At 44.7% G+C, this 144179-nt stretch overlaps 2 protein-coding genes and 1 pseudogene across 5 annotated transcripts; 2 read left to right on the top strand and 1 right to left on the bottom strand.

Moving 5' to 3' along the window:
* Positions 1–41447: 41447 nt before the first annotated feature.
* Positions 41448–54958, top strand: SLC66A3 (solute carrier family 66 member 3). Of its 4 annotated transcripts, none has more exons than XM_059660528.1 (7): positions 41448–41721; positions 43600–43682; positions 43805–43874; positions 46052–46109; positions 47441–47561; positions 47991–48032; positions 53996–54958. In XM_059660528.1, the coding sequence occupies exons 1-7, from the start codon at positions 41579–41581 to the stop codon at positions 54286–54288; spliced, it is 810 nt and encodes a 269-aa protein (XP_059516511.1). In that variant the 5' UTR covers positions 41448–41578; the 3' UTR covers positions 54289–54958. The 4 variants fall into 4 exon arrangements, with proteins under 4 accessions (XP_059516511.1, XP_059516512.1, XP_059516514.1 ...); XM_059660530.1 differs by lacking the exon at positions 53996–54958 and adding an exon at positions 49579–51039 and having other exon boundaries at positions 41455–41721; XM_059660529.1 differs by lacking the exon at positions 47991–48032.
* ROCK2 (Rho associated coiled-coil containing protein kinase 2) lies at positions 53299–143430 on the bottom strand. Its single transcript, XM_059660532.1, has 34 exons — positions 142790–143430; positions 114191–114272; positions 112877–112977; positions 100926–101063; positions 95146–95406; positions 94717–94861; positions 92038–92176; positions 89956–90047; positions 89109–89268; positions 87298–87358; positions 86720–86731; positions 85298–85377; positions 85094–85142; positions 84383–84518; positions 84193–84284; positions 83710–83956; positions 81430–81536; positions 78185–78344; positions 75380–75540; positions 74833–75017; positions 73307–73376; positions 72611–72714; positions 72272–72458; positions 70466–70559; positions 70278–70372; positions 69309–69488; positions 68962–69130; positions 66532–66602; positions 65521–65609; positions 65000–65078; positions 63150–63411; positions 62851–63064; positions 56969–57069; positions 53299–55702 (listed from the first exon to the last, which is right to left on the bottom strand). Exons 1-33 carry the CDS (start codon positions 142928–142930, stop codon positions 56982–56984), a joined length of 4251 nt encoding a protein of 1416 aa, XP_059516515.1. The 5' UTR covers positions 142931–143430; the 3' UTR covers positions 53299–55702; positions 56969–56981.
* Positions 105810–105954, top strand: LOC132214112 (small nucleolar RNA SNORA48; annotated as a pseudogene).
* Positions 143431–144179: the final 749 nt, after the last annotated feature.

The raw sequence follows: 144179 nt of genomic DNA, 5'->3' as shown, positions 1-144179 counted from the left end.
CGTTCCTCATCCACACGCAGAGGCTCCAGCTGATTCACTGGCGTCTCCCCGATCCCACGTTCCAATCAGCGCCTTCTGCAGACGGGAGGGGCAGCAGCGACTGCCCGCTGTGCTCCGTGCTGGGCTGGGCCGGAGGGAGGACCGCAGGCCCTTCATCGAGGAGAAACACACGCACGAGGGGCCCAGGACACCCAGGCAATGAACCACACAGGCCCTCAGGGCTGGGGACGCTGGGGGAGAGGGGAGGCGTTGCCCTGGCTCCCCCTCACCTCCAGGGGAAGCCCCCAGGCTCCCGGACACTGGTCACCCTGATTGTGAACTGGCTCTGAGCCCCCGGGTGCATGATGGGAAGGGCTCCCCAGAAATCAGCAGGAGCTTCGCCGGCTCTCCGCTCAGCTCAGCCATCAGGAGGGGCTGAGGCACAGGACGTGGGGTTCATGGCTCGGAATTCAGACGAAGCCCCTTTCTACCACAGCAGGGCCGCGTGGCTCCGTGTGCACCCAGGTCAGGGCCGCGTGGCTCCGTGTGCACCCAGGTCAGGGCCGCGTGGCTCCGTGTGCACCCAGGTCAGGGCCGCGTGGCTCCGTGTGCACCCAGGTCAGGGCCGCGTGGCTCCGTGTGCACCCAGGTCTAGCCTGTGTCCATTGTTTCGCAATGTCCTGTTAAGCCAGATCGTGCACTCTCAGACTCTAAGAATTGGAGCATCAATGGCACCACAAGAGCTCTCAGAGCTACAGGCTGGGGTGTGGGTGCTGTGAGCGATTGTGATTCACACGGTGGGGGGTGGAGGGACGTCCTGTAATTGATGGATCAATGACTAAAGGTTTACGCCCAGTATTTAAACACATGTGGGTAGCCATCGGGTTCTTAGGCAACCACAGAAGAACCAGACTTTTTAAAAAACTCCCAGGAGAAGCCGGAGAAAGAGGAGGAGGGTAGGGAAGTCATCTAAAGTGGATGGGCGTCAGTGTAAATTGTTTCAAATGAATAAAACAAAGGAGAGGCCTGAACATGTTATTAAGATAGAACAAAAGCAGACATTTTTTAAACCCTTGCAAAGTTACGATTATGCACTGCTTGACATTGTATTTCCATATACATTTTTTGCTTTTTAACATAATAGGTATTTTATCATCTATCTCTGGCTATAGACCCAGAGAGAGCCCTGGCAAGTTTGGCTCAGTGGATAGAGCATCGGCCGGTGGACTGAAGGGTCCCAGGTTCGATTCCAGTCTGGGGCACATGCCTGGGTCGCAGGCTCGGCCCCAATGGGGGGACGTGCAAGAGGCAGCTGATCAATGATTCTCTCTCATCATTGATGTTTCTATCTCTCCCTTTCCCTTCCTCTCTTTTATATACACTAGAGGCCCGATGCACGAAATCCATGCACGAGTAGGCCTTCCTTCCCCCGGCTGCCGGCACCGGCTTCCCTCTGGCCCGGGCTTCCCTCACAGCCGGATAGCTTCGCCCAAAAGGTCATTCGGCTATCCGGTCTAATTAGCATATCACGCTTTTATTATTATAGATAAAAGACATAGAAGAGAAAAAGTCCAGATTTCCCAGAGCAGAGAGGAACCAAGCCTTTAGAGCAGTGGCTCTCAACCTTCCTAATGCCGCGACCCTTTAATACAGTTCCTCATGTTGTGGTGACCCCCAACCATAAAATTATTTCTGTTGCTACTTCATAACTATAATTTTGCTACTGTTATGAATCGTAATGTAAATATCTGATATGCAGGATGTATTTCCATTGTTCGCGACCCACAGGTTGAGAACTGCTGCTTTAGAGGATGAGAGATGCTATTAACTGCTGGTTAACATTAATAATAGTACATACCTCCTAAAATTGTGGGAATTAAAGATCTCACGGAGAGCACAGAGCACAGATCTGACAGAGCAAGTGCCAAATAAATGTGCATTGTTGACTCTATTGTTATAATTGTACTGTGAATACAAACAATATATCGGTTAGAGTGGAAAGGGGCCTTCAGCTGTGAAGTCATATTGAAGTAATAAATTCATATATATTTATGTATTAGCTCCAGAAACAAGCCGGTCCAACCCCAGGAGGGAGCCCACACCAATGGAAGCTGTGAGGCCATTACAATTATTTTGGGAGAGGCTGCCTCGCTGCGATGGAAGGGCATTAAATGAAAGCACTGTTTCAACATGGGATCTCCATATGACGCCAGCTTTGTTACTGGCTGCGCATATAGTGACTGAGTGCTAATAGTTATTGAGAGAATGGATGGCCTAATGGCTATGCCTATGTACACATACCCCCCCCCCCCAATATTAATACTGTTTATCACCAGGTAGAGGGATTGAAGCAGTTTCTATCTTCTGCCTTTTTTATTTACATTTTCTAGGTAATCCACAATTTTTATTACCTTTGTAGTACAAAGCAAACAAACTAGAGAAGGGAACAATAGGAAGCTATTTAAAGCTGGTGTGGCTCAGTGGTTGAGCATCAATCTATGAACTAGGAGGTCAAACAGTTCAATTCCCAGTCAGGGCACATGTCCAGGTTGCGGGCTCTATCCCTAGTGATTTTATCCTATCTAATAAAAGAGAAACATGGTAATTAGCATACGACCGCTACCCTTCCCATTAGCTAATCAGGGAGATATGCAAATTAAATGCCAGCCAAGATGGCGGCCGGCAGCCAGGCAGCTTGAAACTAACATGAGGCTTGCTTGCTTCAGTGATGGAGGAAACCAACGTTCCCCACCTGCCTTGCCGGCCTCTGAGCTTGCAGTTTGAAACATTGTAACAAATATAGAAGCTAAACAAAACCCCAGAAACCTGCTTTCAGCTAGCCGGGATCTCAGAGCTGGAGTTATACATTGTTTCGATTATAGAACCGAAACAAACCAGATACCTGCTTTCAGCAGCCGAGACCTCAGAGCTGGAGCCAGAGCTAAAGCTGGCCCAGAATAAAAAGAAAAAAAGGAGCAGTTGGGAGCTTCAGTCACCCGCCAGCCTGAAAACAGCCCTCAGCCCCTCACCCAGACTGGCCAGGCACCCCAGTGGGGACCCCCACCCTGATCCAGGACACCCTTCAGGGCAAACCAGCCAGCCCCACCCATGCACCAGGCCTCTATCCTATATAGTAAAAGGGTAATATGCCTCCCAGCACCGGGATCAGCGGAGCCTCGAGGCCTCCCGGCACTGGGATCAGCATGACAGGGAGCAGCGCCCAAACCCCCTGATCGCCCTGCGGCTCTGTGTGTGACAGGGTGCGGTGCCCCAACCCCCTGATCGCCCTGCGGCTCTGTGTGTGACAGGGTGCGGTGCCCCAACCCCCTGATCGGCCCTGCTGTGTGTGTGACAGGGTAGAGCCATAACCTCCCCATCGGCCCTGCCCTGAGTGTGACAGTGGCGGCGCCCCAACCTCCTGATCAGCCCTGCTCTGTGGGTGATAGAGGGCAGCGCCCCAACCCCGCCCCCCATGGGCCCTGCTCTGTGTGTGATGGGGTAGAGCCATAACTTCCCCATCCGGCCCTGCCCTGAGTGTGACAGTGGCGGTGCCCCAACCCCCTGATCTGCCCTGCTCTGTGTGTGACAGGGGGTGGTGCCCCAACTCCCCTATTGGCCCTACTCTGTGAGTGACAGGGGGGAGCTCCCCAACCCCCTGATGGGCCCTGCTCTGTGAGTGACAGGGGGGAGCTCCCCAACCCCCTGATTGGTCCTGCTCTGTGCATGACAGGGGGTGGTGCCGCAACCTCCCCATCGACCCTGCCTTGAGTGTGACAGGGGGCGGTGCCCCAACCCCCCAATCGGCCCTACCCTGAGCGTGACTGAGGGTGGCATGGCAACCTCCCAATCCGCCCTGCTCTGTGCATGACAGGGCGGCGCCCCAACTCCCCAATCGGCCCTGCTCTGAGCCCGACCAGGGGCTGCACCTAGGGAATGGGCCTGCCCTCTGCCACCGGGGAGCAGGCCTAAGCCAGCAGGTCGTTATCTCCTGAGGGGTCCCAGACTGCGAGAGGGCACAGGCCGGGCTGAGGGACCTCCTCTCCCCGCCAAGTGCACAAATTTTTGTGCACTGGGCCTCTAGTCTATATATATAAAAGCCAAGTGACTAGAACGCCAGAACAAGCACTGCGGCCCCAATCGCTCGCCCCTCCCCCGATTGGTGGTGGGGCTGGCCGGCCAACCTCCCATGTCCCCTCCCCCAGCAGGGTTGGGGCAGGCTGGCTGGACCTCGCCTGCACATGAATTCGTGCACTGGGCCTCTAGTAAATCCGTAAAAATATATGTATTTTTAAAAGCTGTCAGACACTCTAAAAAATTGCTCATGTTATGACTCCATTTGAAGGCCGAGAATATTTGGGCAGAAAGTGTGGGATTCTCAGAGGAAGGTGGCTCCGGGCGAAGTGGCCTCTAGGACAGTGGTTTGGGGCCAGAGCCCCCTTGTCTCTCCATTGTTCCCAGTGACACGTCCAGGGATGGATTGGTGCCTGGGAGGAGCTAACCAAGCTCCAGAGGGTTGGCTCCAAACCTAAAACTGATGGTGAAGCCACAGGCCCTGGCGGGAGAGGCCCCCGGGGTGGCCCTTCCCTCCACCTGGGGGCCCGGCAGCCGGGCAGCCTACGTTGGGGCCTAATTAGCCACGTGGGCAAAGCTGATCCTCACCCAAGGGAGAGGGAAACGCTTTTAAATATTCGATGTTGTCTAAAGACTCCCTCCCACGATTCTCCAAGAAACTTCAAGTTATTCCATGATTTTTTAAAGATATATCTGTATCGGTTTCAGAGAGGAGACGAGAGGGAGAGAGAGAGAGAATCATCAATGATGAGAATCGTTGATCAGTTGCCTCCTGCACGCCCCACACTGGGGATCAAGCCCACAACCCGGGCCTGTGCCCTGACCGGGAATCGAACTGCGACCTCCGGGTTCACAGGTCGACGACCAACCACGGAGCCCCGCCGGCCGGGCAGCTCCTCCGTGATTGTGTTCACAAATGACAGCTATTGCCAAGCGGGTTGCTTGTTTGCCAAAAACAGTCGACGTTTCTGTCATGAGCTATTAACCTTTATCTTTTGAAAAGATGGGGTTTCAATTTTTGTTCTTTTCGTCGTATTAACGTGCAGGTCATGTCAAAACAGAATCTGCTCTTGCAATGGCTTCAGAACTTTCCTGAAAAGGAACCGCACTATTTAAAAATTATTATTTTTTCCCTAAAAAATAAGAGGGTTGTGTCTCCATGGGTCGATGAGACGGGAAAACCAGACACACTTCTAGGCGCTTCTCTGCCTTTCAAGCCCCCCTCCCTCGCGCCCCGCGTAGCCAGGAGAGGTACCCTGAATGCGAATCAGAGCTGAGCCCCCCACTGACCAACTTTCCATAATTTTCCGATCACATTTTTTCTTTTTAATTCTCTTGAAATATAATACAGTTGCTAAGGCCGCATGGAGGGCGTGAAATCCTTTCAAAGGAGGAGATACAGGAGCAAGAACAGGATGTAAGTGATTTTCACTTAAATGGAATTGAAAGCAAAAATAATGGCAGTGGCGTTGCCAGGAGAGAGGCTGGGAACTTAGGAGAGGGAGCGCTAACCGGCAGGAAGGATGATGAAAGAATAATACCGTCTCCACGGTTCGCTCACTGGCCGCCGGCAGGTCCCCAACGCATTCCCTGCGTCCCTCACTCAGCCCTGCAGCGGCTGTGTGACATGTCGCTGCTGTTGTGGGGCCCTTTTATCGACGAGGGGTGGAGAGAACACCTGTTCTTTCCAGAGAGAAAATCCCAAATAGGAAAGGAAGGTCCAGCTTGCTGTGCTCAGCTCACCAGGCCTCCTGCGGCCTGGCCCAGGCGGGGCTGGCGTGGGGCTCCTGCTGAAGTTCATGGGAACGCCCCTTCATCCCTCCCCCCAGACTCTGGAACGTTCCCTCTGGGGGTGGGGGAAGGCCAGGGGGAGCCGTGCTCCAGGCACACGCAGACTCCCGGGAGCAGTGCCGACTACAGCTCGTCTGAGAAGACCTGGGTCACGGCGTGCAGGAGCCACAAGGCTGCACCAGGACCCCGGGTGGCCCTGTCTTTTCGGGGAAACCAGATGTCCCGGGGAAAGCGGCGTGCGGGGCTCACCTGGAGAGCAGTTGGTGGAGGACCGAGGTGGGAGCCCAGGTCCCCCCTTCCCGCGTGGGGTTCCCACAGAGCGAGCTGTCCATCCCCTGGGGTGCAGCTGTCTGTCTGTCTCGTCCCTCCCTCCCTCTCCCTCCAGTCCCACATGAGCCCCGGAGACAGGCGGCTTGGGCTGCACCCTCTTCAGAACCCAGGAGAGCAATGAACTCAAGCGAACGGCAGAGCAGACAGACCGGAGGACGACCTCACACCCCGCAGCCGACGCTGGCGGAGACCAGGAACGGCTCCGCTCTGCCCTGATGTCGGAAAGGCCAGGGCTCCCCACCCAGGCGCCCGAGCACCTGCCTGAGAGAAGGCCATGACCAGACGCCTGCTCACCCGTCATCCTTCCGCTGGGAGGAAAGACCAGAGCCAGACAGAGCTGTGCCGGGACGCCCACCGGCAGGAGGGGGCTTGCCAGGACAAGGACGATGGCTGGGGTGACTGAAAGGACGGGGAGTTGAGAGTCTCGGCAAGAATTTAGTTCATCGGGCCCTAGCCGGTTGGGCTCAGCGGATAGAGCGTCAGCCTGCGGACTCAAGGGTCCCGGGTTCGATTCCGGTCAGGTGGCACATGCCCAGGTTGCAGGCTCCATCCCCAGTGGGGGGCGTGTGGGAGGCGGCCGATAGCGATTCTCTCTCGTCATTGATGTTTCTCTCTCTCTCCCCGTCTCCCTTCCTCTCTAAAGTCAATAAAAATACATTTTTTAAAAAAAGAATTTAGCTAATTGGCCCAGCTGGCGTGGCTCAGTGTCGATCTTTGAACCAGGAGGTCATGGTTCGATCCCTGGTCAGGGGATGGAGCCCACAACCCGGGCCTGCGCCCTGACTGGGAATGGAACTGTGACCTCCTGGTTCCTAGATCAGCGCTCAACCCCTGAGCCAGGCCGGCCGGGCAGGGCTGATTCACTTAAAGGGCCCTCTCCTCTCAGTAACCTGTTCTGATTCTCCCTTCACTCAGCCTTTGGAATACCTTAAGGAGGTTCATTCCTTTTTTGGGCAAAACCATTACTGTGCACACAGGCTCCTTTTCTCTTGCCAGTCACCTCAAAGTTCTCACTTGCACTCAAATAGAATCGGCACTAAAAATAGGCGTGCCAAGTGGGTGCCACCTGCGCCATCCTGCTTCCTGGCACCTGCGTCCTCTCCCTTTCAGAGCGAAATGGCACACAGACGCCCTCCCGCCCGCAAAGGCGCGCGTGCCGGAGCGATGGAGAGCAGTGCTTTCATCCTCCACCTGCTGGCCGCCCTCCCCGCTCAGGATGCAGGGAGCAGGAGCAGCAGCGATGCGGCTACCCTCTTCCTGCAGCCCCGGGCAGGAGGGTCGGAAAGGCGGTGGCGTGAGCCGGAGACGTGGGCGGGCGCTGCCTTGCGCGATGCCAGGGCCTGTGTTGCATAAGCGCCGCGTTGGGAAGGAAAGGTCAGCGCTGACAGACGACTCGGAAAAGCAGCCCGTGCTTTCTTCCCCCACCCCCGCCCTCCCGCACCAGAGGCTGCTGGGCCAGCCCGGCTCTCGCACAGGGCGACGATGGCGCGTGAGCACCAGCCCCAAATAAACAATAAGCCAGACGAAGGAGCTGCTTAGTGAGATGGAATCGCTGCTTCGTGTCTCCCTTAAACAGAAAACGGTTTGCGGCAACGAGAATCCTGCTTCTTATGAAAGAAAGTCTTCATCGGAAAAGAGCCAGAGAGGGTATCGGGTCCCACCAGGCCCCAGGCTCCTCCTCTTCCCCTCACAGTGAAATCACTCGATTTCTGTTTTTTTTTTGTTTGTTGTTAATCCTCCCCCGAGGATATTTTCCCATTGATTTTTAGAGCAAGTGGGAGAGAGAGGGAACGACAGACAGAAACATGGATGTGAGAGGAACACATCGATTGGTTGCCTCCTGCCTGAGCCTGACCAGGGCCCGGGCCAGGGGAGAGCTTGCAACTGAGGCATATGCCCTTGACCGGAATCGAACCCGGGACCCTTCGGTCCACAGGCTGACGCTCTATCCACTGAGCCAAACTGGCCGGGCTCACTCGATTTCGGATACAGGCCGTTTCAGCCCCGGCACGGGCCAGCCCAGCCTCAGGGGATCTGGAGGCATCAGATCAGCACCAAACAGGTCACCGTGACGGTGTCTGCTACATCCACCACCCGCCAGGGGCCAGGCACGTGGTAGGCGCGGTGCTGGTTACTGGGGTGCCGAGGCCGAAAGAGCAGAGCCCCTCCCTTCCTGGGCTCCCTGAAGCCGGGAGGGACGGCTAGTCAGACCCCTCCAGTACAAGGAGGTGGGGCTCTGCCGGCTGTGGGGGCGGCACAGGAACACCCAGAGGACGGGACGAGGCCTCCTGACCTGGGACCAGACCCCCGGAGCCGGCCCTGCCAGTCTTCCAGGCCAGGCTTGGGGTTCCAGCCGGAGGCGGGTCTCACTCTGCCCTCGGCATGTCGGGGAGCTCTCGCACCGGGTGCCGGACAGATGCGCCAGCCTCCCCTCCAACACCATGGCAGGGGCCTGCTCTCTGCATCCATCTTGTTTCTCACTGGGATGATGTGCGGTTTTTTTTTTAAACCAGGACCCACGTACGGATAAAAGCACATGAAAAAGCAAATTTAGAATCTTATTTTCATTTCCCGGCAGACACTGGGCGAGCGGACAGCTCGGCGGTGAAATGTCCATGGTAACTTCACAGTTATTATTGGCCTCATGAGATTTTTTTAGCCAGATAGTCATTTCACCAGTAAACGATCGAATTCCAGAATATCGCTCTTATCTTTGCGGAACAATGCCTTCTGGCCAAGACCCCAACCCCAAGCAACACGGGGTTCTCGGCCAGGCCCACTTAAGGAGCCAGTGCTTAGGGTGCAAACACCCCGGGGCTCCATCCCAATGCCACCTCCCACGGTCCGTCTACAGTCTGGGCTCCGGCGCCGGCCCCTGCACGGCCAGCTGCCCGCGCTTCCTGCCCAGCCCTGTTCTCACCCGGCTCCTCCGTCCGTCTGCCCGGCCTCCCACTTAGCAGACGTTCAACACCAGCTGGTGGCTTGGGCATTTTCTCCTCCCAGACAAGGAGCCAGACTGAGGCTCTCGGACCCTTCCGGCCGGGAGTCCAGGACCAGGATGGCGAGAGGGGCTGCCCTCGACCCCCCTCCCGCCCCCCACCAATGCTCAGGCGGGGACACCTCGCCCACCCGCCGCCTTCAGGGTGTGCCTGTAGCCCCTGAAACAGACATGCACCGTTGCAGACAGAGTCCCCGGTGCAGGCGTCTGCCTGGCTGGTAGCATGACCCGCTCCTCCGAGGTCACCCTGTTTGAGGGCGGGCAGGAGACTGGAACAGCCGTCACACGGTCACCAAGACTGGACAGGCCACCAGGAGCCGGGGCCTGTTCCCGCAGCAGGTCCATGTGTCAGGGAGGAGCTCTGGGAGGTCCTGCTCACCTTAGCTCCGCCGGGAGAGCAGGCCACCGACCAGGGAGGGGGGGCCTGGAAACTCCTTGGTCCACTGAGGCAGGTGTGGCAGGGCCCAGGGCCCAGGGCCCACTGCATGGAGGGTTTCCCCTCGTCTGGCCTTGGGACAGTGACTTGCCGCCCGGATGCATTTGCTCAGAGACTCCCGACCCTTGTCAGGGGCCCCAAACCCGCCATGGCTCCTTTGGCCCAGAGGCATAAAGGGGAAGCCGTGAGGGCCTGCGTCCGGCCCGTCTGCGTTTCATTCTTTTCTCTTCCCACTCCGCGTGGCAGCATTCACCCAACAGGTCATTCTGAGAGCCGGAGAGGGGACGATGACCCGGGCACTGCCCCTGCATGTGCTCAGGGTCTCCCTCCTCCCAGCTCCCCTCCCAGTGCCCCTCCTGCCTGTCACCCCACTGCCCCTCCTGCCCTCCTGCCTGTCACCCAGGCCCTCTGCAGGTGGATCTCACATGGCCTTCAAGGCCTCACTCAGAAGTCGCCTCTAGGTCAGGGGGGTCCCTCTCGGTGCCGAGCCTGTGACCATGACCTCCCCTCCCTCTCCTTGGAGACGGGCCTCCGTGACTGACGGGCGTCATAGCCCTGATGTCCTGCTCCCCCAAGGGCACTGCAGGCGGGAGCGGAGGGAGGGCGGAGCGATGGCTGGTTACCCTGGGTGTTCACAGAGGCAGGCACAGGACAACCCTTCGTGGGGTGGGTGGGACGGAGCCACACCAAGTTATCGGCCGCCTCCTTTCAAGACTCAAGTTCAAGCTTCTTTCAGATCTTCAGCGCCACGGGGTTTCATCACGCATTTCCCAAGGCATTTGCCAGAGAACCCTCCGTCTAGGCTTTTAGGGTGTCCAGACGCCCCACAGACAGGCAATCCACTCCTTTTCCACCCAGAGCTGTTCACACTTGCTAGGGGACAAGGCTTCCTTCCAGGAATAACCACGAATATACAAAGTAAAGTGACGGGTGCCAGGCAAGACCGTGCTCATGGAGGAGGCTGGCGAAAACCATTCCTGACCAGGAAGTTCACGTCTTTTTAAAACAAGAATTTTAACTCACTGCAGCACAATGAACTCCCCTCCCCCGCCCCCCAGGATTCTGGAAAACTCCTAAGTGTATCTGCAAAGACCCTACTTCCTTTCTTTTTTTTCTTTTTTTTTTTTTAATATATTTTATTGATTTTTTACAGAGAGGAAGGGAGAGAGATAGAGAGTTAGAAACATCGATGGGAGAGAAACATCGATCAGCCGCCTCCTGCACATCTCCTACTGGGGATGTGCCCGCAACCCAGGTACATGCCCTTGACCGGAATCGAACCTGGGACCTTTCAGTCCGCAGGCCGACGCTCTATCCACTGAGCCAAACCGATTCTGGCCCTACTTCCTTTCTTTTTGTTCATCTTCCCCCGAGGATATTTCCCCCCATTGCTTTTCAGAGAGAGTGGAAGGGAGGGAGCGAGGGAGGGAGGGAGGGAGAGGGGGAGAAAGAGAAACAGTGATGTGAGAGCGGTCCATCGACTGGCTGCCTCCCGCACACACCCGACCTGGCAGGGTGCGAACCACAACCCAGGTATGTGCCCTTGACAGGGAATCGAACCTGAGACCCTTCGGTGCACAGGCCGATGCTCTAACCACTGAGCAACCCTGCCAGGGCGCAAAGACCCTGTTGCCAAGTAAGACCACATTCTGAGGACATGAGTTTGGGGGGATATTACCCAACCCAGGGCATGTGTACTTTGTTTTTGTCTTATTCCTTCTTAATTTCTATTTTGTGCATAAAGCAGCCCTGGAATACACGCTTGAGTACCTAACTATACCTATGTTGGCGGAGCAAACGCAAAAGTTTTTCACTGATGTCAGGAACCATGTGCCCCTGTCGCGATTGTCCGCGTGAGGAAATGAGGGAGGCTCTCGGATGAGACCAGGGTGGTTTGGGGGGGGGGGGCGGCGTTCGGAGCAGGGGGTGACCGGATGCCCCCCAGGTGGAGACATACAGCTCCGATCCCCCCGTGGTTCAGGGCAGGTCCCTGCAGACGGCCTGCGGAGCGGGGACGCTGCTGGGCCTGCAGCCGCTGCCTGGCATTTTGCAAAGTGCCAGGGAGCCATCATCTGCCCCGAGCATCTGTTGATGTGCTCTGTTATTTGAAAGCAAACAAGAAAAATACAACAAAACCCAGCAAGCCTCCTCATGATGGAGAGGCAGCCGCAGAATCGTCCTCCGCCCACAGGGGGCCCGCCCGCGTGGCCCGTTCCCCGCTGCCGTGTTCGAGGCGGCTGCGCCACGCAAAGGCTGCTTACCACACAACGGGGCCTCCCCCCGGGAGACGGGGCCCCTGGGCACAGCGGGCCTGTGGGCCGGGTGGACGTGGGTCAGAGCACAGGAAGGCGCTGGGCCGCAGTGGGCGGGACAGCGGCGCGGGAGGCAGGCCTGGCCCACGCGAAGCCTTCGGTCTTGGGGATGTGGTTTCCAGAACATCTTGCCCAGAGGCCACGCGGGCTTTCCCGGCCCCGGCCCCGGCCCCGGCCCCTCTCCCTCAAGAAGGCCGCCTTCCTCTGACTTCGCAGGCTCTCCGCGGGAGGTCCAGCCCGGTGCTGCTGCCCCACCCCGCCCCGGAGAGCAGCGGCCCGTCCTCCCGTCCCACCCTCTTGCTCCGTCTCTCTCCACGCTCCAGGCCTGGCTCCTTCCCTCTCCTCTGGTCTCTGATCCCCAGGAGGCAGTTCTTCCTCGAAAGTTCTGGGGGCTTTTCTCGCTGTCCTTTACCAGTCAACTTGGCAGCCGCTCTAATGAACATAAGAGGAAAGGAAAGCGCTAATAACAATAAAAAGAAAGTGGTGACAGCCACACTCCATGTTCCCGAAGGACCTGGCCCCTCTCCCAGGCGGCCGTCCTCTGTGGGGGACATTCGGGGTGTGAGAGGCGGGGCCCAGCCCAGCCCAGGGTGAGGAGCGTGGTAGAGGGGGGAGCCCTCTGCACCGAACCCCGCGAGGTCTCACGCCACATCCAAGTGAGCCCGCCCCCAGGAACCCACACGGGCCACTCAGTCCAGAGCAGGGGTCCTGCCTGGGGTGAAGCTCAAGTCGTCTGTGAGCCAAAAGCCAGCACAGGTGCGACTGCTCTTGGGCGGGATTTCACGCTTGTTTTCTTTCCTTTTAAAGAAATATATTTTTATTGATGTCAGAGAGGAAGGGAGAGAGAGAAACATCAATGATGAGAGAATCATGGATCGGCTGCCTCCTGCATGCCCCCTACTGGCGATCGAGCCCACACCTGGGCCTGTGCCCTGACTGGGAATCTAACCGCGACCTCCTGGTTCCTAGGTTGATGCTCAACCCCTGAGCCACGCCGGCCGAGCAGCTTGTTTTCTTTCTTATACTCTGATGTGTTTGAACGTGCTACCCGGTCCCATCCTGTCCTATGCTGTCGTATCCTACAAGTGGCCGTGTTCTCTACCCCGTCTCCATCCCCGATGGGTGGGCCCCACCCCCTGGGAGCTGGGCCATCTCAGCAGCTGCATTCCCTCGGCCCATGTGGGGCACCCCCGCCCTTAGGAGTAAAACAGTTTTCAGCAAACCCCTGTTGAAAGGCCAACTGGGGCGAATTAAAAGTTAAAGGGTTTCTTTGAATAAAAACTGATTCGGAAGTGGCCAGGCAAGACACTTAGAGAGAAGCAGCAAAGCCAGGCCAGGAAGTGATCCGATGGGCTGTGGCTTAGGCGATGCCTGAGGTGGGAGGCCTGGTGCTGTGTGACTGGCTGTCCTGAAGTCCCTGTTTCTCAGCCTGAGGCAATCCAGGTCGCTTCCTGGGCTCCGAGGCAGGAGGGCTGGCCCTGCGGGTGTGAATCCAACAAGGACTCGCTGAGAGGAGGACCCAGGTGCTGCCCACCCCACCCCCACAGTATCCTCCACATCAAGTCAGAGCCGTCCCGTCCTGGGCAGCATCCCTCCCCGCCCTCTCGCATGGCCCCTGCGTGAATCACACACCACGGTCTCCCCGTCACAGGAGTCCGCGTCAGCCACTAGCCCAGGAGCCTGTTCCTGCCTAATTCCATGCCCTCCTCTCTACTGAAGCCCTCGAAGAAGTCTCACTGGTCTCAGAATCAGTCAGAGCCATGCTTTTCCTCGGCAACAGGTTTATTTTTACCTACAGACACTGAGAGTGGAGGCAACAATCACGTTACCACGTCCCCCATTCCCACTGGCGGCGAGAAAGCCGGGCCAGGATGTGGCTGACTCCCAGCGGGCGCTTAGGGCTGGGAGGCACGTATTTTGGGTGACAGTCGCATCCTGGCTTCAGCTTACCTGCCTACACTTGTTTATATTGTCTGTATCTTCTTATTATTAAGTTTACATGTCTATCTTGCAGCGATGTTTGTGTATTTGCAAGATTTCTCCTCTTTTCTGGAAGGTGGAGAGAATGGATGGATGGATGGATGGATGGATGGATGGATGGACGGATGGACAGATGGACAGATGAATGAATGGATAGATGTATGGGTGGATGGTTTGACAGATGATTGGGTGGCTGGCTGGCTGGCTAGCTGGATGGAGGGATGAATGAATGGACAGATGAATGAATGGATAAATAGATGGATGGGTAGATGGATTGACGGATGGGTGGCTAGCTGGCTGGCTGGATGGATAAATGGATGGACAAATAGATGGACGAATGAACGAATGGACAGATGGATGAATGGATGGATGGTGGACAGATGGATGAGTGGATGAGTAGAGGGAGAGGGGGAGAGTCCTCTGCCCTGCTGGGTCTCCATCTACCGTTATTTCCGGCTTTGTCCTACAGGACCCAACGTGCAGTCCCAGAAGATGCAGAGGCCCCACCCTCCCAAGAGGCCACTGCCCTGAGGCTGTGTGTGTGACATGAAACTTAGAGACGTCCTCCGAGAGAGCCTCCAAGCCCAGCGGTCCCGTGTCCACAAGGACCTCTCTTCTCATGGTGCCTTCTGCCCACTGCATGAACCTAGTGAGGGGGGTCCCTTCCTCCCCCACGTAGGAAGGAAGAGGAAACAGACCTGAGAGCCAAGTGCATCTGAGAAAGGTCAGGTAGAAAGCCGCGCCAAAACCCTGGCGTTCTGGGAACCTGGGCGAGAGCCCAGCCACCTCAGTCCCTCGGAAAATTCACAAAACCAAACGTAAGGCAGGAGGACTCTGGGCAACTGTCCCGGAGCCATAAACTTCACCCTGAGGAGAGACCCTCCGTGTGAACTCACTCCCACAGCTCTCTGACCGGCTTGGTCTCCTGGGTTCCTAGTTGCCGGCAGATGAGCCGTTTCCGGAACTTTCTCCCTGGCACTGTGAGCCCCCTTCCCTCTGGACCCCCTGCCCACGCAGAGTCCGCACTCACAACGATTAAGCACCACTGTCTTCTGAACTGGCGAGGGGGGTTCTTCTGTGTTACTCGTGCCTTTCCGAACCGTCTACACAAAACGGCGAAACAGCACCGGTCCCCCCCAGCACGGCTCCCACCTCCTTGGGTCTTGTTGATGTTTCTTGTTCTTTTGTGGTTTTACATAAAAGCGATAATGTTAAAATTAACATCGCAAATGTCTCTCTTCATTTCATTCTCACCAAGAAACGTCGTGGGGCTGCAAAGGCTTCCAGCCAGAAGAAAGGCGCGGAGCCTAGAATGTATTCTTGGACTCACCAGCTCCCGGCACCTGCTCCTTCTTCTTCGCTGCGTGACTGACTGTGAGCCCGGAGCCCCAGAACCTGCCCCGGGGAGCTCACCTGGGGGCGCGCGGCCCTGCGCACCTGGGAGTGAACTGGCCCTTGGGGAGCAGGGGGAGCGCAGAGCGGGCAGCGTCAGGGCGGGCGGAGGGGAGAGCCAGGCTGAGAGGCAGGAAGGGGCCAGGGGCGCAGGATGGACAAGGGGAGGCGTGGTCCCGGGACTTGGAAAGTCCCTTCCCCAGCGCGTGCGAACCGACGGGGAGGCCAGTGAGGAGGGCCTGGCAGTGAGGAGAGGCGAAGGCACTTCTTAATTAACCACCTGTTCCAAGGGCCCAGAATTAGTCAAGGGTACGCTCCTGAGACTAGCGATGGGGAAAGTCACCTTTTCTTCATTTTATTTTTTAAAAATATATTTGTATTGATTTCAGAGAGGAAGGGAGAGGGAGAGAGAGAGAGAAACATCAATGATGAGAGAGGATCGTTGATCGGCTGCCTCCTGCACACCCCACACTGGGGATTGAGCCCGCAACCCGGGCATGTGCCCTTGACCGGAATCGAACCCGGGACCCTTGAGTCTGCAGGCCAACAGTCTATCCACTGAGCCAAACCAGCCAGGGTGGAAAAGTCACCGTTTAGAGGTAGAACAGCTCTGACAGGGTGTGCTGACGGGTTGGGTAGGTGAGGAGAGGGAATGAGAGAAATGAGGAGTGAGGCGTAGACTTGGCCTTGTGCGCGGGGTGGACGCTGCTGTCACACGTGGGCGTGCGGAGAGGCCGGCGGGTGTGGGGGACACAGTGCCTGCAGCCTCCAGGAGAGGCGGCGCGCCTCCATCCCACAGGGCAGGGGGGGGCGGCTGGCAGAGGGTTGAGGCTAGTGACCTGCTGCTCCCCTCAGATACAGTGTGTTTGCACCTGGCTCTGCCTCTGAGCCACTTAGAGAGAGAGTACTTGACACACATGCGCACACACGTGTGCACATACGCGCACACATGTGCGCGCGCACACGCATGCACAAACACATGTGTGTGCACACATGTGTGCACGCACACATACGCACATGCACAAACACATGCGCGTGCACGCATACACACACAAACACATGCGCACACACGTACACACACACAAACACATGCGCGCACACACGCACAGGAAGAACATCACCTGAGGACGAGGCAGCGAGTGGGTGACACATCTACAAGCCAAGGCCTGGCACGACGGCGGCCACACGGGAGCCGGCGGGGCAGGAAGGTCCTCCCTGAGAGCCTCAGGAGCAGCCCTGCCCACCCCAGTCTCAGATGTCCGGCCTCCAGCGCTGGGGGTCAGTGCGTGTCGCTGCAGCCCCCCAGACTGTGGGGGTCCGCTCTGCGGCCCCAGGAAGCTGGCCGGTACTGAGCGACGAGAGGCAGATGTGAGCAAAAGTCCCCGACGGCGCCCTGGGCCTGTGCAAAGAGAACGCTCCTGGCTCCTCCCCTGCCTGGTGGGCACCTGGGGCCGAGGTGCAAGCAGGAGTGAGGCCCACGAGCTCTGAGCTCCGAGCAGCAGGCAGAGAGACACCCGCCGAGGGCTCACCAGCGAGACCCCGGAGTCCCACACGCCTGGCTCTCCCGGCGGACACCCCGGTTGAGGAGTCTCTACTCACAGACATGACACAGGACGTGGCGGCAAGTGAATGGGAATGCACCAGCCATTGTTATCAGACAGCAGAGCAGTAAACATCACAACAGGACAACCGCAGCCGCGATTAGAAGACATGAAAATAACCAACAATAAAGAATGAAACCTGCCCCCCGACGGGCTCCGTGGCTGAGCATCGGCCCACAACCCGGGAGGTCACGGTTTGATTCCCAGTCAGGCACATGCCCGGATTGTGAGCGTGACCCCAGTGGGGGGCATACAGGAAGCAGCCGATCGATGTTTCTCTCTCATGCATGTTTCTATCTCTCTGTCCCTCTCCCTTCCTCTCTCTAAAAATCAATAAAAATGTATTTTTAAAAATAAAAAGAATAAAATCAAGATTCCGGTTGGGGGTGGGGGTGGAGGGAGACACTGGCAAAACAAGCGCTGAGCTGGGGACAGGGAAGGCTGGCAGAGCCCCAGGCGAAATCGACCATCAGAGGCAGCCACCCACAGGGTGTCTCATCGAACTCTTAACTCACAGGGAAACGACAGAACCCCGCCATCGCCCGCAGGAAGGCCGGTCGCAAGGAAAGGGTATGAGTCACCGCATTTGATGTCTCCGATCATCCACGTCCCAAGACAAAAGAAAGGAGTCTGCAGGCCCCGGCTCGGCAGAAAACGGTGCCCGTGGGGGAGGATTCGTCACCCAAACACGCGTCATGCGCGCCGGAGGCGGCAGAGCGACGCCCGCGGCCTGCAGGAGTCCTTATACTGCGGGGGAGACGCGAACGCACTAAGATCAGCAGCACCGAATAGAAGGCCGTGCGTGACGCGGAGTCAGGCTAATGGCACAGGGACCTGGAAATCCACTCCGACCCACACGCCTGCTGCCAAAATAGACTCCAGATGCTCCGAGGAGGTAAATGAATTTAAATATGCGACATGAGAGGGAAGCGTGCTAAAAATAGACCTGAATATTTATTTCGACTTCAGAGAGCGGCTAGCTTCTTGGAAATGGAATCAATAGAAGACAGTTCACTGAGAAGAGATTGGCCTCGTTTGTTGAAAAATCATTTTATTTCTTTCTTTCTATTTAGTTAGTTAGTTAGTTAGTTAGTTAGTTAGTTAATCCTTACCCGAGGATATTTTTCCATTGATTTTTAGAGAGAGTGGAAGGGAGAGGGAGAGACAGAGAGAAACATCAACATGAGAGATACACAGCAGTTGGTTGCGCCCTGCACGCATCCCGACCAGGGCCAGGGAACCTGCAACCAAGGTCCGCGCCCTTGACCAGAATTGAACCCGGACCCTTCAGTCCATGGGCAGATGCTCCGTTCACTGAGCCAAACCGGCCAGGGCTAGTTTGTTGAAAATTTAAATCCCGAGTGCGGCGGCCTGAGCTGAGGTCATATGTCATGACAGCCACAGAAACACACACACTGTCCCCCCTCAGAGGAACTTTCGGAGCCACCAAAGGGGTTACTGTGTGACGTGGGGAAGCAATGGACCCCGGGGTCTGAGTGAGCAGCGCCAGGCCTCCCTGTTCTAGGGACCCCCGAGCCTGCAAGGAAGATGCTGTTAGTATCTCGACTGTATAAATGTGAGGCACAGAGAGGTTAAGACACCTACCTAAAGTCACACAGCTATTGTGTCGCGGTTCCAGGCCTCCGGCCCAGGCAGTCTGGCTGCAGGGCTCTGTTCTCACCCCCTACCTCGGTGTGATAAGCTGGTGCCTCATCATTTACAGCAGCAAAACACTGCACACAATCCCGCTGTCTCACAATAGGATTTAGTAAATTGTGCTGCACCGACTCGACGGGATGTACAGAAGACATAACAACAGGACTGATCTCACATTGGGAAGAATTAACGAAATAATGAATGGGAAAGTACTGAGGGAACCACGGTGAGAGGCCCAGGTCATCAGCTGCTCCTGCTCGTGCAGGTCACTACCCCGGGGCTTCCTGGGGGCAGAAACCGTATGATCGCTCCGGGCCTGGCGGGAGCCTTCTGAGCGGCTGCAGTGGGGGAGGGACTGGAACAGACAACAACTCTGAAATCTGGGACGTCAGCTCTATAATTGTGCCTAAAAGTACAAGGCCTGGCACTACCTTAAAACCATTGTAGGAAATGCCGGGCACAGCGAGGGGCACTGGCCTTGGCCTGGCTAACCCTCCTGATAGGTTACAGAGAGATCGGGTGTGCTGTGGGCACTTGGGACTGGAACCAAGTAGAATCTGAGCCGACAGCCATTGACCAAGAACGTGCTGTGGGCAGAGAGCCCACGGCCTGAAGGGAGGGGCCGGGTTCCCGTCCCATGACGTGTGGATCGCGTTGACGGGGAAAATGACAGAAACTCTCTCCGCCTGTGGGCTCACAGGGCGCCCAGCGACCGTGGGTCCCAGCATCACATTAAAGAGTTAAGTGAAGCGTCTCATTATGGAGGAGCAAGCCCGGTGCTCGGTCAGCGCCCTCCCCTCCCTAAATAGCCCCAAAAACTCCATTTAGGCTTCACAATGGAGACTTTAAAAAAATTTATGAAATTCCTTTTTTTGAAAGTACAGAAAAATGTTAAACCGCCAGGGGAGAGGTAGAACGCAGCAATCACCCCGCAGAGAGCAGGTGAGGAAGAGAGGGGTGAGTCACCGCCGCCTTTGATGCCTCCAGTAACCGGACTCCAGAAAAATCACAGACATCGGAGAAAGGTGCCATGCGGGCAGGTGACAGCTGATGGCCCGTGACCGACCCACTCACGACCCCAGGGAAGTCGCCACAACTTGACTTTGACCGTGGCTGGAGCGATAGTTACATCTGGAGGGAGGCGTCCAGGCGGGGAATGGAGCACAGCCGGCCGCCTTGAACTCAGTGCAGCGCACACGGCTGTACACGAGCTGCTGGCCAGGCCAGGACCGACAGGCGAGAGAACATTCGCCCCAGTTCCGTTTGCCGTCCCAGATCTGGAAACCAGCTGGTCTCCGAGGAGGGGCACCTCATACGTGCGTGTTTGCAATCTGCTTCTCTTCAGTTCAAAGATTGAGTGACCATCTCCTGAAGTAGCGCGCTCACGGTAACTTCTAAAATCATCAGATAGAAGCTAAGGGATTGTTCTGCACTATTTTTACCAGTGTCGGGGAGTACCAGATGGCATGTAGGAACAGCGGAGTCCGCAACTACCCTCTTATTCTCGTAAAACATTGACTTACGAGTATCCATGGATATTCTGGCGCAGGAGCCTAGGCTGTCCGACCACAATGAAAACCTGTACTGGCCCAGGGTTAGAAAAGCCCGTGGACAGAATAGCGGACCCAGAAACAGACCTAGAAATCATCCATGTAGCCCATGAGAGAGGTGTTCCCAATCAGTAGGGCAAAACAGACAAATCCACAAGTGGTATTGTTACCAGGGGTTCTCCGTGTAGGAGAAAGGAAGGTGGCGCTGGCCTCCCGTCCCACACACGAATTCTGGGTGCATTGAAGGTCTAAACGTCTTTAAATCCGGAAGGAAATTTAATGATCTTTAAAAAAGAAAAAAAGCCCGACCAGCATGGCTCAGTGGTGGAGTGTTGACCTATGAACCAGGAGGTCACGGCTCGATTCCCGATCAGGGCACAGGCCCAGATTTCGGGCTCCATCCCCAGTGTGGGGCGTGCAGGAGGCAGCCGATCCATGACTCTCTCTCATCATTGATGCTTCTATCTCTCTCTCCCTCTCCCTCTCTGAGATCAATAATAAAAATTTTAAAAAGAAGTAAATAAAGAAAAAAAGCCAAGGTGCCCAGTAGGGGTCCACATGAGTCTGATTGTGAAGCCTGTATCTCCCCTATTCCCCGCCCCCCACCTCCACACTTCACAGCGACAAGTTAAATCATTTCAGTTCTTACACCCCTGCCCCTCCTCACCCCACCACCCCGCCCCCCACGCCAAATACTGAGCAGGAAGAGAGCAAGTGGCCACTACTAAGACCTTCCGCAAGAAAGCCGCCTCCAGCCCGCCTTCCCCAAGGCACCAGCTTCAGGCTCTCCTCTGCAGCATCTCAGCGTTTCTGGATGAAAGGAACTAGGAGGAAAGACGTGCTTGTTTGTACGGAAATGGAAGACACCTCCATGCGCCTGTGAGATGGAGGCTTAGGGTGGATGCAGAGAAATGACGGGAACCGGGCGAGCCCGGGGCTCGGGGAGCAGCGACCACTGTCAGGACGCAGGCTGGGCCCGGGGGCAGCAGACGGAGGGAGCCGAGCCGGAGACACAGGGTGAGGGGGGAGGATGAGAGAGAGAGAGAACAGTCGTCACCCAAAACCATGCCCCACAGGACACAGGCACAGAACAGAACGAGGAGGATGAGCTTCGACAGAAAAGTCCAAGACCCATCAGCTGGTTGGACGAGCGGCCTGCAGTGGGCTCCCAGCCTGCAGAGGTGCTGCCTGAGTCTCGTGCTGGCACAGCTCTGAGGCCTCCTTAGTCTTTTCTGTTCTTGCCAATCCCCACCGAGGACATTTTTTCCACTGATTTTTAGAGAGAGTGGAAGGGGGTGGGAGAGAAGGTGACGGGGAGAGGGAGAGAGAGAGAGAGAAGGAGAGAGGTAGAGAGGGAGAGAGGGAGAGAGGGAGGGGGGGGGGGAGAGAGAGAGAGAGAGAGAGAGAAACATTGATGAGAGAGACACATGTCAACTGGTTGCCTCCTGCACGCACACGTGCCCCCACTGGACTGGGCATCGAACCTGCAACCCACGTACATGCCTTTGACCAGGAATCAAGCCTGCGACCCTTTGGTAGGTGGGCAGACACTCTAACCACGGAGCCACCGAGGGAGAGCACAGCAGCCTTGCCCGAGGTCACACAGTGAGTGACGGAGCTGGGACAGGGCCCAGCCTAATTTCACACAGGATTCGGGGGGGGGGGGGGTTTCCGTGGTTTCACAGACATTTTGTTCAAAACTAAAAGCAGGGAAAAGCCAAGTCCGGAATGGAAGGGGCCCTCAGAGGTCCCGGAAGGACTCCGGGACCCTCAGGCCTCCCCCGAGGTGCAGCCGAAGACGGGCTCCGGGCGTCCAGCACTTTGAAACAAACATTATGTAGCTGCTGCCATCCTTCCTACTTTTAAAAGCAGCGTTTTACGCGGAAGACTCGCCATTAACGCACGTTCAGCAGCGTCCATGATGGCTCTCGCTCCGCCGGGAACACAGCCTCCTTGCCGGGACCAGGCAGGCCTCCGGGCACCGCGCCAGAGCCACAGAGCCGGACCTCCAAGAGGCGCCTACAGAGCAGAGGGCCTCGCGTTTATTTTTAACAGACGTTCAAACGGCGTTCTCGGGACTGAGCGACTCCTTTCACAGCCGCTGCCCCAGGCCTGCAAGGCGGGCAGGCCCTGCAGGAAAGCGCGCCCCAGGGGGGTCACCGATTGGGCCGGCTCTGGGCCCACACGCAAGGCGCCCGGGGCTTTCAGACCCAACAGCCAGGGCGGGAGTTGAGAGCAATTTCCAAAATCAGAGGAAAGCCCCACCAGTGGCCTGCATGTCAGCCGAGCCCCAAGGTCAAAGCCATCGCGCTCTGTTGAGATGCGACCGAGACTGGCCAGCCGGGCCCTGCTGAGGTTCCTGCAGGGACCTGGGTGGGCAGCTGGGGACACGGGGCGAGGACTGGGTTTGAGGTCAGATGGAGGGCGTGAACTCGGCCTCCTTGCCAGTGCCGCTCTGGGGGGATTACCTGCCGGGCTGAGATGCGTCTTTCCTGGCGAAACAGCGCAGGCCGGCCCTCCGGGCGGGAGAGAGGGAGGCCCAGGAGCTCGCAGCCTGGAGCAGAGCAGCTGGTCAGGGTTCTCCAGGTGCCGGGGAGGGTGGCGGAGGCTGCTCCCCGTGCACAGGAGTCCAGGGATGCCACACCGCCGCCTGCCTGGAGGAGGCATCACCCCGAGGGGTGAGCAGCAGCTGGCAGCCAGGCCGGAAGAACAGAGCAAGGAAAGCCTCGAATGCCACGGGCAGAGTTCCTGGCTTGCCCTGGGGGTGTCTGTTCCCAGCACGGGGGTCACTGCTCTCGCTTGCCCGCTGGAGAGCTCTCTCTGGCTTTGCCAGGAAGGTGGGCCACAGAGAAACAAACGAGTTAAGGGGCTGCTAGGACAGGCGGTGGTGGCCTGGGGTTCTGCCCAGGGAGCCCCCAGGAAATTCGGGGTGCTGCAGACACAGGAGCAGCAGGTTCCAAACTCCTCGAGGGGAGGACGTGATAACCGAGGACAGCCACTGAGCGTGCAGTTTGTCATCCTGTAGCCCATCCAGGCCGCAGGGTGACGGGGCAGGCGGACACGCAGGCGTGAATGTGCCCCGGACAGGGGCCTGGACAGGGGCCAAGAGAGAAGCGACTCACACAGCTCATCGACAGCAGAGCTGGCTCACCGCACCTGCCCCCCCCCCCTGCATCCAGGGCTCTCCCCACGGCCCCTCCCCTGCCCCGGGCCACCCCCTGCTGGAAAGTGCTAGAAGGTGGAATTGGAAGCTGCATAATCCGTTGAAGGGCTTTTTATTGTAACAGCAGCTGAGAGGCGAACCAGGCCCCCCTCGAAGCGCCTGAAATCTGCTGTGGGGGCGGCCCCTTCACAGCCGCCCGCGCGCGCAGCCTGCTTTCCATCAGCGTCGCTCTTGAAAAAAGCGGGGGAGGTGACTCAAAACCTCCAGCAACTCGGAGGCTGATGGGAAAACCTCCAGTGATGGAGCGGGGCCACCCAGGAGTGGGAGTGAAGACCAGGCCCCGGCCCCAAGGCTGCCTCCGGCCTCAGGCCCGGTCACGGCCTCGCACCCGGCGCTCCTGCCGCCCACGCTACACGGCGGTCACCATTGCCCGGACGATGGGTGCACGGGCGGGCTGGGCCCACGTTTGCACCTGACCCTGGACCTGCAGCTGTCAACTCATCGGTCACAGGCAGCCGCGAGGGTCCTGGAGAGGCCATGCCGGCTCTCCCCGATCCCGGGGCCCTTGATTCTTTCTGGGCCGCGTGCAGTCCTTCCTCTGCGGCCTCGCCGCCTCCGTGTCGCCGCCAGGGCATCGCTGGTGGGACGGCTGTGGGCTCTGCCCGGTAGGACTCGGGCCTCGTCTGTCCCCACGCCCAGCATCAGGTCCGGGTGAAGATGCCAGGCCCTCCTCCCTCCCCGGCCTCCCCCAGCGCCTCTGCCTCGCACGCGGCCTCCCAGGGCCACAGGCCTAGGAGCTGGGCCTGCTTGTGAGGCCCACAGGCTGTGCCCAGGGGACCCGCTGCCGCCCAAGGGAGAGAAGCAGACCCCCCGCATGGACCAGAGCGAACCTACCCCGACCTGCTCTGGCCGGGGAGCTGGCTCGGGGGAGAAGGTCCCAGGCAGACCACGAGGAGGGACAAAGCACGCTCCGCGCCAGCAGGCGTGACCCCGGGCCCGAGGGTGCTCGGGCGGGTGAGGCAGGCACACAGGGCCCGCCATGCTGTCCCCCGGGTGCGCCGTGTTCTCCGCCCTCCACTCACCCCTCCCACATTCCAAAGGCCACGTGCTGAAGGAGAACAGCTGCTTTTCGTTTTTCAAACATTCAGAGTGTTTGGATATGTCCGAGAGAGAACGAGAAATACAGTCACACATGGTTAAGGAAATGAATCAATCAAGAACAATGTTTTAAACCCCAGCTGGTTTGGCTCAGTGGATAGAGCGTCTGCCTGCAGACTGAAGGGTCCCCATCAGACCTGCCAGTCCCTGTTTGGGAAAAACAGTGTCCTGATTGCTCAAAGGGAGGGAGAGAGAGGAGCGAAGCCAGTGTCTCTAAGCCACGTGCCCGGGTTACACGGCCACAGGCGCTTAAATGCATTCATTTTTTAAAAACACGCAGCACCTAAAGTAGACACGTGATCTGCATCTTGCAGATGAGGAAACACCCAGGGAGCTTAAGTAATTTCCCCAAAGTCACTCGGCCGGGAAATGGCAGAGAAATGCTGTGAGCCGGCTCTGCTTCCTCCGAAACGTCCTCTCCTTCCCCACGGGGCTGCCTGGGGCTGCAAAGGGACGCCCGCGGGCTCAGGGCACAGCTGCCCGTGGAGAGGCCCACTTGCGGGCTCCCCTGCGAGGCGGGCAGGTGCTGTGGGCGATGCCCGGGGAGGCCCGGCCGCCCTCGGCTGCGGCCCCTCTCAATCCACTGGTCTTAGAGTTTCCCCGAAACCCTCAGGTGGATGCAGCTACATCAGCATAAAGGCAATTACCAAGCTGTCCCGTCCCAGCAGAGGCCCCGGCAGTCCGCAACTACCGAGGCATCTTTTAAAGATCGAACCCCACGTCTACCTCTCCAGCTGGGTGTGACGCGTCCGCCCGGGAGATGTTCTCTGGGGAGAGCACGGAAGGCGCCAAAGGTGGTTCCCACGTCCTGACGAACAGCGAGCGCGGAGGACGTCCTGGGTGCGGGGATTTGTAGTCTCCGCTCGCCAAGGATTCCCATTGAGCTGGTGAGCCCGGGCTTGACAGTGCGCGGGAGAGCTTCTGCTGGAATAACCGTTACCTCAGGAAGTCTGAGGTCAAAGCCCATCGCGCGGGCACATCTCGGGTCGCTGACAGCATTTGCTGGCTGTAGGTTTAATGCCGGGCATCTCAGGGTCTTCCCTTTGACACTGAAGCGTCTGAAGGAGGGCTCCACGGGCAGGCAGCCACAGCCCGGTGCTCGGGGAGTGGCAGCTCTCGGAGGATTTCTCAGCATCCCTCTCTCTGAGGGCGTTCCCAGCATCTTTCTCTCTGGCAGTATTCCCATGATCCCTCTCTCTGACGTGTTCCCAGCATCCCTTTAAGTCCATTCCTGTTTTTTTTTGCAAATGGCAAGATGTCATCCCTTTTTGTTGCTGAATAATATTCCACTGTATATATGTGCCCTTCTCTATCCGCTCACCTGTGGATGGACGGCTAGGCTGCCTCCATATCTTGGCTGTTACTAGTGATGCTGCCATGACCACAGGGGAGCAAATATCTGTTCCAGTTACTATTTTTGTTTCCTTTGGATAAATACCCAGAAGTGGAACTGCTGGGTCCCATCACAGTTCTATTTGTAATTTTTTGAGGAATCTCCCTACTGTTTTCCACCGTGGCTGCACCAAGTTACAATCCCATCAACAGGGCACGAGGGTCCCCCTTTCGCCACCCCCGCACCAGCACTTGCTGTTTGTTGAGTTGCTGATGGTAGCGCTCTGACAGGTGTGAGGGGTTTTAGGTTGCATTTCCCTGGTGATTAGTGATGTTGAGCACCTTTTCAGATGTCTGCTGGCAGCTGTGTGTCCTCGGCTCCTCTGCCGTCTCTGACTGGATGGTTTGGTGTGTTTATTTGGTGTCCAGGCTCCCACTAGGGTTCCCAGGTCCCTAGCACGGCCCAGCCAGCCTCATAAGGCACCGTCTTCTCCTAGTGCCTCCTTCGAAGAGGCAATCCATTTCTCAGTCCAGAGTCTTTTCCCGCCCAGCCCAGCCTCAATTGATGGTATTCGAAAGTGGGGCCTTTGGGGGGGAGGGGGCTCCACCCTCACGAATGGGGCTTTTAAGGGGACCCCAGAGAGCTCTGTGGCCCTCTTTTCCCATCATGTGAGGACACAGGAAGAAGACCAGCATCTATGAACCAGGACATCTTGCCTCATCCCCAGAACCGAGAGCTGGTCGGGAGCCTGTGGGTTCACCTCGGCCCCACCTGTAGCTCGTCAGGGGCCGGCGCAGAAGCCAACAGGTCAATGAGCCTCGCTGTTCCCGCAGGCTCGCCGCCTGTGAGCACAGCCGTCCTCCACGGGCAGCACGTGGGAAATCCCTGTGCGGGGGCGGGGAGAAGGCCCACAGCGGAGCCTCCTTCTCCAGCAATTCCCTCCTCAACCTGACGACCCTTGACCCTTCCGTCGAGCACCTGCAGGGCCAGTCGCGTCTCTGGTGGCAGACACAGGAGAGGATGCACGAATATGAGTGCGTTTCCCACTGTGAAAGCCTCAGATACTATGCTGTGAATATTCTCATGGCTTTCTGCTGCTTATAATTATTGTTAAATTTTCATTTTTTACTGTACATTTCCTTCCTTTTTGTTAAATTTTCGTTTACGTTGCATGTCCCTTTTGTTTTTAACGTGCTTATTTATAGATTAAACAGTACGAGAGCCATGTCCTGTGTATAAGAAAGGTTTTCTAAGGGGGCAAAAATGATTCGGTTTTCGAACAGCCTTCCAGAATGAATTAAGTTCGAGAAACAAGGTTGATCCTGGCTTGATCCCCAGGAGGGGGCGTGCAGGAGGGAGCCGATCAGGGATCCTCTCTCATCATGGATATTTCTCTCTCTCTCGCTCCCTCTCCCCTCCTCTCTGAAATCAATAAAAATATATTTAAAAAAGAAACAAGGTTCCACTTATCGGCATGAACAACCCCGTAGGAATAAGATGTGATCGCTGGGCACCACTCTGTGCCTGCCCCCCGTCATTCACGCGGGGGCATCCTGGACAAATGACACGGCCCACATCCCTTCTCAGGGGCCTGAGTTTCCCGGGGAGCGTTGCCCCAAACCCCCAGACAGGCAGACCCGCGTCCCAGGGAGGACGCTCATGAGGGCGCCATCCAGGGCCAGGTGTCCTGGGCCCCGACCGCCAGTCGCAGAGAAACACACCAGCAGAGATCTCCCCCCGGGAGGGGCGCGGGCGATGCTGCTGCACCCCCGACAGCACGGTCGGGCAAAGGGGTCCAGCGTCACTGAGTGTGAGGGCCGGGGGACCCCAAAAAGGGTCGGTCCACCCTCCCTTCCTCAGATGAAAAGACCGAGACCCGTAAGAAGACGCCCGCAGGAGCTCACCCAGGACGTCATGGGAAGAGGAACTAGCATTGGCCCAGGGCGCCCTCCACATCGCCCACTGGCTCCTGCACAGTGTTCGCGGGAATATAGACACCGCGTCGGGTTGGAGAAGGAGGTGTCGGAGCTGGTCCCTGGCCTTTCCGTGTCGTCACTAATTACAGGTTCCCCTTCATCCTCTGTAAGTCAGCGGCCTCCACCTGACCTCCAAGCCCCCTGAGGACATCACTGCCTGCACAAGGACCCAGGGAGAGAGAGCTGTGGAGCCCGTTCTTTAAAGCCGTTTCCTTCTCTGTGGTGAGAATGGTGTCGGAAGCAGAAAGAAAAAACAAGAAAGCTCTTACCTAATAAAACGTTCCGAGGAGAGATGGGTCCAGAATTGGCTAGCTCAGTGACTCCGTACCCTCCAAACACCCGTCTTTCCACGTCCCCTGTTCCGCAGGCGGACCTGCCCCCACGCCACCGGCTCTACTCCTGGTTGCAGGAGGGCTGCAGCCGTCCAGGCATCTCATCCGAACCAGCCAGGCTCTCATTGGCCAGCCTTGTTCCTCAGGCCTGGCGCCTACACCAATCACGAACAAGGGGAATGAGACCCCAGTGACTGGCCTCGGCCTCCCCTGAATCCTGTGGGCAACGGACATTTATTTTATTTTTATTTTTTAAATATATTTTTATTGATTTCAGAGAGGAGGGGAGAGGGAGCGAGAGAGAGAGAAACATCCATGATTAGAGAGGATCCCTGATCGGCTGCCTCCTGCACGCCCCCTCCTGGGGATCAAGCCAACAACACGAGCATGTGCCCTTGACTGGAATCGAACCCGGGACCCTTCAGTCGGCAGGCCAACGCTCTATCCACTGAGCACCACCACCCAGGGCCAGAGTGGACATTTAGACACAATCAGCCGAGGAAGGAGAAATGAATTTGAAATGCGGAGCCAGCTGCCCGCTGGGGTTCCCCCTGTTCCATTTCCTTCTTGGTCACTAGGAGTGAGCGAGGGGGGGGGGAGGGGTTTGAACCCCACAGCACAGTCCTCACAAAGGAATTCAGCTACACCGAGACAGGCACGCCCTGCGGGGCTTATGATAATGGGCTCAAATTCCACTTCAATTTGTTGAAAAGTCACATTCAATCTCATATTTCTCTCCCCACCTCCAGGGGCCTCCACTGTTCAGGGTCCCCCACTGACAGCCTGTCCATCACGCCGATGGAAATGGGAACAGGGCCGCGTTCTGTGCCGTTTTCCTGATCACCCCCCGGGGCAGGGCTTGGTTTATTTGTTGGAAACAATATTGTGGCTTGCGAAGCAGCGAAAGCTCCCTGCGCTCTAAAAGCACCCAATAAAGGCAGCTCTTAAAAGCAAAACTCTTGCAGGAAGTGTTTCTCTATTACTCTGTAGCTTTAAAAAACGAATACAAAGAATGTGATGCCTCTGGCTGCAGCCCCAGGACAGGGGCCGTAGTTTAAGATGCTGTTTCACAAAACTCGCAAAAAACTGCGACAACGGCCCCCGCCCCCCCGCCCCCCGCCCCCCCCCCCTTTATAAGGGCACTGTGTGTGTGTGTGTGTGTGTGTGTGTGTGTGTGAGAGAGAGAGAGAGAGAGAGAGAGGGAGAATGCACATTATCTGTCAGGTGGGTCAGTGGTTGGAGCATCATCCGTGCACCAAAGGTTTAGGGTTCAACTCCAGATCAGGAACCATACCCAGGCTGTGAGTTCAGTCCCCGGTCATGATGCCTTAGGGAGGCAACTGGTCGATGTTTCTCACTCTCGCCCTCCTCTCTCTCTCTCAAACCAATAAAGAGCCCTAGCTGGCGTGGCTCAGTGGCTAGAGCGTCGGCCTGCAGACTGAAGGGTCCCGGGTTCAATTAAGATCAAGGGCACATGCCCTAACCGGCCTGGCTCAGTGGATAGAGCGTCAGCCTGCAGACTAAGGGTCCCGGGTTCGATTCTGGTCAAGGGCATGTACCTTGGTTGCGGGGACATCCCCAGTGGGGGGTGTGCAGGAGGCAGCTGATTGATGTTTCTCTCTCATCGATGTTTCTAACTCTCCCTCTCCCTTCCTCTCTGTAAAAAATCAGTAAAATATTTTAAAAAATAAGAAGAAGTGCCTTCCTTTTAAAAAAGAGAAAAGATCACGGGCACATGCCGGGGTTGCGGGCTCGGTCCCCAGTAGGGGGCGCGCAGGAGGCAGCCGAGCCATGATTCTCTCTCATCGTAGATGTTTCTATCTCCTTCTCCCTTCCTCTCTGAAATCAATAAAAACATAGTTAAACAAATAAAAAGAAACCAGTTTAAAATCAATAAAGACATGTTCTCAGGTGAGAAAAAAACACACACAACATACTGTCCAAGGACGCGCTGGCCTCTCCTGCTTACAGTGTTGGCTTAAATTTCCTGATAAACACCCTTCCCTGAGTCGCCTCCCGATGGGGGGGGGGGGATGTCCTCCAGGGCCCATCGCTCCCCGTCCCCTGCGCCCCATCCCACCCTCACACCAGAGGCGGGTGCGGTTTCTCTGTATTTCCTCTCCCCCCGCTCCTTTGTGTGGATTTCTCCTGGGTCTAGAATACACCCCCCCACACACACACACACACACTCCCTCCTCTGCCTGGAGCCCGCGCCGGCAGGTTTGAGGAATGGCTTCGGCCGACAGCCCAGCAAGAAGCCCCCGGGCCCCGCGTCCTCAAAGGCGCCCGTTGTCAGGGTCATTCCGAGCGGCCGCCATTGTCCACTTTTAGGAAGAGCCTGGCGGCAGCACTTAGCACCGGCGTCAGTGCCGGGCTGGCCGAGGAGGCCGGTGTCGCGCCCGCTGCGGCTCTGAAGCAATAACAGGGCCATGACCCGCGGAGAGAGCCGCTCCTTCCACTAGGGCGCTGTTCACGGGGAGCATGAAAAGCGTTCAAAGCTTCGAGAGCGAACACGTGAGTTTTCCCTCTTAAAGCACGTCCCCAAATGAATGCCCCGCTCTTCGAATAGTCCCCAGACGAGGGTTTCCTGCCATTAATTCCACAGCCACCGCGCATCCTCCTGGCCCCCACGGCTCCCTCGGGAGAGCAGAGCCGGCGTGTGGTCAGGGAGGACTCGGGAGATGAGGCCTGCTTTTATTCATTCATTTATTTATTTTCAAATGTATTTTTATTGGTTTCAGAGAGGAAGGGAGATGGAGAGGGAGAGGGAGAGGGAGAGGGAGAGGGAGAGGGAGAGGGAGAGAGAGAGATATCAATGATGAGAGAGAATCATGGATCAGCTGCCTCCTGCACGCCCCACACTGGGGATCAAACCCACAACCCGGACCTGGGCCCTGACCAGACTCGAACCGTGACCTCCTGGTTCCTAGGTCAACGCTCAACCCCTGAGCCAGGTGGCGGGCTGTGCTTTGTCTCCTTTAAAAGCAATAAAGCGTGAGTGACCCTTTGAGACCATCGTGCCCATCCCCTTCTCCAGAAAGCTGAGTCCGGCAGGATGAGGAGGCCCTTTCCGACGCAAGCACTGGTGATGCTAAGGGTCGAGGGGAACGAGCAGTCTGGTTGCACGTCTGGGACCGCCCGCGTCCCTGACCGCAGGCCCCAGACCTCCTGGTCAGCGGGGACAACAGCGGAGTCGGGAGCACTGGGCTGGCAGAGCGACAGGACTCTCGCTGACTCGCCTGGGAGGTGGGCAGTCCTCGGGGCTGCAGGGACGTGGGCCAGCCCTCGAGATGATCTGCGCAGCCCCCTTCCACTGTCCCCATGGCAACGCGCACAGGCCTGCTCTCTGGGACTGGTTGTCTATGACCAAATGGATTTTCTACTCCGTGGGCGTTAGCATCGCATCAGCGCTCCGCAGACCCCAGGACAGAACCCGCTCTTGGCCTCTCCCATCGCGTCCCCCAGGTTCCCTCGTGGACAAGGTCAAAGGGGTGGCAGTAACCATCCGCTGTCCTCGGGGCTAACACAGCAGCGAGCCCGGGCCTTGAGGCCAAGGAGATGGCGACACCCAGGCCTGAGCAGGGACCAGGCCTGAGCAGCGACCGGTGCAGTGAGCGCGGCTGCCTGGCCCTTTCCAAATGCAGCCTCGTGTGGCTACAGAACGTGGTGGAAGCGTATACAGCTGTAAGAAGGAACGGGATTTTCCGACATGGGCCTGGAAAACGTGGTGAGCCAAGTAAGCCAGACACAAACACTGCAGCTCCCACTTCTGTGGGTACTTGGCGTGGCCACGGTACAGGGACAGAAAGCAGACCAGAGGGGGAGGGTTAGGGCCCAGGAGGCAGGGGGAGGGTTAGGGCCTGGGAGGCAGGGGGAGGGGTTAGGGTCTGGGAGGCAGGGGGAGGGTTAGGGCCTGTGTTCAATGGGTACGGATGATAAATGTCTCAGGGACGATCGTGGTGAAGCCTGCACAACACTTAGTGCCAGTGACTTGTACACTGACAATGAGATTCATAAATACCATGTTATGTATATTTTACAATGATTTGTAAAAAACCTATTGGGCCGAGAATGGGCGCTCAGTCCTGGCATCAGAAATGAGGAGAGAAGTGGGGAGGGGAGCAGTCTGCTGGGAGTGGGGAGGTCAGGCCTTTGCACAGGCACCTGGCCTGTGGCGGGCAGAGGCCGAAGAGGCAGTGCCCCGGGCGCCGCTGTGGACCGGACGTGGCCTCCAGGTGCCCGGCCCACGGGGCTTACAGCTCACCTGCCAGTCACCTTCACCCTCAGCAGATCAGGCAAACGAGCAGCCGGCCTGCTCCGCCGCCGCCGGCGGGTGACAAATGCTCGCGATCAAGGACGAAAGCCCGGCCCATTTGTCATGTTGACATTACGAGTCCAGCAGGTCTTGTTGAGCGCGGGGCTCCCGTCCCCCCGGATGTGACAGGCCATTTACCAGCCGGCACCGAGGTCTTTCACAGTCACTCAATTTACTCGAAGCGAGCACTGCTTGGGGGATTGAAGCAATAGAATTTTAACACTTAATTACTTTGCTTCCTCATTGACAAGACAGCTACATGCGATGCGATTTGTCATGTCATTAGGCGATAAATATTGAAAACGGCAAACAGACCGATGTGAGCCAGCAGAGCTCGGCCCAGCAGCAGGGGCCTGAGCTGATGCAGCAGGGCCCCCGTGACCTCTCCCTCGGAACAAGGTGAAACCATGGGTTCAGCTGCATCAGGCTCTTGTAATCAGCAGGTGTCTACAATCTGAAAACCCGGTCAGTTAAATTCTGCTCTGCTCCCAGACACTGACCCTCGGACCCTCCCGGCCAACTCCTGCCCCAGGGCCTTTGCACTGGCTGTTCCCACTCTTAACTGCCCTTTCCCTCCACAGCACATGGCTCCCTCATGTCATCCAGGTCTGTCCTGAAATGTCACTTCGTCAGACTCCTCCCAGTTACCTGACCTAAGACGGCGCCCTCCATCGCTCTCCATCCCTTTGCCCTGCACACTCCTTGGCACGTTTCTCACCACCGGGCATTTTGTGGGTGTTATGTCCTTGGGTCGATGCCTGTGTGTTGTCTTACTTGCCTGCACCCACTCCACGTGAGCTCCGTGAAAGCAAGTCCCTTGGCATTCACTGCCTAGCACGGTGCCTGGCGTGGAGACGGTACTTGAGAGAAAGTGTTGAATGACTAGCTCGCGTCCTTCCTGTCGTCACCCCGTATTGCCAGCGAACGATGCCAACCTGCCGTACGAATACAGTCAGAAATGTTGGGCGACATCACCCGAGTACCTGTCAAACGCCTGAAGGATACCAATCACCAGGTTAGCGTGGCTCTGGGAGGTATACACGGGACGGAAATGTGGGGAGTGCATGCCAGCCCCGCTCACAAGATCCCATCTCCGTGCTACGCCGCCTCCCGCCTCGCAGCTCCCAGCGTGTTCCCACACGGGCTGGGCTGTTCCCTAGCAGCAGCTCACCCCGGGCAGAGCCTGGAATGAAACGTCTTACTTTCCTGTAGCCGAATGGCGGTGCTAATTACAGCGCGCGGCCGGCCGGCCCGCTGTTTATTTACTCCTCCGCGGCCGGGCCTGCTGATTGAGGGTTCGGGCGTCTACCTGGGAAGTGGTGACAAACGATGGCCGTGGCTCGGCCCGTACGATTAGAGCAGGGGGTTAGGGGCCCGGGGTGCCACCCGCTCCCGCAATGATGCCACTGTGTTGCTTCTAAGCTGCACGCCCGGGCGCCGCCACGATCAGGGACTGGGCCTGCCAGTAGGTTCCTGGGAGGGCCTGAGCGTGGCCTGGCACGTGGCTCCTGGGAGGACACTCAGATGCCAGCCCCCCGCGGGCAGCTTTCCCGGCCGCGGTTGGGGGGCTGAGCGCCTCTGTCCAGATGGGGCGGGGGGGAGGAAGACCCCTCAGTGAGGGGCCGGCGAGTCCTGCAGGGTGGCTGGGGCTGGGAAGAGAGACCAGGCACTCGGGCACACCTTGGACATGACAAGCGGCTCCGTGTGGCTCCGCAAAGGGAGGTCCAGGGAGACGCAGGAAGGAGGCGAAAGTGTACCAGGTTAGGGGTGGGCAGCCCTGGGGGCTGGGCGGAGGGGCCCCCTGCTCGTGCCACAAGCTCTCTGGGTGCTGGGCAGTGGTGGTGCTGAGTGAATGGAGGGTAATGGAGAGATGGCCACGGAGGAAGAAGCTGCGCCCCCAAACCTGGCGCAGACTCTTCAGAGCCCTTTGGCCGCTCGCAGGGAAGGCGCCGTGGGAACCAGCTCTGGAGGAGGCGGTCTCTCGGGGACCCGGATGCACCTCAGTGCCTCACAGCCCCTGTGCTGAGCCTGGGGGAGGGGGGTCCCCCCGCTGTGAGCAGCAGGGGAGTCCAGCCAGCAGGTGCGCAGACGCCGGTCCCCGGCCGGGCCTGCCCTCAGAGGCGCAGTGAGCTCACCCCTGTCTGCAGGGGTGAGCTTGTAAGGAAACATTTGTGTTGTGCAGGGCCAGTCTCCGCTTTGCCAGAATCTTGCTGTAATTGCAGCAAATGCCTGGTGCCTCGGAAGGCTAAGGAGTCAGCCCAGAAGGGAGCCTGGGGCAGGGCCAGGTGGTACCAACTCACACCAGCAGCCAGGCCCCAGCGTGGCTCTGCGGCTGCCTCCTGTCCTCACTTTGCCATCGAAATTCTCCTTCCCAGTTTAGCCTGGCCAGTGTGGTTCAGTGGTTGAGCATCAACCTATGAACCAGGAGGTTAGGGTTCAATTCCCCGTCAGGGCACATGCCCCGGTTGCGGGCTCGAACCCCAGTAGGGGGCGTGCAGGAGGCAGCCGGTCCATGATTCTCTCTCATTGATGTTTCTATCTTTCTCTCCCTCTCTGAAATCAATAAAAATATTTTTTTTAAAAATAAATAAATTCTCCTTCCCAGCTTAAAGGTAGACATGGAAGTGAGCCCAACACTGAGCTATCGGGGAAATCAGCCCCCACGCCAGCCCCACCCCCAAATGGAGGCCCATGAGGCCTGGTCCCTCCTCATCGCTGCAGCCACAGTTATGACTCTGGGTTGCAAGGTCCTTGAGATACCGTTTAGCACAGTGGTTCTCCACCTTGGCTGCACGTTAGAATCCCCTGGGAATCTTTTTAAAATCCTGATTTCTGGGCCTCATCCTCCGGAAATTCTGTTTCTTTGTGATGGGGTGGGGCCACAACATTAGTAACAAAGAAACAGAATTTCCGGAGGATGAGGCCCAGAAATCAGGATTTTAAAAAGATTCCCAGGGGATTCTAATGTGCAGCCAAGGTTGAGAACCACTGGTTTAGTCTAAGCCTTCACACGTTACAGGTGCAGGAGCTAAACCAGAAGGGGCAGGCGCTTTGCACAGAGCAAGCAATAAAAATAAACTCTGTGAAAGGCTGAGGAGGGCACAGCTGAGGGTAAAGGAGTAAGTAATTAAGTCCCACAGGTGACAGAACTGGCTGGAGGCAGCTGCCCCTTCCCCGCCCAGGCTCTACCATGTCGGTGCTGCTGGTGGATGTGGGTCTGTGGACGGTCTGGCCCGTGGGCTGGGAAAGGAAGGAGCTGAGTAGCTTGCAGACCCTCCCCGCTCCGGACCTCCCTGCTCCTGGCCTGGAGATGCCACCTGAATCCTATTTATTTGGGGTGGGGCTCATCTTCCCCTGAGCTCCGTCCTCCCTCCCCTGGGTGACCTGGGCCACCCACAGATGGAAGCTCCGCTCCGATCCTCCATCCTGTTGTTACCAGACTTCCCGTGAGAGTCCGCCTGGGAGGACACAGACCACGGCCATGGCCACCGCCAGCTGGGCCAGCTCATGGCAGGGCTCAGCCCCCCCCCCCTCCCCCAGCCATTCCTGAACACGGAAAGTAGCCCTTCCTAGACCACTGGGGCTGGAGGGCTCCGTGCCGCACCTCTCCCAGGCCCTGCTGGCCTCCCTCGGGGCACCTGCCATGCCGCTCACTTTCTGTCTCAGATCCGATATGGTCTTCGGGAAGGAAAGGGCTCACATCTCCCGGGCGCCTGGCGCCTGGCTCCTGGCGGCGCCCTGGGGTGGAGAGGCAGCCCGGATGGACATGCGAAGCTACAGGCTGCCCCCTGCTGGCCCGCACGTGTGCTGCGATCACTCCCAATTCAACTCCTGTCTTACACGCGCCCAGCGGCAGAGTGGAGGTCCTCAGCTGAGGCCCCGCCGCGCTGTCCAGCGCCCCGCCCCAGGGACCCAGAGTCCTCAGAACATAAACCGCTGGGCGCATGTGTTCGGTGGCCGAAGTCAAACCCAGGAGCCTCCTGGGTGACTTCCAGCTGTCAGATCCCACGTTTTCAACACCAACTCGGCCTCCGCGGCACGTTTATGTGGGGTGCTTTTCCTCGGCAAGTAACAGCTTAAGAAGAGACGGGGAACGGCGGGGGTCTGGTACTGGCACCGCATTTCCTGCCCGTGTGGCGAGTGAGGGTGTTGGCTCCCTGAGCCCCCAGGTTCTGCACCCAAACCCCGATATGATCCCCGCCCCCCAGGCTGAGCACACCGCGCAGGCGGGCTCGCTCTCAAACCTCAGGTGCAGAGCGACTTCTGCTTGCAGCGTGGAGTCTCTAGGGAGGTTTACGTGATGGGCTGCACGGCCCTTCACTCGCTGCCTCTGTCCTGGCTTTAGTTTTCTCCTCCATAAAATGGAACTGACACTGTTCACCTGATGAGACGGGGTGACAGCGAGTTGGGTGAAACCCTTTGTAAACGAGTTCCAGCCTCAGAGAGCGCCGCTTCCGCTGTATCCCAGGTGAGTAATTTTCCTAAACTGCAAACCTGACCGTCGCTCTCCCCGGCTTACAGTCCTTCGATAAGTCTGCTTTTTTTTTTTTTAGACTTATAGCAGGATTTTGATCCTGCCTCCCTGCATTGCCCCACACTGTACACCCCGCACTCTCTTATCCACGCCTTTGTGCATGCTGTTCCCTGCCTGAAATGCCCTTCCCACCTTGTCACCCTGATGGACTCCTACTCATCCTTCAGGACCGCACTCCTGCCCTGATCGGTTTGGCTCAGTGGATAGAGCGTCGGCCTGTGGACCTAATGGTCCCGGGTTCAATTCCAGTCAAGGGCATGTACCTTGGTTGCAGGCATATCCCTAGTGGGGAGGGGGGGGGAGGGAGTGTGCAGGAGGCAGCTGATCGATGTTCCTCTCTCATCAATGTTTTTAACTCTCTATCCCTCTCCCTTCCTCACTGTAAAAAATCAATAAAATATATTTTTTTAAAAAGACCCCACTCCAGGGACCTCCTCACCTGGGGAGTCTCCCCTTCCTCATGGGCTTGACCAGACCACGCAGTTCCTTACTCTCCAGCGTATCTAACCCGTTCCTGGGTGAAGCATGCCCTGCTGCAGAGATCGGTCTCACCAGGCTGTGGGCTCCCTCAGAGAAAGGACAAAGATGACGTCATTCCGGCCCCCCATCCCCAGCACCCAGGGAAATGACATTCAGCCGTGCTGGATGGATGAGGACGGGAGAAGGAGTCTGGCCATAGGAAGAGTGGTCAGAGGACCGCCTGGAAGATGAGCAGGCAGTGAGCTGACCAAGGCGGTGGCCACACTGACGGGGACCTTGCGAGGGTTAGGGAAGGTTTCGCGTCGGCGCTGCTGGCCTTGATGGGCTCCGGTCTATTCCGGGAGAGAACATTCCGTGCCTGGGACCTGAAATCTACACCGCGCTCCTGGCCCGGGCTTCCAGCCCACGGGGTCTCTCTGTGCTGCGGCCTCCATAGCAACCTGACCACGGACACCCACATGGCCCAGCAGCGTGGCCACCTGGGCCGGACTCTCCCAGGTGGGAGCCAGGGTCTCATTACATAACTGGCCCTGTCACTTCTCGACACAACGAAGCAGAGAGTTATCTGCATGTATCTTTGCTTTCTTTTTTCTAAGCTCTAAGGTTCCCAGGAGACTTGCAACCAGGGGACCAGCAGGCAGCGGCACCTCGTCCCAGGCTAATCCCCTGAACCCGTCTCTAACCTGTAACTGTTTCCCCGAGTCCACGCGGCCCAGCTGGCTCACTTCTGCCTGTGGCTTTCTTTCTAAGAGGCCGAGGCAGCACTCTGAGCAGCCCGATCGAATCCTCTCGTCCCGTGTACTTTCACTTTGCGTGTTAAATTCACTTCCTCTTGTGCTAGCGTTTTTGGCTCTGAATTCTCTCTTTGCTGAACTCAAGAACCAAAGCCGGCATTGCCAGTAACGCTGGTAGGTGATGCAGCATACTGCCTAATGTTCCTGGTGGTAATTAATACACTCACTGAAGAGGAAGGCTGTATGGTCTGTAATCGAATTCTCATCCATGCCATCTCCTTGACAGAGATCTTTCTGACCCCTCGTCCTTCCAGAACATCCCATCGTCTCCTAGGGCCCTGTCCGAGTGGCTCATCTAGGACCCATTTTGAATTTACCATGGCGATCGAGTTCTCAAGCATGCACTTCTGTGACCCAAAGAAGAGTGGTGTCGCCTGGCCAGCGTAGATCAGTGGTTGAATGTCAACCTATGAACCTGGAGGTCACGGTTCAATTCCTGGTCAGGGCACATTTTAAAAAAAATGAAGAGTGGTGTTGACTCTTACCTTCCCAAGGGCTGTGGTGAAAGCGGGCAGCCTTTGCCAATTAGGGGCATTTTATTTTATTTATTATTTTTTTAAAATATATTTTCATTGATTTCAGAGAGGAAGGGAGAGAGAAACATCAGTGATGAGAGAGAATCATTGATCGGCTGCCTCCTACACACCCCCAACTGGGGATCGAGCCTGCAACCCGGGCACGTGCCCTTGACTGGAACCGAACCTGGGCTGACACTCTGTCCACGGAGCCAAACCAGTGAGGACAATTAGGTGCATTTTAAACCCATGTCAGGGAGTGGCATTTCAAACTCACTGCTATCCTTGGCAAAGCCTGGCCAAGAGAACCCGTCTTGATGAAAGGGACCTGTAGGGGGCGCAGTCACACTCCCTAATTGGTGTGTGTGCAATGCGGGAGTTTTGTTAAAAGGAAGATTCTGGGTCAGTGTGTGTGTGTGTGTGTGTGTGTGTGTGTGTGTGTGTGTGTGTTATACATTATATACATGAGGCATGTGAATATATACAGAAAATGTGTATATATATATGGCTGAATTATGTGCCCTATTATTACCATAACTGACCTCAAAAATGTTCACTTCACACTAATCTTACTTTACATCTCCACCCTCTCACCCAAACCCTCAGCATTTTAAGGGAAATTCCAGACACCGTAATATTTAAGCTGTAAATATTTCAGGATGGATGCCTAAAAGATAAGGACTAAACACATACACACAAGCATAATCTTTGTTTTCCTCTTAAAAGTTTCCTGCTAAACATCCTATTCTCCTTTAGCTTTGGAAGGAGGACTCGAAACCAGCTCTCTTTTTTCCAGAGGGAGAGGACGATGGCCAGGGGAGGCCAGGGGAGGCCCGGGGGAGGAGGGAGGAGGGAGGAGGGAGGCTGGGGCACAGAGAGGCTGAGGTTAGGAGCACAAAGCCAGCCATCCTGCTGGCATTGCATTGTGTGCTTTTTTCTGCTTCATAACCTGGATCCATACCCATGCAATTTTGAGTTTGAAAAATGCCCATCCCTCCTTTTGTGCCATCTAAGTTGCCTTCCTTTATCAACAGAAGTCTCCTTTGCCGCCTTCAGAAAAATGTCCACTGTGGAGTGCCGCAGTGCAAGGCGTGGGCGGGGGCGGGTTCCGGGGGAAGGCCCTAGCCCCGGGGAGGAGGTTTCGGGGCAGGGCGCTCCCATTCTCAGCCGGGCAGTCTCTGTTCCCCCCGGACTGTGAGTCCTCCAGCTTCCCCAGGACCGTTTCCGTCTGTAAAGGGAGGAGGATGCTCATCTACAAAGGCCGGTAGTAAAGGTCGTTACACGCTTTAATCTCTGCAATAAGTAGTCAGCAAACCAAAGAAAAACACTTTTAGGAAGTGAAAAATCCCAACAAGACGGTCCATCTGCTGTAGGCAGTTAGACGGGTGTGAGCAGAGCAAGGACGATGGGCCTGGTAGGAAGGGCGCCGGGCGGGAGGCCCCAGGTGCCTGGCAAGGGACAGTCAGCGGTAGGGTGGGCCTCGCCCCCAGGGTGACCTTTCCTTCCCTAGCTATCCTGGCCACTGGGTTTAGACCCCCTGACCTTTCCTCCGGGAGATAACATCCAGGCCTCAGTTGTATTGCAGCTCTGGGCCAGATAAGCAACCAAACCAGCCACGCTGATCTCAGGACCAGCTGCATGGAATAGTGACCCCCTGCCCAGGTGCCGGCCAATCAGTGGGGACCACAGCCCTGCAAGGACCCACCTGGAAAACCGCAGGAAATTCTATAGATCTTCCCTGGGAGCTGCCTACAATCTCCGCCCTTAAAGCCAGTAGGAGGGAGGACCCAGTGTGCTCTCCCTCCCGGGAGCGGACCCATACCTTTCCTCTCCCTTCCTCTCCCTTCCTCTCCCTTCCCTTCCCTTCCCTTCCCTTCCCTTCCCTTCCCTTCCCTTCCCTTCCCTTCCCTTCCCTTCCCTCCCCTCCCCTCCCCTCCCCTCCCCTCCCCTCCCCTCCCCTCCCCTCCCCTCCCCTCCCCTCCCCTCCCCTCCCCTTCAGGGATACCGCCCCCCCCCCCACTTTATCATTAGCTTCCTCACTCCCAAGTTCCAAGGGCCCTTCCTTTACCTCCATAACTCGTTTCCTAAGCCCATTTCTTCTAGGAATTACTTCTTGTACTCCTGTGATTTACCCAATAAATGTTCTCTTATAGTTTGGGTCTTGCCTCTGAATTCTTTCCTGACCTGAACCCAAGTAGGGAGGTTGCTAAATCCAGGTTTGGCCTGAGCCCACCGGTCAGACACCCGGTGCCGTTCAGCCGCCGACAATACATCCCCCTGCGAGGGGTGCCCGTCTGCCCTTCGGGGTCTGCCCACCCAGCCCGTGAGAAGGCGGGGCCGGGGGAGGCGGTCTCGGGGCTCAGAGCTGCGCGGGTGGACTTGACGCGGAAAAGTGAATCAGCAGCGGGCGTAGCCGGCCCAGCGCAGGGCTGACTCATTGTGGCCTGGGCGGGCCTAGGCGGGGCGACCCGGGAGCTGGGTGGAAGCGGATTGGACCATTCGGACGTGGGCGGGGCGCCCCAGACCAATTGGGTCTCTAGGTGGGCGTGGCCAGACAGGGAGGGGCGGGGCCGGGTGGGAGGAGTGGACACTAGCTGGGCGGGGTAGTCCGGGCGGGAGCGCCGACCCGGGCCGACTGGGCGGGCTCGGGCTGGGCGGACCCCGACTGGGCGGGCTCGGGCGGGGCGGGCCCCGACTGGGCGGGCTCGGGCGGGGCGGGCCCCTATTGGGCGGGCTTGGGCGGGGCCGAAGCACCCGCGGAGGCCTGAGGCCAGGGAAGGCGGAAGGACTGGGCCAGCCCAGCATCCGAGCGCGGAGCCGCTCCCCCTCGCGCTGCGGCGGGATCCGCGGAGCCCGCGCCCCGACCCCGAGCGGCCGGCGCCATGGGCTCGGCGCTGCTGTGGTTCTGCAACTGGAGCACCCTGGGCGTGTGCGCGGCGCTCAAGCTGCCGCAGATCTCCGCCCTGCTGGCGGCGCGCAGCGCGCGGGGCCTCAGCCTCCCGAGCCTGCTGCTGGAGCTGGCGGGGTAAGCGCCCTGGCGGCCGGGCCTTCCTCCCCCGCCTCTGCCTGCGGGAGCCCCGAGAGCCCGGGGAGGAGGTGGTGGGGTGCGGGGCGAGAGCCCCTGACCGCGGGGAGGGCGCCTCCCGGGCATCGCTGCCCCTCGTGATTTGCTGCCCAGCCTCCTGCGTGGAAGGACCCGAGCGCGCACACCCACGTTGAGATGAGAAACCGGCACCCAGTCAACCATCTCTCACTCCCCCGTGAGTGACGAAAGCGGCTGTGGCCGTGAGCCAGGCCGCTGCACCTGCAGGCTCTCCGGTGCCGTCACCTGTCACCCAGCGGCGTCCGGGTCCCCGCGGCCGCACCTCCACGGTGGTTCGGATCACCCTGGAGCTGAAATCGTTCTCGCCTGGCGAGCGGTCCCTGAGCCGGGGGAGTGTCCGGACACCGCACCCCGCGGGCCTGGGCGATACTGGCGAGCGCAGCGCCACCCGCCGCCGGGAATGACCGCATCCCTCTTCCCCCCCCCCCCCCGCCAGGCGCGGGCCACGCCCCGCTTTGTCTGCGTGACGGGCATCGCAGCGCCCCGGCGAGGTTCGCAGGGCGGACCGGCAGCAGGATGCATCTCCCAGAACCCCTCCTCCAGGGGTCTGACTGAACATCACTCCCAACTCCCCCCCCCCCCCCAGGACCTCGGTTTCCTCGCCTGTAAGATGAGGGGTTGGACTTTTCCGAGGACCCTGGGACTTTAAAACTCCACGTTTGGGGGCGGGGTGGGGCGGATGGGGAGAATGGGGGGGGCTCTTTGGAGGCCGCGGAGGAGGGACACTGGGTTGAAGGGGAGGGCAGAGGCCGCTCCCGGAGATGAAGGTTCACCCATCAGAATCGGGGTGGGGGCCCTGACTCCGTTTCTAAAGACCTACAGGAAGTCGCAGACTAGGAGGACTTGGCCGGGAAGATTCGAATGAGGGGGACAACCTAGAAACCTAGCGGTCTAGCCCCTCGCTCCCCCTTCTCTCCTGCCCACCCCGCTCCCATCTCCCCGGAGGCTCTGAGGGCCTGCCCTGGCACCAGCGCTCCAGGAGGGGCAGCCGTGGGGCACCCCCGGGATCCGGATGGGGATTCCAGTCTGGGAAGGAGGGCGGCGGGGGGTGAGGGGCCCAGCCAATGGGAGGCCTTGTCTGGGAAGGCTTGGCAGAGGGGAGGGCGAGTGACCCTACCCCCCGGGCGGGAAGATGAGTGAACCTGCACCGGGAGGACTGGCAGGTGCCCGTAGAGCCAGGAGCCCGCCCACTCCCTGCCCGGCTTCCGGAGATAAAGGAGGCCAGGGCTTGACCTTCACCCAGCCCCTCCCCTGTCACCTTATCTAACAGTTTCCTGAGCAAAAACCAGCGGTCCGGCAGGGCTGCGGCTCCTCTGGCCCCGGAGCCTGGGGTGGGCGTGGAGCGGGGTGGCTGTGGAGCGGGGTGGCTGGTCTAAGGGTCCGGCAGGGATCATGTGTGGAGGCTGGTGCACAGAGATGCCAGTGAGAGGACTGGGCACAGAGAGGACCCCGAGGCTGCGGGGGATGGGGGTGGGGGCGGACAGACGGCTGCTGTCACTTTTGCTGTTACTGGAACAGCTGTCCAGACAGATTTCCAGCTCTGGGGACAGCAGACCTGTCCATCTCCAATCCTGGTCAGCCCACTGCCCTCCGTAAAAATCATTGTGACCATCCTAACGCCCGTGCGGGTTACACCCAGAACCCAGCCGGGAGGGACGCTCCAAAAACCACAGAGATCATGACCTGAACATTCCACCCTGTGTTCCATCTTCCTCCTCACACCTTCCGGCTGCAGCCACTCTGGGTGCGGCAGGCCTCCCTGTCGGGGCAGCGAGTTCAGGGGTGCCTCCCTCTCCCCAGGTTCCTGGTGTTCCTCCGGTACCAGGTTTACTACGAGTACCCGCTGCTGACCTATCTGGAGTACCCCATTCTCATCGCACAGGGTGAGGCGCCCTCCCCCTCCCCCCTCCTCCCCTCTAGCCCCCCAGCCTCCACCCCTCCAACCCCCCCACCCCCGGCACTGCCCTGGCCCCGCCTCCCCCTCACACGGAGCCTTTCCCCCCAGATTTCATCCTGCTCCTCTGCGTGTTCCGTTTCAACGGGAACGTGTACCGGGCGGCGCCCTACGTCGCCCTGTATCCTTCTGCATCGGAGGGTGGAGATGGAGATCAGGCCCGTTACCCACCGTGCCTTTTTGGTGCCGCTAAAAAGAATCCCAAATGCAGACTCCATGCGAGCCAAGGTCTCCACCGCCCAGAGGTGCCCTCCCCTCCCAGGCCAGGGCGCCCGTGGGGCCAGCTGGCCGCGTGGGAGGTGGATTGGGAGCTCCCTGCTGGGCCTGCTGAGCAGAAGCCCCCCTGCTACCAGGTCTAACTTTTCTTTAGGGGGAGATGTCCCCACAGAATCTAAGTTACGTGATGAGAATGTCTGACATTAACGCAGTGTGGCTGACACACCTGGTCACCTGTTAGCTTGCTCAAGGTCAAGGTCAGGCCCCTCGTGCAAACTTCAGGAGGGTCTCAGCGGGGGTGCGGTCCTCACACAGACACATCCCATCTTCCGTGAGCCAGGTCCTGGCTTTCAACTCTTTGTAAAAACTCCCTCTCTTGTTGACTTTCACACCTTAAAGGGCCAGGCAAGCCTTTTGATTGGCAGTCAGTTAAACCTGCCACACCTGGGACTTGTGACCTGGTCTTTCCCAGAGAGGAGAGGGGGAGGTGCTGCCGGCCTGTCTGCCCCGAGTGCCTTGAGCCTGCTCCGCCTCGGCAGCCCTGGCCATGGCCCATACCCCCTCTAAGCTGCTGCTGTGAGATGGGACAACGATGCCTCTTTAGGGTTTTTGAGGGAACTAGCAAGTCCCGGGAGCACAGGACAGGCTGAGGGCCTGGCACAGTCGTCATGGCTGTTTTTCTAGAAGCCCCTCTGCAGAGTGGAGCTGGGTGTGCTCAGTCCCGACCCTCTGCTGTTTGATCGAGTTTCCCCCTGACTCAGTTTCCCTCTGCAAACCCAGGGATCGCACAGTCCTCCTGCCCTTGGGCACTTCAAGGTTAGCCCCAGCTGTTTAAAGGTTTTTGAGCACAGAGTACTCTGACGTTGAAAAGCGTGGCGTGATTTACTACTTAAATAAAATGCAACAACTCCCCTTTGTGCCAGTGGGGAGGCTGCAGATTCGAAAATGTGGGTGCCCTGGGCACCTCTGGAATGTCAGCGGGATGTTCATCACCGCCTCCTGTCGGCTGTGACATATGGTACCTAAGTAAGTAGGGTTGCCACCTCGGTAATGAATGACTTTCTAGCACAAATATGTCCCAAATATTGCAGGGGACGTAATTACACGAATCAGTTGTTTAGGATCTGAAATTCACATTTAACTGGGTGCCCTGTATTTTTATTTGCTAAATCTGGCCACCCTACAGAAAAGTCATCTCTAGGGTCTCGGTAGTGGCTAGTGTAGGCCAAGTTTTATAAAATGTCTATCAGGGATGAATGGAATGAGGTGCAGTGGTAGAATATTGGACAAAAATTACTGCAAATGTTCTTTTTTAAAACGGAGCCAGCTTTCATCCACCTGGATTCAGGCTGCCTTTCTGGTGTCGCCCAGGTTGCTAGTAGCTAGTCTACTCTTTTAGCACAGAACATTGTCTGTTTCAGTCCCTTCATTTAAATAATGTTCTTAATTACACTCACAGCAACCTGTTGGGTCCCTACAATGAGCCACAAAGCACTGAGTAGGAAGAGGGGGCAAAGAATGTTAAGTCCATTTTGCAGATGAGCAAACCAAGGTGGAGAGACAGGACTGAACTTGCCCGTGGTCACAGCAGAGGTCCCGGCGGTCCACAGGGCCTGGCCACGCCCCTCCAGCTTGTCCAGCTTCCCTAGCTGCGCTGTCTATTCCTCCTGTCCGCCAGCTCTACTGCCCGCTGCTGTCACCCCATTTTCACACAGGGGCTCGTGAAGAGGGGAAAGAGTTTCATGTGACACGGGTTTGCAGGACGTGCCTGCTTTATAATGTTGGCCCCTTGTAAGAGCTGAACTCAGGATATCACACAGGCGACGTCTGCAGGGTTGGGAATGAAACCGGAAGCTAAAATCCCCTGGGAATTCCCAACCCGGCAGCAGGCCGAGCGCTCAGGGCTCTGTGCCTTCTCCCATAAGCCGCTGCTGTGCACTGGACTCCTGGCTCACGGGCACTGGGAGCCGGCCTTGTCTTTTCCAAGTCTACCAAGTTCTCACCGGGGTCTGGGGTAGTTTCCATGGCACCGGCGAGGCTGCCGGAGCCGCCAGGGAAGCCACTTCCTTAACACTCGGTAAGATTTGTGACGTCCTGGTTCCTGCTCACCCTGCAGAAGTGGATCATAGACCTGGCCATGGTGAGTGCCGCCCGAGACAGCAGCCTGCCACTCCCCTCTCCCTGTCACCGGCCCTGCTGAGCACCCGATAGATCAAATGTTCAACCTGCTCATTTCCATCCGCACCGAAGGGCGGTGGGGAGAAGGGGCAGGCTTTCCAGACAGGGAGCCAGTATTCCCACGTCTGTGCTGGGAAGTGTTTTACTTCCCTTTCTGCGCCCTGGAGAACCAGATTGGTACCTGAGCCTAAGTTAAAGAGCTTCCGGTCCGGTTAGTCATTACACATTGGCCACTTCCGCATTCTTTTTGTCCTCCTTGGAAGAGGGTACTGAGCTCTGTACTAGTACTTCTTTCCTTCCTGGTCAAGGGCCCAAATGCGCGTGCTGTGGGAATAGGATGCCAATGGGGGTCAGGTGACCACAGGTCTCTCCAGGTGACAGAGCGGAGGTTTACACCCAGGGGAAGAGAGGGCACAAGTTACTGCCTGCCACACCCAACCCATGCATTTCACCCCTTCCCCCTAACATCTAAGCACCCTTCTTTCTTCCAGTCCCGTCCTGGGTTGGACTCTGTGACAGAGAAACCGGATTGTCCAGGCCTTGGTTATGTCCCCAAAGGAAATGCTCTAGTCCACCCGCAGCTGAAGTGGGTTTGTAGAGGCACTGGGTGGGCGCAGCCAGGCAGCGGGCCAGCAGGTCAGTCTCCTGGCAGGGGTGCAGGGCCTGGTGCGTCACCACGTGGGCTCATTACAGGAGCCAGAAGTCCAGAGGTGACGCCCCAGCCGCTGCTGTGACTCTGTGAGCCTGTAGCTCAAAGTGGCCTGGCCCTCCCTGGGCTCTGAAACACAGTAAAGTCTCTCTCTATTCTTCAGTATCTTATTAAAAATTGATTTCAGAGAGGAAGGGAGAGGGAGATAGAAACATCAATGATGAGAGAATCATGGATCAGCTGCCTCCTGCACGCCCCACACTGGGGATCGAGCCCACAACCCAGGCCTGTGACTAGGGATTGAACCGGTGACCTCTTGGTTCATAGGTTTGATACTCAACCACTGAGCTAAGCCAGCCGGTCTGGGCCTCTATTTTTATTGCGGGGGCGGCGGGGGGGGGGGGGGGGCTGATGAGCCTCCTGGCCAAGCAGTGACTTTTCTCACTCCCATCTTCTCACCAGCTTCAGGCGGCAGGTGCTCACCCAGCAGAGGAGATGGCGGGTTATCACTAACCTGGGTCTTGCCCTGGTATAGATGGGCTATTCGCTCACCTGAAATGGTGGCTTCAAATGGTGGCCTTCCGTCTCTGGTGCTCTTTTCTCACGAGGGGACTCCTAACTTTCTCCCGTTTTACCTGCCACAGAATTTATGTACTTTCATCAGCGCGGCCAGTAAGTTCGCGCAGCTGCAGTGCCTGTGGAAGACGCAGGACTCCGGGGCGGTGAGCGCGCTGACCTGGGGCCTGGCTTCCTACACCAGCGCCAGTAAGAACAGACTCCTGCCACGGTCCTTCCCCGAATCCCGCATCCGCCCCGGGAAGAAGGGGGAGGGGGAGCTCCGCTTCCTTTATTTATAAAATAAGGGGGTAGACTTCAGTGATTTAACATGGATTTTAGTTAGTGGGAGCCTTTCAATGAACCTTTTCAGGGGCGTATTATGTAAATGAGCTTTTCAAAAAATTGGGTTTGGGGTGGGCGAGTGTGAGTTAGCACAGAGCAGAAGGGGAGCTCGGCCGGGGCATGGCTGGCTTTGCTGCTTTATGAAATACTGCGCTAGTGAGGGTTCTGTGCTAGCCAAGTCTTTTCAGGAACAGTGAGCATCAAGTCCTGTCTTTAAAGTGGAAAGACATTCGCTAAATACCAAACTGTCTGAGAAGCGAGTTGGTATTTATTGCCAAAAATCTTCTGTTGCAGCAAGAATAATAACTACCTTAATGACCACCAATGACCTCACAAGTAAGCAAAATATTTTTCTGCCACTTCCTTTTGCAATATGCCTTTTGCCGCCTTCGTTTGTCAATGTCCTTAGCAGGCCACCGGCTCCCTGTGGATGCATGTAGAGGCCAGGCATACACTCCCAGTCTCCGCCAGCCACCGTGTTTGTCCTGAGCATCTCCTTTGTGGTGCCTGGTAGTCCGTTCCTATCTTTGTGGAGCGTCCGCACGGCCAGTGGGAGTGGACAGGAAAGCAGCCACACACTTAGCTACTGAAAAATACTGTGAACTGTGTTTGAAAGAGTAGCATGGGATGGGCACCCGCAGGGAGCCTGCCGGGTTGGAGGAAGCTGGGAAGGTCCGCTTGAAGATGGGTGGCCTGGAGGAGGTGGGAAGAGACTGCTACAAGCAGCAGGGTGAGGTCAGGGGCAGAGGACACAGGCCTGGCCTGGGAGGGTCAGAAGGCGGGACTGCGCGTGGGGTGCCTGAGGAGGGCAGGGAAGGGGGTGTCATGAAGGCCCAGCCCCTCGAACAGCCCACAGCAGCGGAGGCCCTTGAAAGCAGGGGAGGGACAGAATCTTTTGACTCCGTGTCCTTGCTTTTCTTAAAAGGGTTCCTGTGATGGAGAAAACGCGTGGGTTACCCTACGAGTTTTTAACTCCCAAACTGTGCCTGCACAAACATTTTGGGAAGTGTTGACAACAGATGGGGTTTGTCGCGGACAGGACACTGTCGCGCTGAGAGGAAGTGAGGGAGTGAGCGTGCTGTGGTTGAAGCACAAACGTGGGCCAAGAGAGGAAGGGGAAGGAGGCAGGCCTTCCTCACAGGACCCAAGTCCCTGCGTGGAAAGAAGGGCCAAACCATAACCCAACAGAACCGCCTGCCATTGAGAATTAAGTTTAAAGATTGAGAACGTTCTCACGTGTTTTGTGACACCTGTCCCAGAAAGTGATCCCTGCATCTGGAGATGACCTTTGAAAACCCGTTCAGCTCATTAATACCTCATACTAGTAAGCGGCTTACACCAGGCAGACCTCATCAAGTCTTCTTTCCCAGGAGTGCTCCGCCACCAGCACTTTTTTTGAGAGCCATGTTTCCATGGTTACCTCAATATAGACTGGGCTTTGACGTCGTGCATTTTTTCAGGTTGACCTTAAGAGAGTGCTCCACACCTTTCCTTCCCATGCGGTGGTCTGAGACGCCCCTCACTGCCCTCAAGACTTAAAAAAAAATATGACTAAAGGGGAGTGAACAGTTGTAATATTCCTTGTCAGCCAGAGCCAGATTCCTCCAAGTTAAACACTGAAGATGAGAAATTATTATTCATGAAGTTAGGCCAAGTGGCCAATGGTAGTCATGATGGGAAGATCATTTTCCCAGAAATATTTGGAACCACATTTGGGACCAAAGTTGTTCAAAAGTTCTCATGATCTGTAGTTCTAAGTCTCATTTCTTTGAGGGGGAGGGGTGTGTGGAGCTTTATTTAGGCTTTTAGAGCAGGATGATTTTGTTCTCTGGTGTGAAAACAGTATTTAACATATACTTTTTCTCTTCTTGGCTGCCTTCAGTCCTTACACGTTTTGTGGTCACGCTGGCTTTAAACCTGTGGGTGACAGCGACAGTCCTCCGCTACCGGAAGACGGGTGTAAAGGCTGAATGATGGATGCGTAATTCTGACACACAAAGTGGATTTGGAGTAACTGAACCAAAGGAAAGAAGAACTCATTGCTAAATCGAGGTCTTTTATAAATTAGTCAATCATTTCTGAAACTCTGGAGCCAAAGGTATTTTAGACTTGAAAGAGCCATTCAAACACGTGTTTAAAAATGACCCTCCCACCCCCCACTTTACTAGGTCAAGTTGGGACACGGACATCTGCAGTGTTGAGAAGGTTGGTGGTTAATGGAAACCATCCAACAACCATTTTGAGATTGCTTTGCCTCTTAAAAGTCATGATTAAGTTCTCTCCAAAGAGCTGACTCTATTTTTCAGTTTTCAGAATCTTTTAAGAAATAAGTCCTCTCCACAGAAAAAATGAGCATCAAGTGGGTTTTGCTCCGTCAGAAGAGTTGTAATCAATTACTAGGGGTTCACTTTCTGGGACTAGTGTCTAATTGCAACAGATATGACAGGATGGCTTTAATGTATCATAATACAGTATAATACCTGCTTACGTGTCACAAGTCTATCAGGGCAAGCAAAAATATAACTGGCTTGAATTCATATGCCAAAGCAGTCCTTTAACTTCATACTGTGCCTTTAAGTAATTCCTAACAAAATGTACTATTGGATGCAATCTCTGTGATGAAGCAATTCACGTTCTGATTTAAGCACAATGCTGCCTTTTTTTAAAACTGCTTTTAATATATATGTGTGTGGTGTGTGTGTGTGTATTAGTACATATACGCACACATATATATACACACACACACATATATATATATATATATATATATATATATATATATATATATATAATTGATTCTGGAGAGGGAGATGTAGAAACATCAATAATGAGAGAGAATCATTTCACTGATTGGCTGCCTCTTGCATGCCTCCCTCTGGGGATCAAGCCTGCAACCCAGGCATGTGCCCTAACCAGAAATCGAACAGTGACCTCCTGGTTCATAGAACAACGCTCAACCACTGAGTCACACTGGCCGGGCAATGCTGTCATTTTTATAGAGGCCACAGCCATGCAATTAACCATTCTTAGAATTTGGTACAAAATACAGCTTATCTCGACCAGGTTTTGTGTATTGAAAATATATGTAGTAAACGGTATTGCTGAGTTCTGGCAATCCTTATGGATTCTATTCTCATTACAGTATCATTCTAAACATGATAAGATTATTATTATACATGGTATTTTTCTATAAAAGTTTATAAAGCCTAACACTTAAAAAACTCTTTTCCCTCTTATAACTGAATGGCATTATTTTGGTGTGTATATACATATATGCAGTAAGTAAATGATGCTTATTGGATGTTTTGATTTCCTGTGTAAAATAAACTTTCAAATTTTGAAATCTGCTGAGTCTTAAAACTGTTTCAATGTGATTAGTTTTCAGTTATGTAAAGTGCCATTTAAAAATATAGATTGTGGTTAATCCTTTTAGAACGACTGCTTGGGAACAGCAGGAACAGAAACATGGCATCTAAAAATAACATCATTCATTCTGTAGTTCTTAGATTATAGTTGTCACTTTTTAAAAATCCAAGTAAATCCTTTCTCGTGTGCAGTTACAATCTGTTGGCATACATACAAATTGTGACTTTAGTCCAACAAATATTTACACATACTTTTCTTATTAGTACTTTATCATTGTTTAAACAGTGGTTCTCAACCTTCTGGCCCTTTAAATACAGTTCCTTGTATTGTGACCCAACCATAAAATTATTTTCGTTGCTACTTCATAACTGTAACGTTGCTACTGTTATGAAACGTAATGTAACTACCTGATATGCAGGATGGTCTTAGGCGACCCCTGTGAAAGGGCCGTTTGACCGCCAAAGGGGTCGCGACCCACAGGTTGAGAACCGCTGGTTTAAAGTCACTCCTTTAAGAATATGCCCCCTTGGAGGGCAGTCTCCATCCAAGGGAAGGGAATAAACGTTTGAGCCATTTCAGACCCTCCACACCAGTTTCCGAGCTAATCCCACAAGGACCCTGGCAGTAAACCATCTCCATTTTGCAGATGAAGGCACTCAGCTCGGTGAGCGGCCTGGCCCAGGTTAGAGCCAAGCCATGTCCAGGAAAGAACGCACTGATTACCAGAGAAATGCTTCCTGGAAACCACCTGCATCCAAAACGGAAACCATCCCCACATGCCACGATATTTTGAATTTAAAAAAACAACAACTAGCCCTAACCAGTTTGGCTCAGTGGATAGAGCGTCGGCCTGCGGACTGAAGGGTCCCAGGTTCGATTCTGGTCAAGGGCATGTACCTTGGTTGCGGGCACATCCCTAGTAGGGGGTGTGCAGGAGGCAGCTGATCGATGTTTCTCTCTCATCGATGTTTCTAACTCTCCCTCTCCCTTCCTCTCTGTAAAAAATCAATAAAATATATTAAAATAAATAAATAAATAAAAATACAACAACTAAATTTGCAATGAATATTATAAAAATATATTACTCACAATTCGGTTGTTCTTGAATATTTTCGGCTGAAAATTCTCACGAAAAATGATTTTAAAGTTGGTCAGGGCTGCCACTTAGGGAAATTATTTTCTTCCTATAGACGCACGTGGTGTGAGGAAGGCTGGCCGCTTGTGTCTACAGACGCTTATGGTGTACAATGGGTTAAGTTTAGTTATGACTCGTTGGCTATACCCATCTTTTTAGGGAAGGCAAAGTTTGGGAGTAAATTTTAGGTTGCAGCATGCCAGGAGTATTTCACAGGAAAAGTATAAAAATGCTTGTGTCTTAATTATTTATTTTTTAATATAAAAAGCAGGCATAAAATACAATTACATTACTACAAAGATGCAGCAAATTTAAAAGAAAATGAGGGGGATATGATTTTTGTTCAAAGGGGACAGCTGATCAAATATTTGATTATCTAAACCATGCAGTTCAACTTAGTACAACTTCAAACAAAACTCATTATGGGGAAGGGAACCAAGGAGCCGACGCGACGTCCCCCCAGCATAACACCCGGCACTGTCACACAGCGCCCCTCCTCAAAGTGCTTCCCGGGACAGCCACAGCCTTGCCTCTCCCCGCCTGCGGAAGCTGAAGCCCCCCCGGAGGACGGGAGTCAGCAGCAGTGTCAGCGCAGGCGGAGCAGCTCAGGTGGGACTTCCTCCCGTCGCAGTATAGAAACAGGCTTCTTGGAGCAGCTCCACAGGGGCACGTGGTGCCGAGGCCTGGTGGCCACCAGGGTCCTAGACCAGATTAGCAGCAGCCGCAGCACTTCTGCAACGGGGTCTGGCCGCCGAGCGCTCCTCCAGGACCCAGGCAGACAGAACGCGCCTGCGAGCCAGACTCCTGTACCCAGCGTAGGCCAGCTGTAGACACTCACCTACACTTTAGATTGACTGGGACACTTATCCTTTGGCTACAGCATTTTAAATGTTCAGATTAAAAAAATTCTTGCTTCTAGATAACAATTTTTTAAATACTTTTCAAAAATTCACTATACACCAATTTTCAACAGTAATACCAATTTTACTTCTACTTGTCTCACTTATCCCCACGAAAGTACAAAACTCTAAGAAAATCCCAGTATTCACTACTTCTTAGTTCTCAATAGGAGGTATTTATGGCTCTAGGAGAAATCAGGTGTGAGGAAAGAAGCAACTTTTGGTCTTTTATTTATCTTGGAAGCTTTGGAGCCTCCAGAAAAAGAGAAGCTGGCACAAAATCTGGCTGTTACACCAAGTCAGTATCACATTGAGTGAGTGCTGGGAAGAGAACATTTGGGTAGGTGCATGCATCATTCATGTTCGTACATGAAACCAGCAACAGGGTAAAAAGCAAATTCTTACCCAAGGTCAGAATCTTTTATTAAGCACATTTCTGTTAGCTGGACAGCTTTATAAATTCTTATGTCAAACCACATAATGTGAATAATCTCCATGGGAGAGATTTGGTTCACCCCTTAGATTATCTTCCCCCAATCCCCAACAGTCACATTGATCTTCCTTGTATAGTTGCATCACACCATGATTCTCCATATTCTCTAATATATACAGCATTTAAAATTTAAACTTTTGCCATTTTTACTCAAATATTTCAATTATTCATGTGTAAACTTCAAATTATTTTACCTTAATAAAGTTTATTAAAAATATATATATATATACTCTCCAATTCAGAATAATATGATAGAACCTCCCATAGTGTAACAAAATCTTTATATAAAATATTAATTCAGTCTCCTTTTAACAAGTCTAATGAGTGGAAATATTTATTCTATATAAATTTTATATATTTTTCATTTTAAAATCTTACTTTAAAAAAATCTGTGCCCCCAAACCAGGACCGCAGAACACACCTGCGAGGGACCGCCTCCCGCATGCCGCCGAGTTTCAGCACAGACAGCACGAGGGCGTGCAGACCGACACGGGAAGAGTAACGAGATTCCGTTTCAGGACATCGGTAGCCACAGGCCACTCTTCAGTTTCCACAACAGTATCTATAACTAGGGACCTAACTTTAAACATCTCCACACTGACCCCCCAGGGAACAATGAAAAATGTCTTAGTTCCTTCATTGAAATATCAGATGCTGTATTTCAGTATCACACCAAACTGTATGTGTTTATGTATATAGAGACTGATAAAAGACTACACAATTTTTTACCTGATGCTTCTCACTGATGCATACTGTCACAGTAAAAAACAGACTTCTGTGGGATGAGAAATACAGCAGGAATGGTCCTGCATGTGCTGCAATTTTAACAGCATTTAAATAAAAAGTTAAGTGCCTTTGAGGCCACTTCTTCCTAGGCACCAGTTTTCACAACCCAATACTGAAATATTGCCATACACAATTGTGTGGATGAGGGATCACATGTCAATACTTAAAATATATCTAGAGTATATTTTAGTTTTCTTTATATTTGAGATAATTTTTGAATGTTGAGTGTGAAATGTAAAAATAGTCACAAATATCCTTACCAGAAATAAAAACATATCTAGGGTAGTCAGCAAATTCCAAGCAAAGAAAACATTTCATAGTCACACACTAATACTGAGGTCTGTAAAAAGGCTTGGATGGATAATAGATATACATAAAAGATATATTAGTTCTAATACTATCCATTATTGTTTCTATCACCATACTTTAAAAAATTGTTAGACAATCAAAATAGGCCGACATTGATAACTATTATATGTAAAAATAGTGCACTATCTTCTTCTGCAAAGCAAATTTGCATTCTAAGAGTTGGTAAACACTTGTTTTTAATACAGAAAAGGGCTGAGACTTGGAAAAAATTAAATTAAGGCATTCAAAATGGATAAAGTTGCCTATCATGAAGCATTAGGAAACCGATATAATTAAGTTCAAAGTTTCTGTTACAGCAACATGAACATGCAGCTCCATCAGGTCCACACAGATGAGTGTATAACCCCAATGCTATGGCTTTATACAAGTGCATAGTTGCAACTGTAGTAAGTAATGATATCTGATTAATGAGTATAAAAAATAAAGTGGGAAGTTAAAAAACCCTCCTGCAGTATTACAGTACTATATATGTGTATGTACATGTACACACACACACACACACACACACACACAGTATAATGGTCACTTCTTAAAGATGCAGCCTGTATCACTGTAGTGAAATCCGTTCCGATTCTTCCGGCGAACATGCTGGTGAAACCTCTCTGCTGAAGCTGAACAGATGACTCCTTTGACTCTTCTCAACCCTCTGTGCCATGTAGTGTGAGTGTGAGTGACCGCCACGAGAGCTTTATGGAGCTTTTGGAAGAGTTGTGTATGATGTTCTTACTCTATTAACCAATCTCCGCTGGTTCAACCTGTTGTTCCAAAGGAGCCTAGAAAAATCTCTCCAAGATTTATAATTTATATTGCAGGAATAAAGGGAATATGTATGTGTGTGTATCAGTCTCTCAGGAAAATACAGCTTTCAATAAATTTTGGGCCATCGTATTTCAGTCTTGTTTTAACTGGAAGAATAGGATCACCTTGAATAATGACTGCATTCATAGAAAGCAGTTAGCTGCAAAGAAAGGAAAAATAAAGTTAGCTGAGACAGTGAAATAATAAGAGATTGTTAAGCATTCCATGTACACCATTAAGCTAGATAGTCTTCCAACGACAAGTTTTAATACCTAAGTCATGCATAAAACATATTTACCGTGCTACTTTTTTTATTTTTAGGTACATGCAATTATAGTCTTTTTCATATTTTCCATATTGCCTACAAACATGACACACAGTTTTAATACAGTTAACTGACTGTCAGGTTTAGACAATATGTCACTGAATAACTCATGTGAACATAAATTTGACTTGGAGTTTAACTGCTAGCTGCCTCATGTAGCTGAAAGAACAGTGGACTTATGGACCAGGATTTACTTGACTATTTGACCCTTAAAATCTATGAAATGGAAACATACACATTGTAGTAAATAAAATGTTCTTTATATCCTTGTTATAAACAGATCCCCAATATTACCTGATTTAAGTATGTTTTGCAATGTGCTTACTTAGATTAAGGTAGACCTTTTTTTAGTATATGTGCTGCCGAAGTGAGCACAAGGTAGACCTCTTTTTAAATCCATCCCGTGCAAAACATTTAACTCAGGTTAAATTTTCATTCAAATCTACTCCAGCCACTATTAATCAAACTATTTTACATTTTCTAAAAGCACAAGAACTCCCACACCAGATCATTGGCATCCTTCAGCAAGAGAAACATTACATTTCCAAAAAGCAAACATTTCACAGCATCACAAAGAAGCCCAGATCAGAAACAACTATTTCACAGCACTTATTAGACTTACAAAGTTTTAATGGTTTCAATTCTTGCAGTTAGAAAGGAAAGAGGAAGAAGGCAGGGAGGGAAGGAGAGAGGATGGAAGGAGAAAGGAACCTCATGCTATGTTCACAAACTAATACAGTTGTAGAAACTTGAAAACATTGTAAATTGTACTTCTCTGAATATGGCTTCTTTGGAATAAACAGAAAGTACCATATTTAGCTGCTTTTGTTATTTCTACATGTTTTGTTCCTAAGATAAAAAAATTATAATTCCAATTGTATTGAAAAGTATATAGCCAAAAAAGAATCTGAACATAGCATTTCACTTTTCTACTTAACATAAAAATTTGTTAGGAACTTTTTTGAAAACTACTTTTTAAATATGTACTATTAAAAAATTAATAAAATTTCAACAGTAGCAAAAAATAATGAAAACCCAAGTGCAAACCGCATGCGCTACTTGAAAGTTGTAAAATAACTCATTTTTCACTTTTTGATTTACCCCATTTATTTCTTCAGAAATCAAAAACATCGTCATCATCATCACCACCATCAACATCATCAAATGACCAATCCCAGTCTTTAAATGCCAAATCAAGCAATCTGTAATGGGAGGTTTGCAAATTTATACTTTAAGAATACTCTTTAGAAATGGCAGTTTCATAAATTATGATCTAGAAATCACACTTTGAATGTGCATGAGCATGTTCACTTTCCCTCCATCAATAACATAATTAAGATGGAAACAGCCAGGAAATCTTCTTTCTCTTTTATAAAAATGTATATAATCATGTTGACCAGGTATGCTTTCTAGAATACCAGAGAACTGAAGACAAAGATAGGAAGTAGTTTTCAGAATGCAGCTTTCTCCATTCCAGTAGGACCTTATTTGCTCAATGGGTCACCAACAGTTATGCACTCCATAAAAAACTACAGATGAGGGAAAATCCACAGGTATGTAAGCAACACTAGCAACTTATCTTGGCTCAAGAAAATGGACTTACAGCAGAGATATATGTGGTCTTCTTTCCAACCCAATCCAATAATCTAAAATACTGCAATCATCTTTATTTTAAAAATAGGAATAGCTTTTGTTCATGCATCAATTTATATCAAGGAACTCATCTGGTCCCTAAAGTCTCATCTGTGATCACTGTCCTGTGTTCTTAAATTTTAGTATATGTGATTTTGCCAATGCTATTTATAATATATATTCCCAGGACATATCCCAGGAGATTCTGATATAATTGGACTGAACAAAAGGAGGGCAAATATTTGCATTTTAAATTAAATCCCGAGATAAATACTGATGCAGTTGGTTGGCTCTGAGAATCACTGACAGAGCGGGTTGATGGATAATTAGCCTAATTTAAAAGTAAACAAACCAACTCAAATTACTCTATTTAAAAAATGGGCTGAATGCAGAATAATATTTGAAAAACTATACAAACTCCGATATAATTATTCATTTAACAGGTATCACAACCTAACACATACTAACTTTTCTAGGCTTACATAGAAAGCAACTTTTAGCTATGGTTTCGACTCTCCCGCTCAGCAGATGGAGATCAGTAGGCCTTCCTGGGTGTCCACCCAATTTTAGCTATTTTATGAGAAACCTGCACTTTAAATCCTTCCAAACCTTTGAAGTGTGTGCCTTTCAAATTTTAAAAGTATAATCACTAGTTCTTGTAGCAGTGCATGACAAGCACTTCCCTTAAAACCTATCCCTCAACCCCTCGCAGTCATCTAATTCTTGTCATTTCAACTTAAATCTTTCTTTAGCCTGGTTTCTCCCACTGTCAGCTCTTCAGGGCAGGACCTCATCAAGTCTAAACATACCAACCTCTTGTGAAAGACTTCAATCTGAAGAACAAAAGAAAAACTCCTGCAGCAAAACGTACATGGTCCCTTTCAACCTGGCTCAACACTTCCTCTCCAGCACCATTCCCTACCACTCCAATAAAAGACCACAAACACTAAGGAATTCTGACAGTCTAGTCCCTCTGCATATCACATTTTGCCTGAGATTGTCTTTTCCCAGAAAATTACCGATACCCATTTTTTGGACCTCTTTCTTGATGCCTTTAGGCAAAATTCTCCACTCTTTCCTTTGGCCTCCATAATATTAATGAATCTATGATAAACATTTAAGCTTACTGTAAGTATCTGTTTAACTGTCTATCTCATCTACACTAATAAAAGAGAAAAATGGTAATTGGCGTACGACGATACCCTTTTCATTGGCTAATCAGGGCTATATGCAAATTAACTGCCAACTAAGATTGGCAGTTAACTGCCAACAAGATGGCGGTTAATTTGCATATGTAGGCACAATGCAGGGAGGCGAAAGGAAAAGCAGGAAGAAGCCCCTGCCACTGACAGTGATCGGAAACCCAGGGGGGAGCTAAGAGCTGGGGGGCAGGGCAAAGGCGGCCCTGCCCTGCCCCTCAGCCATGATCAGAGAATCAGGCACCTTTGCCGCCCTGGCCAGTGATAGCAGGAAGTAGGGGTGGAGCCAGCGATGGGAGCTGGGCACGGTCGAAGCTGGCAGTCCCAGGAGCTAGGGGTCCCTTGCCTGGGCCTAAAGCAGAGCCCACGATCGCGGGGCCGCTGCAGCTGCGGGTCCCCACTGCCCGGGCCGGACGCCTAGGCCAGAGGCGTTAGGCCTGGGCAGGGGTGGAGCCTGCAACCGCGGGGAGCTGGGGGGTCCCCTGCCTAGGCCTGACACCTCTGCCGGAGGCCTCAGGCCTGGTCAAGGGGCCGATCCGGTGATTGGTGATTGGAGGGTGATGAGGGTCAACTCCTCTGGCTGAGGCATCAGGCCTGGGTGGGGGGCGGAGCCGGGGATTGGGGGGATATGATGGTCCCCTTGCCCAGGCCTGAGGCCTGGGTCAGAGGCGTCAGGCTTGGGCGGGGGGTGGAGCAAGCGATCAGAGGGAGATGGGGGTCCCCTGCCCAGGCATGATTCCTGGGCCAGAGGCCTCAGGCCTGGGCGGGGGCCAGAGCCAGTGATCGGGGGGAGATGGGGGTCCCCTGTCCAAGCCTGACACCTCTGTCAGAGGCGTCAGGCCTGGGCTGGGGGCCGATCCTGCAATTGGAGGGTGATGGGGGTCAACGCCTGAGGGCTCCCAGTATGTGAGAGGGAGCAGGCTGGGCTGAGGGACACTCCCCCCCACACACACACCCAGTGCACGATGCTCCGGGCCCCCTAGTTCATTTAATAATCAATCACTCCAGGCCTGTGAAACTTACTGCCAAAGACCGCTTCAGAAAGGGCACATTTAGTTTTGTGTTCTACCAGCAGAACGTGAGGATCCCCATTTCTTCACACCCTGCCAATACTAAGTTTCTTAACCCATACCAGTTTGGCAGGTGAAAATGACTTTAACATTTTAGTTTTAATTTAAATTTCTTCGCTTAATAACCAGGTTGCACTTTTTCATCTTTATGGCAATGCCTGCATATTCCTCACTAATTTTTATATTCGGAAGAGGCAACCTCCTTTTTCTTAATGATTTCTTTGAGAAATATATATATATAATATTGCAAATAGATGGGTGTTTTTAAAATTTACGAGGCTTTATTTTTGGTTAGTCAATTTGTAGCTTTCTTTTCTTCCTTTGTTTTTATTCTTAGAAAATTCTCCAATCTAAGATCAGATACATTATTTCTTCTAATTCATTTATGGATTTTTTTTGACACATCAAATTGTATATAACCTTATTAACTTTTTCCAAAAAATTACTGTTAATTTTCTGATATTTAGAAATGGAAAAAAAAAAACCCAACAAAGATAATAATGACATAATAGCTCCCTCCACTCCAAGTTTAAAATTGTGTTTGCAATGCCTTACTTCATAAAACTGGAAGAGAATTCTTTTGAGTTTTTGCTTTACCCTTTTCTTTAAGGCTTAAATATTGCATTTTTAACAAAAGATCTTTGGTGGTGTGAAAGGGCCTACTATATGGTGATGGAAGATTTGATTTTGAGGGTGGACACACAGTGCAATATATAGACCTTGCATCATAGAAATCTACACTTGAAACCTGTATGAGCCTATTAACCAATGTCACCCCAATAAATTTATGTTAACAAAAAAAGATCTTTAAAAGAAAACTAATTAAAGAGAAATGGTCCTCAGCAGAGACCAGAATTTTGTGTTTGGCACTCAAACAAATTAGGATCTCCCCAAACTATCTTCATCAAAAGTCAGCACTTTACTCTCAAAATGTGACACCCAAAAAACAAGTGCAAACTGTATGGTTATTCACATAAGACAAGATATATACAATTTTATGAGTTAATGAAGCAATGGAGGCATAGATGTTAAAAACAATGGAAATATTGTTGCAGAGGCATAATAAAAAACAAAATCATATTTTAAATGTGCCCATCTTTACATTTAAAATGTCAGAGTATATTAGATCAAAATTTTTTCACAAAAATACCCTATGCATTTTACAGTCAGTTTTGCTATTAGTTTTATCTACATGCACAGTTGTGAGAGAAAGAAATCCCTATTACTTACTGTTGGCTACGCAAAATGTATTAAAAAATCAATGAAGAATGATTCGAAGGGCAGGGCCAGAACTAAAACAAAACAAAAAGCAACAAAAATCAAAAGTAAAGGTGCCTTCAAATAGACCATGATGCTGAATTGGGGGAGGAGGGGAGAAAAAGGAAAGTCAGTGAACGAGAAACGGTTATGGAAGTGAAGTATGCCTCATTTTGTCTGGAAATTGCTTCTTTATACAAATTAATTCTATGTGTTATCATATGTAGTGACATCATTAACTTGTTCAACAGGACAAAAGAATAAAAAATATAAAAAAAGACTACTGCTCCTACAGTCCTGAAACTAAACCAATTATTTGTCCTTCGAGTCTAAATCATAAAGAAAGATAATACCACCCATCTGGCATGGCTCAGTGGTTGAGTGCCGATCTATAAACCAGGAGGTCACAGTTCAATTACCCATCAGGGCACATGCCTCAGTTGCAGGCTTGATCCCAGTGTGGGAAGCACAGGACGCAACCGATCAATGATTCTCTCTCATCATTGATGTTTCTATCTCTCTCTCCCTCTCCCTTCCTCTCTGAAATCAATAAAATATTTTAAAAAAAGAAAAAGATAATACCAAATCTACCCCATAGGAGTATTTTAAAGATCAAATAAAAGAATACATAGTTAAATTATATATGGAAGCACCTCAAAAGCTGTAGAACATGTTATAGCGTATTAAAATGCCATTAATACTCTAATAGTTCTATAATATTAATACTAGAAATTTAATAGTTTTTAGATGTTTGGTACATGGCACACGGAAATGACCTTGAACGTCTCTGAATTCTTTAAGTTTCTTCAGCTTAATTACTATCATATAATCACTAATTTTGTAATATTTTTAGCATACCTCACATAAAAATTCAACATTTTCACCACTGAAACACCAATTCTACCTTTGTCATTCTAAATTATTTCCTTGTGATATTAGTTTCAAGAAAAGTTTCATATAAGATGTCTGTGGTTAGAATGAAAAGATTTCTGATAGTATAGCCAATGAACATCATTATTTATATACTGAAGGTCCTGTGTTAGGGAACAAAAAGGGTACCTGAAATTAGACACCTGATCTAAGTATAGCCTTTAGCTAACCAACTCTTCATGTTCATTTTAATCAATAGCAACATTATCAATGCTGTATCTAGTAAGACAAGACATGGCTTATTCTGAATAAAGAACTACATTACTATACTGTCGCCATATAAAAGTGGTTCCCCAAAATATTTTTGTGCATTAATGATCCTCTCTGAACTTACGCCATATTCCCAACTCCACCTCAATTACAAGGAATGTCCACTTCATCCATGTTAATATCTGCATTTTAAAGCTGATCTATATTGCTCTTTAAATAAAAGACACATTATTGTTTTAAACTTAAATTTGAATTAAGATTTCAGTCCTACCTCCCAAGTCATCTAATATGAAAGAGGTTTAGAAGTTTGCAATATCAAACACGATGTGCGTACCTGACACTTGGAGCTGTGTGCGCATCCTGTCTACTAAAGCATGAAGTTGGTCAATGTGCTTATCCACCCCTAGAATGCTATGATTATAGACCTAAACATGGCAAAAAATGAGCCCTTTAAATATTTTTGGTTGAGTGTAATATATGTGATTTAGTAAATAAATTTATATTACATTCACCTAAATCAATGAATGAGACATGCATGCTTAAATAGTTTCAAAGATTTGGTATTCCATAATTCATTAAAATATCAAGGAAAAGAAAACTGTAATTAGAAAAATTTGTAGTTTGAATATGAATAGTAAAATATTTCTAAAAATATTTTCATCTTTACCACATTTTTAGCTATTACCTTGGTTTATTCGGGGCAAGCTGTCGACTTGGCCGTCTAATAGACTGGTTCTGTTGTATCTTCATTGAAGTTCTAGGAGATGACCGTGCAAAAGGGTCTGGAGCTGGAGGCTTTTTAGGTATCTTTTTCACCAACCGACTAACCCACTTTTGCTGCTCTTCTGTAGAGTTTGCTAATACCAACAGATTCTTTGCCGTTGAAATATCATAGTAGACTATAAAAATATTTGAAAAAAATTAATGTGTTTAAAATGATATGAACATAAATAATATTGATGGAGCAAGTAATTTACTATTTACCTTTGCAAGGTGCTATAATCTCTTCCTTTTTGTCCATGTGGTCTTTATGACATTTAATATGGCAGCGACGGCATTCCAAAGCAGGAGGAGGTTTGAACATATGCCACAATGGCTTCATACAAGCCTCACAGTTGGTTGGAAAATGATAGAGAGTAGGAATAAATTCATGTCCTTTGTGGCAAATATAATTTGACTTTTCTCCCACTGGCTCCACTGGAAATTCTTGTTCCTTCTTACTTTCTCCTTCATTGGCATACAGAATCTATAAATACCAAAAAGCACAATGAGTGATTTCTAAACAAAAGCTATTTTTTAAATAGTAACAATTCTTATAGCATAAATAAAATAAAATTAACCTAAATTATTCAATAAGAAGAAAATGCACCTGATGTTCTAACATCAGTAGATTCTATCTCATCAAGAGCTTATATGAGAAAAGTCAGTATATAGTCACTTTGGTTAATTTCAAAAGAATCATTCCTGTTCAAATGGTGCCTCTTTTCTTCTCCATGATATCTTACTATGTTCAGCAGTCTTAGCAGAACAGGCTAGCAAGAGGTAAATTTGCACGTGATGGGTGTTAGAAAGTTTTTCTGGGAGGGAGTATTCAAAATAATCACCTGAAGAGATGTGGCAATTACATGACTTGATGCTTTTATGATTTTCAAAAATAGACAACTGGTGATAATTGTAAACACAACTGAAAAGACTTGTGTTTGGAGAGTTAAGGAAGAAAAAAGGAAAAGATATATGATATATTCCAAATAAACATGATAAGCACCAGAAAATAATTTCCCCATAGTACACCAAACATAATGGCTTTTACACAGAAGGAGCTCATCAATAACTAACTGGTGGTCTAAATTTTTTTTTTTAATATATTTTATTGATTTTTTACAGAGAGGAAAGGAGAGAGATAGAGAGTCAGAAACATCGATGAGGGAGAAACATCGATCAGCTGCCTCCTGCACACTCCCCACTGGGGATGTGCCCACAACCCAGGTACATGCCCTTGACCGGAATCGAACCTGGGACCTTTCAGTCCGCAAGCCGACGCTCTATCCACTGAGCCAAACCGGTTTCGGCACTAAATTTTTTTTTTTTTTTTTTAAGAAATTTTAATTTTTGTTGTTGTTAATCCTCACCCAAGGATATTTTTCTATTGATTTTTAGGGAGAGTGGAAGAGAGAGGAAAAGACAGAGAGAAACATCGATGTGAAAGAAACACACATCGACTGGTTGCCTCCTGCGCGTGCCCTGACCAGGGCCCAGGGCGAAGAGGAGACTGCCACCAAGGTACGTGCCCTTAACTAGATGATTCATTACATTAGGACCCATTGGTCCACAGGCTGATGCTCTATCCATTGAGCAAAACTGGCTAAGGCTGGTCTGACTAATTTTAAAAAGGAAGTAGTAAAAAGAAGAATTAGGCTTCACTTTAAATCAGAAGGAAAGGGCTACTGGGTTCACATTTTAACTTCACAAGCAACTTTTTTCACTTCCTAGAGAACTGAGCATAAAACCATCAACAGAAGAGGAAAGTTTATGCTTAAAAAAATGTCCTAAGCAACCTTGAACAAAAGAATAGCAAAGGCCAGAAACATGATATAAATACACTACAGACTTTAAAATGTAAAATGGAGAAATGAAGATATATCCAAATAGAATAGGCATGAAAATCACAAAAGAATGAACCATCTTTAAATGGAACTAAAATTTAAAGGTAATTTGAAGATAGCCCAAGAATAAGAAAAATCGTTATGTTATATCACTCTTAGAATCTCTAAAGGTGAAAGAAAAAAAAAAACCAAAAAACAAACCATCCAAAAATGAAATAAAACTATGTTTACCTGAAATATCCTTGGAATTTCTTTAGCATCTGCTCTATATACATCTGTCTGTGTAACTGGTCGGACATGAAACAACTTGCTGTAAAAGATTTTTAATAAAGAAATAAACTATTATCAAAAGGTGAAATTACATTAGTTATCCTATACTAGTCAGAAATTAAAACTGACTACTTTGACCCATGCTAGAAGGTCAGAAAGAATATCTTGCTAATTCTATTACATCAATCACTCCTTGAGACTTGGAGAAAATTTTAGTAAGTCATAAAACTTTCTAATTCATTTCAGAAAACAACTAGTAAAGACCCATGAAATAAAAATGTCTTAGCTAACTTATATCTCAGATGTCCATCTACATGAAGCAAATATACGAAAATGTAACAATAGTCCAGCAGCAGCTATACTATATGAGTAAATAGACATACCAGGTGACCAATACATGCACTAATTTGACAAAAAATGTCATGTTACTCTCTTATACTTTAAAAAATGAAGTTCCTAAATATTCTAATAAAAACACTTACTCTATATCTAAAACCATGTATGGATTAGAATGTTCTTTATCTTGTTCACTGTCATAGAAAAGAATCTTCTTACTGCTTACGATCACATACTGTTAAAAAGAGGAAGGGAAGAAATTAAACAATGTTTAAAATTGATATGTATCTTATTTTCTTTGAAAATAAATTCTCTATCAGCAATAAAAATCATATAAAAAACCCAAGTTAAATAACTAAAAAAGTTCTTAATATACTCTTAGAAAAGTTTTCCCTAAGATAATGAGAAATTCTGTTTGTATATAACTTAAATAAGCAAGTTGAAAATGAACTCAAATATTTTTTTGGACTGATTCAGCTTAAGATCCAATAACATAGGTTGCCAACCTATAGCTATGGTTTGAATGTTTATGTTCCCCCCAAGTTCATATGTTAAATCCTAACTCCTAATGGGATGATATGAGGAGGAGGGGCCTCTGGAGAAGTGACTAGGTCATGAGAGCAAAGTCCTCATGAATGCGATTAATGGAGTTCCAGAGAGGACCCAGCCCTTTCTCCCACGAGAGGACACAACGGGAACTGTGCAACCTGAGAGAAGGACTTTACCAGAACCCAAACAGGCCGGCACTCTGGACTTCCAGCCTCCAGAACTGTGAGAAATAAGTTTCTGTTTTTCATAAGCTACCGAGTTGCAGTATACAAGCCTCAATGAAGTAAGACACCTCAAAGACGAACACAACATCAATACTCATAGTAACAGAGGAAAATAAATAAATGGGTCTTTCTGTCATATCCAGATTTGTTTCCCACCAAAACCTATCTTATTATTAACAATATATTAATGATAAAAGTTATTTTTTACAAAGATATATAAAACCATGTCATTTCAGATCAGACAGTGCAAAAAAAGTTTTATGCGTCTGAATGTTTTAGTTATATTACTTATATTTTCTTTATACCTACAAAAGTGAAATGGCTGTATGTAGCTAAACCAACCAAAAGCAAAGCAAAAGAACCACAATGAAAAGTACCAATTACCTTTCTAACCCATCCAAACTTCTTAGTGTTGTTTCTCACAGGTAATGAAAGCCATCCCTCTAATCTTGATTCTATAAATACACATAGGAGGATAAATATAACAATTCTAAGAAAATGAGAAATTTAACAATATTTTAATATTAAAGTCACAAAACAAATCAATTATATCCTTCAGAATTTACCATTGCTCATTATCTAGGATATAATAACAATGCGGGATCAGTAAAAGCCAAGTTATGCAGTGCAAAACAAAATCCAGGTTATATCACATTGGAAATATATATCCTATAGTTTATAAAGTCAAATGCCCTGCTGATTAAATGCATGCATTTGCACAGTTCAGCAGAAAAGCTTCAAAGAAGAGAAGCAGCTCTTTATTCTCACTATACACCTGTATTAGAATCCTTGGTTTTTCCTTTGTAAGGAGGCTTCATTATAGATATACTGCACATTTTCTTCAAAGAAAAAACATTTTTTTAAATATATTTTATTGATTTTTTACAGAGAGGAAGGGAGAGGGATAGAGAGTTAGAAACATCGATGGGACAGAAACATCGATCAGCTGCCTCCTGAACACCCCCTACTGGGGATGTGCCAGCAACCAAGGTACAGGCCCTTGACCAGAATCGAACCTGGGACCCTTGAGTCCACAGGCCGACGCCCTATCCACTGAGCCAAACTGGTTAGGGCAAAGAAGAGAAAACATTTTAAGGGAGTAATTGCATGTTCAGAGAAAATTAACTTTTAGGATGGCTATAATAAAATTAAATAAAATTATGTAAATTAGATTAAAATTGATTAATGCATAGCAATATAATCACATGATTTCTAAATTCCAAAATATCAAAATCAATAAAATTCTAGTAAAGACTGAATCCTTATAATTTGTTCTACCGGATATTACTCTATTAATAAAAGTAGCTATCACTTGTTTAACATCTACTACATGTCTGAATCCGTGCTAGATGCTTTACCTAAACTTTCTTAACTCTTACCACCCCATAGAAAGGTCACACAGGGACTCCAGCACCTATGTACTCTCTGACATCAACACCCTTCCAAACTGTCTGAACAGAAAGAAACGCTGTCATTAAAAAAGAGCCCACGTGCTCAACTGTCTGGACATGGTCCTATGCCAGCTTAAGGGACTAAGTCAGATGACATCTAACACTATGCATAAGACTGAAATAATTTTATTGCTAAGCTCTAGAACAACTTCAACAGGATCACTAATGATTTATATTATATACCTGGGAAATGTGGTGACAATGTAAGTAACTATAGTTATTTTACTTTGAATTCAACTAAAAAGAGACTAAATTTTACCTGACATTCAACTGCTCATACATTAATTTCCTGTGGCATTTACATTACATGTTTTTGTATCCCAACTAACTTTGTGTTAAACATAATTTCATGTATTTTTCTATCCTGTTTCTTCATTTAAACGATAAGAGCAAGGATCAGGTCAAATTGTCTTATACTCTCTTTTAAGGGCAAGCAAAATGTTGCCTAGGCAAGCACTTGATAAAAACCCAAACGCGATCTCTGAGACAGTCTACATGCTTTTTCAGTACTGTCACTCTTGATATGAAGCCTTGAAAAGAGTTTCTTCTTGGTTGAAAATGGCTGAAACAGGCAGTGAAACCACATGCCCTTAAATGATACGAAGTACTGTCTCATTTTTTGTAAGCTGACTAAATAAGTCTATCAATTGTCACAGCAATGCCAAGTGCAAATGCCCCCCAAAACAAACTCTTTGTCCATGCAGGAGTCCCTTTTTTAACTGGGACTAGAGCAATTTGTTAGAGTTAGTGAATATTAGTTAATGTTACAAAAGTTTTTCACAAGGACTAAAATTAAGGGTAGTCAGAAAAACCTCAAAGGTGAAAGATTTTCAGGCTATCACCTGTATCATTAGGTTCCGATGAAATAGGTAAGTAAGGCAAAGATTCTTCTTCTGAGTCAGAACCAGAGTCAAGAAGCACATGAGAACTGGAAGGTTTAGTGGCAATATTGAGAGAGGTAGAGGAACGTTGGTAGGTGAATGACATGGATTCCATAGTGTGTGATTGAGTGATATGAACTAAACACCCAACATAAAAAAAGTAAGAATGCAGAAAAGAGTTAAGAGAAAATAAAATGAAAGTTTAAAGAGAGCTGCCTATAGTATATAATGAGCTAATTTAAATATCTAAATATGTGAAACTTTCTTTTGCATTTTTAATGAAGGATGTTGTCAAAGATCACTAAGTAAAATAAAACTGTTGTTTGAATCCCTACTCCAAGGAGTAGGTTTCTGCCTTAAAGAAATGACAAACACTTTTCCTCAAGAACAAAGTCAGTCACAGGGTTTAAATAATCAACAGGTTTATATTTAAGACAAAAGGCTTTTAATGAAAATAAAATAAAAGTACAAGTTTGTTGTACCTGGAAATCCATCATCTGCCTCAGCATCCCCTGGTCCACTGCCTGTACTGGAACTGTCCATGCCCATATGTAAGGCCTGGAGCTGTGACCGCAGCTGCTCAATGTCACTGTCTTTACTGTCCAGTGTCATCTGCAGTTCAATGCGAATCTGGCTCTCTTCAGCTATTTGCTATGAGGAATTAAATTGTATCAAATTAACTGGATGCCATACATCTCATAATTTTGCTTCTTAGTCCAGTAATTATTAATATAAATGTTCTATAATCAATAAAATATATACAGACATGAAAGTAATTCTACTTCTTTAAAAAGAAGTCTTTAAACTAGAATTCCAAAGGTATCCTTACAGCCTGCATCTCATTCAGTTCTTTCTGATACTTGATCATCTGCTGGGTCAATTTTTCACGTTCCGATTTCAGCTCCATATGTAGCTTTCTATTCTCCTTCTCTTTTCTCCGCACATCTGTGTCACTACCACGCTTGATAGGTTCTTTTCGATTCATGATCTCAGCCAACTTATTCACAGCCTTAAAAACATAAAAATAAAAATATATAAACAAAAAATACATTACATTGGTGGTTTCGTGGTAACTTACCAATAGCAAGTTACATAGCCACTAATGATCTCCTTCCCTATACACAGGGCCACAAAGAAACACCTTACAGATTAGGAAACACACCTCCTTTCATTACTCGTTATCCTTCCCCAACCTCTATTCTACTAGTTTTTCATTCATGTTTTCAGAGAACTGTGATTTAAAATGCTTATAGGTCTGATCTGATGTCACTTTCTTCCACTTTGAGTTTTTGGTTTTAAGACAGACTTTTACTAGGCAGATCTTTGATCTGGAAGAGAATTTTGCAGTTGTACTACATTAATAAAATACATGTCCAAGCACAGGGCAAAACATGTGGGACTCAAAAGTACTGGTGCTGTCTACACCACCATGAGAGTTGACAGAAGGATGGTCAATATCACAGGTACCTTTTTCAGGCTGACCTTTTTTAGGCTGTCAGCAAATGGTCATTCTCTAAAGTTTCTTAAAAAGCAGAAAAAACTTATCAGATTATAATAAAAAATTAGGAGGGAATGTGATTCCATATGGAAAAATTAACAAAAACTTTAATAAATATTGAACTAAACAATGTTAATCAAATCTAACTTCTATTACCTTGGCAAAAGTCAGATAACTGGGACTGTTCATAAATACTGATACATTCACTGACAGCTACAGCCAATGTGTAATGCCAGAAGTCAAATAGAAAAGACAAACTAAAAACATTTCAAAGTCCTATTTAGAGTTTATTACACATACTTGAGTTTTGAGTGTTCTCTCTGTTAATAACTGCTTCTCAAATTGTGCTTTAATAGCTGCTGCACTTATCTCTTCATCTTTCAACCTTGACAGTTCTGAAACACAGAAAAATGTCACCATTATATTATAACTAAGCCACTGACCACCATTAGGTATATTTAAAATTAACATTCTTTGTTAATACATACGTTCTTGGGCATCTTTCAATTTGTTATTTAATTCTTCTTTCTCATTTGCAAGATTGGCAACATCACTAGTTAATGTCCTATTAGTTTCTTCAAGCTAAGGAATTAAAAATGTAAGTTATCAAGCAAGAATTCAAAATGAAAATATCCTAGACTGTTACTAAAACTCCTGTTTTTCTAAGTACATCTATCTCTAAACTTCCTGTCTTTGCACTACCTTACCAAACTTCACTTTTGAAGAAAATTTAAACCATAATATACTTCATATACACCCCAGGAAGCCAAAAAAATGCCCTCTTCTTAAATACCCCCAGCAGTATTTTTAGTGAGAAAAAATTTAATAAACTAAAAACAAGTGCAAATACTGTAACAAAGCTCTGCATTGCACCGTGCAGAATAAACAAAAGTTAAAACTGCAGTACTTCTTTCAGAACATTATTTTAAAACAGAACATAAAATTTTACTAAAGAAGTTGATGTCCTTTTGTATTCTCGCCGAATCCTATTCTTCCTGAAGGAATTCTCACTGTGAACTGTGTGTTCATCCTTCATTCATGATTGTGTACTTTCATTATATATACATGAAATAATATATAGTGGATTTTCATGTGATTTTAAATTGTCCATAAATAGCACCATGCTGTATTTATCTTTCTGTACCTACTTTCACTTGATATTATATTTAGTTGTTGATACAGAGACCTAATTAATTCATTTTAACTGACATAGTTCCATATCCTATCACATTTCATCCATCCACTCATTCCTCTATTGATAAGACATTTGAATTTTTGCTAATACAAATATACCTACTGCTATGAGTATTGTGCCTGAATTCCTCTAGCATATTTATCTTAATGTTGACTTTCTTTGGATAATATAAATATTTAAAATTTACTGCCCTAACCGGTTTGGCTCAGTGGATAGAGCATTGGCCTGTGGACTCAAGGGTCCCAGGTTCGACTCCAGTCAAGGGCATGTACCTTGGCTGCAGGCACATCCCCAGTAGGGGGTGTGCAGGAGGCAGCTGATCGATGTTTCTCTCTCATCGATGTTTCTAACTCTCTATCCCTCTCCCTTCCTCTCTGTAAAAAATCAATAAAATGTATTTTTTTAAAATTACTGGAAACTGCCATACTATTTATAATCCTACTAGAGGCTCAGTGCACGAAATTCGTGCACTGGGGGGGGGGGGGGAGGAGGTACCTCAGCCTGACCTGCACTCTCTCGCAGTCTGGAACCCCTTGCTCCTTACCGCCCTCCTGCCTGCTGCTCCTTAGTGCTTGGCTTACTGCTCCTTAGCGCTGCTGCAGAAGCAGGAGAGGCTCCCGCCATCGCCACTGGGCTCGCCAGCCATGAGCCCGCCTTCTGGGTGAGCAGCGCTCCCCCTGTGGGAGCGCACTGACCACCAGTGGCCAGCTCCTGAGCTGAGCGTCTGCCCCCTCGTGGTCAGTGCTCATCATAGCTACCGGTCGTTCTGGTCGTTCCACTGTAACTGTCATTTAGGCTTTTATTATATAGATTATATAGATTCTATGCCATACTAAATCTACACTCCCCATAGCAGTAAATACAAATGCCATTTTCCAAACATCCTTCAAACATTTAAAATTAATCAAGGTACTTAATTTCTGCCAGTGTGATGGGTGGAAACAACACTAGAAAGCAGCCAGTTAAGTGGATCGAAAATCTCGTAGCCAGCATGTACAATGTTTCATTTGGATTTATGTTATTTTTCTATACCTTGTAAGGAAGATTAATGATATAGTAATTTAATTATAATAAAAAATGAACCAAGAATTTTACTTACAGATGCAATTGTAGCATCTTTTTCACTGAGTTCCTGTTTATGCCGAGCCATCATCTCTTTGATCTCCAGCTCTTTCATGATTTTCTCTTTTTCCAAATCAGAATACTGTTCTTCAGCAATTGAACGAGCCAGCTGCTCAGAATCTGCTTTGGTCAAGGTGATCTCCAGTTGAGCAGCCAAGGAGTCCCTACATTTTAGAGACATAGCATCTTCAATTTTCACTCTCAAGTCAAAGTTTACATCTAATTCTTCATCAACAACTTTTATTTGGAGTATAGCAGGCACTCTTCTAGGGGCAGGGCATGTGGTTATGAACAAGAGACAGGACCCTGTCCTTACCTTTCATCCTGTAATTCCTGTTTCTTCTGCTGTAATTCTTTACAAAGTTTGGTCTTTTCTTCACACTCTTCTTTAAGTTCCCTCACCTGTGTTTTATAGAGAGTCTAAACAGCAAAATATAATAGACATATATCATCATCATCAAGAATCGTTCTACATTCAAAAAACTACCCAGACAAAAAGTTGATACATACAAATATATTAATAACACTGAGAAATGTTGAGCCCCTGAGCAAATTAATAGTTTAATATGCTTTTTTATTTTCGTCTAATCAACCAATTAACCAATAAAGTTCAGCTAATAATTTAGAAGTGTGATTTTCAACAGAATATCATACTGAGATTTCTCATTAAATGATGTAGACTGAGAGGGATGAAGAGTCAAAAAAATATTACTAACTTAAACAAGAAATTTTGTTGGCTTAAATCAATGAAACAGAGGTGACACATACTATTTCATATTTTAAAACTGAGCTCAAAAAAGTACAAATGTTAAAATGACAATTTTATTTCTTTCACAGTCTTCCTCTAAAAGCAATGCTTTTAATCAACTTCATAAAGTATGGGCATGTGCTTAGAGCTATTTTTCTAACAATGATAATAGAAACTATTCTAAAGGCAAGAATCATTCTCCTGGCTCTGCAGCAAAAATATTTTTTGTTCAATAATTTTTTAATGAATGTGCCTGGAACTTACTGAGAAATACTGTTCTGCTTCAAGCTGATCTTGGAGCTCTTTCATTTGCCCATCGGCATCTTGACGTTCTCTGTGGCAACATGAAGTCAAATGGTTAAATAAGTTATACACATATTAAGCCAGTGACGCTTCAGATGTGTTCTGGGGAAACCCTGGAAGTCCCTGAGACCCTTTCGGACAACCCTGGAAGCCATCATTTTCATAACACTGATAAATAAGCATCACTGTGTTTGTCTTCTTAATCCTCACCCAAGCATATTTTTCCATTGACTCTTTTTTTAGAATGGAAGGGAGGGGAAGAGAGAAAAACATCAACGTGAGATGGTCACATGGATTATCTCCCACACGTGCCCAACCAGGGCTGCAATCGAGATACAAGCCCTTGACTGGAACTGAACCCAGGACCCTTCAGTTCGAGGACCAAAGCTCTATCCACTGAGCCAAACCAGCTAGGGCTCATTGGTGTGTTTTCTTTTTAACTCCCATTCTCTCACTAGTTGTACATGGACTTTTCTTGAGGGTAAAAGATATCATGATGTCAGCACTCCAACAGCTAATGAAATGTATGCTTTTATGTTTTAAAATGGTTTTAATTTCTAAGAAAAAAAATCATTAGATGTAACTCATATAAACAAACATTCTTTGGCCCTCAATAATTTTTAAGAGTATAAAGGGATTCTAAGACCAAATAGTGCTATATTAAACCAGTAACACAAAATTACATATTTTCATACATGCACTGTTAATCAGCCACTTATGCCAACCAAGTTTTAGAATTAAAAGAGCACCCCAAAATTGGTTATCTCTTGAGTTAAGAAGTGACTGGGAGAGGGCCTAAGTGGACATTAGGAGTACAGGGTTTTATAGCTAAATGTGATGGTAAATGCAAAGATTTGTAAACACTTTACAAAAACGCAGTAAGTTCTACACTTATTTGTGTACTTTTTGTTTGTATGTTAATTTTCAATAAAGAAATAAAGTTAAATAAAAAATTAAATTAAAAGCAAGCCTAATTCTAGGCTTATTAAAAATAAATTATAATTTTTCAAAAACATATCTTAATGTTTTCTAGCTTCTAATAAATAGGGCGCTAGAGTATATCCTTAAAAAGAGCTTTAAAAATTTACATGGTATTTCCTTAACAGTGAAACATTTCCAAGTCCTAGGTACTAAGGGACAGACAAAGAATACATGGGAAGTAAGCTTGAGAGACAGTTCCAAGAGGAATCTTAAGAGCATGGGGTGAAATCCCAGACGTTTTCTTCCGCTCCAATACCACCACTCCCTGTGTCACTGCATCACAATAAGGTGGTGGTAGTAAAACACTGCTGGGGAAGCAAATATACTAGTAATCTTCTTAAAGAACGATAGTGGCACTCTACACACCACTTATACAACAACAATAAAAAACATGGTCAAGAAAATACAATGGTCCAAAAGAATCCTCAGATAAACCAAAATTAAGGTAATTTACATGTGGATAGTTGTGCATATTAGTAAAACTTTGTCTCAAACAATTAACTTACTTTCGAAGTTCAGCATTCTGTTTTTCCAAGTTCATTTTCATTTCCATGAGATGATTATTCTCTTGTTTTAACTGCTTTTCTGACATTTTTAGTGTGTTAACTTGCTGTGTTTGCATCTTCAAGTCATTTTGTGTGAGGCAGCGCTTTTGAGTTTCCTGCTCTATTTTTAATGTCAAGTTTCTAACCTAAAAAAATAGTGTAGTTGGTAAGTAAATTATTTTGATTTTTCTTATCAATAAGTTTGCAGCATAGATGATGATCCAAAACAGATTTTTGCCCTCAGGCAGTGAATTCATTTCACAGTAAAATATTTCTGATAATGTTTTAAAAAATAAAATATGGCTTTTACATTAAAAATAACTTTACAGTTTTAAAAATTATTATTTGTTTAGTATATTATCCAAATTCAGTAAAATTTAAAGGTTATAAAATGTTATTTTATAGGAAAAAAATTTTACATTATGAAATCATCATTGTTCCTTTACAAATAAGCCTAGTTTACTATTAATTCATTAAATAATATATTATTTATTAAAAACATACTTACATCTTCATTAAGCACATCTTTCTGTTTAAGGAGTTCATTTACTTTCTGCTGTGACTGTTTCAGGTCACAGTCTAATATGGAGCATTTTTTCTCAGCTTCCAGCAACAGGTTCTCCACTTTCTGTTTTAAAGTCCTTTCCTCCAAGAGCTTTTTTTCCATTTCTATTGCCACAAAATAAACATAACCATGAATTTATAAACAAAGGAAGCATATCAAATACATAATGTAGTGCTCATAAAAATTATAGTAAATGATGCTTCTTAAAAATATTTTTAAATCCTCAGTTTAATATTTTCATCACTCCTGTTAACGTATCTGAAATGTCAACAATTTCATGCTTGAAAATTAGGTATTTCCTTTACAGGATATAAAAATTTACCACATTCTGTAATTTTATATGTGTTCTAATGGAAATAAAATAATTCTACCTTTATTTATGGTTCTAAAAGATACTGATATCTTTTAGCCCTGGCTGGGTGGCTCGGTTGGTTGGAGCGTCATCCCATACACCAAAAGGTTGCAGTTTTGATTCCCGGTCAGGGCACATACTTAGGAGGGCATATACTTAGGTTTCTTTCAGGGTTCCATCCCCAGTTGGGGCAATCAATGTTTTTCTCTTGAGAACATCTGTTTCGTGTTCTCTCTCTCTCTGTCTCTGTTTCTCTCTAAAAAAAATAAAAATCAATAAACATATCCTCAGGGGAGGATAAAAAAAGATACTTATATCTTTTAAATAAAGATTTCCCCCCCCTGCTATTCTGTGCCCCTCAGTGTTACTTGTCTTATCTTCAGACATTAAGGTAGAGTCTATTACCTCTATGGCTCTTCCCATACTAGCATAGTACCAGGCAGAAGATAACAACGATGTTTAAGGGAGGTGGTCAAGGACAGGGCTCTGGAACCAAACTCTTGGAGTTTAAAACCTGGCCCGGACACTTTCTAATTATTTCACTGGTCAAGTTAATTAACCTCTCTGAGGCTCAGTGTCCTTATGTCTAGAATGGTGATAATACCTACCCTCACAGGGACATTATACAGATTTTTAGTTAATGTATGTATAGCACTTAAATGCTGCCTGAACTATGGCAAACACTTAATAAGTGCTCACTATTTAAAAAGAGTTTCTAATGACTTAAGGAAATGTTCATAATTATTTTTTAAAAGAAAAAAGCAAAACTATACAAAATTGAGAAAATATAAAAGTATAACATTGATTACTAGGACTATGATTAATCTTTACTTACTTTTTTATACTTGAAAATTTGTTCAAATCCAACTAGGTTCCTCTGCTCCTTCATATCTAATGCTGAACATCTAATTATCATTTACTATAAAGTTATGTTAAGTAAAAATTAAACCTATGAATGTTCAGTTTTTAATGAACTGTCTTCAAAAGTGTGGAAAATGAAATTATTCTTCACATGCTATTAATAGCTAGCATTTCTAAGCACTTTTCATGTATCACTGAACTTGGTTTTCACAACAACCTAATACTTTAATTGCCCCTTTGTAGGAAACAAGGCACAGATAGTTATGTAACCAGACAAAGTCACATAGCTAGTAATTCATTGATGGCGAAGGCATATTCTTAATCAACAGAGGCAATGATCTGCAGTGAGAAGATCCAAGGCTTTAGAGCCAGGTTTGATCACCACCTATAACATTTAAGTTTTGTGCACTCCTTCAAATACTAACGTCATCATGTATCTTATGTTAGTGTTATAACAAGGAGTTTGAAAAAAATGGCAGGTATTATTATACTGAATTTCTTTCCATCAGTTCAGAGAATAACCTATGAATGAATATACACATTTTAAAAAAACAATCACCCTAATGTAGGCAGAGAAAAAATACAAAGAGGCGTAAGTGATACGTGGATTTGTTGAGGTGATGAAAAGACAGATTCTACACCTTGTTTTGGGTGCTAGTCACACATTGTGCACTACAAATGTAAAAAAATGTTTGCATTTTATTGCACCAAATTATACTCCAAAAGAAATTCCTATCTGTCTTCTAGGCCACAGACAGAAAAACAGCATTTCATCTCTTATCATCCTGAATTAGTGCCTTAAAGTAATATCAACCAAAAAATCTCCACCATAAATACATTAAATAATTATAAGCCTATTTTTTGCTAAGTTATTCATAAATGTTATATTTCAATATGAAATAAAGTTTCTATTAAGACTTTTATGAATCTTTCATAAGAATATTGATTTCCTTTGTAACTGCAAATCCATCATAATTATAAACACAGTTTGGAAAACAAGTAATTAGCCTAAAACAATTCCAAGATACAAGCTGGTTTATGAAAAAGTTAATTTTGTTAATTTTACCCTATATTCATTAGTATTGTAAGGTTTTGACCAAATCTAACTAATACCTTCATCATGCCAGAGCTCAAAATACTTAGTGAGCTTCTATTCTAGTTAGCTCAGCTATTATTTTAAAATCTTTATCTTGAAGAAAGTGGCAAGAAACATAAGCCGATGGAATGTTAAACTAAGTATTAAAAAAAAGCATATCCCCCCAAATCTGAGAACTTCACATTCTGCATGCCTGTCATTTCCGATATCATGAAAATAGTAATTTCTCTTTAATCTAGTAATTTTGGGGGGCCTTCCTGTCTTAGAAATTATTGCTAAAGGGGAAGGTGGAGTTATATATGTAAAGCTTCCCTAATAGTGTTTCTCCTCCAGTATTTGGTAATAAAATATAAACAAATATTTTCAAAACCAAAGAATTGAATACAGAATCAATTCGTAGTAAGATGATGCTAGAAAACCCTCTTATAAAAATGCATACCTTTCATGGCTTCTGATTTAGCTTCTTCAATAGATTCATAAATCTTATTTTTATCTGCCAGCCGTGCTTTTGTAGTTTTATGCTCAGCTTCTTCTTGTTCTAAGCTCTGCTGTATAACTTTTAGTTGATAGGTCATATCTATCTCCATGTTGTTCTTTTCCTATTAAACATGAAAATGGCAGCTATCAACAAATAGACTGTTGACAATTTCAAAAGCTTACAAAGGTTTTTTAAATACACTTACCAAGAATGTCCAATATTTCCCCTTTTCTACTCATTAAAATTGCTTGTATAAGTAATCTACATAACTCTACCAGTTCTCTTCCCACTATATTAACCTCCCACAACTCCGCTCTACTATTCTGAGATCTGTATTGAGATGGTTTGATCTCAATAAAGTGACCAATGATATTTTCAATATCAAATTCAACAGACACCTTTTAGTCTTTATCTCACTTGAACTCACTGTTGCCCTTGAAACTATTTCCTTGACCTACCTGACACTGAATTCACTTGGTTCTCCCCATTCTGCTCTCATCTTTTCTGTTGCTTGTGAAGTTTACCCCCAAATTACTGCTTAACCCTACCAGACCGCTGTACCGATTTTTCGGTAATTTCCGAATCTGCCGCTATACCTAATTTTCGGTACTTTGCCAAGTACGTGAAAAAAATGCGTAGACCTATTTTCTACAATGTCTCCAAGTTCCATCTTATTCTAACCACTTGTTTGCATGTAACTAACAATTTTCTATATCATGTTGGTTTTTTCTCTTTAATGCTCAGGAGCCCAGGTATAGGGGACAGTTAGGTTCAGGGCCTCAGGTCTGGTAGACTTAAACATTGGTGTTTGCTGGAGGCAGTGTTCTTTAGCCAATGCTTCTCCTCTTCCTATATTATTATATCTTAAACTTTTAAAACATATCAAATGTTTCCTTTTGCTCTATCTTAAAAGATCTCAGGATCCTCTACCATTCACACTTATCTTCAACATGTAGGAGACATGTTTTAAGTTGAGAATCTTTAATAACAGAAATCAGTTTATTTTCTATATGTCCTCGAAAGATTTCCTAATTCTGTTTTCTATAGTTTGTACCATAAATATAGATATTTTGTGTTTTAAGTAAAATATTTAATGCTGAAATAATTTTTTCAAACTAATAATTCACAAGTCTCTGTCCTGAAAAACTACTGCTCTAAACAAATTCTTCCCAGATGGGCTCTTCCATTTGCATGATTTTAGCTACTTCTATACCGATGACTTGCAAATAATTCTAGCTTCTATTACCATAACTTACTGCTTTATAGATATCCTAATTTGGCTGTTTCATAGGCCCCTCACACTTAGGACTAAAATTGATTTATCATTGTTTCCTCTAAAAGAGCTATTTTTCCTTTCTTTAAAATAAATTAATGGCACTATTCCATATTTCTTCACAAAGTAGGAACCTGAACTCATCCTTGAGTACTTACTACTCACATGCCACATCTAACCAATTACTAATTGCTGCCAAATATTCCTTTACTAAATTATTTCTCAGATTCACCTCTAGTTCCCATCCTTTTAACCATTGCACTAGAAAAGTCTCCATTATCTGAATACTGAAAGAGTCTGACTTGTCTTATCCTCCTCAAATCTGTTCTCCTCCTGATAGATATACAGTGATCTACCAACTTAAAGATCTTCAGCGGCGCCCTAGCCCGTTTGGTTCAGTGGATAGAGTGTGGGCCTGCAGACCGAAGGATCCCAGGTTCGATTCCGATGAGGGGCATATGCCTGGGTTGCGGGGCTTGATCCCCAGTGGGGGGGGGGCGTGCAGGAGGCAGCCAATCAATGATTCTCTTTATCACTGTGTTTCTCTCTTTCTCCCTCTCCGAAATCAATTAAAAGGAAAAAAAAAAAAAAAGGATCTTCAGTGGCCAGTCCAGTACTTAAAGAAACTAAGTTTCTTAACAGAATATTCAAAATCTTGCATGATCTAGCTCATGCCTAGCTCTCTAGCCTCACTCTGGCCACTAAATTCTCACTTTTACAGGAGGACTGTATTGGCCTGCCATTTTTTTAAAATTTCATTGGACACAACCATGCCCACTCCTTTATGTATTGCAGCAAAACTGAGTAGTTGCAACAGAGACATTAAAGCCCACAAAGCCTAAAGTATTTACTGTCTTTCCCTTAAAAGACTGGAATTTGTTGCCCCTGCTCTATACTCCAGAAATATTGAACAGTTTATACTTAAATAAACAGACTAGACCTTTTTATTTTCCATCCTCTGTGCCTTGCTCATGCTTTCCTCCCCAACTCACAATGTGCCCTGTCAACCAATCCTGCCCTGTCAGGTCAGGAATTCATCCTGTGCACCTACTCCATCCCTTGTCCATACCTTTATCATTCTATTTACCATACTGCCTTATAATTATCTCTGAGTTACTATTACTTTAGAAATTACCCATTAGACTGTAAAATTGTTAAAAGTACAGACTGCATCCTGATATTTCTACCACATAGAACATACTAAATACTTAAAATGAATAAACAGAATAAAATATTAACTTCACAGAGTCTAGAAATTATCCCTAGCTTATAGTATTTTTAAAGAAAAACTTCTGAATGCCAAAAGTCCTAACTATGTATAATTTTTATGACATGTTATAAGAGAAAATGAGAGTTTTCCTTGGACCTCTAGAGAGAAGCATCCTCATTATACACACTCCAGGAGAGTCCCTCCCTAAGCATCTAACATACTAAGAGCTGCTTATATAGGGCTATGGCAACCTTAAGAAATATATATCCTGCCCTGGCCAGTGTGGCTCAATTGATTAGAGAGTTGTCCCATACACTAGAAGGTTGCAGGCTCAATTCCCAGACAGGGCACATACCCAAGTTGGGGTTCAATCCCCCACTGGGATGCGTACTGGAGGCAACCGACTGATACATCTCTGTCACATCGATGTTTCTCTCTCTCTCCGTCCTCTCTCTCTAGAATCAATGGAAACATGCCCTCAGGTGAAGATTAAAAAATATATATATAAAAAAATACACACACACATACACACACACACACACACACACACACACACACACACACACATATATATATATATATATATATATATGTCCCTAGTCTACAGAACCAAGTCTAAATATAAGAATCCATAAGTATGCAGTAATAAATGGTTTCTCTTATTTTAGAATAAGTTTTCCAATCTGAAACTCTTACACAAATATAAAGATTAATATGTTTTACCTTTTCCAAATCAGTGAATCTCTCCTGAAGTTGTCTCTTCTCCATCTCAACTTTTGTTAATAAGATTTTGCCATTCTTTACATCTTCTTCTAGGCCAGATATTCTACCTAATATTGCAACATTTAAAAGAACAATAAATCCACAAAGTGTGTATGTGTATCCTATCTAATAATAGACAAACATGGTAACTGACTGTACCTTCGCCACACCTCCCATTGGCTAATCAGTGTGATACGCAAATTAACCGCCAACAAAGATGGTGGCTAATTTGCATACTGCAGGCAGGGTGGGACAGCACGAGCCGCCAGCGTGCCACCATCCAGGGCAGGCCGGCCCCAGAAGCCGCCTGATATGGTAGTTACTCTATCAGTAAGCACTCTGAAAGTCAGTGGCATAAATGCACCAATTAAAAGATTATGAGGGTGAATCAAAAACAAAACCCACTTTAAATATAAAGACACATATAGATTAAAAGTAAATGAATTAAGCTGCAGCCTGTTTTGCTCAGTGGATAGAGCATTAGCCCATGGACTGAAGGGTCCCAGGTTCGATTCCAGTCAAGGGCATGTACCTCAGTTGCTGGCTTGATCCCCAGTCCCTATCAAAGCATGTGCAGGAGGCAACCAATCAATGTGTCTCTCCCTTTCCCTTCACTCTCTCTAAAATTCAATGGAAAAATATCCTTGGGTGAAGATTAACAAAAACAAAGTAAATGGATTAAGTAACATTAAAGAGATTATAAGAAAAATATATTCCAAATTTTGTTAGTTGTATAATGGTTATATAAATTATTAACACCTAAGAAATTGGGTGAAGGGTACATATAATATGCTGTAGAGCCCTAACCAGTTTGGCTCAGTGGATAGAGTGTCGGCCTGAAGACTGAAGGGTCCCGGGTTCGATTCCGGCCAATGGCATGTACCTTGCTGGCAGGCACATCCCCAGCAGGGGCTGTGCAGGAGGCAGCTGATCGATGTTTCTCTCTCATCGATATTTCTAACTCTCTATCCCTCTCCCTTCCTCTCTGTAAAAATCAATAAAATATATTTTTTAAAAAATGTGCTGTAGTATTTAATAGTTTTTTTACATGTATGAGATTATTTCAAATTAAAATATTAAAAATTAAAAATAAAATATTAATTGAAATGTATCTGCATTACATTAAAAATCTCCTAATTGCTTCTAGCATAATTTATTAAATTGTGCTAAAATTTACAAGGGTTCAATTAAAAAATATCTTAATTCTAAAAATGATATAATAGAAAATATATAATAGTGCAGTTATAAGCACTTATCTGAAAATAAAAATTTTAAGAAGTGAATTTAAAGAAGGGATTAGCCAAAGAAAATATATGCACAACCCATGGACACAGACAACAGTATGGTGATGGCCAGAGAGAAGTGGGGGGTAAGAGCTGGGTAGAGGGGGCCAAAGGGGGGAAACAGGGACATCCTATATAATAATAATAAAAGGCTAATATGCACATTGACTGAACGGCAGAATGACCGGTTGCTATGATGTGCACTAGCCATCAGGGGGCAGACGCTCAATGCAGGAGCTGCCCCATGGTGGTCAGTGCACTTCCATATGGGGAGTGCCACTCAGCCAGAAGCTGGCTCATGGCTGGCCAGCGCAGTGGTGGTGGCAGGAGCCTCTCCCACCTCCATGGCAGCACTAAGAATGGCCAACGGTTTAGACCTGATCCCTTGGGGGCCTAAGCCTTTAGTCGGACATCCCCTGAGGGCTCCCTGGCTGCCAGAAGGATGTCTGACTGCAAGCTTAGGCCTGATCCCCCCAGGGAATGGGCCTAAGTCAGCAGGTGGACATCCCCCAAGGGGTCCTGGACTGTGAATGGGCGCAGGCCAGGCTGAGGGGCCCTTCCCCCCAACCCCCGCCCAGTGCACAAATTTTTGTGCACCGGGCCTCTAGTATATATATGTTAAGAGTAAAAAAATTGGATGTCACCTCATACTTTGAAATTGGTATTTATGAGGAGAAGTTTTATAATTGTTGGTGTAGATGATATAGTTGAGATATTGCTTTATAGTTAATGCAACTGGAACCCAATCTACTACCTTGGGAGGCAGCTTGATACTTAAAATACTTCAAACTATTTGAAAGTAAATCTTTTGCTCACAAAATTTCATATTAATGTGCTTCTAATATCCTAACTTTACATATTCAGAAATGTGCTACTCCAGTACATTATCCATCATCTAAAGTTATTTCCAAAATATAAATCATTAAGATGAATTCAAGTGCAATATCTATGTTAATACCTTGTAAATCATTAATTATCTCTGATCCATGGGTTCGGTCCCTCCTTTCAGATTCTAGAACCGACTGAAGATTGATAAATTCCTTTTCAAGTTTTAACTTGGCAGTCTCCAACAGGCAATTTTTATCTTGTAGATCTCTATTGTTAGACTCCAACTGCTGAATCTGTTTTGAACTTTCTGCCTGGCTTTTTCTTAACCGGGCTGCAGCATCAGATTCTGTTCGCAGCAAAGCATTGGTTTCATCCAGCTGTCATTCCATTCAAATCAAACAACAACAAACAAACAAACACAGGTGTATATGATGAAAATACCTCAATTTCTTACCCCATTACAAAGTACTTAAAATAAACAAATACCTAAAAATACTTCTTAATGATTTCACTTTAAAATTAGAGTAAAATCCTCTAGTAACACTGACAAAACTGTTAATGGGCAGTCATAAATGAAATTCAATATCCTTATTACAAACTGAGATCAACTTACTTGTCTCTGGAGCTGATTCACTTTCTCGGTGGATATTTGAGAGTTCTGATTTCTTTTTTTCAAATCTTCGAGTTGATCTTTTAAACTGTTAACTATGATAAAAAGCATTTCAGTGGCAAGAGTCAACATAACACACACATACACACACACTTAATTTTTTTCTTGGTATTTAATATGCTATACCACAAACCATCATTTTCCAAATTCCGTTTCTTGTCTGCTTCATGATCGGCTTTCCGCTGATATTCTGCATTTTTGTGCTGAAGAAGTGCCTTTTCTCTTTCTAATTGTCTTAATGCTGATTCCACATTTTTCCTTAAGGTAATCTGAAATAGTGCTTCAAGTTATTATCAGAAAAAAAGCATGTATAAAAATTATAATAAAACAAAAACTATTACAATTATTTCAAGCAGATAAGAAAACATAAAAAGCTGTAACTGCTATATTATTAAAACTACAATACTGTTTTCCATATTTTAAAAATAGCACACTACTCTTAACACTGTGTTTTGTTTACTATTGAAAGTCAAACTGTCGATAACATTCTGTCACCACTGAACCATTTTTACGTGATAAAAGCATGGGTCAAAAATGTTATGAATAAAAATTTTAAAAAAGAAACAATGGTCACTTTCTGTTTTAAAGCCATGTCATTAATACAAATGCAATTTTTTTTTTACTTTAAATATCTACACATGCTAAATTAACTCAAGTTTTGCAAAAACACAACAAAAATGAAGCCTATTATCATGATTATCCTATAATTTTAGTCCTATCCACCCATGCTACTGGTAGATTTTATCATAAACCAAGATGTATATTAATATGGTACCAAGAGAACACTAGGAATCAAAACTTTTTATAAACAAAAATGTTAAATAAAAGTGTAGAGCAACTTTACCTCTTCTTCTAGCTCCTTTGCTACTTTCTCTAGACGAGTATTAACAGATCTAAAGAATTTCAAAAGAAACTGTAAATAAAATTACTCCTAATTTACAATAAAATAATTTAGTATAAATTTAAAAATAATCATATAATTACATTTTTAGTAATATGTTTAAACTTAAATTTTATAATATACTATTCAATTATCTACAAAATATACCTGCACTTCTGCTCTATTTCCTCTTTTGCTTGTATCTCAGTGCTAAGGTGTTCTTCTAATGTGTATAGTTTTTTCTGAATCTGTCAGAAAAGAAATTATAAAATTTGGTCACACTTAAAAGATGAGAGGCTTAAAGAAAACAATGATAAGCTTCTCTTTTCTTTTAGCTTAATTTAATCTCCTCTATAGTGGTACCATATTTATATCTTCTAATGTGGCTTTTATTGACAGGAGGCAATCCCCCATCTCTTACTTTCTGTCTAGGACAGTAAACATGTATGTACAACCACACTACGTAAACATGTGAATAAGAACCTTCTGACACAAGTTTCTCATTCATTAGGAATAAAGGATAGCCTCCACTGTTCTTCTGCAGATTATTTATGTAAAAATACTGTTACCATTTGTGCTTATAAAAGGTCTATATACAAAACAAATACTCAGAAAATTTGATTGAGCATGCTCAAATATACTAGTATTCTTAAAAATAAGAATATAAGTTCTTCTTTATATCTTTCTACAGTGCTGGGCACCGTACTGTAAAGAGTTATAATCAATAATTTTATTGAGTAAATGACAAATAATGAGTTACAAGTCATCTTGTCATTCTTTTAAAAAATATATTTTTATTTATTTCAGAGGAAGGGAGAGGGAGAGGTAGAAACATCAATGATGAGAGAGAATCATTGATCGGTTGTCTCCTTTCTAGGCTACATCTATCAGTCTGTAAGCAAACTAAAGTTACAGAAAGTATTAAATAATCCACTTTTGGAGCATTATTACTTTTATAAAGGCTTTAACTTTTGAGTTCTTTTCATGTCTTAGGAACAGTGGCAGGCACTTGACAAATGTGGTTTCATTAATCCTAAAAAAAGCCCTAAAAAGATGGTAGTACTATACCTACTCAATAAAGAAACTAAAATCCAAAAAAGATGAATAACTGGGCCAAGACAACATAGTTAATAAGTGGCAGAACAAAAACACTCAACCTAAGTCTTTGAGATTCCAAGGCCAATATTCTTCCCACTATTCTTTCTAGTGATTAAGTTCTCCACGGTTTTAAAAAATTTCATATACCTTAAACAAAACTGTATTTTTCCCCTAATAAGAATATACAGACCAATGAACTAGTTAAATGTAATTACTATTGCATTAATATAATTTGATCACACTAGTTGTCACATGCTAATTGCTGCCAATTATGTCTTTGATAAATGAAATCATAAAAATACATAATATACATTTTAAATGACAGATCCATAGGAGCAATAATAAAAGGGATACTTGGTAGAAAAAAGGTTGAGAACTTCTGTTGGGAGATGTAGTGTTCCAAATGCTAAGTGGAATAAGGCTATATCAAAACACTGCTAGAGTAATGAGTCTGTTGTCTCAGTTTTTCCAAAATATATGACATCAACATACCTCTTGACTTTCCTATTTAAAACAAAGAAAAAAAAAAAAACAGAAAATATTAAAATGCTTGTTTTGCTTTATCAAATTCCTAAAGCACAAACTGTACCAAAGTTATTCAACCAAATATTTTAGATTTTATAAGTTTTGAAAAGAAAAATGGTTAGCCTCACAAAATACTGTAACTGTTTGATAAAATCATCCTTTATATGAATTTATTGCTAAATACTCAAAATTTGAATCTCTCCACTATTTCTGTACTTTTACAACTTATTTTCTGTACTTTTATAGAACTAAGACTATAACATTTTGTAACTGGTATTATAGCTGTTCATTAACCTACTGTCATGTTTGGTATTAAAACTAAGCCTAAAGCCATGTATAATTCATCGTTTTACTAGCCATTGTATCTTACACAATGACATTTGTCAAAGAAATTAATTAGTTCAATGTTATGTTGAACTATATTGCAATAAGGAATACCATCTAATGATTCAAAAAGTAGCATCAAAGAAACTTTTAAAAATGCATGGACATTACTAAAATATTTGGACATGTGATTAAAATAGAGAAGTAAAATTTGTACATACTTCATTTTTCCTTGTTTGTATTGAATCATTTTCTCTACAAGATGGAAAGTCACTTAATAACCTAGAAGAAAATGCAGGAAAATAAATTATTTTACATGTAATTTTAATCAATTTTCTAATACCAACTTCTTCTCAGAATTAAATTATAATCACAAAGATCTTTGTCTTTCCACTTCAATTTATTTTAAATGAAGCAACATTTTCCCCTCTGGATATTTAGACTTTCCATCATTTAAAATGCTAAACTTGCCCTAGCTGGTTTGGCTTACTGGATATAGAGCGTTGGCATGCGGACTGAAGAGTCCCAGGTTCGATTCTGGCCAAGGGCACATGCCTGGGTTCGGGCTCGATCCCCAGTAGGGGACATGTTGGAGGCAGCCGATCAATGATTCTCATCATTGATGTTTCTCTCTCTCACTCCCTCTCTCTCTGAAATCAATAAAGAAATATATTAAAAATAATAAAAAATAAAATGCTAAACTTTTCTTGCCTCTCACTCTTACCAGATATTCTGTTATTTAACACTGTTGAGATTGGAGTCTCTAAATGAAACTATACTTGCTTCCTCTTCATCTCAAGTTCTGTAACTATTTTATTCTTATTTTCTAGACATTTTCTAGAAAGAGACTTCTGTCCTCCTTTTCAAAGATAAGAGCTTAACACATAAAATGATCACTTTTGTCAATCTCTCTCTTAATTGGGTCCTTCCTCACTGCCTATAAACATTCGTGGGATTCTCCTGGCACGGATACCTTCATTTTAGTCAGCATTACGATAGTTTTGAGAACACTACTGGTAACAGGTGACCAATTCTTCCTGGTTTGCCTGGATTTTATAAGTTTTAAAGAGAAAAATGTTTTAGGATGAAAGTCCCACACCACATTCTAGGAAATTACTTAGTCCTGGGAAAATCATAATGGTTGGTCACCCTCATCATTACACATGGAAGGACCAAAGAGTTTCTCCAATGTCTTTAATGCTTCACTCAACTATTTAACACTTCAGTGGCTCCTCACTGCCTATAAAGTCAAAAGTCCCTTAGCACACAACAATCATCTATTGCATTATTCTTCCCCTAAACTCCAACTTCAATCTATTCTCTAATCTTACCCCCAGAAATTACTTCAGTCAACCAACATGTATTGAATGACCTGTGCCAGGCTCTGTGCTAGATGGATTTGGGCAAGAAAACCACAGTCTTATCAAGTCCTCCAAATGGTCATAAGCCAGTTAATATATATCCTATGTTTGAGCCCCACTGGATTACACTACTCTGCTCTCAATGTATGCTTACATTCCAAACTTTGCTTCCACTACTCACCTCCCCACATCTCGGCCACTCAAAAAACCCTTTCTTATCTTTAAATTTGGCTAACATGCCATCTCTGCCTTGAGGTCTTGCCTAACTTCTCCCTACCCTCAACCCAAACATGACTTTTATTTTTCTTCCAAAGCATCTTAGATTTTTTTTGGGGTCCCTTTCTTAGAGCAAATATCACATTCTACCCTTCATTATGAGTATATAACCTTCTCATATCCCTCATTAGCTGACAATCTTCAAAAGCAGGTATTTGGTCTTATCTGTAGCCCAAAATAATATATAGCATTGCCTTGCATTCATTTGTAAATGAATGTCATATAGCATTAGAGAAATAAAATGAAATGAAATTAAAAATAGCTCTTTTGATAGTCCTTTTAGAAAAACTCAAAGTTTAAAACAAATTAATACTTTTTAAAACAATCCAGTCCCAAAGTAAGACAATGTTTTATAGCTAGACTCTGAAATAATAAAAATGTAAGAAATCACATACAAATTTTCTCTGTAGTAGGTAAATCCTATAAAAGGCAGCTGATTTCCTACAAAAGCTTTAGGAATTGGGAAGGTTTCTACATCTCCTTTATCATCTTCAATGTCATCAAAATTGCTGCTGTCTATGTCACTGCTGAGTTCAGGTACTACTGGAGCTGCCGCTATTAAAAGAAAGAAATTATTTCACTCATAATAAAAAAATAAACTACCCCAATTTTGTTTTGCATTATGAACGATATATTATATTAATATTAACATGCTGTACAATAATATATAATGAATAACATATCTATGATTTACTATAGAAAATTTTAGTAACATTTTATCATTTCAAAGAATTAAAATTTTTAAGTATTTTATTACTACCTTAAAGCAGTTTTATTTATTTTTTCTTAAAGCAGTTTTAAATACAGATAAACCAATTAAACAAAAAAACAATATGATATTACTCTAGGCATTAAAATTACAAACAGCAATATGTTGCATATCCATTCTTTGGTTTTCATTTTTCTATATTCTTTAAGTATTTCTTACTCTTCAAATTAAAAGTTTATATTTCCCCTTTCTGCAAATTATTGAGATCCATCAAATTTAACATGAAAAATAAAGAAACCTATGTTTTTATAAAAGTATTGGGAAATATTGCTAATAAATACATATTTATCATATGCTTAGTTTGCTAAAATACTGAGGTAATATAAATTTAGTTATAAATATTGCCACTGAACAAATATGAAATGGAACTCTCAATTTTAAAATTAGTATTAAATATATGAAATATGCTTCTTAATTCAAATTAAGAATCAATTTAAAATATGGAATGGAAATATTTAAATGTATTGACTTACTCTCTCTTATGTTATCCCAATTCCATTGATCATTCTTAAAGAAAGGATGTTGTTTGATTTCTTCTACCCCATTTCTCCCAAGTCGTACCTCCCTACGATGCAGTTAAAGATTATGTAAAAAGGTTATGAAAAGACGACAACATTAACCTTTTATCTAGACAATAATCAACATAAGGATCACAAATGAGTTTGAGATATCTTTTTTAAAAGTATAGCATAAATGTTTCTCAAGAAAAAGAAATCTCAATTTTATAGTATATAATCTCTATAGATAAAGAAGACTTTGGTGTATATAGGAAATGTCATGGAAAGTGAAATATATTTCAATCAGTAGTTTGTGCCAAACAAAAAATACACGAGACTTTCAAATAAAAAAATTCACCTACGTGTGTCAAAATTGCATAACCAACTTTAAGATGCAAAATGGATGAAGATCTAACTTTTGGCCCAGAACAATTATCAAAACCTTTCCAATAAAACCATTATTTTAAAAATCTCTCCCCTTCTTAAAAAGAAATCACATTTTATATTTGAAGCTATCCATATTTACTCTGATAAATTATATCTCTGAATACAAAAAAAGTTAATTTCATTCTTTGACCCTTTGAGTCTTCAATTAAGACTGTATGAAAAATGAAAATAAAATAGACTGAAAATAAAAAGTACTTTTTTTTATATGCCTTGGAGTTATGTTTAAGAGAAAAAACTGTAAACTTTAGAGGGAAGTGCTCTTAGCCACACTAATGGCATTAAATTATTTTCAAAATATCTTTTCTCTACCTACAATCATTCTTTACTGCAACCTCCCTCCCAATAAATTGCTAAGACAAATCTTTCATGAATGATACTCATTTCAATAACATATGCTATATCCTATTTTATATTTGATCTTTCAGCACAAATTATGATCATCCCATAAAGTCAAAACATGATACAGGTTTTGTTTTGAGTTTAACAGCATGGATTGTACATTAATCATATAATTAACAAATCTTAAAGTTTTATTCTACAAATGATTGGTAAACATGTAAAAATGATTAACCTCTTTAATGAGGAACAATAAAAATAACTTTTCTTGCTTCAGATGGAAAAAGGAAAAAATTCATAATATTCATTTTGATGAGAATGAGGAAAGATTATTGTTGAAAATATTCCCTGATGTGGCTTCTCTAGGTCAATTTTGCAACATCACTCAATTCCCAGAATTCCATCTTTAAGATTTTATCCTACAAAAAGTATGCAAAGATGATTGTATGAGGATAGTCACTATAGAATTTCTTATAATAGCAACTAGCTAACAAACATAAGGAATCATAGCATTTTAGAGCTACAAATGCCCTTACTTTAATCTATTCTGATCCCATGATTTTATGGATGAATAAAATTATTTCCAAGAAGAGTAAAATAATATCCTTAAGCCATAAAGCTAGTAAGTCAAATTTGGATGGGGGAGCAAGTACCCTCTTGTATGTGTTGGTGCTTTGATATGATGACTCACAAATATAGAAGAGAAACCAGAGAAGAATTGAATGGAGAGGCCAAGGAAGAAACTCTTAATAACTTTCTAGTTGTTCTCTTTGAGGCAGGTTTTCAAAATGCTGTTCATCTATTTTGTTTTAAGAAATATAGAATTACTAGGACAGACTTGTTCATATTCAAATGCAAATAAAAACCGGTTGGAAAGGAGGCACTCCAAGCTCAGTTTTTAAGATTATAACCTGTTCAGTATTTATCTGCACAAAATACTCCTTACAAAAACTGTACAATCAAGGGTAACATGGCTCAAGCCACCTTAGAGGAAATGTGAATAATACAAAAGTTTTATTTCTCTCAAATGCATTATTTTTTTCATTTTAGACATGAGGGTTAAGGTTAGAGTTAAATTACAATTAGGCTGCACATACAAAATGATTAAGAGTAACCCAACACCAAGCTTAGCAGTAAAAAAAAAAAAAAAAAAAGGCTAATCCAGAATTAAATGCATTTAGATAAAGAGACTGATTTCATACGTAAATAAGTTTCATTTCTACAAATGTAAAAGTAAAAGGAGCCATCTCTACAAAGACATTCAATGTATATTACCTCTCTGTTAGGAAGGCGCAGATGAGATTCTTTGCATGTTTAGAAATTTCTGCATCTTCAGGGAAACATAGTGAGTTTTTATGATCCATAATTTTGCTATATGTTCCTACAAGTGAATCTGCATAAAATGGAGTATCCCCTAAAATTCCAAGAAATAAGACATTGAGTGTAATAGAGAAAGCAAATTAAACACTTTTCATCTAATATTTAAGTACATTAAGTTTAAATTTGACACATGCATGAAAAAATGAATGGTTATGGGCCAGAAGTTTCAGACAAAACAAAAAGGTGCACACCAATATATTTAAATTTTAACCATACCAATGAATCATCAACCCTTATGAGTAAAAAAATCAAGGCTAAGTATAACTCTAGAATTTTGTAGGAAGTTTTAAATAATGGGACAGGAAACAATTTACTAAATAATTAAAGAAAAAGATTACTAAGTGAGGTCAGATCAGAGTCCTGTCTAATGCTTAAGCTGGATCACGGATCAGCTTTTTGAGATTATTCTCTAGAACTCTGTTATACTAGTCACATGCACCAATTTAAATTAACTGCAACTAAACAAATGAAAAAATCACTTCCCTAGTTCACCAACCACATTTCAAGTGCTCGATGTGGCCAGTGCCTAGAACAGTGGACGCAGGTATAAACCACTTTCATCATGACAGACTAGACCAGCAGTTCTCAACCTGTGGGTCGCGACCCCTTTGGCGGTCGAATGACCTTTTCACAGGGGTCGCCTAAGACCATCCTGCATATCAGATATTTACATGACGATTCATAACAGTAGCAACATTACAGTTATGAAGTAGCAACGAAAATAATTTTATGGCTGGGTCACAACATGAGGAATTGTATTTAAAGGGCCAGAAGGTTGAGAACCACTGGACTAGACAGTGCAGCTCTAAGAATTAGACCAGCTCTATCTATCTATCTATCTATCTATCTATCTATCTATCTATCTATCTATCTATCTATCTATTCATCCTCACCAGAGAATATTTTTCCCACTGCTTTCCAGAGAAGGTAGGAGGGAGGGAGGGAGAGAGGAACAAAAAGAGAGAGAAACATTGATGTGAGAGAGACACTTCGACTGGTTGCCTCCTGCACACCCCCTGACCAGGAGACAGGGAATGAATCCACAACCCAGGCATATGCCCTTAACCAGAAATCAAACCTGAGAACCTTCAGTACTTGGGGTGACACCCCAACCACTGAGCCCCACTGGCCAGGGTCAGCCCTATTATTTTATACTTGAGGCCCAATGCATGAAATTCATGCAAGGGGCTCAGCCCTTGCAGCCCCGGCTTTATCGGGAAGGTAGTTCAGCTGTCTGGTCTAATTAGCATATTATGCTTTTATTATTATAGATACGAGGAAGCCGGGCCCAGAAGATGACATGTGATTTGCCTACAATGGCACAAATCTAGAGTTGAAAATGGCAGAAATGGTCTCCCAGTGCAGTGTTCCTGATGACTAATGACTATGATAAAGAGATATTCAAACAAGTGTAAAGACAGAAAATGCTGAAAAGTATCATTTTGGCCAGTTCTCATCTAAAGCCACAGGGTTAAATGTCCTGCTAGAATACTTCAACTACAAGTCACTTTAGTATAAGACAGACTTTCCCAAGCAGCCAATCCAAAACTTCAAAAGGGGTATTCAGGTAAGTAGTTTTTATTTGTTTTCAAAGGGGCACGGAGGAAAGCTTTGAATTTGATTCTTCTAGTGACATTTTAAAAAGTATGTTTTTACTGATTTTTTTTTTTAGAGGAAGAGAGAGGGATAGAGAGAAACAATGATGAGAGAAGGACATCCAAGGATTGGCTGCCTCCTACATACCCGCTACTAGGGACCAAGCCCACAACCCAGGCATGTGCCCTGACCTGGAATCGAACTGTAACCTCTTGGCTCCTGGATGGATGCTCAACCACTGAGCCAGACCAGCTGGGCTTCTAGTGCCATTTTTAATTGCAACAGAATCCTTTAAATGAACTCCAGTGCCAACCAACCTGAGCAAGCACCAGAGCAAGCTCAGAATACTGCAAATCAATGTCATTTAAACTCATTAAATTTATCTTTCAGAGTTGTAAACAGTAGCAGAAATTTAAATCTCTTCAAATGAGCTATGAGACTTCCTACAAAATACATTATTTTCTAAATTGTTTGGAGAATCTACACAAATAATAGAATACATTCTACTTTCAAATGATTACAAGACACACCTAATGCATCATCAGATCGGGCCAGAGGTGGGGAGAATGGACTGTTTACCTGGAAACATATGGTGAATACAAAGAGACACACTACAAAGACAAAGGTCTAAAACATAGTAGGTCATACTATGCCATAATACTAAGCATATAGCAAGATCAATGCTACATACACTGGATGGTCATCAAAAGCAATTTCAAAAAGGTCTACTTGAGGAATATTTCCTAGCAGCATACTTTGCTTTCCTTTCCTATTCTACTCAACTTGGCAGTATAAGGTTTGGTTTTAATTCTCCAATTAATAATCTGTCATATCAGACATTACTAATTCAACGTTTTCATAAATTCTACTTCTTCCCTAGGACACATGCAATTAATTTCCTTATAGTCCAAAATTTGTGAACTAGAACTAAAGTGTTATAAGATGGGTTTTGAAAAAGAATGTTAAATATTTACTTACCCACCAGCATCTCAAAAAGGAAAACACCCACAGACCACCAATCACATTCTCGCCCATAGTAACCATCACCCCCTTGTGATTTCAGAACCTCGGGTGATATATAATCAGGTGTTCCAACTGCTGTATCACAATGCACCATGCCTGTCTGGGTAAATAGCAGGGATAAAGAGAAAAAGATGCATGTAAACACACACACACATAAATGCAACTAATTCATTTATTATTCATATAAGTGATATAAACTGCTACCAACAGAACTTCACTGCTGACATAGCTTTGGCAGGAGAGAGGACAAATGCATTGAGTCATACACAGTAAGCAAAACTAAATTTATCTTTGTTTAAAACTATAAAATCCCAATTTGAAGTGTTTCTTTTATTTTTGTTTCTAAAAAACAACCCAGCATTTTTTTACTTGCTTATAACTTACTTCATCCATCTTCATACATGTGCCAAAATCTGCTAATTTTAGATGTCCATGTTTATCCAAAAGCATATTGTCAGGTTTTACATCTCTGTGAATTAAACCCATGGAGTGTATGGCATCCAGAGCGAGAACAACTTCAGCAGTATAAAATTTGGCCCATTTTTCAGGTACATCATAGTTACTCATAAGGTTTACAAGGTCTCCACCAGGCATGTACTCCATTACCATATACAGATACTTATCATCTTGAAAGGCACAAAAGAGCTGAAAAATAAAATGGGAAGGAAAAGAATTTTTAAGAAGAAAGAAAACTCAAACCATAAACAGAACAAAACCCCAAAACTGTTTTTATTATTGAAAAAAAAGACAGATTACTTTATATCCAAAACCAACTTGAATTTTATGAAATGTTTGATTTTAGATTTGGACATCTTTAAGGGAAAAATAGTTAACAGACAAAACTTTGATATGGGTATCTTCTTCATACTTACTAACAAAATATGTATAAACATATCATTTTTCCCTCTTGGAGAATATAGGAATCTATTTAAATAGAAATATTTTTAAAAGCGAAAAAGAATAAGACAAACAACCAATTATTGCACATAACTCACAAAGAAGGGAGCTGGGGAGGTAGTCGCAGTTTAGAAAAACCTAAAAGATACCAGATTCAATGGCCACAGGAAGAGGGAGTGAGCCCCATTCCACTGGGAGAGGGAGCAGTTGGTAGCCACATTTGGAACAGGTCCTTCTCCTCTCTTCCCTTCTCCATCTTCTTGCTCATAATAAGCAGCAAGTGGCAGTGCTACCTGCATCCACACTAAAATAGTGACATTGGGACCAGAGAAATAATACACCAAGCTAGGTTGCTACTAACTTTCAAGAGACAGAGAAATCACAAATTCAGAAGGAAAGCTATCCATATTCCATCCTAAAACATGTCCCACTCCACCCAGAAGCAAGCAATTGCAAACAGAAAAGGTTTCCACAAAGAGAACAAAACCAAGAAATCAACATTTTAGAAAAACCAGTACCATGACATACAGATAAAGCAATTCAAGAAACAACAAAATTGCCCATATTTGCATGAGTCTATATTGGGGTTTTCTATTCCATGTAATTGTTGTTGTTTTTATTCTTGCCACCAAGTACCACAGTGTTTTTATTAGTTCTGTTTAACTTGCTTGATATTGATTAAGGTTCTTAGATCTACGGGTTTATAGATTTCATCAAATTTGGAAAACTTCAAGTATTTTTTTCTCTCTCAGCTTCTGCCCCACCCCTTTCTCAGATTGTAGTTATACATATGTAATCTGTTTGGTGTTGTCCTATGGGTAACTGATATTCTCTCTGGGTTTTCTTTTAGTCGTTTTTTTAAACCCTGATATGCTTCATCTTGCAGTTTTTATGCTCTGTCTAGACCAGTGATGGCGAACCTATGACACGCAAACTCATTTTTTTGGTTGATTTTTCTTTGTTAAATGGCATTTAAATATATAAAATAAATATCAAAAATGTAAGTCTTTGTTTTACTATGGTTGCAAATATCAAAAAATTTCTAAATGTGACACGGCACCAGAGTTAAGTTAGGGTTTTTCAAAATGCTGGCACACCGAGCTCAAAAGGTTCGCCATCACTGGTCTAGACAAATGAAATAAAAGACATGTATGCAAATGTTCACTATTTATAACAGTCCCAAAGTTGAAACAATTCAAATGTTATCAATCAGTAAATGGACAAACAAAACTGAGTATAATGCATATACGGTGTTTCCATCCAGCCAGGTATATTGCAATACAATTCTGATGCTAAACACCTCAAGTTAGCATCAGATCCCACAAAAGCTCAGTCTTCTACAAGACTGCCCTCACTTCAAACATTAGTCATACTTCCAGAGTCCCCAGGCCTGCATTTCTGACTAAAGAACTAAAAATTCAGGAGTTTCATAACCCCCTAAGGTTCAATAATTCACCAGGATGACTCACAGAACTTAGAGGGAAGCACTATACTTATGATCACAGTTTATTATCAAGGATGCACATAGGGTGAAGTCTGGGAGACAGCACACAGCTTCTGTGCCTTTTCCTTGTGGAATTAGGGTGCATCACACTCTGCACATCAATGTGTTAACCAATCAGGAAGCTCCACTGAGTGCCAATGTCCAGAATTTTAATTAGGGTCTCATTACATAGGCATCATTAAATAAATCATTGCCATGTGATTAAACTCAACCTTCAACTCTCTTCCCCTCCCTGGAGGTTGAGCAGCTTATACTTTCTGGCAACCAATCTCATCTCAAAGCTATCAAAAGGCTACCAGGAGTTGCCTCATTAACATAACAAAGACACTCCTATCACTCTGGAAATTCAAGCCATTTTAAAAGTTCTGTGTTAGGAACTGGGGACAAAGAGAATATATTCTTTACTATTCCATACCATACAATGGAATATTATTTAGCACTAAAAAGAAATGAAGTACAACACATACTGCATTATGCATGAACTTCAAAACAGTATGCAAAGGGAAACACACCAGATCCAAGACAACTACTGTATATTCCATTTCCCTGAAATATCCAGAAAAGGCAAATCTATAGAGACAGTAAGCACATTAGTGGTTGCCTGGGGATGGGAGGAAGATGGAAAATAACTCTAAATGGGTAAAAGTTATCATCTGGAGATAGTAAAAATGTTTTAAAATCAGATTTCAGTGATAGGTGTACAACTGTAAATTTCCTAAAAAAAAAAAAATCACTGAATTATACGAGTTGATCTGCAAGTAACTTAATAATGCAGCTTTATTCACAAGGGACAAAAATTGGAAACAACTCAAATGTCCTTGAACAGATGAATGGATAAACAAATTATCATGTATCATGTAATGGAATACTATTTAGCATTAAAAAGGAATGAATTACTGATATACTGCATCATGGATAAATCTCAATAACAATTTTGCTAAATGAAGAAGCCAGGTAGGATGGGATTAAAGTTAGAATGAACACTGTAGCAGAAAAGATAAGTTAACTTAAAGACATAGCTCAAACAAATAATACAAAATGAGGCACAGCAGAGCAACAACAAAAGACGAAAAAAATAAAACAACAAATAAAGAGACTATCTGGGCAACACCAAGGAGATTATATACGTGTAACTCAAGTCTGAGAAAGAGGCTGAGAGTTATGTATGATAGAGCTGAGACAGAAAAAAAATACTTGAAGAAATAATGGCCAAAATTTTATGAAATCTCTAAACCCATAGATCTAAAAAGCTCAATCAATATCAAGCAATTTAAAAAGAACTAATTAAAACACTGTGGTACTTGGTGGCAAGAATAGACAAATAAAACAACTAAATGGAACAGAAAACCCCAATATTGACTCATGCATACATGGACAATTGTATTACAAAAGGAGGCAAACTATACCAATAGGAAAAGGAAAACTGTTTTGTTTTTTTTTCCAATGTGATGTTGGAACAACTACATATCCACAAGGAAACAAATAAAACATAATCCTTGCCCTACCCAGTTTGGCTCAGTGGATAGTGTTGGCCTGTGGACCCAAGAGTCCCGGGTTCGATTCCAGTCAAGGGCATGTACCTCAGTTGCAGGCTCCTCCCTGGTCTGGGCCCTGTTCAGGGCTTGTGCAGGAGGCAACCCATGGATGTGTTTCTCTCACACTGATGTCTCTATCTTTCCTTCTCTCTTCCACTTAAAAAACAAACAAACAACAAAAACACACATCCATAATCCTTATGTAACACCCTATTTTAAAAAATCAATCCTGGTGTGATCACAGGCAAAAAACAAAAAGTCAAAAAGATAACAGCCCTAGCTGGTTTGGCTCAGTGGACAGAGCGTTGGCCTGCAGACTGAAGGGTCCTGGGTTCAATTACAGTCAAGGGCACATGCCTGGGTTGCGAGCTCAGTCCCCAGTGGGGGGTGTGCAAGAGGCAGCCAATCAATGATTCTCATTACTGATGTTTCTCTCTCTCTCCTCTCTCCCCGCCTCCCCCTTTCCCTCTGAAATCAATTTTAAAAATTTAAAAAAGTAACATAACAGATTATCTTCATCAAATTTAAGGTAGGATATTATCAAGATAATAAAAAAATTCTTAAATGCACCAAAGGTTATTCATCATAAAACTTTTATTAAATTGTACTACATAAGAGTTATACATTTCTATTCATCAAAACATGTTATTAAAGGAGTCAAAAGATGAGCTGCACATTGGTATCAGAGCTCTACAGTGTAAGGAGGGCTGTTCCTGCATGAGGATGGCTGCCATGGGTTACTAAGGCCCAAGCAGGGTGATGAGGACATCCAGGCAGAGGGGCAGTCTGACATGGGATATGAGAGCCTAAAAGGGATGAGAAGGGACGAGATATCCAGGAAGAAAGAATCAGAGCCCAAGTAGAGAAAAGAGGGTGGGGGTTCATGGAGGAGATCAGGGCAGCAAAGATAGACACTGGTTATGCAGGCTGCACCAGGTGGACCGATCAACTATTTAAATGTATTAAAGGTAATGGAAGCCTCATTTCGCACAACTGGAGAAAAAAGGTCACAAATACAAAGAGGAATAAAACTAAAATGAACCCTATGGAGTTAGATTAAGAAGCATCAATGTGAACTTATGATTTTCAATATCTACAGTGGACATAGAAAAAAACAGAGGTGTGTGTGTGTGTGTGTGTGTGTGTGTGTGTGTGTGTACAGACTCAATCCACTGAGAATGCCTGGGAGCACTGACATTCCAATAGCCACAAGCACACAATACCAGTGAACACTTTGTAAAGGTCCATTTAGCAGAATTAAAGATTAAAGTTATCAATTTACAAAATTATAAACTAGAAATGTCAATGACTCTGATACTATGAAAGCAATTTAAAGCTAAAAATGGAATAATTTATTACAATTATTCCTTAATCAGGTAAATTACCATGATATATAACTTGTTATAATCATATATCAGTTTTAGCTGCACATTATTAGAATTTCTATTCACTGAATATAATAAAAAAAATTGAGGAGGAGAAGGGTTGAGGATCAACATAATAAAAAAAAGCAATAATAATAAGTTTTTAAATTACATATTCATCAATGTGGCAATATTTTTTACATCCAAATTGCCTTCCACAAGCAAGATATCAAACTCCCAGATCATTTAAGCATTCTGAACATGCATTGGTATATACCTAACCTTACTCATGACATTTGTTCAAAATGTTTATAAAATTAGATATTAGTATAAAAAATCTTTAGACAAACAAAGCTGGTGAGGAATATAATTGAAAAGAAGATAAAATAGAACATCAGTTCCTTACTTAAGAGTCAAATATGAGGCTGAATTAGGAACCTCAAGACTGTCTTACATTATAGGTAATATATAAAGGACTGTAGAAACAGAATTTTCAAAATCCTTGTTGCATGAAGTCTTTTTTTCCTTTAAGATAGTCCGATTATTGTTTTTATTACATAAATCACAACAAAGAGTAGGCACACTTTTAATCAACCCAACACAATTCTTTATAAAGGAATTAAAAAAGAAAAAGTTGCAAGTAATACTTGCTTCCACACACAAAATGTAAGTATTGTATGTCATGTCTATATGACATACTACTTAGGAACATTAAACAAGCGTATTGAATCAGATCTTATTAAAAATAACTGCACTGTCACTATGTAAAGGAGATGTAGGATATTTAGCACACAAAATCAATAATTAAGAATGATAAGCACTTATAAAAGAAGGAAATAAACTTATAAAAGTTAGTATGCTTACCTGAACCACCCAGGGACTGTTGGCAAAGGCCATAATATCTCTTTCTTCCCAGAAAAAAGCAGAATCTGATCTTTTTATCATTTCAAACTTACTAAGAAGCTTCATAGCATAAACCTTCTGTGATGCTTTATGACGAACCTATTGATTTTTAAAACACAAAAATTATTAATATTTTAATTTTATGAGAAAGGTGAACAAATCATTACAATGCTATTATTAAGAGACCTTAGTTACAAAACAAAATGATCCTCAGCTACCTAATAAAAAGTAAAGACCTAACTTTCTTTTGCTGCTCCTCACCTGAGGATATTTTTTCCATTAATTTTTAGAGAGAGTAGAAAGGGGGAGGAAGAGAGAAAGAGAGAGGGAAAGAGAGAAACAGAGACATTGATGTGAGAGAGGCATGTCGACTGGTTGCCTCCCACATGTGCCCTTCTTCACTCAGCTGAAATATAAACCCCTCAAATGGATGACCACCCTATCCAAAGTAGGAATTCATTGTTCCCTACCCTAGAACTCTACATGTTTCCTTCCTAGCAGATACCATACTTAATAATTTTTTGATGTTGTTTCCTTTTATTTATTGTGTCTCCCATATTAGAATGTAAGCTCAATGAAGATAAAGATTTCTCATGCCTGTTTTATTCTCCATTGTACTCTCAGTGCCAAGTACAATGTCATCACTGGCAATTAAAATAGACACTCACTAAATATTTAATGAAAAAAGTAATGTCTGTGAAAAAAATTATATTATATTGCTGGCCAAACTATGAATTTCCAGTTATAAGAAAATAATCAACAGGTAATATTTCCAGAAAGTACCAAAGATTTACCAGAGAGTGACTGCTATAGGGTTAATAACAGAATAGAGACACTCACTAAATATTTGGTGAATAAATAAATGTCTGGGGGGAAATTTTGTATTTGATAATTGGCCAAACTATAAATAATTTCCAGTTATAAGAAAATAACAGGTAATATTTCTAGTTATTTTTCATTAAGTACTATCCGCATATAGAATCAATATTTTTATTATATTGATTAAAATAAAGGTCAACCAAAGGAATGCTCATGTTCTCCCTAGCAAAGATATGATATTTTACAGATCTGATACTTTATAAAATGCAATAAAACTTTAGAAAATCATACAGTGCTGTACCTCTTTAGTAAAGAGAACTCCCTCAACCCACATAAGAAATGTTACTGGTTGAATGGACCTGAACATATCACTGACAGAAGAGATAGACAGGTCTTAGCATGAAACAATAAATACAAATATGTTATCACTCAGAACCATGCACTTCTGGCCAGAGTAACTAGTACCTGCTAGCCTTCCCACTGTAAGCAACCATCCAAATGGCAAAACATGTGAACTAACTGCTTTCAGACTTTGTCAAATAGGCAGCACAAGACTACAATTCCTGAGAGAAGAGAAATTCACCAAGTCAACACCATAATTACCCAAACACTATCTCAACCAGCATACAAGTGATCACCTAAGCTAAGCACAGTGGTCCTGCTGAGTTGAGGAAGCAGAGATCAGAGTTCAAGACAGGTGAGGCACAAGGATTATGCTAGCGAAAAAACAGGAAAGTAAAGAGTTATGCAGAGGGAGGTCCCTAGAAATACCATGTGAGTCCTTGGCTAAGGGTATTATCCAAAGAGAAAGTACCAAAGGTTTACAGATAGCAGCTACTACGTGGTTGATAGCAGAACAGAGACACTACAATTTAGACAGCACTGGAGGGACGTTTGATTTCCAGTCACACAGAGTGGAGAAACCTTTTCTGGACATCCAGGTAAAATTAGGAGGAAGAACTATACTCTAAACCAAGGCCTACTCTAGAACTCCCTAACAAAGCTTAATAATACCATGCCCTAAAAGAACAAAAGGGGATTAGAGTTGAGAGGTTCACTCTTGCCAATGAAAAGAATTTGGAAAACAACTTGGTCTTTCACGCATCTACATTTACATATAAAGTATAAAACTACGCCTGCACAAGGTAAGGGTGATCAGCAACTGGACAGCTTGTTAGAATAAAAATCAACATAAAAGAAAAACAAAAAAATCCAGAGTCTCCATCACATATTGACGAGGACCAGTATATAATTTTAAAAATTACTTAATAGGCAAAGAGGAAAAGACTCATCCTCAAAAAAAAAAAAAAAAAAAAAAGAAGCAGTTAATAGAAAACCCCAATAGATGTTGGACTTAGCTAGCAAATACTTAAAAATTTTAAAAATAGCCTTCAATGAACAAAAGGAAATTTCTACAGAGAAATGGAAACTACAAAAAAAGAACCAGCTGGAAATTCTATAACTGAAAAAAAACTAAAATGGAAAATTCATTGGAAGGGCTAAACAGAGAATGGAAATGGAAGGAACCAATGAACACAAATCAACCTGAAGAATAAAGAGAAAGATGAATACATTAAAATAAACAAAGATTCGGGGGCCTGCAAGGCCATTTTAAACCATCTAAAATATGTGTCAATATAAATGGACTAAACACTCCAATTCATAGGCAAAAATTATAAGAATTAATTAAAAAGCAAAACCTAACCTTATATATTTTAAACATAAGACCAAGGAGGTTGAAAATGAAAAGATGAAAAAAGATATACCATGCAAACAGTAAGGTAAGAAAGTAGACAGAGCCCTAGCTGGTTTGACTCAGTGGATAGAGCGTCGGGCTATGGACTGAAGGGTCCCAGGTTCAATTCCGATTAAGGGCACATGCCTGGGTTGTGGGCTTGATCCCCAGTAGGGGGCGTGCAAGAGGCAGCTGATTGGTGATTTTCTCTCATCATTGATGTTTCCATCTCTCTCTCCCTCTCCCTGCCTCTCTGAAATCACTAAAAATCCTATATAATAAAAGCTTAATATGCTGTGTCCAGTTGTCCGTTCAACCAATCAAAGCGTAATAAACTAATGATATGCTAAGGCCACTCAACTGCTTGCTATGACATACACTGACCACCAGGGGGCAGACAGTCGACCGGTTGATCAGTTGCTATGACATGCACTGACCACCAGGGGGCAGACACTCTGACCGGTAGGCTAGCTTGCTGCTGGGGTCTGGCAGATCAGGACTGAGCCCTGGAGCCCTCCAGTGGTCCCTCCCCAGCTGGTCAACCTCCTGCATCCCTCCCTGGCCCGGTGATCCTGCACTGGTGGGATCCCTCTGCGCTCTCTCGCAATCCAAGACCCCTCGGGGGATGTCAGAGAGCCCATTTCGGCCCTGATCCCACTCAAAGCTGGAGCTGTCCCCTTGGTGGTCAGTGCGGTCTCACAGGGGGAGCAAAGCTCAGCCAGAAGCCATGCTCACGGCTGGCAACCACAGTGGCCTCCTTGGCAGCGCTAAAGATGTCCAACTGTCAGCTTAGGCCTACTCCCTGCACTGTGAGCAGCATAGGCCAGGCTGAGGGACCACCCTCCCCCAAGTGCAAGAATTTCGTGCACTGGGCCTCTAGTGTGTGTGTGTGTGTGTGTGTGTGTGTGTGTATAAATAAATAAAGTGGACAGAGCAATATTAATAACACACAAAGTAGACTTCAAAGCAAAGAGAATAAAAGGATAATTCAGAGAAGAGTGATGGCGAACCTATGACACATGTGTCAGAGGTGACACGTGAACTCACTTTTTTGGTTGATTTTTCTTTGTTAAATGGCATTTAAATATATAAAATAAATATCAAAAATATAAGTCTTTGTTTTACTATGGTAGCAAAAAATTTCTATATGTGACACAGCACCAGAGTTAAGTTAGGGTTTTTCCAAATGCTGACACACCGAGCTCAAAAGGTTCACCATCACTGGTATAACACATAAGGAAGACATAAAAATTCTAAAAATGTATGCATCCAATAAATGAGCCTGAAAATTCATGAGGCAAAAATTGACAGAATTAAAGAAAAACAAAAAAGACAAATCCATGATTTCAATTGGAAATTTTAATATCCCCTCAGTACTTGATATAAGAAGTAAACAAAACTTTGATATGGCTACAGAGAAAATACAGCCGCAGAATGAAAACTGCCTAATCAAGTTATAAGTATAAAGGTTATTACATCAATAGGTTATATCACTTATCATTGAACTACTTTGATATACTGTAACTGTACATGAAAAGAATCGACTCATATATGCAAAGAGCCAAATAAATTGATGAAGGTCAAAGATTACATCCATCTTCTATATTAACTTATTAAACTGGAATAACAATTCCTTTGATTTAGTGTTATAACATTTATAGGGTGCTGAAAATAAATGCATGGGGAAAGCAATATGAAAACATGGGTAGGTAGATTAAGGGGTAAAGGATCCTAGCCTTAAAACTAGAAATACCTTCCACAGCAGATAAGACTAGATGTTTAATTGATTTATGTTGAATTAGCAAATTATCTCAAGGCAAATGCTCATTTCAGCACTGCTGTTATATGTTGTTTTAAAAAATATTTAAAATGATGTTAAAAAGGTTGCTAAGGTACTCCCTCTTCCACATTTATGCCACTCTTCAACCCTTCACTACAAACTAAATTTTGAGTGTTTCCTAACTTCATTAGAAAAAACATTCCATATAACATTGGGTCAATCAATTAATTTATGCTTGACTCAGACCATAAAAGAGTTTTAAGAATTCTGCTGTAAGGTACAGTTATGAACAGAAATTAAAAGGTATTTGTCAGCTGGTAAAAAAAAATAGTTAAAAACAAAAAGCTTCTACACAGCAAAAGAAACCATCAACAAAATGAAAAAGGAGCCCACTGAATGGGAGAACATATTTTTCAATGATACATCTGATAAAGGGTTAATATCCAAAATATATAAGGAACTCATACAAATTAACAAAAGGAAGACAATCCAATTTAAAAATGGGCAAAGGACCCCCTGGCGATGGGCAAGAAGACACCTGATTGGTGGTGTTGCTCTTATATCAATCAGGGGCAAAGCAGATGTACGGTCCTTAGTTCATCCTAGCTTGATGCCTGCGTCGGTAGCCAGAGCTGTTTTATGACTGAGGCACATTAAAAAAAAAAAATGATCAAAGGACCTAAACAGACACTGCTTCAAAGTGGACATACAGATGGCCAAGAGATATATGAAAAAATGCTCAAAGTCACTGATTATCAGAGAAATGCAAATTAAAATGATAATGAAGTATCACCTCACACCCACTAGAATGGTTACCATCAACAAATCAACAAATGACAAGTACTAGCAAGAATGTAGAGAAAAAGGAACTCTAGTACACTGCTGGTAGGAATGCAGACTGGTTCAGCCATTATGAAAAACAGTATGGAGTTTCCTCAAAAAATTAAATACGGAACTGCCATTTGACCCAGTGATCCCATTTCTAGAAAGATATCCTAAGAAACCCGAAACACCAATCAGAAAGAATGTATGCGCCTCTCTGTTCACAGCAGCACAATTTACAATAACTAAGATCTGGAAACAGCCCAAGTGCCCATCAGTAGATGAGTGGGTAAAAAAGCTGTGGTACATTTATCCCATGGACTATTACACAGCCATAAAAAAGAAGGGTCCCTTACCCTTTAACACAACATGGAGGGGCCTGGAGAGCATTACGCTAAGCAAAATAAGCCAGTCAGAGAAAGACAAGTATCACATGATCTCACTTATATGTGGAATCTAACGAACAAAATAAACTGAGGAACAAAATAGATCCAGACAGAAGCATAGAATAGACGACAGAATCTCAGAGGGAAGGCGGGAAAGGGTGGATGGGTCGGAAGAGATTAACCAAAGAATTGTAGGCATACTGGTATATGCATAACCATGGACACAGAAATAGGGTGGTGAAGGCCTGGGGCGGGGGGTGTGGGTGGGCTAGAAGGAGTCAATGGGGGGAAAAGGGGAACATATGTAATACTTTCAACAATATTTAATTTAAAAAATAGTTAACTATTGGTATGTTTAATCTTTTATAGGTGAATTAGAGGCCTGGTGCCCAAAAGTCGTGCACTCGAAGGAGGGGTGGAGGGGGGAGTCCCTCAGCCCAGCCTGCGCCCTCTCCCAGTCAGGGAGCCCTTAGGAAGCGGGCCTAAGCCGGCAGTCAGACTCCTTAGCACTGCCGCGGAGGTGGGAGAGGCTCCCGTCACCGCTGCTGCTGTGAGCCTGGCTTCTGCTGTGAGCCTGGCTTCTGGCTGAGCAGCGCTCCCCTTGTGGTAGCGCACTGATCACCAGGGGGCAGCTCCTGCGTTAAGCATCTGCCCCCTGGTGGTCAGTGCATGTCATAGCGATCGGTTGTTCCACTGTTCGGTTGATTTGCATATTAGCCTTCTATTATATAGGACTAGTGACCTGTCGCGTGAACTCACACGAGACCTGGGGCCCCTCCCTCCAACCCTACCGCCCCCGCCATGGGACCGCCCTGAGTCCCAGAGTCCTGCCCTGTTTGGCTGGCGCGTCAAGGGATGGCCCTGAGTCCTGGAGTGCTGCCCGATGCCCCGCCTCCAGGAGGCGTGGAGTGGCCACCGGGCCCCGCCCCTGCAGCATGCACGCAGGGCCGCAGAAACCCCAGCAGAAGCCGTGCAAAGCAGCCGCTGGGACCCCCGCGGCCCCATGAGGCTGCAGGAACCCCAGCGGAAGCCATGTGGAGCAGCTGCCAGCCCCGTCCCTGCTGTGCACGCCACCATCTTGTGACAGTGTGAGGGTCGATTTGCATATTACCTCTTTATTATATAGAATATTTGGGGTATATATATATACCAGGGCACACAGGCTATTGCTGAAAGTCCTTTATTTATGCCATAATGACATTGCAATATAATAGTGGTTTTGGAGAATATTATGAGTCGTTCACTTATAGTAACTCATAGTTGATAATGATGCAGTTGATATCTGTGTATTTACTCCAGATTTTACAAAGGTAACATAAATCAACATTCGAAGTAGATAATTTTATAACTATCGTGTACAGGTGGTGTCCCTCGGCCAGGCCGGCGATCACAGCTGGTCAACCAGGGAGGGACCATGGGAGGTTGGCTGGCCAGCTGGGGAGGGACCGCAGGAGGTTGGCTGGCCAGGGAAGTACTACAGGAGGGCTCCAGGGCATGTCCAGCCTGTCTCACCCAGTCCCGAGAGGACGGACCCCAGCAGCAAGCTAACCTACCAGTCGGAGCGACTGCCCCCTGGTGGTCAGTGCACATCATAGTGACTGGTCAGTTCACGGGCCAACGCTCTATCCACTGAGCCAAACCGGCTAGGGCAAGGGCCAAAAGAATTAACAGTAGTCCTAGCTCAGTGGTCAGCAAACTCATTAGTCAACAGAGCCAAATATCAACAGTACGATTGAAATTTCTTTTGAGAGCCAAATTTTTTAAACTTAAACTATATAGGTAGGTACACTGTTATTAACTTAATTAGGGTACTCCTAAGCTGGCCTTTGCTAAAAACATCCTCCATCTGATTGAGGTACGTTCGCTGAAGTCGACCCATTCCAACTCTCCCATCCACACTCGTCTTGTATACTTGTTTCGTCTATCTCCTTTCCAAAAACCAACTTCTGCGCATGGGCCACAAAGTTTCAATCGCACTGTACGTGCGAGCCCGCACGTGGTATTTTGTGGAAGAGTCACACTCAAGGGGCCAAAGAGCCGCATGTGGCTCGCGAGGCGCGGTTTGCCGGACACTGTCCTAGCTGGTTTGGCTCAGTGGACAGAGCATCCACCTGCGGACTGAAGGGTCCCAGGTTCGATCCGGTCAAGGGCACATGCCCAGGTTGCAGGCTCAATCCCCATGGGAGGCATGCAGGAGGCAGCCAATCCATGATTCTCTCATCACTGATGTTTCTTTGTCTCCCTAAAAAAAGAGTTTAACAGTGGTTTCATCTCAGCTGATGGGTGATTTGTATTTTCTACAGCTAATAAGTATTTCTTTTTTTAAAATATATTTTTTGCCGAAACCGGTTTGGCTCAGTGGATAGAGCGTCGGCCTGCGGACTGAAAGGTCCCAGGTTCGATTCCGGTCAAGGGCGTGTGCCTGGGTTGCGGGCACATCCCCAGTGGGAGATGTGCGGGAGGCAGCTGATCGATGTTTCTCTCTCATCGATGTTTCTGGCTCTCTATCTCTCTCCCTTCCTCTCTGTAAAAAATCAATAAAATATATATTTTAAAAATAAAATAAAATAAATTTTTATTGATTTCAGAGAGGAAGGGAGAGAGAGAGAGACAGAAACATCAATGATGAGAGAGAATCATTGATTGGCTGTTTCCTGCACACCTGGGGATCGAGCTGCAACCCGGGCATGTGCCCTTGACCGGAATCAAACCTGGGACCTTTCAGTCCACAGGCCGACACTCTATTCACTGAGCCAAAGCGGCTAAGGCTAATATGTATTTCTTTAAAAAAAAATTTTTTTAAGTAGATAAAACATTCGTACATGTAACTAGAGACACGCATGGAAAATCCTAAAGTGACCTAGAGCTCCTGAAACATTTTTAGACAAAAGCTTTTGAAATCATTCTAAAAAATAGGAAAAGGTTTCAACTTTCCTCAAATAAAAGTAATTTGGGTAAAGTATAAATATCCACTGAAAATAATTTGACACAAATTTTCCAACATCCCCAAATGTTTCCAATTATCAATGCATTCTACCTAATCCTAAATAATTTCGAATGCTGAGAGTAAGAATGCATTCATATACTAATTTGTGTAGTTTTAAATAAAATAACCATCAGGAAAAAATTTAATGTCACCTAACACTTTTCTTAAGAACAAGTGGAGTAGGCAATATCACAAAACTAGCTAAATATAAGGTTCCCAAATGCCAAAAATAAGATATGACTTTCAAAAATAAAAATGCTAAAAATATTTCTACTGCTAACCATGAAAACTTTCTTATACCTCCTCCAAATAAACAATCATATAAGTAATCCTATATAATAAAGAGTTAATATGCTAATTAGACCGAACAGCCGGACGACATTCCAGACGAAGCTGAGGCTGCAAGGACCAGCCAAGGCTGCGAGGGGCTGTGAGGGCTGGCCAAGGCAGCCAGGACTGCAAGGGTTCAGCCCCTCGCACGAATTTCATGCATCGGGCCTCTAGTTCCTAATATTTATGCATTATGTTTTCAAAAGGTTAATTTAGAACTATTTTTAGAACTTAGACCACAGTTTCATTTTGAAACTATTATACTGACCAGGTCAAAATAAAAGCTCTTTGAATGCAGGTGCCTTGTGTGAGCACCTATATCAGTGATGGCGAACCTATGACACGGGTGTCAGAGGTGACACGTGAACTCATTTTTTTGGTTGATTTTTCTTCGTCAAATGGCATTTAAATATATAAAATAAATATCAAAAATATAAGTCTTTGTTTTACTATGGTAGCAAATATCAAAAAATTTCTAAATGTGACACGGCGGTACCAGAGTTAAGTTAGGGTTTTTCAAAATGCTGACACGCCGAGCTCAAAAGGTTTGCCATCACTAACCTATATAATGTACTGCCAGCACTTAAAATAGTACCTGACATTCAATAAACATGTTAATCAATTAACCAAAGGAATATTTGAAGAACAATGTATATTCTATTAATAGAGATGAAAGCCATATTTACCTTAAGAAAACCTTCGCAAGGCTAGAATTTCTAACCTTCTTTTTCAAAGTAAAGAGGGTTATATCCAAGATAAATTAGTAAAAAAAAACCCAAAACTAAAAAACAAACAAGGAAGCATTTATACTGTGGTCAAAAGGGTTGAGGTCACTGAAGGTCATCCCAACATCTATATATATAAAAGGCTAATATGCAAAGTGTCCCCTCGGGAGTTCCACAGGGAGTCTGAGAGTTCGATTGCTCGCTATGATGTGCGCTGACCACCAGGAGGCAGCGTGGAATGAAGGAAGGCCCCAATCAGCCCTGATCACCAGCCAGGACTAGGAACCCTACCCATGCACGAATTTCATGCACCGGGCCTCTAGTACCTATAGCTTTTATGGGATGAGTTATGTACTGTTTCCCCCCCACCACCACCACCAAAGTCATATTTTGAAGGCCTACAGTACCTCAGAATGTGACTGTGTCTGAACACTCAAGGAAAATTGTTCTTTCATCCATAATTACTATTAAGCAATCTATTCCTGAGTTCTTCAAATCCCACTATAGGTCATTACTCTGGTTAAATTTCACTTCTATCTAGACCAGCCATGGGCAAACTACGGCCCGCGGGCCAGATCCGGCCTGTTTGAAATGAATAAAACTATTGAAAAAAAAAGACCATACCCTTTCATGTAATGATGTTTACTTTGAATTTATATTAGTTCACATAAACACTCTATCCATGCTTTTGTTCCAGCCTCCGGTCCAGTTTAAGAACCCATTGTGGCCCTCAAGTCAAAAAGTTTGCCCACCCCTGATCTAGACAATTATCTTCCCAACTGATGACTTCTGGATTTGGGCTCATCATCTAAAATTATTTCAGGTTTAGCTCATTTGCAAAATTATTCAACATTCCACCACTGCCTCCACAAAATTTATTGATAAAATATTTAATAAGAGAGTAGAGAACCCTAGAACCTGTCCCTGGGGATCTCTATCTCTGTCCAAAGTACCATTCATGTCTTCATCAGGCTCATTAGAATACAGCTATTAAATTAGTATAAAGCTGCCTACCCATATGCTTATTAACATTTCTCCTTAACATCCTCATGTATGTCAGACTTTTTCAAATCTATTACAGATACATATTACAGCTATTACACTACTCTGATCTATAAATTCAATAAATATATCAAAGAAAGAGGTAATAAAAGGGAAGAAAAAGACAAACATTAGTCTGTCATGACTTGTTCCTAGAGAAATCTGGGCTGGTACATAGTAATCACAGCTTTTCTCAGTGCTCAGTCAAGAAGAATAAAACACTATTGAGTAAAATACAGAATTTGAGTCCATAATTAAACTGTAAGGACACAGAGAAGTTTCATACACAGGTGATAGAAACAGGAATATTATTATAGTTTCTCATTTAATACTATAAATGAAATATTTATTACAAACATTTACAATATTTCTAGTTGGTACCACTTTGTCTTGTAAAGATAAATTTCAGTTATTAAAGTGTCTTTGCTGGGCTTCTGATATATCTGAATAAACCTTAGTTAATGAAGCAGAGATGCTATTAATCTGAACATATAAATAAAACACAGTAGTTCTGGTGGAATATTCACTAGGAAATCATGTGTGAAGCCTTCTTCTAAATCTCATTGTTTCAGAGCTAGTAAGAGACCTGGTCTTTACAGCACAACTAGAGGCCCGGTGCACGAATTCGTGCACGGATGGGGCCCTTCGGGTGGCCTGCGGGGATTGGGACCCAGCTCATGCCTCCAGGCTCGCAGCCCTAGCTCGTGCCCCCAGTCTCGCAGCTCCGCCTGGCACCCCGCCGTGGCCTGGTGCTGCCGCCTCACCTGCTCCACCATCCTGACTACAGGACGATTGGTCAGGGCCAGGCCCCCCACCCAGCTCCCTCAGCACCTGGGAGCCAGGTGGTGGCCTTGCCCCCCTGGTTGCCATTTGTGGGGCAATGGGCAGGGCGATCAGGCCCCCACTCGCACCCGCCTTGGCCTGGCACCACTCGCTCATCTATTCCACCATCCCGCCATGGTCCCGCTCTCATCAGGGCTGGCAGTGCCTCCACTGCTGCCCACTGCCAGTGCCACGTCACCAACGCCCCTGGTGGTCAGCGCACATCATAGCAAGTGGCCAAACTCCTGGTCGAACAATTTGCATATTAGGCTTTTATTATATAGGACTGCCTCCTTTTATAGATGAACACACTGAGGCTCTCAGAAATGGAATGACTTAACCAACCTCAGAAAGCTAACTCTGGCCTGGCTGGGCAACGAAGTTAGATCTACTCCAGGGCTACTGATAATGCTTCACAAACTATGTTGTCAAAATAATAAGAAGAACAATACTAGTATTTTCTTACCAACTGGACTTCGCCAAAAGCACCTCTTCCAATAACTTTTACAACCTCGTAGTCTTCTGCCTTCATCTGCAAACCTCTGATTTTTTTCACAATTTTCTCATCTACAATAAAAAGGTCACCATATTTGTAATATTAATCATCACATTTATAAACAATATTTTAAAATAATCAGCATATTTGTAAACAAATTTTTATTCCAAGAAATTTGGCTTAGTTTTCAGCTATATCCCTCAGTTTTTAAAGGTTGCTATTTAAAAATCTAAGATACACATTAACTTCACGTCAAAGAATCAAAACACTATGGTTTATTAACATATATAAACACTACTACCAAAAAGTAGCAGTTAAGCTATTCTGTTTCTGACTCTGTTGCTTGGCAAGTTAGATGACAGCTGAAACAGTAATGACCCCAGCGATCCTGAGTGCATTCTAAGTCATGAAAGAAAGTTGCTATAAAATTACTTGCAGGGCTAATCTTAGCAATGAATTTTTGGAAGCCTACTTCTTTAGTAACCACATATTATAGATATGGTAACTATAGACAAGATTGTGGAATTAGGAAAACAGTCCAGTCTCTGACAATTCCAAATGAAAGAGCTTACTGTGTTGATATAAAATATTTATTAGTTATTTTAAAAAATTCTTATTCTTAGAATTCAACTTCATTTACACCTTCACATCAACATCAATACCAACAAAATATTAAGAGTTACCACTTATATGACAATAATTATTACATTATCTTTCACTAACTAGATTGAAATGTCTACATTTATGCAAACATAAAGCTCATTAAGTCTTCCGGATAATGTAGAGGTCTTAGTGTTATTAATATTAATTTAAAACTTCTCTTGAAACTGCCATAAATAACCTGTCCTGAAAACCACTAGTCTTAATAATTTATACAAAATCTTGAACTTTACCTACATTATATGCTACAATTGGTTCTGCAGTTTTGCTTTGAAAATAAAGAATATTAGTATTAGCCCAGCCGGTGTGGTTCAGTGGTTGAGCATCGACCTACGAACCAGGAGGTCACAGTTCAATTCTCAGTCAGGGCACATGCCCAGCTTTCAGGCTCGACTTTCAGTGTGGGGTGTGCAGGAGGCAGCCGATCAATGATTCTCTTTCATCACTGATGTTTCTTTCTCTCTCTCTCTCCCTTCCTCTATGAAATCAATAAAAGTATATTAAAGTGGCAAGCTAAAAATTACTTAAGTTTAATAAGTTTATGGACTTTAATAATGTTAATCAAACATAAATCTCTCATCGAAGTATAGTCATGGGATCAAATATGAAGTTTAACATACTTACATCTATTTAAGAAATTATCTATATTCTTGTTTTTCCTCAAAGCAGGAAAATCCAAATCAAGGACCAAGGAATTTAAGCCATCCTATTTAATAAAAAATGTAAAAAGGAAAAAGAAAATTGTTACAATTTCCAAGCATTTGAAAAAAAAAAAAGGTCTTTACATTTTATCATATGTTATTCTCGCTGAATAAATGTCAACCCATTTTGATATGAAACTGCAAAGTGGATCAGTATCTAACATCTTTAACTGATTTCCTAACTTGGTCAGACAATTAAGATTGACCCTAATATGTTTTCCTTTGTTCTTTTAGCCAAAAGAAACAGTCATTTTAAAATATGCACCCACTATTATTTTTGTTGGTTAGATGTCCTCTTTTCTCTCTTCAAATGCCCAGTAAAATTTCACCAAGCTTTTGACTTTAAGAAATATACCCAGACTAAGGAAGTTGCCATTCACTCAACAATCATTAATTTTGTGCCTAGTGCAAAGAATAGAAAATTCAAAAATAAGTAATACACCAACTATCCTCACCTTCAGGAAACAGCTTCAAAACTAAATTTCCCATAAAAATATGAAAACAGGATGATGCATTTTTCAGATTTCTATTTTCTTCTCTAAGTTTTCTATATTTTTCACTTTCTACAAGAATGCATTAAATTGCCCGATCAGCGTGGCTCAGTGGTTGAGTGTTGACCTATGAACCAGGAGGAAACGGTTTGGTTCCCCATCAGGGCACATGCCCAGGTTGCGGGCTCAATCCAAAGTGTGCGGCATGCAGGAGGCAGCCAATCAATGATTCTCTCTCATCATTGATGTTTCTATCTCTCTCCCCCTCTCCCATCCTCTCTGAAATCAATAAAAATATATTTTTAAAACGCATTAAATTTGTAATCAAAATAGGAAAAAGCATATACGTACATATAACTTGGTGGGGGTGAAAAAAACTAAGAAACAAATTACTCAGTGGATGTGCTTGTGTAGGAAACCATGTTTCTAAAGCACTATCATATATACTGTCTCATCCTCAAGTAACTCTGAGGAGGGCAGGATAAAATATATTCATTTTAAAAATAAACAAAATAAGGCTTAGATTAAGTGACTTAGACTTGCCCAAGGTCATGCTATCAGGAAATGACTAGCAGGATACTACCTAAATCTTAAAAGGTCCAATATACTTAATTCATCTCCCTAGTCTCAATGACCCGACTAACACCAACGGGAACTTGGAAGGGTAAAGAAGTAAGCTGGAGGATTGCAGGGGAAAAAAAACAACACAGCAATAAAGAGACCTTTTAGGGGTCTGGGTTGGGGGAAAATCACATGCAAAACTTAGAAAGGTAACGGGTCTTTAAGTTACTAGTTCTAGAAGAATTGCACATACTATATATTTTTTTAATTTATTTTTATTGATTTCAGAGAGGAAGGGAGAGGAAGAGAGAGATAGAAACACCAATGATAAGAGAGAATCACTGATCGGCTGCCTCCTGCAAGCTCCCTACTGAGGATCAAGCCACAACCTGGGCATGTGCTCTTGACTGGAATCAAACCTGGGACCCTTCTGTCCACAGGCCGACACTCTATCCACTGAGCCAAACCAGCTAGGGCTGCACATAGTATATTTTACCATTCAGTTATACTTCATAAATTTTTCATTCTTTAAAAAATGTCAATACTTTATAAAAACATTCTTTAAAAACAGAATGGCAAAGGTACTAACAATAAACTATAAATATTTTCAATTGCAATTAAAATGATTTAGACACATTAAACAAATCTAGATTCTCCTTAACTGAAAGAAAAATACATTAAAAGTAATAAATATTCAACTTCCAGTCAAGTTAAGATTGTTAATTCATTTTGAGGCTATCTCCCACCCAATGCCCACAATTCCCATCTCCATAACAGCTGAACTGCTTTTCAAAGATTCCAGCATTTTATCATACCAGGATATTTTAAAGTACCAAATAGCAATATATCTTTAGTGGTATAATTTTGATATTTTAAAAAATTCTAAATGTGAAATCCAAAACATTTATATTTTTAGATATATCCATATTTATACTCTGTATTAAATTTTCAAATCAAAGAAAGGTGCTTTCATGTGAAAAGCATTCTTCTATGCCTCCATTAATCTCCAGAGGAAGAAAAAATTTAAATTGATAAGGCATAAGCTATTATTACAAGAATTAATATTAATAAAATTACATGGTCTCAGTATTTAGATATTACAATAATGACACAGTTCACCGGCATCATTTTCTTAAGCCAAGTGGTTTCAACATCCATATTTTAAGGACATTGGTGGCAAGGTCTGTTTATACTGTGCTCCATCCAAGAGGCACTCCAGAGAAGACTGGATTACTTAAAAGAAAAATTTTGAGCCAAAGGGAGGGCGAACAAAATAAAAAGAAAAATGGCTTTTACTGCAAAGTCTATTAGTAAGTAAGGATGTTGAGGATGATGCCGACCATCAACACAAAACAACATTTGCTTATTATCTCTGTGTGTGGGGAGGGAAGAAGCCACTTTGACAATAGAGCTGTTCCAGCCTTTTTTTAATTTTGAAAGTAAAATAAACAGATGCACGAAGTTTTGTTTACTAGTGCTTTGTTTACAGAAGGTAAAACAACTTGATTACATTTCTACAACATTACAAAGCACAGTCCTCCAAACCAGTTTCCAGTCAATTGTTCAGATCATTAAACCAATAGAACCTTCTCTTTCATTTTATAACTAGAAGTCTGCCCATATGATTTCCACCCACCAGAACCTAATTGTAGAAAACCATTTTCCACAAGTTGTGAAGTTAAATTTCAGTTTTTTCTACAAAGTCTCTCAAATAAGATCAATCACTCAATAAATGTTGGTTATTATTATTTCCATTATTTTCAATATTACCTAAATACAAACTTTGCATTTAAGGATTAATTAAAGAGATGTAGAGTTTAAAGGGTTTTTAATTTAACTTTAACATCTAAATTTATCAGCACATCTTTGATACTAACAGATTAAGCCAAAAACCATTTCCTCACTAATTTAATGTGTTCCATAAAGAAAACTATTTTACTTTTTATGTTTTTATTCCCAATATCTTTACCACAGTGCTAGTCTGGCAACTAATCAAGTATTGTTTATGAAGCCAAATTAAATAAAGGTAAGTCTGAAAAGTACTAGTTGCTACCTCCTTTTGTTATAAATGTACTTAGATTGTAATCAATTTTTAAAACTCTTTTCAATCTTACTTCAATTTTGTATAGCTTGAAATTTTATTTCAGCAAATTAAAATCTGGGAGAGATTGCATACAACACATAAGCATTTCGAGCAACATTATTTACAAGAGCAAAAATTCAAAACAACCTAAAAATCTTGAAAAAATATAGTAAAATCTAAGTGAACAAAATCTAAGGTATTAGAGAACACACCTTAACAAATTCATACTTTAAAAAAATTTCATGTAGAATTTACAGCTCTCCTTATCTCTACTGAAACATATCCTATTTTAAATTCCTATAAAGATCGCAATAAAGATTCAAGTTTTGGTCAGAAGCAACATTTACTTGAGAACTCTGGAGAAAGGAGGGGGAAACATATGATTTGTAGGAGACAGAGAACAGTGATATCTTTTTTTTTTTTTTTTTAATGAGAATGGTCAACATTCTTTTTTTTTTTTTTTAAATATATTTTATTGATTTTTTACAGAGAGGAAGGGAGAGAGATAGAGAGTTAGAAACATCGATGAGAGAGAAACATCGATCAGCTGCCTCCTGCACGTCTCCCACTGGGGATATGCCCGCAACCCAGGTACATGCCCTTGAATCGAACCTGGGACCTTTCAGTCCGCAGGCCGACTCTCTATCCACTGAGCCAAACCGGTTTCGGCCAGTGATATCTTAATATCTAATATTAAGGACATTCACTCCTGTGGTCCAGTAACTGCAACCTGCATAATGTCAATTTTAAACATTCTACTCATTGATCATCACCTTCTTATATTTGCAGCTCACTCTCACTAATACTTCAACTCCAACAATCTCTTGACTCACCAGGAACCTTCAATCCAAACCTTACCATTTTCCATTGTCTTTTACCACCCCCTCCTATGTTATACTCTTTTTAAAAAATATGTTTTTATTGATTTTAGAGAAGAAGGGAGAAGGATAGAAAGAGAGAAATATCGATGAGAGAGAAACATCCATCGGCTGCCTCCTGCACACCCTCTACTGGAGATGGAGCCCACAACCTGGGCATATACCCTGACAACTCAGGTATGTGTCCTGACCAGGAAATGAACCAGTGACCTCTTGGTTCCCGGGTCGATGCTCAACCACTGAGCCACAGTGGCCAGACTGTTTGACTCTTTATATACTTAAATTCCAGTCAATCATAATAATCACTGCCCTGCACTTACTCTTTTGTTCTTCTCATTTAATCATACTCTTCTGAAAAAGCACATCATTGGTTAAATCCAATTATCTTTCTACTTAGTATTTGAACTTCCTAGAGCTAAATCTGACTTAAGAAAAGGACACAACCATGTTCAAGTGACCCTTAGCTGACTGGCAATCCTAGACTATTTCCCTGGTCCATTTTCTCTCCCATTCTACTCAAATTTTTTTCATCAAACCTCAAAAATCTCCTCTCCTATTTTCATTCTCAGCTATAGTCCTGACTTCTTATCTCATTAAGAACTTGTACAAGTTCTCATACCAAATCTGTCTATATTCCTACATCTGTATCCATATATTTTACTTTCTTTCGTCCTATATTATAGTGCTAGCCACAACCAATCTCTCCACCTGTGCACAATCTCTCCTCCCCTCTTGCCTATTAGAAGACAACACTACAGCAATTCTTCTGTCCCCTACCATAGCCATCCCATCATCTCCTCATCTCTTATTCTCTCTCTACATGATTACTGCCACTGGCATGTTATTTCTCTTACCCTTAAAAAAATAAAATCCCTTTGATTCCACTTCCCATACAGCTATCATATCATTTCTCCCTTTCCCTTGCAGCGGTTCTCAACCTGTGGGTTGCGAACAATGGAAATACATCCTGCATATCAGATATTTACATTATGATTCATAACAGTAGCAAAATTACAGTTATGAAGTAGCAATGAAAATAATTTTATGGTTGGGGGTCACCACAACATGCGGAACTGTATTAAAGGGTCGTGGCATTAGGAAGGTTGAGAACCACTGCAAGAACCTATGATAGGGAAATTCCTTGAAAGAGATTATTTATACTGTTTTTAGCTTTTCTCCTCCTATCTCATTGGAACTAACTCCAATCAGTTTTCCCCCTTTCCCACCACCACATCCATAACCAAACTATCTAAACTGTTCTTCTCAAGTCTACCAATGACCTCCACATTGCGAAATCAATTATTATTTCTCGGTCCACATTTTACTTGACCTATAAACATCTTTGAACAATCAATCCTTCACTATCTACTTCTTGAAAATTTTTCTTCAGTTGACTTTGATGACAATGCATTCACATGGTTTGCCCTTTTTCAGTCTTCTTTGCTGGTTTTCTCCTCAGTCCTTGGGTCTCTTCTCTTTCAAATCCACTCATTCCATAAGAAATCTCATCTTGCCTCTAAGTGCTGATGGCTTCATAATTCATTATCTCTATCCCAGCCAGATACCTAAAATCCTAAATTCTAGACCCTATCTCCTCTTGCCTATGTGCCATACAGCTTATCTCAATGTCTAATAAATATTTCAAATGCTGATGTCCAAAACTATGCCCTACCCATTCCCACGGCAACCACTTCACCCTTCAGTCTTCCACATCTCTGTTCATGGCAATTTCACCCTTCCAAGTACTCAGGCCAACATCTTTGATATCAACCTTGACTTTTTCTCTCCCTCAAGAACCTAAATCCAAGCAGCTACATATCCTGCCAGCATTATCTTCAAAATAAATTCAGAATTCCACCAGTTTTCACTACCCTCGCTACCACCACCCTAGTTTAAGACTTCATCATTTTACTTCAATTACTGCAAAAGCCTACTATCATGTCTCCCTAGTTGCAGCTTTGCGCTTCCCTTCCCCTTCAGATTATTTTCAATGCAACAGAGATGATCCCATCACTCCTCTGTTCAAAACCTCCAATGGCTTTTACATCATTGAGAGTAAAGCAGAAATCCCCAGCTATAACCTATGAGGCTCTTTATGATCAGCCCTTATCCCCTTAATTAACTGTCAAACCACAACCCCTATTACTTTCTATCTCATTCATTTTGCTCCAGCTACACTGGCCTTCCAAATGTTTTAAAATCTCAACAGGGGGCCTACACAAGGAGTAAGTGGGAATGGAGTAGGAAGGTAACTCAGTTGCAGCCTTCACAAGAAGGGACATCTGAGCAGCATCACAGTCCTATGGGGTGGGGAGCTGGCTATATATGGAGGAACTGAGCAAATTAGTAACTATATGATAACCAGATGCCAGCTCTTACTACTGGGAGAAGTACAAATATGGGTGGGTGCACAGAATGAACACATGGTGTTGGCCTGAAATTGGAGGTAGCAGTCTAAATGTACGGTTTTCAATATATAAAGATACGGATACTCAGACGTAGGTGCCTGTGTGGGTCTTAAGTACAGAGACGCTCCAACAGCAGTGAACCCACCTAGTACCCAGATTGCGATTTTGAAATGGCACTCTCCACTAAAAGAAATTAGGGCTCCTTGGAGAAATGGCCAATTCCAGAACTGAACAGGAAAATCTATAGCATCTTGTGCCCAAAGTTAAGGGGGTCCATAGGGGATAAAATGACATAGAACTAAACATATACAGTGCATCAATGCCAATATCCTGATTTTGGTTATGTACTATATGTAAGATATAAGCATTGGGAGAAATTGGGGGAAGAGTACACAGAACTATTCTGTATTATTTTTGCAATTTCCTATGAACTTATAATTATTCCAAGATAAAAGTTTTCTTAAAAAATAAAGTACACAAAGGTTGATGGCAACATGTCAAAAGGACATACAAGCCAGCTTGAAAGGGTTCCCAGTGGCAAATTTGGGACAATTTTAGTATTAAAATAAATAATGATAGTAATGGAATATAACCCATTGAATAAAACAAGAATTCCTGATGTAAATGAATTTGTTAATTAATTCTCTTTCTTACAATAAAATGCCAATACATGTAGAAGGAATACTTGAGTCAAAATATCACTATTTGTCAACCATCTTGGTAAAAATTAATTTAGTTGAAAAACATCAATGGATACTTAAACTAGTGGGTAAATATATAAATAGAAACACAATTTTACATAGTCTCAAAGAAACCCCCCCCACACACAAAAATACTTATTAATTACAAAGGAATAGGAGGAATAATAGAAACTTGGTAGACATCACTTTTAATTAAGTAATCAAAGTTAACACTACCTAATGAAGTAAATTGTATGCCACCAAATAGGATTCATTAAGAACAAATCACTTCTGTGAAATTGTAGCCAAAACCACATTATTTTGGGTCTAATCATCAAACAAAATTAAACAAACCCAAACTGAGGGATATTCTACAAAATGAGTAGCTTGTAATCTTCAAAACTGTGAACAGCATGAAAAACACAAGGATATTAAAGAAACATGAGAGCTGGATGCAATGAGTGATCCTGGATTAGATATTTTTGACCTAAAGAATGTTGCTATTTGGGCAATTAACAAAACTTGAATGAGGTCTTTAAGCAAAGTGTATACAGAATTTTTTAAAAACTTTTCTGTAAATTTGAAATTCTTTCCAATAAAAAGTGGGCTTTGTTTGTTTTTAAATCATACCAAGGTATGTTCCTGACTTAGGGCCTTTGGATTTGCTATTTTCTTCTGTCTGAAATGCTCACATCTATGTATCTGTATGGCTAGCTCTCCTATTTCCATCAGGTCTTTACTTAAAAGTCACCTTCTCAGGAATACCTTAATATCTTAACTGTGAACCCCTTGCAGCAGTTCTCAACCTGTGGGTCGCGACCCCTGAAAATACATCCTGCATATCAGATATTTACATTACGATTCATAAACAGTAGCAAAATTACAGTTATGAAGTAGCAACGAAAATAATTTTATGGTTGGGGGTCACCACAACATGAGGAACTGTATTAAAGGGTCGCGGCATTAGGAAGGTTGAGAACTCTAAAGTTTAGATTTGTATCTTTCTTTTATACTTTTTTTCTCCTTACCATAAATCATCATGTTACATACAATTAACTTAATTTTTTATTATTCTCCAGCTCCCCATTAAAATGTAAACTGATGGCAGGGAATTTTTGTTCACTGATACATTCCCAGGGCCTAATCCAGGGCTGGAACCAGGGCCTGGCATGCGGTAGTTGCTAAATAAATATTTATTAAATGACAATGTACACAAAGTACTTGGAACACAAAGGACTTAAGGTACAATTACAAAATAAGTTCACTTTCCAATCATAGCAAGGGGATATTGAAACAGGTAAAAAGAACTCTACCGTTAATCTGATAGCTCTGGGACATCAGGCCAACAAATATGTCTCCAGCATAAATGAATGAGCTAATGTTCCTGGCTCCAAGGAGCTTAGTGAGCAAACCCATTTCCAGCAGAAAGTAATGCTGTAACACTGCAGCCAGCTAATATAACAAGAAAATATCTATAAACAGCATGTGAGAAGTACAGTAGAAACAATCCAAATGCTGACAAATAAGAATTAACCTTATCAGACTTGACTGAAAAATACAGATACACAGAGAAAGCAAATTTTCTCCAGGAAAAAAGGATAAAGTAATTCAAATAAAGCCGGTGGTGCAAACCAAGGGACATATAATCGAGGTCTCATATTTTACTACCCCATTTCCTTGAAAAACTACCGAGAGTATAGTTAAAGCTAACCACAATGATCTCAAGTAACGTATTGCAAACATACTAAATAGTTCATATTTAAGAAAGAAGTATAATCCAAAAGTATCCAAAATGATCTTACAGTTTCTACAGTGGCCAAACAGTAGCATCTCATTTTATTAATGCTTTTTTCTCCTATGCCACCAGATAATACAACTGACCTTCCTTTCATGCATAACTGTAACCAAAATGACAGGCAATATTATTTTAAAAGAGATTTCTATAAGCAAACGTTTATAAATCTAGCATGCCTTTTTTTGTAACAATCCTGCAATGCTGTAATATTTTCTGTTTACTGATCCTATTGAGGTTAAGAAGTTATGTAAGTTGGTAGTGGTGGTAGAGTTCATATTCCATTTCAAGTCTTTCTAACTCCAAATCACACACTTTTCTCACTAAACCATGACTTTTCTAATACCTTTGTTTTAAATCTTTATTCTTGAGACACCTTCTGATTGATAAATTAATCTCTTTACTTAGAAGGTGCTCTACACAAGTGACTAAAGTAGTTGTTTCAGGGTATTTATTTTTGTTTGCTCATTAACAAGAAGAATGAGAAGTTAAACTTCTGAATCTGCAAAGCTGAAAACCACCATTAACCGTAGGCTCATGGTCAACACAACCATCGATGATGGTTATATTGAAGACCTCAACCTAGCCTTTGCTTAAGTCTTTTAACTATGCTAGTGTCCTTCATCAATTGAAGATTTAGTTTTAGGTATTAAATAGTTTTTTGTTTTTATTTTTTTTAATTGATTTCAGAGAAGAAGCAAAGGGAGAGATGGAAACATCAATGATGAGAGGGAACCATAGACTGGCTGCCTCCTGCACACCCCCCACTGGGGTCAAACCTTCCACCCAGGCATGTGCGCTGACAAGGAATCCAACAGTTGACCTCCTGGATCATAGGTCGATGCTCAACCACTGAGCCACGCCGGCCGTACTAGGTATGATTACTTTTAACTTGTTGTGCTTAGGATCTGAGGAAAACAGCTTGATTCTTCTAGTCAATTCTAAATCTCTTAATTCATTAAGAAATTTTGATGTATTTTTGGTGGTTATTCTTATTATTTTGTTTTAGCCTACTCTTACTGTTTTATAGTGGCATAATAGCAGTCACAGGACTAACATCACATCCTAGGTCATAAGAGTGCCAAGAATTACTTAAAGTACATAATCACATAAAACATTTACTTTTTGAAGAAACTTAATTTTTATAATCGGTTATGGCAAAATAATTTTAAAGCCTGGGTGTTTTAGAACCTGTTTTACCTGCTATCTCTTACGTGAAATCAGGACTGATTGCATACCTGAAAGAGAAATTCACTGGTGGGAGAGATAGATGCCAGAACCATTAAGAATAAGTCCTTGTTTGTGTAACCTTGTAGTTTGTCGAGTCTTTCCTTTTTTTTGGAGTACAGGAAATTAAATACTACGGAAGAATTTGCCATTCCCAGTTGGTCACATGTTTACTATGCTATAGAATTTCACAATGCTACTTTTATTATTTTATAAATTTAGCATGTTTTTTTTATTTAGTGACAATGTATGGATGTAAATTTAACAAGGAAAATCATTTAAAATTGGTAATATTATATATACAAATGTATAAATTCTGAATTTTCTTGGGCTTTAAAACCTATCCACTGCCTCCCTTCTCACCAACCTTTGATATTGGATATGTTTTATTTTTTTCCTCTCTGTTTTTACAGTACTTGTCTACTTTTTCAAGTTTTTAAGTTTGACTGTTACCAGTTGAGAGTAATTGTATTCAGTAATTTTTTTAAAAAAAGAGAGCTGTCTCAGAATGTATAGAAATATACCTCTGCCCAATATGATAGCTGTTAACTACACATGGCTAATTCAATTGCTCAATAGTCGCATGTGACTTAGGGTTACCATATTGAACAACACAGAAATAGCCTATCTGTTGAGTATCTGAAATGTAGCCAACCAGATTGCAGCCTGAAGAAGGTACAGGTTAAGTGTCTGTTATATACAACATATGATTCTTGTTATATTTTTGCTGATAAGGGGAGTGGGCAGAAGCTAGAAAGAATTGATATTTCTTTCTGGGGGTAATTTGGTTATTGGTTTTTGTTTTAGATGAGGCATTTGAACAAGTTTAGCAAGATGAAAAAGAATCAGAATTAAGGGAAAGATTAAAGACAAACAGACAAAGCACAGTGGGAGAATCAGCCTGAGACAAAAATATGGGATCTCATCCACTGAAACAGAAGGAAAAGGAAGAACAAATGGTACAGAGGAGATAATAAACTGGTGAGTCAAGTAACAGGAAATTTAAGGGATCTCTTTTTGATGGCTTCTATTTTCTCATGATGTAGAAATACCATCTGTGGAGAATACTTTGTTTCTTAAGTTTAAAGAAAGAAAAGAATGTTTAAAATAGCCCCAATAGAAATAACGGATATATAGCATTGTATACATTCTTTCAGCTCATGCAAGAACTGAAGACCATGAGTTTGAAGCACCACTAATCTGGGTACTTGTTTGATTTCTCTCCATTAGTGCTCAACAAGCACCTCTTATGTAGGCCAGAGAGACAAACTGATCCAAAATCTAGGTTTTGCCAGATGCATATGATAGAAATTCAATAAGGTAAGGAAACTCTCAGGAGTCAGCCAGTGCCTAGAGAAGTCTGGCAAAAGGTAAGAAGTGATGGACAAGGAATTCTTGCCTATTTACACAGGAAGCATTTGGTGGACAGAGGTGTCAAAGAACTACATATCTCAAAAGCATCAATGAACAGGTTTAGAAAAAAGCAGTGTCAGGAGCAGAATCTATATATATAAAAAGCCAGTGTCCGGTCACCATGAGGTACATTGAGCACCTCTCGGTCCCTCCCCACTCCCCCTGCCCGCAAGTGGGGCGGGGCGGGACTGGGGACTGGGGACTAGCGAGCTGGCTGAACGGCTGACCTCTTGGTCCCTGCCTCTGGCCCACAGGTTCCAATCGATCAGTGATGGTGAACGGGGGAATCGGGGTGGGTGGCAGGAGGACCCGGCTGGCTGTCAGGCCATTGGGACCAACAGCTCATCCCGGGCTGCTCAGGGGGCTCAGGCCTGCGGGAAAACAGGTGCCTGCGAATTCACCTCCATGCGCGGGCGCCGGCCTGGCCACTGCTGGAGCGCACTGCCCACTCCAGGGCGGGTAGGTCACGGGTGCGCCCCACAGCTTCTGTCAGCACCTCAAGCCCCAGCAGCAGCGGTGGCGGCAGCAGCGGCGATGGGGTGAGCGGCCCCAAGTGGGCAGCACATTCCATCAGCGGCCAGCCTGGTGCACAAGCATGGAGGTGAATTCGCCGGCGCCTGCCTTCCCACAGGCCTGAGCCCCCAAGCAGCCGGGGATGAGGTGGTGATGCCAATGGCCTGACAGCCCCGTGGCAGAGGCAGCATTTGGCCTGGGGACTGGCGAAAGGGCAGAAGATGGCCCTGATTGCAGGAGACTAAGCCCTAGGGATACTACCCGTACAATTTCGTGCGCTGGGCCTCTAGTGTTCAATAATCTCAAAGGTAAAGCTGATTTTTGGTGAGGTCCGAGTAGCTTCATGGAAGTAAATGAAGATAAAAACCACTAGAGATGAGAAAACTGTGAAGCCAGGGTCCTGGGTACTCTGTTTACATAAACACTGAATTCACCTGGAATGATGGCATAACAGTGAATGGAAAAAAACACACTGCCAGAAGCCCATGTCTTCAACGAGCAAGAGATAAATATTCCAACTACACGAGATTCAACAGGAATTTTAACAGGAAGGTTTTACTAGTATAGGCACCATGGTGCAAAGAAAGAAAGAAACCCCCTCCTACCCGTTCCTAGACTGAGATATGCATGTAGAGAATAAAAGACGGTACAAGTTCCACTAGAGAGGGCTTCCCCTCAGGAGAAAGATAGGTGCTATTTAAGCAAATATAAAGTAACATTCAGTAGAGTTTGAAGATGCAATTATGTTACCCTTAGAACAAGGGTGAGAGATGTTTGAAAAAGAGGGGAAGAATAGGTGGGGAACAAAAGTAAGATGAGAAGTGCATTAAGGGCTTGTATCTTGGGCAGGAAAAGGCAACAATGAAATGAGATTTGGTGAGGTCACTTCATGGGAAGGTGGCTACTGGATAGGTTTCAAGAGTTCTCTGGAAGAAAAGATATCAGCCCTCTCAGGAGTCAGCCAGTGCCTGGGATAATTATGATTAGAAGACTCATACCTCTTTGGAAGGAGCCAAATGAAGTTTGAATGAATTGTGCTGGCTTAAGTCTACATGCTAAGGCCACCGGGCAAAAGCCTCATTTGTTGGCCCCAGTCTGTTAAGAACGAATAAACGCTCACCCTCTACCTAAAATTGTAGAAATCAACATTTGTTCTTGACCCTAAGTGACCCCAGTTTGGAACTTTGCTGTTTTGTAACACCTAGTATGGTGTGGCAAAGAAATAAAAACATCTCATAACCAAATAAGACATTCCTCTTTTAGACTTGATTCCTCATTTGTAAAATGAAAGGAGAGAACTAGAACTACTACCATTAAATTAAGAGCCAACCTTCTCCCTCCCCCAAAAAGAAGGAAGCAACCAACTTTACATATAGACGTCCAATTGGAAATCAGACTAACTACTTGATAAAGTTTCCTAAACCCATACTGTTATAGGCCTGTGCTAGATACTGGGAAGAGATATAAAGATGACTACTACATAACTACATGAGATGATGGATATTAACTAAACTTATTGTGGTAATCATTTTGCAACATATGTAAGTCAAGTCATTACGCTGTGGACCTTAAACTTATACAATGCTATATATTCATTATATATCAATAAAACTGAAAGAAAAAAAGAAATACTATTTAAAGCACTATGCCCCCATTACTCTAAAACCTAGAAGGTTTAGGCCCCATATTGACAATTAACTGAGATGTAAAAGTTTTTAAAAGTGAATACTACATGTTCACAACCCTAGAGAACTTCCTAGAGTATCTATATATATAAAAGCCTAAGTGACCAGTCGACCGGTCGCTATGACGTGCACTGACCACCCAGGGGCAGACGCTCAACGCAGTAGCTGCCCCCTGGTAGTCAGTGCGCTCCCACAGCCAACCTCCTGCGTTCCCTCCCCCCCGCAGGCCAGCCCTGATCGGGACTAGGTGAGACAGCCCCCATCGGCCCAGATCGCCGGCCAGGCTGAGGGACCCCACCCATGCAAATTCGTGCACTGGGCCTTTAGTAAGTGAATAATCATAATATAATATTCACATATATGCACAAAAATATTTACAATTATGTTCACTGCAGCAATGTTTATAACAGAAAACAATTTGAATGCCTATCAATATTGTTATATTAAAATAAATTATGGTAAATCCAGATAATGGAACACTCCACAGCCCTTAAAAACAAGTAGGCGAAATAAATCTAACTAGACCTCAAAAATAAATTTAAAAAGCAAATACACACACACACAAAAAAAGCAAATACAGAACAATAGATATGGTATATTTGCATTTTGGTATTTAAATAAACAGCCTACATATATTAGTTTTTTATATGCAATGAAAATGGGTATATCATTATGTTGTTATATAGAAAAAGGAAAGTGGTACATTACACGTTAGAAAGTGGTTGTCATCAAAGATTGACATGGAGAGAGGGCTAAGAAGAGAACTTAGATGTTATGTAACTTTCAATTTTTAAAGTAGTCATGTATTACTTTTGTAACTTAAAACATGAAGTTTGTTTTTTGTAAGCTGACAAAGCAGAGGAGAGAGATCATTCCAGGTAGAGACAAAAGCAAAGATACATGGTATTCAGTTATAAGCCAAAGGATGTTTGCCTTGACCCCTGGTCCTGCTCACTCTCTTTCTTTCCACATCTCTGAAGAAGCCCAAAGCCCATCATTCATGAGCCATAAACCCCACCAAGACTTTGCCCTGCTATTTTCTCCTGATCCTAAGGGTCTTCCAGACAAACCCAAACCCTTCCTTTATTTCTAAGGAAGGAGACAGAGAGATAGGCATGTAAGCATAGACAAACCACAAAAGAGAAAGCAGTCTCCACTATTCTAAAAACCACTGAAATACACTTTTTAAGAATAGTAAATAATTGCAGCGATCCTGAGAAAGAAGAACAAAGTAGGTAGGATCTCAATACCAGCTATCAAGCTGTATTACAAAGCCACTGTTCTCAAAACTGCCAGGTACTGGCACAAGAACAGACATAGATCAATGGAATAGAATAGAGAGCCCAGAAATCGACCCAAACCAATATGCTCAATTAATATTTGACAAAGGAGGCAAGAACATACAATGGAGTCAAGACAGTCTCTTCAATAAATGGTGTTGGGAAAATTGGACAGATACATGCAAAAAAAATGAAACTAGACCACCAACTTACACCATACACAAAAATAAACTCAAAATGGATAAAGGACTTAAATATACGATGGGAAACCATAAAAATACTAGAAGAATCCAAAGGCAACAAAATCTCAGACATATGCCGAAGCAATTTCTTCACCGATACAGATTCTAGGGCATTGGAAACTAAAGAGAAAATAAACAAATGGGACTACATCAAAATAAAAAGCTTCTGCACAGCAAAAGAAACCATCAACAAAACAACAAGAAAGCCCACTGAATGGGAGAACATATTTGCCAATGTTATCACCGATAAGGGTATAATCTCCAACATTTATAGGGAACTCATACAACTTAACAAAAGGAAGATAAACAATCCAATCAAAAAATGGGCAAAGGACCTAAATAGACACTTTTCAAAAGAGGACATTCAGAAAGCCGAGACATATGAAAACATGCTCAAAGTCACTAACCATCCGAGAGATGCAAATCAAAACGGCAATGTGGTACCATCTCACACCTGTCAGAATGGCTATCATCGACAAATCAACAAACGACAAGTGCTGGCGAGGATGAGGAGAAAAGAGAACCTTCTTTCACTGCTGGTGGGAATGCAGACTGGTGCACCACTGTGGAAAACAGTATGGAGTTTCCTCAAAAAGTTAAAAATGGATCTCCCATTTGACCCAGTGATCCCACTTCTAGGAATATATCCCAAGAAAACAGAATCACCAATCAGAAACGATATATGCACCCCTATGTTCATAGCAGCACAATTCGCCATAGCTAAGATCTGGAAACAGCCTAAGTGCCCATCAGCAGATGAATGGATTAGAAAACTGTGGTACATCTACACAATGGAATACTACGCTGCTGTAAAAAAGAAGGAATTCTTACCATTTGCAACAGCATGGATGGAACTGGTGAGCATTATGCTAAGTGAAATAAGCCAGTCAATGAAAGAAAAATAGCACATGATCTCACTCATTTATGGATAATTAAGACCATTATAAACTGATGAACAAAAATAGATACAGAGGCAGAGCAACATCGAACAGACTGTCAAACTACAGCGGGAAGGCCGGGGAGGTTTGTGGGGGTGGGTAAGAGATCAACCAAAGGACTTGTATGCATGCATATAAGCATAACCAATGGACACAAGACACTGGGGGGTATGGAAGGCTAGGGGAAGGTCAAGGGGTGAAAAAAAAAAAGGAGACTTATATAATACTCTTTGTAATACTTTAAGCAATAAAACCATTAAAAAAGATGAAAAAGTAAAAAAAAAAAAAAGTATATAAAATGCATTTCTTAATTCATAAACGCCACAACAGAAAAAGTGTGCATCACCATAACAGTGGCTACCAATGGGCTTCTCCCCATATTCATATTAATTATACTGGGTACTAATCCAGTTTTTCCTAGCCTATAGAAGTACAAATTCTAATCCCATGAGGATATTAAATGGTTGGCAATAGACTTAAGACCCAGCTCTGTTACCAAATCCTAAACTCTAAAATCAGCTTTAAAATTACATGATCCAAAAAATCTAAAGTTACTGATTACTGCAATGGCCATCAATGCAGACCTATCATATCACATACAATATTTGTATATATTTTTCTACATGATAAAACTACAATTACCCTGGTATGCCTAAGGACCAAATCTGTATCAGAGGTAAGACAGCATAACATAAGAAGTTTGCATCTTCCAAACTATTCTTCACAGTTGTCCCAAAACCTACCTTTCTTACTAAATGTAGGACAAAAGTTGCTTAATTCAGCCGTAGATAAGAACGGTTGGTACAAACCAAGAGCTCCTTCAAGCCTTATATGAAGCATGATTAACATTTTTGGAAGTGAATGCAAAGGTTTAAAAATTCTATTGTGAATTTTTCTTATATTTATATATTAGGACTGCTAAAACTTTATATTAATAAGAACACCAGATTCTGTTTTGATTGTTCAAAATCATGACTACTCAAAAAGAATAAACTTTAGCTAGGAAAAAGTAATGTTTGGAAAGTAACAGACTAATCCAAAAAATGAATATAAGCCAAAATTCACTCAATGCAACTAATTATTCTCAGTGAACTAAAAAATAAAAATGTCAACTAACTTTCATTCATTGCTTTTATACTTTAGAGAACCTAGTATGTGCCAAGCATCATGCTACCTCTCTGAGGGAAAAGCAGGTTAACATCAGAAGCTTGATTCTGTCTGCAGATACCTTTTCAAAGGCACTTACACGCATATGCAGCATGTGCTGTTTTACAAGTAATTCTTCAACAGGATGCAAAAAGCTCAAGTTCGGTTCAGTTTATAAAACACTAGCATGTATAGTTAGTTTCTCACTGGATTCAAATCCACATCTTGAGGCAGACACATATAGACTTATAAGATGTCACTTACAGTCAAAAAGATAATTAATACAACTAAATACCAGTCTTAGCTCTTCTGACTCCAAAGTCACTGTTCTTTCCATTATACTACTCTGCTTCTCTTTTTAAAATACTCTAGAAGATAATCAAGTCATTTCCCTTCATTTTTATCCATCTTTACTATCCCCGACCCCCAAAAAATCTTTAAGAAAAATAATTAACTTATATTTTCACGTTAACTAACACAGTTTAAACAAGATCTATTTGGGCTTATTTTAATGGAATTTTATTTATAAAAATGATTTGAAATAAGCAAGCCATTGTTCGGATTTTTAAACTTTTATTTAATAGATGTGTTGTAACTTGAACCAAAGTAAAGAATTTTGTTTATAAGAGGGGAAAAAAGCACAGTAAAACACTATACTAGGAAGTTACAGTCACCACATCATCTTGAGAGACAAAACTTCCCTGCTAAAACTTATAATAATCACCTCTTCCCAATCCACCCCTCAAAAAATTAGTAATTAACTTTTTACAAATTTATTCAGTGTTTTACATTATGACTTTCCTCTAAAGGAAATTTCATAAGCTAATTTTGTACTAGACTTTCCTTTTATTAGTTCTAAATTTAGTTTTTATTTGTATCATCCGTTGTTCTCCTATTATGGAAATGTCTCAAATATGGAAAAGAAATCTGTTTTCAGCAATGCCTTCAATTTGTAATATCACAGTTTCCTCCTATTTACAGAAATATATGGTTGCAGAAGAAACTGTGTTTTAGAACTACCAGCAAATCCTTTCAGTGAGTTTTCTCATCCTTTATACCATATCATCTCTCTTTTATGACTAAATTCTTCTTTAGCCTAAACATTAACAAAGCATATACTCAAATTTTAAATGTTGCAATCATGAATTATATATTCCATTTAAGCTATAGGCAGAAATAATGCCTTAGAATATTTTAGTATGGACATGCCATAACAAATAATGAAGTATCAGATTAAATTGCATTTGGTCAAATATTTTATTTATTTATTTTTTTAAATATATTTTATTGATTTCTTTCTCTTTTTAAAAATATATTTTATTGATTTTTTACAGAGAGGAAGGGAGAGGGATAGAGAGCTAGAAACATCGATGAGAGAGAAACATTGATCAGCTGCCTCCTGCACACCCCCCACTGGGGATGTGCCCGCAGCCAAGGCACACGCCCTTGACCGGAATCGAACCCGGGACCCTTCAGTCCGCAGGCCTACACTCTATCCACTGAGCCAAACCGGTTAGGGCTTTATTGATTTCTTACAGAGAGGAAGGGAGAGGGATAGAGAGTTAGAAACATTGATGAGAGAGAAACATAGATCAGCTGCCTCCTGCACATCCCCCACTGGGGATGTGCCCGCAACCAAGGTACATGCCCTTGACCGGAACAGAACCTGGGACCTTTCAGTCCAAAGGCCGACGCTCTATCCACTGAACCAAACCAGTCAGGGCAGTATATGCAATTTTATTAGCCACAAGATAAGGTCTTCAAAAAGTGAGTTGGTAAATATATCAAATATTTAAAAAGACAAAAATTACAACTCATAACTATTATCACAAGAATTAATAAATGTAAATTTTAATTTTCAAATTTCTGAAATATGTGCATACCCCTTAACCACCAAAATTAAGATGGCCAAAGAGCAGGGAATCTGATACACAAATACTTTAGAAGATGAAAAATATGAATAGTTTATTGCCTATAAATCGTTTGGTCATCTCTTAATTTTAAATGATGTGAAAAAATAATTGCAGAGAATATGAATGTTAAAAAATCTAAATAGTAGCATGTTAATGATTATGTAATGTAACCAATAACTTAAAAGCTGCTTTGAAAATAAAACTTCAAAATAGTTTAATATAAGGGTTTTGAATATTTTACATTTTTTGCTTACTTTTAATTTTTGATTATTTTATTATTTTTTAAACACAGGTACAATAACATTTATACATATACCATCCTGCTTTAAATGCTATGCTCTGAAAGACAATGCTTTTCTAAATTATATCAACTGTTAATGATTAAACAAGCTATCACTATTTTCTCATCGCCATTTATTAAATGTGAAACAACAAAATTATATATTTCCAGGCCAATAAGTTTCTGCACACTATATTTTTCACAGAAGGATAAAATGTAATAACATTTCTATATTGAAAGTGTATATTGTATTTTGCCACAATAAAAAAGTTTTTTCATTTCTATTTGGTGTAGATCTTGTCTGAATCTCTTTTCATGAAAGCTTGTCAAATTAAATTTTCTTCTAAAATAAGAAAAAGAGCCTTGGTCTGATTCCTACTGAACACTAAAAGAAGATATAAAATGTAATGACCCTTGATAGTTCAGAAAATCTTGCATCTCTCCATATGCCAGCCTTTTCCACATACACAATTCTGTGTGCCAAAGAGATCTCAACTAGTATTTGTTTCTGGTTTTCTCAGTCAGTACAAGAAAGAAACAACACCTACAGTGTTTCTCAAACTGTGACCTGTAGATTACTGCATCAGAATCATTTGAGATGCTTGTTTAAATGCAAATTCCTGGCCCCACACACCATCTAAATCAAAAGATCTGACACCATTTCCACCAACTATCCTAAGTGTGATTCTGGCTTCCATCAGATAATTTTGACTTTCTGGCTTCATCCAAGCCTCAGTGTACCACAAAAATAAAGGAAGAAAAAAATGAGTGTTCTCCTTTTCTCAGATACATTTGGGACACACACCGCCCCCACCACCAATCTTTGAATTACAATATTGCACCCCTCAGCTCAGTGGTTCCCACACTTTCATGCACTTGAGAATCACCTGTGAAAATCTTAAAACTCCTAATCCCCAGGTCACATCACATAGCAATTATATTAGAACTAGAGGCCCGGTGCATGAAATTCGTGCATGGGCGGGGGGGGGGGGGGGAGAGGGGGGTAGTCCCTCAGCCCAGCCCGCAACCTCTCCAATCCAGGACCCCTTGGGGGATGTCTGACTGCCGGTTTAAGCCCTAAACCGGCAGTCAGACATCCCTCTCACAATCCTAGACCGTTGGCTCCTAATCGCTCACCTGCCTGCCTGCCTGGTTGCCCCTAACTGCCCCCCCCCCCACTGGCCTGATCGCACCTCACTGCCTCTGTGTGCCGGCCTGATTGCCCCTAACTGCCCCCCTGCCAGCCTGGTCGCCCCTAACTGCCCCCGCTGCTGGCTAGGTTGCCCCCAACTGCCCCCTCCCTGCCAGCCTGGTCACTCCTAACTGCCCCCCCCCACAGCCTGGTCACTCCTTACTGCCCCCCTGCCAGCCTGGTCACCCCCAATTGCCCCCCCACCATCCTAGTCATCCCTCACTGCCCCTCCTGCCATCCTAATGGCCCCCAACTGCCCCCCTCTGCCGGCCTGGTTGCCCCTAAATTCCCCGGCCCCCCCAGCCTGATCGCCACCCCTCACTGCCTCTGCATGCCAGCCTGATTGCCCCTAACTGCCCCCCCTGCCAGCCTGTTCACCCCCAACTGCCCCCACCCTGCCAGCCTAGTTGCCCCTCACTGCTCCCCCTGCCAGCCTAATTGCCCCCAACCACCCCCCTGCAGGCCTGGTCACCCCCAACTGCCCCCCTTCCACTGGCCTGGTTGCCCCAACTGCACCCCCTGCCGGCCTGGTCGCCCCACGCAGCCTGCTTGTTCAGTCATTTGACTGTCCTTCACTAACCTCCCTGACGGCCTGGTTGTAGGCAGCCATCTTGTGAGGGTGTGATGGTCAATTTGCATATTATTTCTTTATTATATAGGATGTCTGGGGGTGAAAGCCAGTCTTTAATATTTCTAAAAGATCTCCAGTTGAGATCTATGTATACCAAAGCTTGGAAATCACTGCCTAAGTTACTGGATTTAGCAGATATAGATTTTAAAAAATCTTAACTTAAAAAGAGCCAGGATATAAACTACATTGGTATTAACTTACGTTTTTAAACACACACACACACACACACACACACACACACACACACACACAGTGTTCTTTTTATTCCAATCCAATAGGAAAAGTTTTTCAATGCATTTACTCAATTAAAATGCCTTTACAATTACCTTTTTTGAATGTAAGACCAAAAAAATGTTTCCTATTGAATGCAATATAGGTTCATAGCATGCATCTAAAGTTCAGAGAAAAGTTCATCATTATTCCATTTGACATTAATTTCAGTGATTCTATTTTAAGAAATATAATCATTAAGAAGCCAAAATTCACCGAAACCGGTTTGGCTCAGTGGATAGAGCGTCGGCCTGTGGACTGAAGGGTCCCAGGTTCGATTCCGGTCAAGGGCATGTGCCTGGGTTGCGGGCATATCCCCAGTAGGAGATGTGCAGGAGGCAGCTGACCGATGTTTCTCTCTCATCGATGTTTCTGACTCTCTGTCTCTCTCCCTTCCTCTCTGTAAAAAATCAATAAAATATATTAAAAAAAAAAAGCCAAAATTCAAAAATTCAAAGTCCCTGTTTTAGATATTTAAAAGCAACTCTGAATATTCAAACAAATGTTTCTAAATTTAGAGTGGTTGCAATATTATTATTAACATCAACTTTGTATTTTGCATTATCTCTTTTCCCAGTTTCTGACTAGGTATCTCACTTTCTTGAAAGAAAAACATTATTTTAATTATATTTTTCCTCTAATCTGTACTAATTCCCATAGATGCTGATTGTATGACCTGTTAGCACTTGATGAAATCTAATGGTTCACACAAAGAAAAATTTTTTAAATCTTGACTCTTTCAACAAGGGCAAACTAGTAATTTTTAACCATTCAACTTCAACCTGAATTTAATTCACTATGTAACACAAAATATGGCTATATATTTTCAAATGTAAAAGTTCAAAGTGCCACAAATGTAACTTTACAAAAACATTATTCCAAAATGGTGAAACATTTTTCAAAGTCATACTAATATTCAGACATTTAATATTTTAAATACTTCTGCAGAGGCTTCACATACAAAAACACATTCCACTGGATCTTGCAGGCCTCAAAGTTCATGACAACTGTGCTAGTGCACTTTCCTTTTAGAAAAATAAATATCACTGCAACCAAAAATGTTTCTAGTTGTTTTTAAATACATTTAGGCATCTTAAATTTTAAAGGAATTATGTCCTAAAATTTCTCTCACTGCTCAAATGATCCATAAAAACCTACTTTTGCCCACCACTGCATGTTAAAGCTAAATAAAACTGTTAGTGCCCAGGCCAATCAATGTTTTTCTCTTACATCAATGTTTCTCTCACATTGATGTTTCTCTCTCGCTCTCACTCTCGCTCCCTCCCTCCTTCTCCCCCTCCCCCCCTTCCTTCCTTTCTCTCTAAAATCAATAAAACAAATCCTCAGGTGAGGATTAAAACAAAACAAACTGCTAACAATCTGAATGCTTGATAATATCTGATACATTTTCAAAACAGTTCATTCATACTGACTTATAATAACACTTTTAACTTCTGATCAAAATCTCTCATGTCCGTTGGGGGTTGGTTTTACTTTGAAATATTGCCTTATCAACACTAATAAAAGAGAAAAATGGTAATTGGCGTACAACGATACCCTTTTCATTGGCTAATCAGGGCTATATGCAAATTAACTGCCAAGAATGGCAGTTAACTGCCAACAAGATGGCGGTTAATTTGCATATGCAGGCACAATGCAGGGAGGCGAAAGGGAAAGCAGGAAGAAGCCCCCTGCCACTGACAGTGATCGGAAACCCAGGGGGGAGCTAAGAGCTGGGGGGCAGGGCAAAGGCGGCCCTGGGGCCGCCTTTGCCCTGCCCCCCAGCCATGATCAGAGAATCAGGTGCCTTTTCCGCCCTGGCCAGGGATAGCAGGAAGTAGGGGTGGAGCCAGCGATGGGATCTGGGCACGGTCGAAGCTGGCAGTCCCAGGAGCTAGGGGCCCCTTGCCTGGGCCTAAAGCGAAGCCCTCGATCGTGGGGCCGCTGCAGCTGCGGGTCCCCGCTGCCCGGGCCGGACGCCTCAGCCAGAGGCATCCTGCAGGGGCAGGGGCGGAGCCCGCGAGATCGCGGCGCCCCCCGCTGCCACTGCAGGTCCCCGCTGCCCGGGCCGGATGCCTAGGCCAGAGGCGTCAGGCCTGGGCAAGGGGCTGATCCTGCGATTGGAGGGTGATGGGGGTCAACGCCTGAGGGCTCCCAGTATGTGAGAGGGGGCAGGCTGGGCTGAGGGACACTCCCCCCACCCCCCCCGATACCCAGTGCACGAATTTCGTGCACCGGGCCCCTAGTTATTAATAACAGCCAATATGCCATTTTAAAGAATTTCATCCTGTGACTACACCACCAGCATTTCATCTGCTCTTACTCATGAAGTACGGTTTCAACACAGACCATCACCTAAGCATATAAGGAACTGGATATGTTTAACCAGAAGAAAAGTTAGGGGGTAGAGGGAACAGATGACACATCATAAACAATAAAGGCTATACAGTCCACCACACAAGGTGTTTTTACTTCACCTAAAACACTAAATAAAATTAGCTTAAATCCTTTCCAAGACAAACTGATTCAGCACAATCCAGAAAATATCCAAATCACAATGTTTTTCCTGCTTGACCTCCAATTAATTCCACCACCCAAACCTACCCTCTCTGTATATACAGATGTTTACTTATCTGTCTTCCTATAGGTAACAAATAAGTGAACATAGATCAAAATGTTTATTTGGGAAGTACATTAATATCTCTTCAAGCAGGGATATATTTCTACAGGTAACTCCTGTTACTTAAAAAAGAATTGTTACTTCATTCAACAAATATTTACAGGACACAACAATAGGAAGACAAAAAAAGATACATCTCCTAAAAGTGTTCAGCCTGTGTTCAACCCATTAAATAAACTAAAAGAAAAACAAGAAGTATGTATATAAGACGACAACACTTAAAATATTAAGCATTGCTCATCATAATTACCCAGGTCATTAAGATGAAACCAACCCTGCTTTCTGTTTCCATCTACATAAAGCATTTGGGAGGAGGCTCTGCTATTCATTTCTATGGCATAAAAAAACAACCCCAATAATGAATTGTTAGAAATTAGTTCCAAGTCTATAATCTCTTTAAAATAATAAAGGAAATTAGACATTGAATACTAAGTGATCAATTAACTATAAGAAACAATTGTAAAGCCCTTTGATATCTGAATAACCCACATCTTACCAAAATGAACCAACAAACCATGTAACACTCTTGGACTTAGAAACATTCCCCAAAAGATTATCAATGATGAGCCAATAATAATCTTAATATTTCCATTTTGTCACACAAACACGTGTGTGAAGATAAATGCTAACCACTGTGACCCAAATGCTTTCCCAAAAATAAGTGAGGGTCATTTAGGACAACCAACTGCAGAATTCACAAATACGTCTCTATAGGTTAATCATACTTTAAAGAGGGGAGCGGCCGAAACCAGTTTGGCTCAGTGGATAGAGCGTCGGCCTGTGGACTGAAAGGTCCCAGGTTCGATTCCGGTCAAGGGCATGTACCTGGGTTGCGGGCACATCCCCAGTGGGAGATGTGCAGGAGGCGGCTGATCGATGTTTCTCTCCCATCGATGTTTCTAACTCTCTATCTCTCTCCCTTCCTCTCTGTAAAAAATCAATAAAATATATTTTTAAAAAAATAAATAAATAAATAAAGAGGGGAGCGGGGGAGTACAGATGAAAGGACAGGAGAATGACTCCAATCAAGGATAAATAAGAAGAGACTTAGTAGAATCCCAAATGTCACCATGATTTCACATCAATTTAAATATTAAGCTTCATATAAGCTAACCTACCAATGGGAAATGTTACTTTGTGTTTTTTCCCAAAAGCTATAATAAAATTGCTCTGAGTCACTTACATTCTCTTCATCAGTAACCCTTATCACTAACAGCTCATACATGTTTTTTAATGTCAGCACAGAATAGGATTTTAAATATAGCTGTATAGTATTTCCTGAAGAAACTCAAAGAGGCCCCAATGGAGACCAAACCCATAATCATTACTCTTTCTCACCCCAACCCCCAAACACCACTCTCCAAATAGAAATTTTTATGACAAGAACACAGTTATAAACAGAGGTTCCCATTGATGTTTCTAATACTAATACTTAGTCAAATCTTCTGATAAAATTTCTGTACCCCTGCTTCATACTTTCCATCAGCCCTGGCCAGTGTTGATTGGAGCCTAGTCCCAAAGTGTTTCCGGTGAACCAAAGGTCACAGGTTCTATTCCCAGTCAAGGGCATGTACCTCCCATCCTCCCTCTCTAAAATCAATAAACACATATTAAATTAATTAATTAACAAACCATTATAGTACTAAAAGAAAATTCAGGTATATGATATCATAATCTCGGTCATGGAGAATGTCCTAAGTATGACATCTAAGTCAGAAATCACTCTATGACGGTGATGGCAAACCTTTTGAGCTCGGCGTGTCAGCATTTTGAAAAACCCTAACTTAACTCTGGTGCTGTGTCACATATAGAAATTTTTTGATATTTGCAACCATAGTAAAACAAAGACTTATATTTTTGATATTTATTTTATATATTTAAATGCCATTTCACAAAGAAAAATCAACCAAAAAAATGAGTTCATGTGTCACCTCTGACACGTGTCACCTCTGACACGTGTCATAGGTTCGCCATCACTGCTCTATGATGAGAAGACTGATAAATTTGACTACATGAAAGTTTCTACTATTCATTAAGTATTAAAAAAAGTGACTAAAGCATGTGTACAGTGTAATTTTACTTTTCTTACATTTTAATTTTTTTAGACATAAATTTATAGCAAAAATGTTAACCTAAACAATGGCTATCTCTATGTGAGGAGACTATACAGGGTGGGGCAAAAACAGGTTTACATTGTGAGTACACAAAAGTGCTTACTCTTGTATTATTATTTATTAATTATAGTATTATTTCCCATACAACTGTAAGCCTGCTTTTGCCCTGCCCTGTAAACAACTAGAAACAGCAATGACAAAGTGTGATGTCAACTCTCATAGCAGTACTATGTCACCTAACCAAAGTGAAAAGTGTGTTGGCTGTACATATTGATTGCTGCTCATCAAATGAATGGACCAAATTGTTTCCTGAGCATGTGTAATGTTTCATTTAAAACAACCTTAATTTTGATAATTTAGAAAACACTTTAATAAAAGAGACTGTATATTATATGTATAAATAGCTTAGGTTCAAGCTCAAAATAACCCTAATAATTATCACTAACATCAGTTAAAGACCCCAAAAATGAAGTATAAAAAATTTCTTTCTGGGATTGAACCTGATGAATACTTGAGATTTGCTGTACTATTTTTAACTGAACTTTCTGGCCTTAGGTCAAAGTTTTGCTAGCAAAATACCACAGTGAACATGCTGGGAGTGAAGCCCAGAGTCTCTGCTTTGGCCAATCCTTCCCCCAACGGAAGACGCCTACAGGCTGTCCGGGGTGTCACGACCCCAGGAAAACACACCACCAACACACTCGTGTGAAAACCAGTGAAAGAAGACGTCGGCCGCCCTGACAGCAGACAGTAGCACATCCCACAGCCTGCACGCTGGGTGTGCGCCCTCCAGTCCGTTCCTGCACTTTGGCCAAACAGCACTGAGTCACTCTGCAAACGAGTCCAGAAACCTCAGAGAACAAGCAACTGCTTCTGAAGAAAAGTCCGTCCCTGGAAAGGGAGGGCCGCCTTCTTTCTCAGCAGTCATGGGCTTCTCCGGGCCGGAGGAGGACTGAGCAGGAAGGAGTCCTGGGAGAGACCGTGTGAAAACCACCTAAGGCTCACCACCCGGACCCAGGACCTCCAGCGCATCCTCCCCGGGAAAAGCCCCCACCCCGTCCCCACGGTCGCCTCCCGAGGGCACGCGGATGCCGGGTGCGCGCAGCACCGCCGCCTACCCTCACAGAAACGAGAACCGGGCACACTTGCTCCAGTGCGTTTCTAATCTGTAAAAACACGGTCCTGTCTTCATCAGGGGCTGCCCATCTGGATTTCACAGGCCCGGGACGAGAGAGAGACAATGAAAAAGACTCGCTCCGCTCAGTATCCAGACTGACCCTCTGGCTCTGGCGCTGGCATCTCAGGCAGCGGTTCTCAACCTTCCTAACGCCGCGACCCTTTAACACAGTTCCTCGAGTTGTGGTGACCCACAATTTCATTGTTACAAATGGAACCTAATGAAAGCGTAGTGATTAACCACGAAAACAATATGTAATTACATATGTGTTTTCCGATGGTCTTCGGAGACCCCTGTGAAAGGGTCGTTCGACCCCCCCCAAAGGGGTCGCGATCCACAGGCTGAGAACCGCTGACGGGAAACCTAATTTACAGACATTAACACGCACAAAATCGCAACCATGACTGTTCCAAGGCAACTGAGAACAGGCAAACTCTGGCTCCGCGTCTCAGAGCTGCGGACCCGGTGGAGAGCGCGAGGGCAGCTCTTTGTCGTGCACCCCGGGCAGGTGGGCGCCCCCACCGGGGCAGCGCCGGCTCTCTCCCCCGCCCCCCGGGACCCAAGGCCCGCGCCGCGCGACACCCTCTCACCCGGACTGGTCTGGGGGTGCAGGGTAGCGACTCCCCGCCCCACCTCCCCACGCCGAGCAGGTGGGAGGGAAGGAGAAAAGGGGTGTTTCCTCCCCGCGCTCCCAGAAAGGGGCAGCGGGTCTGACACCAGCTCCGGGGGTCCGGGGAGGGCTCCCAGGTGGGCTTCCCTCCCGGAACGTGGTCGCCGAGGCGCAGGGTCACCGGCCCGGCCCGGCTGCCGGAAACGGGGCAGGGTGGGGCGAGACCTCCCCCACGGATGGGTGGGCACGGAGCGGTGGACGGAGGGAGGACGGGGGTCCGAGCCATCGCGGGCAGGGCTCCGGGCCCGGGCCACCTACCAGCAAGCTCTCCACGTTGATGGGCGAGCGCGGGTCCCGGATCAGCGCCTCCAGCTTCCTCTGGCGGCTCGCGCCCGCCCCGTCCCCCGGCACGTCCTCGGGGGCGCCGGGCATTTTCCCCGTCGGCGGGGGCCGGCTCATGCCGCCGCCGGGCCCGCACTCCCGCTCCCCGCGCTCCGGCCCGGCCGCCTCAGGGCCTAGCGCCGCCCCCGAACCGCCGGCTCCGGGCGGGGCTCCGCCCGGGCCCACCGCCGCCTCGAGCTCGGGCTGCGGGTCTCAGCGCCGGTCCGGGGCCTGGGGCTGTCCTAGGGGCCGGCCCGGCCCAGCCCGAGCGGCGAGGAGCAGGCGGCGGCGTCCCCGCCCCTCAGTCAGATTCGCGCCGCCCGGTCCGCTCGTCCGCCGCGAGCTCGCTCCCTCAGGCTCCGAGAGCGCGAGCCGGGAAGCGGCGCCGCCACCCCGGGGCCCGGGCGCCCCGCCCTCTGCGGCTCCGGGAGGCTGCAGCCCAGGTCAGACCGCTACGGCTGCCGCCAGCCCGCGCCCATGACCGCGGCCGCCTCGGTCCCACCAGCCCGCTGCCCCCTCACACTCCCGCGCGGCGCCCGTCGCCGGCCGCGCGCAGCCGCTACCCACAAGCCCCTCGGCCCGCCGCCGCCGCCGGCGCGCGCCCGCTGGCCCCGCCCCGCCTTACGCGTGCGCGCGCCCCGTCCTGCCCCGCCCTGCGCGTGCGCGCGCGCCTCGCCCCCGCCCGCGGGCTGCCGCCGTCGCCTCTCTCTCCCTCTTTCCTCCTTTTTTTTTTTCCGTTTCCTCGGGTCTGCCCCGCGGAGCGTTTCTCCATTTCGAGCCTCCCTCCTTCCCCGCTGCCTCCTCCCCATTTTTGCGTCCTCCGAGGGTAGACGGCCGGGTGCGGGGTCACCGCCCGCCTTGACCCGCCGAGCTCCGCGGTGGGGAGGGGAGAACGCGCCCCGGATTCGGACCGGCCGGCCGCTCCGCTCCCGCCAGACCCGGCCCGGGCGGGCGTCCCGCAGGCTCAGAGGCCGGCCCGCCCACCCCCACCGGCCCGACCCGCAGCCGCTGTTCCCGGGGCGGGGAGGTGGGGGGTGGGTCCGCGCCCCCCACCCCCTGCCGGGCCCGGCTGACTCAGCGCGCAGCTATGCGGGTCTTGCATCACCCGCGCCAAAATCAGCGGCTGCTAGTCGCTGCCGAGCTCGGCGCTCGCGAGGGGCCTGCCCGGGCCGGGAAGATCGCCCCGGGAGGGCTGGGAGGGGTGGGAGGGGTGCAGTGGGAGTCGGAAACGGGAAGAGAGAGGGCCGGCGGCTGGAATGCTGGTCCCGGGACAGGCGGGCCTGGCCGCGCTCCCCCGGCCCCGGGGCACCCGTCCTGGAAGCCCGAG

Source organism: Myotis daubentonii, chromosome 12 (assembly GCF_963259705.1).
Source record: "Myotis daubentonii chromosome 12, mMyoDau2.1, whole genome shotgun sequence".
In the NCBI taxonomy this organism is placed as follows: Eukaryota; Metazoa; Chordata; class Mammalia; order Chiroptera; family Vespertilionidae; genus Myotis; species Myotis daubentonii.
The sequence above is the reverse complement of the archived record's forward strand: the minus strand, read 5'-3'. Positions and strand labels throughout refer to the sequence as shown.

What these genes read in the sequence shown, in the direction of transcription:
- ROCK2 (XM_059660532.1), bottom strand. Translation starts at nt 142,930, where the DNA reads ATGAGCCGGCCCCCGCCGACGGGGAAAATGCCCGGCGCCCCCGAGGAC. An exon ending in ACGGAATTTGGAAAATGATG is followed by an intron (nt 84,285 to 84,382) that starts GTTTGTGGTATA and finishes TTTTTATCATAG; the next exon opens with TTAACAGTTTAAAAGATCAA. An exon ending in GATTCACTGATTTGGAAAAG is followed by an intron (nt 78,345 to 81,429) that starts GTAAAACATATT and finishes CATGTTTAATAG; the next exon opens with GAAAAGAACAACATGGAGAT.
- SLC66A3 (XM_059660528.1), top strand. Translation starts at nt 41,579, where the DNA reads ATGGGCTCGGCGCTGCTGTGGTTCTGCAACTGGAGCACCCTGGGCGTG. An exon ending in GCGGCGCCCTACGTCGCCCT is followed by an intron (nt 43,875 to 46,051) that starts GTATCCTTCTGC and finishes ACACTCGGTAAG; the next exon opens with ATTTGTGACGTCCTGGTTCC. An exon ending in GGATCATAGACCTGGCCATG is followed by an intron (nt 46,110 to 47,440) that starts GTGAGTGCCGCC and finishes TACCTGCCACAG; the next exon opens with AATTTATGTACTTTCATCAG.